The 102,304-nt window shown below is 33.2% G+C and overlaps 13 protein-coding genes and 2 non-coding genes across 24 annotated transcripts; 8 read left to right on the top strand and 7 right to left on the bottom strand.

Moving 5' to 3' along the window:
• The first annotated feature begins 4,279 nt into the window (after nt 1-4,279).
• On the top strand, nt 4,280-8,259 carry TRM13/14/15/33B (TONNEAU1 recruiting motif 13/14/15/33b). The gene is made up of 7 exons (XM_004245550.5): nt 4,280-4,585; nt 4,690-4,867; nt 5,005-5,066; nt 5,619-6,981; nt 7,060-7,157; nt 7,276-7,459; nt 7,556-8,259. Exons 2-7 carry the CDS (start codon nt 4,714-4,716, stop codon nt 8,137-8,139), a joined length of 2,445 nt encoding a protein of 814 aa, XP_004245598.1. The 5' UTR covers nt 4,280-4,585; nt 4,690-4,713; the 3' UTR covers nt 8,140-8,259.
• A 3,515-nt stretch (nt 8,260-11,774) lies between these two features.
• LOC101256508 (uncharacterized) lies at nt 11,775-15,118 on the top strand. Its single transcript, XM_004245551.5, has 6 exons — nt 11,775-12,596; nt 13,380-13,630; nt 13,826-14,201; nt 14,304-14,435; nt 14,521-14,696; nt 14,789-15,118. Exons 1-6 carry the CDS (start codon nt 12,045-12,047, stop codon nt 14,910-14,912), a joined length of 1,611 nt encoding a protein of 536 aa, XP_004245599.1. The 5' UTR covers nt 11,775-12,044; the 3' UTR covers nt 14,913-15,118.
• Nucleotides 15,119-16,461: 1,343 nt separating this feature from the next.
• Nucleotides 16,462-21,269, bottom strand: JAF13 (bHLH-type transcription factor JAF13). The gene is made up of 8 exons (NM_001347001.1): nt 20,862-21,269; nt 19,753-20,019; nt 19,304-19,400; nt 18,909-18,923; nt 18,579-18,635; nt 17,643-18,473; nt 17,140-17,556; nt 16,462-16,722 (listed from the first exon to the last, which is right to left on the bottom strand). Exons 1-8 carry the CDS (start codon nt 20,984-20,986, stop codon nt 16,651-16,653), a joined length of 1,881 nt encoding a protein of 626 aa, NP_001333930.1. The 5' UTR covers nt 20,987-21,269; the 3' UTR covers nt 16,462-16,650.
• Nucleotides 21,270-23,293: 2,024 nt separating this feature from the next.
• On the bottom strand, nt 23,294-27,552 carry LOC101260255 (uncharacterized). Its single transcript, XM_004246064.5, has 5 exons — nt 27,191-27,552; nt 25,628-25,694; nt 24,276-24,324; nt 23,909-23,953; nt 23,294-23,597 (listed from the first exon to the last, which is right to left on the bottom strand). The coding sequence occupies exons 1-5, from the start codon at nt 27,497-27,499 to the stop codon at nt 23,531-23,533; spliced, it is 537 nt and encodes a 178-aa protein (XP_004246112.1). The 5' UTR covers nt 27,500-27,552; the 3' UTR covers nt 23,294-23,530.
• Nucleotides 27,553-29,255: 1,703 nt separating this feature from the next.
• Nucleotides 29,256-38,704, top strand: LOC101257098 (kinesin-like protein KIN-14J). Of its 2 annotated transcripts, none has more exons than XM_069288636.1 (19): nt 29,256-29,511; nt 31,313-31,434; nt 32,212-32,318; nt 32,420-32,503; nt 32,613-32,690; nt 32,774-32,866; nt 32,959-32,988; nt 34,247-34,588; nt 34,663-34,744; nt 34,831-34,926; nt 35,007-35,186; nt 35,327-35,433; nt 35,519-35,698; nt 35,892-36,055; nt 36,144-36,397; nt 36,520-36,683; nt 36,959-37,521; nt 38,032-38,132; nt 38,287-38,704. In XM_069288636.1, exons 2-19 carry the CDS (start codon nt 31,356-31,358, stop codon nt 38,346-38,348), a joined length of 2,766 nt encoding a protein of 921 aa, XP_069144737.1. In that variant the 5' UTR covers nt 29,256-29,511; nt 31,313-31,355; the 3' UTR covers nt 38,349-38,704. The 2 variants fall into 2 exon arrangements, with proteins under 2 accessions (XP_069144737.1, XP_069144738.1); XM_069288637.1 differs by having other exon boundaries at nt 29,273-29,511; nt 31,310-31,434.
• Nucleotides 38,705-39,058: 354 nt separating this feature from the next.
• Nucleotides 39,059-39,132, top strand: TRNAV-CAC (transfer RNA valine (anticodon CAC)). Its single transcript has one exon. It is a non-coding gene; the product is annotated as a tRNA-Val (tRNA).
• A 536-nt stretch (nt 39,133-39,668) lies between these two features.
• On the bottom strand, nt 39,669-41,219 carry LOC101260560 (organic cation/carnitine transporter 3-like). The gene has a single exon (XM_004246065.1). The coding sequence runs from the start codon at nt 41,217-41,219 to the stop codon at nt 39,669-39,671; it is 1,551 nt and encodes a 516-aa protein (XP_004246113.1).
• Nucleotides 41,220-43,459: 2,240 nt separating this feature from the next.
• On the top strand, nt 43,460-56,532 carry LOC101257884 (uncharacterized). Its single transcript, XM_010327368.4, has 19 exons — nt 43,460-43,743; nt 43,967-44,277; nt 44,854-44,941; nt 45,093-45,178; nt 45,917-45,995; nt 46,097-46,156; nt 46,548-46,669; nt 46,794-46,865; nt 46,944-47,043; nt 48,816-48,884; nt 50,237-50,253; nt 50,902-52,181; nt 52,303-52,421; nt 52,680-52,804; nt 54,709-54,808; nt 54,970-55,047; nt 55,293-55,376; nt 55,649-55,731; nt 56,041-56,532. The coding sequence occupies exons 2-19, from the start codon at nt 43,967-43,969 to the stop codon at nt 56,207-56,209; spliced, it is 3,042 nt and encodes a 1,013-aa protein (XP_010325670.1). The 5' UTR covers nt 43,460-43,743; the 3' UTR covers nt 56,210-56,532.
• A 370-nt stretch (nt 56,533-56,902) lies between these two features.
• TRNAD-GUC (transfer RNA aspartic acid (anticodon GUC)) lies at nt 56,903-56,974 on the top strand. Its single transcript has one exon. It is a non-coding gene; the product is annotated as a tRNA-Asp (tRNA).
• Nucleotides 56,975-57,917: 943 nt separating this feature from the next.
• On the bottom strand, nt 57,918-62,486 carry LOC101258476 (uncharacterized). 7 transcript variants are annotated; one of them, XM_004245558.5, is made up of 3 exons: nt 62,167-62,486; nt 59,527-61,278; nt 57,918-58,734 (listed from the first exon to the last, which is right to left on the bottom strand). In XM_004245558.5, exons 2-3 carry the CDS (start codon nt 61,249-61,251, stop codon nt 58,402-58,404), a joined length of 2,058 nt encoding a protein of 685 aa, XP_004245606.1. In that variant the 5' UTR covers nt 61,252-61,278; nt 62,167-62,486; the 3' UTR covers nt 57,918-58,401. The 7 variants fall into 7 exon arrangements, with proteins under 7 accessions (XP_004245606.1, XP_025888227.1, XP_069144734.1 ...); XM_026032442.2 differs by having other exon boundaries at nt 62,283-62,458; XM_069288633.1 differs by having other exon boundaries at nt 62,157-62,428.
• A 3,509-nt stretch (nt 62,487-65,995) lies between these two features.
• On the bottom strand, nt 65,996-74,425 carry LOC101258175 (ASI1-immunoprecipitated protein 3). Its single transcript, XM_004245557.5, has 8 exons — nt 73,825-74,425; nt 72,498-72,560; nt 70,484-71,230; nt 70,256-70,387; nt 70,046-70,129; nt 68,284-68,343; nt 67,091-67,177; nt 65,996-66,502 (listed from the first exon to the last, which is right to left on the bottom strand). Exons 1-8 carry the CDS (start codon nt 74,257-74,259, stop codon nt 66,218-66,220), a joined length of 1,893 nt encoding a protein of 630 aa, XP_004245605.1. The 5' UTR covers nt 74,260-74,425; the 3' UTR covers nt 65,996-66,217.
• A 1,543-nt stretch (nt 74,426-75,968) lies between these two features.
• LOC101259063 (uncharacterized) lies at nt 75,969-78,185 on the bottom strand. Its single transcript, XM_004245560.5, has 2 exons — nt 77,798-78,185; nt 75,969-76,999 (listed from the first exon to the last, which is right to left on the bottom strand). Exons 1-2 carry the CDS (start codon nt 78,058-78,060, stop codon nt 76,165-76,167), a joined length of 1,098 nt encoding a protein of 365 aa, XP_004245608.1. The 5' UTR covers nt 78,061-78,185; the 3' UTR covers nt 75,969-76,164.
• A 2,656-nt stretch (nt 78,186-80,841) lies between these two features.
• Nucleotides 80,842-86,143, bottom strand: LOC101259356 (uncharacterized). Its single transcript, XM_026032581.2, has 6 exons — nt 85,946-86,143; nt 85,740-85,793; nt 85,406-85,561; nt 85,184-85,237; nt 84,958-85,098; nt 80,842-84,862 (listed from the first exon to the last, which is right to left on the bottom strand). The coding sequence occupies exons 1-6, from the start codon at nt 86,141-86,143 to the stop codon at nt 84,371-84,373; spliced, it is 1,095 nt and encodes a 364-aa protein (XP_025888366.1). The 3' UTR covers nt 80,842-84,370.
• LOC101258773 (5-amino-6-(5-phospho-D-ribitylamino)uracil phosphatase, chloroplastic) lies at nt 81,453-82,776 on the top strand. The gene has a single exon (XM_004245559.5). The coding sequence runs from the start codon at nt 81,453-81,455 to the stop codon at nt 82,593-82,595; it is 1,143 nt and encodes a 380-aa protein (XP_004245607.1). The 3' UTR covers nt 82,596-82,776.
• A 6,431-nt stretch (nt 86,144-92,574) lies between the features above and the next one.
• GSH1 (gamma-glutamylcysteine synthetase) lies at nt 92,575-100,630 on the top strand. 3 transcript variants are annotated; one of them, XM_069287621.1, is made up of 17 exons: nt 92,575-92,926; nt 93,619-93,753; nt 93,854-94,191; nt 94,894-95,044; nt 95,238-95,345; nt 95,793-95,885; nt 97,067-97,150; nt 97,363-97,431; nt 97,511-97,581; nt 97,666-97,734; nt 98,528-98,621; nt 98,693-98,782; nt 98,872-98,952; nt 99,193-99,285; nt 99,871-99,951; nt 100,033-100,102; nt 100,261-100,630. In XM_069287621.1, exons 2-17 carry the CDS (start codon nt 93,670-93,672, stop codon nt 100,347-100,349), a joined length of 1,665 nt encoding a protein of 554 aa, XP_069143722.1. In that variant the 5' UTR covers nt 92,575-92,926; nt 93,619-93,669; the 3' UTR covers nt 100,350-100,630. The 3 variants fall into 3 exon arrangements, with proteins under 3 accessions (XP_069143722.1, NP_001234010.2, XP_025888059.1); XM_026032274.2 differs by having other exon boundaries at nt 92,739-92,926; nt 93,619-93,709; NM_001247081.2 differs by lacking the exon at nt 93,619-93,753 and having other exon boundaries at nt 92,700-92,926.
• The last annotated feature ends 1,674 nt before the right edge of the window (nt 100,631-102,304 follow it).

The raw sequence follows: 102,304 nt of genomic DNA, 5'->3' as shown, positions 1-102,304 counted from the left end.
TAGCATACTGGGCTTGACAGATAAGAACATTTGGGCCTGAATGAAAAATTGTTGGGCTATTTAGTATTTTGGGCTTGATAGAAAAGAACATTTGGGCCTGAAAGAAAAGCGGTTGGGCTTTGGCTTGTTGGCTTTTATGGACTTCAGTTCTGAATATTTAGGCTAAATTGCTTCAATTTAATATGATAATCGAAGTACCAAAAACATCATATAGTAGCAGATATCGAAGGACAAGAAATACATGCGTAATAAAATGACTGTTAGTATGGAAGGATAAGCAAGGTAACGATTCACTATTTACTAAACATTTATTATAATACGTGTCCTCCACAACCTCTTATCTATGAGTCACGTCCCAAGTAAGCTGAAGTTATACCATCTCCTATCAATATTGATCAACCACACATACAAAGTATTACAATATCGTCAAACGTTTGAAATAACTTACAAAACATTTTCCCATTTCGTTTATATTTTGTTCAAAACATATTTTTAAATCATGAACTTTAAGGATCATAAGTTCAAAAAAAAGTTACTAAATAATTTATTTATTCAAAGGAGAGAATCTTCCAAAATTTATGCACCAATTTTAATGTTCATTTTTAATAATGTATGATAACAACATATGTCATAGTATTCTTGTAACTCTATTTCAAAAATTTTACTCTTATCAAAAATTATTTTTTTATTTCATAAAGATATATAATAAAAAAAAACGACAATAAAACTACATACACCTTATCCGCTCTAAATTTTACCCGACATTAAATATGTCATATGTCTAATTATAATAACAACTCATTCACTCTAACGAATATGACACTCTAACTATATCTTATATCGAATAAAATATATTCTCTTCAACTAAAATCAACATGAAATAGTCGCATCAATTAAAGTAAAACCCTAATACTGAAGTTGTAAACTTCTTGATTACTTTATTTTCATGACATATAAAAAAAATATGTGACTTTTATTTTCATGATGTGAAGTAAGAAAACTTTATAATATATATTTATTTATTAGTATAGAGTAAATGAAATAATAATAATAAATACCTATAAAAAGTTCATAATCATCAAAACTTTAGAATAGACTATAAGAAGAAAGAGTCAAAAACAATAATAAATGTAGCAGTTGGTATATATTATAATGGAAATATGTGGTCCCTTTTAATGTTTTGTTTTTATTCCTAATAAAACAAATTCATCAAATTAAATTAAATAAAGCACCTTTAAAACTTAGGGTTTTGAGATTGGAGTGTCGACACAGTAAGAAATTGTATAGAAATGACATATTTTTTAATGTCAATTTGCTATTTTTTGTATTTTGGGAATCCTATGGTGTCTCCATTTATGTTATTTGGACATATTTTGCTTAGATAGAAAACAATTTTCATTAAGTCATGTTTTCGATTTCGTTTTTTGTAATTCATCGATACATATCATTTAATATTTTTGATTCTGTTGATATCTGAATTTGAGATTTTGTTCCAGAGATCACTGGGACGCATTCTTAAATAATGACGAAACTAACCTTGTTGATACTCTTTTTCTTTGTGTTTTTTACTTTTTATTATTCAGTTAGTACTAATATCATAGTTTCTTCTCTTTCGATTTTTGTTAATACATGATGTTCTTTACTTCCGTTATCACATTATTTTTTAAAGGTATCCGATTTTTTATTTTTTTTGAATGCTATGTAGGTATTGTTATTATTTTCTACGTCTACTTTGCATTTTTAAGTTACTTTTTAAGAAATTATTTTATTGCGAGTTATTTTCTTTCTCCAACAATAGTTATTCATTATTAACTTGACACATATCTTTAGAAATAATAAATAATAAGGGGTAATATTACTATATTACCCTTTGGACATATTAAATTTAATGTTTCAGACACTACATAAAAATTATCTATAGCGACAATTTAACTAACGACGATAGCTCAATTGCCGCAAAATATGTATTTTTAGCGGTAATTAACTTTCTTTGTATATGTCTCTAAAGCCTTTAGCAACATTTGATCCAATGACACTTAATTAATGTCAGTAAAAAATTTAACACTCTTTATTGATATGTTTATTTGTTGCCGTTAAAAGTTAATTTTATTGTAAAGAGAAAATGTATTAGATATTGAACAATTTTTTATAACAAGGGTAAAATTAACATAAAAAGATAAAATTATCTCTTAATTTTTTAAAAAATAAATAAATATTATTTGACAACTATTTTTAATATAGCGCACTAGTAAAAATGAACGGATGAAGTAAGTAAAAACTTTTTGGAAACAATTTTTTTCAATGTTTACGAGTATGGAAAAAATTAATATACACTCTATTTTACTTTTATATGACCCGATTCGATTATACTGATTATGTTATTATTGTTGTTTGATTGTAAATGTCAATTATTGGTTACCAGCCACTTTTCATGGCACTAGTTGTGTACATGTGTATTTATTGGGAGAACAATATGTCTCTCTCAAACTCACACATTTTTCTAAAGAAAGTAACTATAATTTTAATTAAATTAAACTATGATTACTGATATACTATATCAAATCATATCAAATTAATTTGATACGATAATAATATAATATTTTTTCAAATCGAAAATCGAAATTATTAATATCGTACCATTCCCACCCCTACTCAAAAATTAGATCTAGTCATCCACCACATTAGTGAATAGTGATATTTCTGTACTATATTAATAAAACAATCACAAAAATGCCTTTCAGAAAAAGTTTAATATCTTTACTAACCGACATTTGACTAATTTTCAAGTAACTAAATTAATATTTTTTTAATTAACTTTAATTATAATAATAATATGTGTAGTTATATGAAAATGAGAGTTATTTAATTGATTAGATTACTCAATAATTTAAAATTGCTGGTTGGTGAAGGAATATCAATTAAATGTATATTTGCAGAATCTTTTTTTTTTTTTTGCCCCCTTCTTCTTTATTTAAGATGAGCATGCCCATGACAATTATATTTATTTCAAACTGGACAAAAAAAAAAAATTTATTTTTAATATACTGAAAAAATAAATGTAGATGGAGAAAATATTTATAAATGAGACATGCATGAGATAGTTATTATCTTATGAATAGTAAACTCTCTAATTTAGTCATTTAGATAAGGAATAAACATTTTATACTTTTTCTTTGTCCACTTTTATTTGTCTTATGCTTTTTGATTTTATATGTTAATTTAATATTTTTTTTTAAATGTTAGATATGTAAAAACTATATAAAATGCTTTTTGATTTTATATGTTAATTTAATATTTTTTTCTAAAAGTTAGATATACAAAAATTATATAAAAAGTACTATAAACAGATCAAAATGATGAAAATATATATATATCGATAAATGTTGATCAAAGTTCTTATAATTTAACTCTAAAAAACGAAATTATGACAATTAATTATGGAGGAAAGGAGCAAATAAAAAGAAAAAGAGATTCACTTTACCATTCGTAAATTGCTATAAACAAGCTAGAAGTATTAAAAAACATTTTTAAATTTAATATAAATTATTAATTTCGTTTCTAAACTATTGACAGCTTAAAAATACCTTTCTATTGGACTAATTAAATTATTACATAGCATGTGATCTCAAACTTCTGTAATGACACGAGATTTTTAATAAAAAGTGAAAAGAAGAATTGAAAATAATCCTCCTAAATTGGATGAGAATTTCGAGGACATATTTCACTCATGTTATTTAAATTAAATTAGCCAAATAAAATGATATTATTAAGACAATTAATAATTTTAAAAATAAAACTAATAATTCACGTTAAGTTTAGACGCGTTTTCTAATTAAAATATTGTGGGAATCAGTTACTACATGAGTCATACAACCAGTGGCTACAATAAGGACAAGTATTTCTCTACCTAAATTCTGCAGAAGCCCCAAATTGTTTTAACTTATTTATTTTTTTTAAAAAAAATCTTTTTTCAATATTCGATATTCATTTTAAAGTTTATTAAATAGTAATCAGGCACTCAAAGTCTATTTATAAATCCTACATCTTTTAAAATTCAAGATTTCTAATTGAGAGTAAAAAGATTTTAACCATCTCACCACCACGAACGGTGTTAGAATCTTTGAAATGTACTTTTCACTTAGAACACAGTTTATAAGTACTGATTCAGTGGTTTTTCAACAGTAAACAGACATGAACTTTTGTATTTTAGTCTGACACTAATTTTTTTTTAAAAAAAAAACAAGAACAGGTAATTAGTGTACTAATAAACAATAATGTAGATACTGTTAAATTTAATTAACGAAAAGATAGTGTTTTAAAGGAATTCATGGATAGTGGTTGAGACAAAAATGAAAAAACAGTGTATTTTTGTTATAGCATAAGTCAACATCATTTTGTTTAATGCAAAACAAACAAAAAATCTCAATTTCTTCCTTATTTGATGCCTACTTTTTGTCTCTCACACTTTTGTTTTCCTCCATAAGAAATTACTCCAACATTAACACATTATGGTTTTTCTCTTCTGGTGTCTGAATCAACTTGCGTGCAGATTGATTGATTAGATATCTGTTATCTCCAACATCAGGTATCAGTTAACTCAATAAATCAAGAATTGTATATTTTAAGTCTTGTTTTGAGAATAAAGTTAGTAGCTTTATGGTTTCTTGATTTTTTGTGCCTAAATTTCAGTGTAGGGAAAAGTGTTCATTTGTGATGGAGAAAAAGAGATCATCAAGAAATCCACATCAGATAGATAAGAGTCAGCTTAATTGTATGTGGGGATTGATTAGTAGCCTTTATTTTGGTCAAAATCAGAGGAAACAGAAGCTGCTGTCAAATGGGAAAGGTTCTACAAAGAATGTTATAGGTATGTGGTTGGAATTATTCGATTCGGAAACGGTCTCTCTACCTTCCGAGCTAGTAATGTCTGCGTATATCCTACCCTCCCGAACCTCATTTGTTGTGCACTTTGTTAATAAGTGATTGTTTTTTCTTATCTTGCAGGCAAAAATTCAAGAAAGATTGATGCTTTAACTTACTGTAGCGACCAATTGTATGGCTATGAGGTGAGTTTGTTTGGAGAATTTAACCATTTATCTAATTATCACCAAAAATGTGTGGTATAGAACTTAGCCAAATCTAGTTGTAAGGTTCTTGCATCACAAGGTTAATGAAAAAAATGTAACTTTGGAGAATAATTCTTGTTTTGGTGCTATGTAGCTCTGACTCTTCAAAAATGTTAAGGGGTGTGTGTCGGATTTGCCAAAAGTAGCGTATAGTGAAGAGTCTGTGAAACTTAGGTTTTGTGTACCTGAAGTTCTTATAGCAATGTAGTCATAAGACAAGTGGTTTTTACTCCTTGAGGAAGAAAAATGTGTTTCGATATCCTTGTAGATAAGATAATGACTCTGTAGGCAGGGGTGGAGCTACATGTAGTGAAGGGGGTTCGATTGAATCCCATTTGTCGGAGAGTATACTGTGCGAAATAGAGTAAAGCTGTGACATTCTTGACTCTTTTTGCATTTCCTTGTTAATATTTCTGACTCCGTCACTTCTCGTAGCACATTATGAATGCAGCTTTTGAGTAAAGGTAATGACTTGAGAGTTGTTTGTCTCAGGATGGAGCTGAAGTGGAAGCTTTAGGAGTTCGTACGGGTGATAAAAGGATAAAGACTTCGATTCACGAAGAAATTTCTGGTGAAATGCAGAAGAGCACTCAAATTATAGCCCGAAATGAGCAACACGAAGAAGTAGATTATGGACTATTTGATCATATGATAAGTAAATACAAGCCATCGCCAAAGAAGGGCTGTAAGAATCAGTCACCTGTTTACGATTGGAAGGATACTGAGACCGGGGATATTCAGCAGGCTTCAAGTTCAGCGGAAATGTCTATTCATAAGTTAAAATTGGCATCCATATTAGAAGCTATCGGCAGTCAAATTCATCGAGAAGATGGGGATTCAAAGAGGAGTTCCATTAAGAATGATCAGCTTGATGAGATCAGTTTACAAGTGCTTCAGACGAGTGCTAAAGCATTTATCGATCAAATGTTCATAGACAGGAAGTATATCAGCAAAGGTAACATGAGCTATGAGCCCGAACAGTTTTCCAATGCATTAGAGATGTTAAATTCAAATGGAGATTTGTTTCTGAAACTCCTACAAGATCCGAATTCACTCTTAGCTAAGCAAATCCGAAACATGCAAAACGTGCAAATGGCTAGAGATTCGATCAAGTCCTTCATGAGTAACAGACTACCAGACTGTAACATTTCAAAGAGTGAACATAAGCATCATCAATCTGCATTCGAAGAAAGTTCCAACTCCCGGCCTTCAAATAAAATAGTTGTTCTGAAGCCGATTCCTAGAACTGTTCGATGTTCTGAAAATGTTTACTGCTATTGCTCGTCTATCCAGTCTCATCATAGCACAAGTAGTAAAGGGGGAAATTTGCAGCACAAGAACTTTTCTCTCAAAGATATTAAGAGGAAACTGAAATATGCAATGGGAGAAAAATGGAAAGAGAAGCATTTGATATCAGTAGGAAGTACTGTACATAAGCTTCATAGCGTCAGCGATAGGAAGAACTTAGAAGTTGATGAAGGGGGAAGTTCATGTCTTACTACTGCACGATCCACTAACTCGTTCACCGAGTCCAACAACAAGAATGAGGCACAAAATAAACAAATATCCACAAGTGAAGCACCTAAAGTCTCCTTTCTGACTGAAAAAGTGCGTAAAAAGTTGGACGCGTCTGCCATAAGCTACACCAAGAAACGGGAACTCGATATATCTATGGAGGCAAAGAGACATCTTTCTCAAAGATTGAACTTTGTCAACACTACAGATGAAGCTGCGATGAGCACACAACCCTCAAGAACATTGGAAAGAATTCTTTCCTCGCCCGAGCATGATCGTTTGTTCAACTATTGTTCAAAACAGGATCGAAAGAGTAATCCAGAACAACCGTGTTACAATGGTAGGTTTCTCTTCCATTTATTAGAGAATTCTTTGGTCTTCATATGCACATTAAGTTGTTAACATTCATTTCTTGCAGATACAAGTATAGCGGAATTGCCCCGTGATCCAACACATACTAGTTTTCAAAGTCCTCAAAGACACAAGGATTCTCAGCATCTCAAAAGCTCAATGCTGGTAAGTTTTGCATCCTCTCCCACTAATATGTCACGAAAATATTGCGAAACATGTTTTGATATTAGTTGTTTTCTGTTTACTTCAAATCTTACTCCTGTTGCACCATAATCCTCTTTAGGCTTCACCTTCAGAAGTCTGGTCTCCTGGTTCTTCAACTGACGTTTCATCGACGAGTCCATATAGCATGTACAAATTAAGAGGTGTCGACAGCATTATGGACCGAGGAGATCACCCAAGCCCGGTGTCAGTCCTGGAACCAGTTTTCACCGATGATCTAATCAGCCCTTCAAGAAATGAACCATGTGAGTAACACAATATCTTCAAGATAATTTCACGTATAGTCACTAAACTTTATCCACTATAACAGCAAAGTCACTAAACTTCATGATCATTTGCAGCTGGCACTGTATTACAACCACGTCGTATCAACTTTGAGGGATGTTTGAACAAGGAATCCACTGAAAATGCCATACTGAATCGTGCTGAACCTGACACCCTTCGCACTTACATTCAGTCAAGTTTGCATACTCTTCACTTGAATTGGGAAGAACTTTGGCTAAATAGGCATCTTTCAGAACAAATGCTCGATGCAATGCTATCCGATGAACTAGAGACATTAGCACTACAATGCCATTCCGAGCCTAAACTCCTTATGGACTACACAAATGAAGCTCTACTAGAAGCATATGATTCTCACTTCAGATATCCTCCGTGGCTATCGTTCTTTCAACCCAAACTCTGGTCCTTTCCACCAGAAAAACATCTACTGGAAAAGGTAATGAATGAAGTGAAACAACACCTTGTTCCATTGATGGATCAACCTACATTGAATGACCATGTTGAAACTGACTTGGCAAAATCTGGTTCATGGCTCGATATACGAGACGATACTGAAGATGTTCTGACTCAAATCACAGATGATGTCCTTGAAGAATCAATTATGTGTACTGTTCTTCAACTTCAAAACCTCTTTCTTGTGTAGCTAAATTTAAGCTTCTTTCATGGAAATTTCATTTTTTTCTTTCTTTTTGTTGTAATGAGAATTTATACTCCTTAGCTAGTATATATATCTTCTTGTTTATATAGAGTTTTGTTTTTAAAATGTTGTTATGATGATTATAGTTGATGTAGTTAAATAACATATTAGAATATTGAAGGTACCAATTCACACTCCCATTTGTTTTTCTTTCTGGTTTATAGTGTCCGCGTTGGTGGATTGAGGTGAAATACTTTCACATCTAAGGTTCGAATTTGAGACCTTTAGTTAAGTTACTTAAACATGTCAGGATGCTTACCACTCTACTACAATTGTTATTGTTTGCTACAATAGGTATCTTGCATAATAAATAAAAAACTTTTTGAATAACCAAAGATTTTTCACAATTCTATTACTAATTTTATCATAAACTAAAAATGATATTAGTTTAATATCAATATTTAGTTTTTTTTTTTTTTTTTTTATGATAGAGAAATTAAATTGATACATATACCTTGTACTTTTGGAGTAGGTTGTGTACAAGTCAATATCTTCATAAAGAAGCAATAATTTGTAGCCTTTGATAACCTCTATTCACAGGCAAGTTGACAATTTGGAAATTGACAGCTTTTCACATGCAAGTTTGAAAATGATTTTCAAAACCTATTTTTTTAGGAAAATTAGAAGAATAAAAATAAAATCATTATCAAGATGAAAATTAAAAATAATTATAAATAAAGCTAGAGGCAAATCCTCTCACATGGTGGGGAAAATGGTTATTTTCATAGTAGATTGTGTTAAAATAAAATTATGTTTAAAAGTAGACATTGTTAATCATATATTATTATAAGTGGGAAGCTCATAACCTCAAAGTTGAATTACTATTTTATCCTTCATTTAAATATTTTTTCTATTTTTTAAAATGTAAAACTATTTTTAATAAATAATTAGATAATAAACTTTAAAGTAATAAAGATATAATGAAAGATAAATAGTCATTCAAACAAATGAAGTTTAAACATTTCAAAACATCTCTTATTTAATTTTAAGTTATAGAATTTGAAGAGTTCCATTGATAAAATTATATACATGATTTTTCCAACAAAATACATTATTTTGATGACTTCTCATGACAATAGCATGTCAATTGATTTATCTCACAAAATTCTTCATCAAATTTTTCATGTTTCTTTTGATCAATAAATTTTGGACATATATGTATATAGATAGAACTAATATTACATGTTTTATTCATTCTTTTCATCGAAAATTTATGTTTTTAACGCAACAGGTGATAAATAATTCTAGAGAGTTTTTCATTTGGACAAAAAGTCTGCTCAACATTCATGAGGTAAAACAAACGGACTTGTGTGAGAAAGAATATGTATATTGTTTCGTTAATTTATTGACGGTAAATTCTTGGAGAATATAGTATCTGAATTAGAATTTAATCATTTTAGTGCATTCGATGCATTCTTCAACAAGGTTAAACGCGTCAATGGACATTTATTTGTTATTTGGTAAGTATTATTTTTCATTTCAATGTTGCAGATTTTTACTTAGTTAATTGTTTGTTACATTCAATTTTTCGGTTAAAGGAAAGTAAATTGACTACTTTTTCTTGAATAATGGCAATGAAAAAGAAAATAAAAATTTTCATTTACTTGTCTGATGTACAAATCTTCTTTTAAAGATTATGTTTGTTATAACAAGTTGATTATCATGTAGTGAACATTCTAGGTTATTGGATAAGAGAATTGAATAATTCATGTAATTAGTTTTTTCTCATAATTAAATCTACAAAAATTAGCATGCATTACATTTAATGTTTTTTTTTAGAATTTATAAATGATTTACTACTTGTATGAAAATAAAATCATGGTGTGATTTCATATTTGTAAATAAATACCCCTAATAACGAAGGACGAGGAACCGTTGAAGAAGAAAAATGATATTGCTAGATATTTTTATATTTTACAACTTTATGTTTTTATTGATTAAATTTAGAACTTACTATTTTATTTATTCTGTCTAGAAAAAAAAATATTTGGATAAAAAATCTCATAGATCCTTTATAATCATTTTAAGGAGTATAAACTCCTTTTAATTTTTAAATATAAAATAATATTATTAATAATCTTTATACTTTTTTTTAAAAAAAGTGTATTGATTGATATAGGTAAACGAGCTGAGGGCGAGTCAAAAAATTATTATTATTTTTATTATATGTGAGAAGATCTTAACTTTAAAATAGGAATATGATTCTACCCTTTTACTAATTTAAATATTATTAAAGAAATAATTAATAAAATATTACTTAAATAATACTTATATGGTATTAATTCATTATGTTTCTAGGTAGAATTAATTAAAGAAATGTTTAATTTATTTTTATTCTAAAATAGAGTTAGTGTGCATACGTTTTGTAGTAATTACAAGGGACAAACGTGCAACGCACGTTTTCAAAATCTAGTTTCAAAAATGAATAAAGGACTGATCAATATGTATATCACATTTTGATCATAAGTTATTGCATTTCGTTATATAACACATCTACATAAAATATTATATGAGGATTTACCTCTGTTTCGTTGATTAAAAAATCAGTATACCACCTTATGTATCATCCACAACTATGATTAATTTTTATACGGATGAATTGACTAAAAATAATTATGTTAGACTAATTTCGAGTTTGTATAATTAATCATGTTTGTATATGTATGATTTGCCTTAATATACAAATACATGTGTAATATACTTATATAATCGATATTCACATACAATTCAGCTCTCTTTCACTCTCTCTCTCCTCTCTCCTTTCTCTCCCAATCTCTCTTGTCATATATACAAATACATATGTATAATATACAATTATCTAACTCATATACATATACAATTCATCTCTCTCACACTCTTTTCCCTCCCTCTCGCCTCTCTCCTCCCTCTCCCAATGTCTCTTGGCATATATACAAATACATATGTATAATATACAGTTATCTAACCGGTATATATATACAATTCACCTCTCTCCCAATCTTGCTCGTCTCTCTCCTCCCTCTCCCAATCTCACTTGCTATATATACAGATGCATATGTATAATATACAATTATCTAACCGATATACATATACAATTCACCTTTCTCTCACGCCTTCCCCTATCTCTCTTGCCTTTATCCTTTCTCCCAGTCTCGCTCGCCTTTCCCCTCCCTATAACATGTAGCTACAAATTGTAATTATCAAACTATAGCTTATGAAGAGTAATTAGACTATTTTTGAGTGGCTATATGTGAAAATTCCTCATATATATGTGTATATCATGTATCATTGCTCGACTTCAACTTTTCCTCCCTTTTTCATTCAATACTCGATACAATTCAACTATCCCTACTGCTCCTTCCATCCAGTATTGTTTGTCGTGGTTTATAGTTTTAGAGTTACATTATAAAAATTTTGACTAACATTTTAAAATGTATTTTTTTCATCATATTAATATGCAAGAAATTGCAATTTATAGTACTTTTTGAATATCCAATTCTTTTGTTTAAACTATCGAATTAATGTAATATAATTTAATAAAATTGAATTTCGAAAAACGTAACATAACAAATAAAAGGGGACGAAGAGTATTTCTCATGTTTAGTGCAATTTTCTGAGTAACAGCTAGTGAGGTTTTAGAATTTGATGAAATCTTTTTTATTTGCATCCTTCTCAACAACTTCAATTTTAATTTTTGATAAAATACAACTCAATTTTTCAAATATTATTTTATCATTTTAAAAATATATTATGTTGGCCCCACAAAACCATATAAAATTGTCATCTTCCCGCCCTTCATAAACCATTCCATAAACCCTAGCCTCCATTTTTTTCTCTGTATATTCTCCGTCAGCTCTCTCCTTTTTCCGGCAATGGAACCTCTAACTCAGGCGAAGAAATCCAACCTCGTACTCATCCTAGATTACGGTTCTCAATACACCCATCTCATCACTCGCCGAATTCGAAGTTTATCAGTTTTCTCACTCTGTATCAATGGCACTTCTTCGTTAGACTCCATAACCGAGCTCAACCCTCGTGTTATTATCCTTTCAGGTGGACCTCACAGTGTCCACGCTGACGGTGCGCCGTGTTTTCCTTCTGGCTTTATTGAGTATGTGGAGTCGCAAGGGATTCATGTGTTGGGGATTTGTTATGGGTTGCAGTTGCTTGTACAGAACCTTGGTGGAGTTGTGAAGGTTGGGGAGAAGCATGAGTATGGGAGAATGGAAATTGAGGTTCAGAAGAATAGTGGGTTGTTTGGGAATAAGCAAATTGGGGATAAACAGGTTGTTTGGATGAGCCATGGTGATGAGGCTGTGAAATTGCCGGAAGGGTTTGAGGTTGTGGCGAGGAGTAATCAGGGAGCTGTTGCTGCCATTGAGAATAGGGAAAAAAAGTTTTATGGGTTGCAGTATCATCCCGAGGTAAAAAAAAATGATCTTTGCAAATTTATTTGGAATCATTATTTAGTGTTTGGTTGGATATAGAAGTACTGATTGTGAAGATACTAAATGGATGATAAGAGTATACAAATAGAGTAAAAAGATCGCATTTAATGATTCTTTGATTACTAAGTGGATGATAGAGTATACAAATAGAAACAAAAGATAGCATTTTGATATTTTTTTGAGTACTACATGGATGATAGTACACAAATCGAATAAAAAGATAGTATTTTGATGGTTTTTTGAGTACTAAATGGATAATTGAATATACAAATAGAATGAAAAGATATCATTTTGATGATTTTTTGAGTACTAAATGGATAGTTGATTGAGTTTGATTGACTGATACATCAGGTGTGCTTCATATAACTTGTTAAAGATACAGAAGTGGGCGGAAAGGGTAGAATGAAGAATACTCTATAGGATCTCTACTTCTGCCTCTATATTTGTGAACACACGCAGAACCGATAGAAAGAGGGAAAAAATGCCATTAACTAATAAAATAAAAGTTATAAACCCACAGCATATTGACCTTCCGCCCTTACAAGATTAGGTTTTATGATCTACTCGTTGCAAATTTATTTGGTCTTTGTTGGTTCATAGGATAGGACCCTCAGACTAGCTCTTTCTGTTTGTTATTTATGTTGTCACCATGATATTTGAGGATATTCATTTCTGACTGATTATGCATTTTCTAGTTTTGGAATCTCTGAATGTGCTAGAAAATATTTCATCCACACTGACCACATGAATGCTGTATAGGTGACACACTCGATTGAAGGGATGGAAACACTACGACATTTCCTATTTGATATTTGCGAGATTACAGCAGGCTGGAACATGGAAGATGTTCTGGAGGAAGAAATTAAAGTAATTAAAGCTATGGTAGGACCTGAAGATCATGTGATTTGTGCTTTATCTGGTGGTGTTGATTCCACAGTTGCAGCTACCGTGGTACACAAGGCTATTGGAGACAGGCTTCACTGTGTTTTTGTTGATAATGGTCTTTTAAGGCAAGTCTATAGTCTTGCCACTTCTCTATAGCTGCTGATTATCCCATCAAATAGTAATACCACAAACTGATTAAAAAATAAAAGTTTATAAGAACCCAGCAAAAGTTGGAGTTTTCTGTTCACTCGGTTAATCCATTAGCGACTGCTTCATACCCATGACGGTTTTGACATGGGTTTTGCATCATCTTTTTTTAGGTACAAGGAGAGAGAAAGAGTGATGGCAACCTTTGAGAGTGACCTTCATTTGCCCGTTACCTGCGTTGATGCTACAGAAGAATTTCTCAGCAAACTAAAAGGTGTGACAGAGCCTGAAATGAAAAGGAAAATTATTGGGAAGGAGTTCATCAACATATTTGATATTTTCGCCCATGATTTAGAGAAAAAAGTGGGAAAGAAACCTGCTTACCTAGTCCAAGGAACATTGTATCCTGATGTAATAGAGTCGTGTCCCCCACCTGGAAGTGGAAGAACACATTCACATACGATCAAGAGCCATCATAATGTTGGAGGGCTCCCAAAGGACATGAAGCTGAAGCTCATCGAGCCACTGAAACTTCTGTTCAAGGATGAGGTTTCATTTTGTCTTCTACAACTTTTGCATGCATCTCCTCCATACTATTTTTCCATTTCATTCCAGACTGATTTGAACTATTGTACTCCACTTATCTCGCAGGTTCGTGCAATGGGAAAGATTATGAATATCCCTGTGGCTTTTCTCAGGCGTCACCCATTTCCTGGTCCGGGACTTGCTGTCCGAATTCCAGGAGATGTCACAGCAGGGAATTCCTTGGATATTCTTCGTCAGGTATGAGGAGTTCTCCAGTATTTAGCAGTAATTTCTCAACCCTTGCTGTTTTGGTTCCTTGGCCTCTAAACTTTCTGTTGTTTAGGTTGATGAGATCTTCATTCAATCGATCAAAGATGCTGGAATCTATGATGAAATTTGGCAAGCTTTTGCTGTCTTCTTACCCGTGAAAACCGTTGGAGTACAAGGAGACCAAAGAACACATTCCCATGCTGTTGCACTAAGAGCAGTCACAAGTCAAGATGGAATGACAGCAGACTGGTACTTATTCATTTCCATATACTGACAACCACTCTATATGCTGTTATATTCATATGTCGTGAGCTAAATTTGAATTTGTTATTTCTTTGTAGGTACTACTTCGATTTCAAGTTCCTTGACGATGTATCAAGAAAGATTTGCAACAGTGTTCGTGGTGTAAATCGAGTTCTTCTGGATATTACATCAAAGCCTCCATCAACAATTGAGTGGGAATGATTTGATTATAAAGAATGTTATGTTTTGTACTAGTGCAGTACTCTTTAACTTCTCTTTTTCCTTTCTGGGGTGGGGAAGGTAAAGGGTGCAAAACAGAAGGGGAAAAAGTCCATGAAACAAGTATAGGTCCTTCTGTTGTGTGGTAAGATTGGTTTTTGTGAACGATTTGTATGTCATGGGTTTATTGATGCAAAATTTTACTGAAATCTTGGTGTCTTTTTACTTCTTTTTGATAATGTTGGTAGTTGATGACTATCTACTCATTGATGATTAAGAAAGAATTGTGATATAACACCATTTTACAACAAAATCGAGTTGTGTTGACTATTCAAATGGTACCTAAGTTGGGTCTAAAACGTTGTGAGATAGTTTGGCTGACTATCTACTCATTGGTGATCAGAATCAAGTCCTGTTAACTAATGTATAAATGTTGTTATGATAATAATGATGCTCGTGGAAGATAGCAGGTGCCTCATAAAATAGTTGAGGTGCGCTCAAACTAGCCCAAACAACAGTCATAAAAAAAAAGTTATGCTGATTAGCTAAGTTGGTATAGGAGAGCTGCAACATATTTTCTTACTTCTTAGGGTATATTCCTCTCCTTTTTTTTTCTGGTGCCATTATCTATTTATAATTGTTTTTCTTTCAACAAATCCAACCTTTACTGGAAAAGCTGTAGCCATCCCTTTGTTCAACTTTTGTGGGGTATTACATAATAAAAAGTAGTTTTGTGGTCCTGCTACTTCTCCACTTGATTTCTTCCTCAGATTTAGGATAAAAAGGAGGAAAATGTGAGGCCCTCTTCATTTTTCAGAATTTAACCTAACTCTATATTACTGCTAATCCTGATTAGTATCATCTAATATGACCCTTTTTTACTGTCAGCAACTGTCTTCAGTCATAAACTTATGCTGCTTTTGAATAGAGGATCTTTCGGAAACAGCTTGCATTGTGTGATTACACTGGCTATGTTGTTGCTGTCTTCAATTATGAACTTGACATGGTGTGAAGATACTGAAGACCCCTATTATAGTTCCCAAGATGAGAGTTGCATTCTAGCACTTTATTTATGACAAGAAAGAAAGGATTTCTTGGAGCAATCACATAGGTTTCAGGCTCAGAAGTCAACTTTTCCGAAGGAGCATTCTGTACATGTACTAGTCTGTGGAAGGCTACAAGGGTCACCACCACTGAGGATCCCTCTAATCTAGTATAGGTAGTCTGAAAGTTCACCGCGGTTCATTGTTGTAATTACAAACAAAGGCTACCCTTTTCGGGGAGCTACTGCAGGACCACCTAGCACTAGTCTTTGGCTAGAGGGGTTTGTTGCATAAAAATCTCACTTTTGTCTCAAGAAAGAGCTTAAGCAGGTTTAAAATGACTTCAGCAAGATTCACAAGTCTCAATAATGTAGAATGACTTAAAGCAAACAGCAAACTTTTTTCCATTCCTGAGATGACCTTTCAACTTTGTTAGTGGGGACAGAAATCAATAGCAAGATTCAGCAACTTTACTTTCATGAACTTTTTAGAGGACCACAAAAAAGTGATGATCATGAAAGAGGATGATGCATTAGGAGAAAGCTACTCCAAATTACTACTTTTTCCCTAGGCTTTTCAAATCTTCGAAAAAAGCATAAGTACAATACTATACACAAGCTTTAACTATCCACTAAGGACAGGACTGACCAAGCTCTTTTTCATATGGGCTTAATTGACCAACCTTGACTGACTAATCTTCAAGATTTCCATACTACTCTCTGAAGTGCTTCTCTAATTGTTCCGACTGCTAGTGTTTTCGATCCGGTTGACTGCAACAGAGAAGATACCAAAGAAGAATGAGTATGAATCTTTAGTTACAATATAAACAGAGTATCTAACATAATAAGATTGGAAACAAACACATGAGAGTATGTCAGCTAGTACTCCCTCTGTTCCAATTTATATAGCACACTTTCCTTCATAGTCCGTCCCAAAAGAAAAGTCTCCTTTCCATAATTGGGAACAATTTAACTTTAAAATTCTTTTTTTACCCTTAATGAAAATTTATAGTCACAAATGGTCAAGAAGTATTTAAGCCCACAAATTTCAAAAGTCTTCCTTCTTTCTTTAACTTTGTGCCAAGTCAAACAGTGCCATATAAATTGGGATGGACGGAGTATTTCATAAGTTGCGCCAAATTTTTTGAATTGGTTATGGCCATTAAAGAGAGCTCGGCGTTGACAAACCTTGGATTCGATAGCAATGGATAGAATCCCATCAAGGTTGGAAGACTGAACTGTATGGCAATCCATATGTAGGTCAGTCAGTGCCTCCATAATTTTAAGCAACAAGCTCTCGCTCCAAAGACAACTCATCTTGATCGAGACTTCCTTATCGATCATATTGATGACAATACTATCAGCTGAACTACATTTCAGTAATCCATTGGAGCTTTCAGGTTCTATTTCATCCATATCACATGCCTTCCTTTTGTTCGGTAGTGATCCCCTGATGTCATTGAATTTGCTAGTGCCACAATTATCAGATGTCTGCTCTGCAGTATCATTTGATCGTCTTGCTGATCTCGCCTCCAGCTCCTGAACTCTCCTTTCAAGCTCTTTCATGTATTCTATTGTCTCATCGAGTAGTGATATTTTGTCAACCTGCAAACACCAATGGGAAAAACACAATTTCTGATTAATGTGTCATCAAACAGGAGCTATGTAAACTTGAGGAGATCTTCCAGTACCTTGCTACTAGTTGGCAGCATCGATGCAAGATGCATAAATCTCTCATTTATCTTTTCTCTTCGCCTTCTCTCTGAAATAACACGGTTTCTATCAATGTCATCAACTTCTGGTCTCCAAAGGCTATTCTTTTTACCATTTTCTCTGCTGAATTTATGTATAACACCAGCATGCATTCTAGGAACTTCAAGAAGTACCTTCTTCAATAGTTTTTGTGCAGTTCCAAATCTCGGCATCTGAATATCGGTTTTCCAACTAGCAAAACTTGACTTTTTATTCATATTTCTAAAATGTGGTCCCAAAGTTAATTGGTCAGAACTCTTTAAAAGAGTAGAAAGGACAGCTTGATATTGAGCATCATCTCCTTGGTGATCTAAAAGATGCGGTTTCTTCTGATCGTTCTCTTGACGGTCTAGTGGGCAAGGCTTAGTTTCCTTCTCTCCACTCGAAAGAGGGGACAACTTTTCACAATTTGCATTGTTTTGAGAGATGCAGTCACTGGAATTCAAGGAATTATTCGCACCATTACTGATATTATCATCCATGAACCTCCAGCTTTGAGCTTGTGAAGTTTCCCCAATACCGTCTACCACCATCAGTGAATCTTCTGCCTCTTGATTGGCGACAAAACCATTTGAACTATCATGAGGTGAATTTATTTCAACTGGATAAGCATCATTTTCAAGTGCATTATGATCAGGCTTTTGGCTACCGATATTCGTGTCATTTTTTGCATCGTTGGAGACATAATTAGGCCTCTTCAAAATAACGGAGTAATCAACCTCTAGAAAGGAATTTTTTATTTGCTGAATGAGGTTAGGATCTTCCGTGACCTGCAAAAAACATGTTACAACAAGGCAAAAGTATCATCACAGGTAATTAATGATATCTTGGAAAACATCAGGACGACTAAAGAGACAAATTGAAACTGGACTTACAAGCTCGGTGACTCCCAGCTCAATTACGCCTCCTAAATAGGGAAAGCATACAACAGTCTACAAGATACAAAGAGAGGAAAAGACATTAATCAACTACATACTCCATGGAAAAGGAAAGAATGACATGAATCAGGAGCTGATGCATACTCCTCTATGGCAGCAGAGATTTGTTTCATCCATTTGACATATTTTAGGCGATAGACAATATGATAAGAAAATATTAGAGTAAGGGTAAGTATTTGAAGTTTTATCAATTCATGCTTGCATGTCTCTGCATGCTCTCGTATGTGTTTGTGTGTGAGAGAGAGAAAGAAGGAGATGGAGTAGTACCTGGATAGATGCACTCTGGTGAGGCAAAGAGGATTTAACCAGCAATATAGAGAAACCAAAAAGGAAAGAGATGTCAGAATTTTCAATTGAATTGATATCTAAGGGTGTGCATTATTCGGTTTTAAGGTTTTAACTGAAACAACTGACAGAACAAAATTTTCAGTTTTTTTGGTTAGATATTTTCGGTATTTTGGCTAGTTTCAGTTTCCATTTTTCATGTTTTCTGTTTTTCAGGTTTGTTTTCTTTTCTAAGCAAACATAGTTGCCAATTTTACCAAAACACAAACAAACCGAACTTAATTAACCCAAAATCGACCAAATGCACACCCTTAGGGATATAATCTTAGACTGAGGTTACATTTAGACCAAAGCTGATACATGAACCATATACTTGCCTTTGCTAGCAAAGAACGAGAAAAGACTTTACTCTCGGCTTGGTGAGCGTTGCACAGCCAAACAGTTTCATTTGTTGCTAAGGTCTTCCCTGGTAACCTGTGTAATAATTTTACACAACAATTAAATACCTAACAATAGTGAACACATCATGCACTATTCTTTTAAGAAGAAGATAGATATCGATCATTTACTTCCCTATCTACTCTAAGAACAGAACTAAACGGAGCATCGGTAATAAACTTCAAAACCAGAAAGGGAGCAACGCTTCACTTGAACATTAAGAAAACAAATGATTTCAGGAATAGACTAGAAAGATCGTTACTTTACATTATATGAGGTTATGAACTTTGCGTTTTATAACCAAGTATGGCCTAAGTGGGCTAAAAATTCTAACCAAGACATCAGAAAACAAACTCCATGCACAAGATATGGAATTTCAAGAAATTACCCTTGGCCAACATTGAAGACAAATGACATGCATACTAGGAAATACCACTCTGTATCAGTGAGATCTTCTGGAGATAATGAGGCCGACGGCCTTTTGGCCTGTGGCTGCAGGTCTTCTTCACTTTCACTTGTTAAGAGGGAACTATAAAGTTCTTTCAATTGCTCAGTTCTATGCAACCCCAGCTGGTCTTCATTAACTTCCCCCGCCTGAACAGTCTTCCTGGTCTTGATATCCCCATTATAGTACCCATCAATCCATTTCAACACCCTAGAAGATAATATCCCAGATTTTAGAACATTATCTTGAAAACATATTTACAATGCTACATTCCTAAAAGATATATATACAACAACATCATATCGAGTGTAATACCACAAGTTGGGTCTAGGGAGGGTAGTGAAAGACCCTCGGATCAAGTGCAACCATTGCAAGTAGTTACGAAAAAAGGAAAATACGGCAGTGAAGATAACATGCCAATCAATAAGGAAAACACTACTACGCTTTCAGAAAAAAGAAATCCTTGGCAGATAAACTCCGTTTTACTAAGCTCCCACTATGCACAGAGTTCAAGTAAATGCCGAACCACATTGGATCTATTGTATGCAGTCTTACCTGGCACTTCTGCAAGAGACTGTTTCCAACACCTTGAACCCGTCTATTGGCCACTCGGCAGGAAGTCTTACCATTGCACCAAAGAAGCTTCCCTTCTAGGAGGGAGATAAATTGTTGAAATCAAATTGATATATCCTTACTTCCTAACAGTACAAGAACTGGAACTAGGGATTGTACATGAATAAAGGGGTAACATAAGTACCATCACTCTTCACCTTAACCTCAACACTCCTTCCCATTCCAAATTTACCAGTCCTTTAATTTGAAGACTTTCTCTACTATAAAATTCAAGGAAGATACAACAACAACAAGTGTAATTGTAACTCCACGAGTCGGGTTTGAGGAGGTTAGAGTGTACCTAAGGTAAAAAGTTTATTTTCGATAAACCTTTGCGAAACCAAAAAAACAAATAAGTAAAACAAATACAGTAGCGAAGAAGTCATGCTAAAAACAATTAAGAAAAGAACAAGTTGAAGGAAAATGTTAGGCCTTATTACCCTGGTTGTGTAACTGCAGTTGACCAGAAGATTGCATAGCTCCATTGAATGCCTCTAACAGCAAGAGCAAGTTGCTTTCTCAAGTTGCCTGGGACTCCATCTTGATCTTGGTGTCCCATAGCCATTTTCAAAGCTTCAATCTTTTGTCTCACCAAAATGACAGTGAAGAAAAAATCAGCTCAAAATTCTAAAAAACGACACCAAAATCATAAAACACCAAGAAAGCATAAATCTTGAATCTTGATCCCAAATGGGATCTTAGTTCTCAGGACCACAACCATATTGGACCATACAAAGAGAATTTTTTAGTTTCAGATTTCAAGAAACAAGGCCAAAACAGCCATTTTTTCACAAGGATAATGTTAATGACTAAGTAGTAAGCACCCTTTTGAGCTAAAATCATAAAGATAGAGACTTGCTACAACTTGGCATATATTCCATAAATCCCCATAAGTTGAAATGTACAAGTGGGGTTTCAATGGTGGAGTAATTATGCTAAAGAATAGTACTGAAAAGATAGTAAAAAAAGGTTGAAAAAGCAATAAAAATCTAATCTTTAGGAGTCAGAAATTGAAACACTTAGGGCCTACAGTGAAAATCAAGAAGTGATTACTCATTTTCTCTGTGTGTTTTGCACCACAAGAAGTATAAATCAAAAATCATTAAATTTAGAAAACAAAATAAGCAGAAGGATTAGTACTGTCGAGATCAAAATTTTCACTAAAAAATTCAAATTATGAGTTATGTAAATAACAAGAAGCTACAACAAGCTCAATATCCATTATATATATATTATAGCTTTAATCATATATAAATATTGCTGGTTTAAATAAATCCCTCAAACTTATTTGACTCCGCTTTATTATGGCTAAGCTAAAGACAAAATTCAAGTGAAAGTTACCAAAATGATTATGACGTGAGATATAATTTTTCCCTTTTGATTTTGCTAATTTGAAGTCCAAATAAAGAATTTTGACAAGTATAAAAAATATTATTTACTTAATATATAGTTAGTCATTTAAATTTATTAGAATTAAAAAAAATTCAATTAGAACTTGTTTTAATTGAGTGATTCAACTCCTAAAAGTAGAGTAAATAAATTTTATTGCACCAGCATAAAAATAAAAGGAGATTATTTTTATAGAAAAAATATGGGCTCCTGTAAAGCAGCACGTGGAGCAATAATTGCCTAGGAAATGTGGGTCTTCACATCAATAAGAATTAAGATTTAAGAATACATAAATAAATTAGTTAATTCACAAAAGACGATAACTTTGAATTTAATTAATTAACGCACATGTATCATTAAGTTTCAATAATGGAAATAATTAGAATAAAATTGAGCTATCACGTGAAATGTTTACCATAAGATTATATTTTTTTCTCTTTTATATATCACTTAAAAAATATTAATTAAAATAGTTATTTATATGGGAAGAGATAATCTCTCTTTATTGAATATCTATTTGATTTATACGTCACCAATCACCATTACGATAGAGGCACAATCAAATAAAAATAACTCATGACTTTTTTTAGGTTTGAATTTTATTTGTTACAAATAATTCACTCAGTCACACAACTAGGTTCACCAAGATTATAAAGACACATAAAGAATGTCATGAGTATATACAAAAGTTTTTTCTAAAAAAAAATTTGAAAACGCTTATCATATTTCAAAAAATTATATTTATTTTTCACCATGTATATAATACGAAGCTCGAAAAAGAAAAGCCAGCGCACTTATGGATCCACCTCAAATCTATAATGTGATATATTAGTCAGAGTTATGTTTTAATCACAAATATTTTAGTTGAAATAAAATATAGGGAGTGGATCCAAGGATTCACTTTTTACACCAAGGATTCACTAGGTAAGTGAATTTTATAGTAGATTAAAAAAAATGAGTTGGACTCATCAATAGTATGATAATATTATATTTTATGTTAGGTGACAAATTCTGTGGGTAGTCACTTTCACATTTTAAGTCTCAAATTTCAACTCATTGGTGTTGTGGGGGTGGAAGGGACAAAAAAACAGGGATTCAATTATTGTTGAAGATCTAGTTTTCAATGACATGTGTCATCATATTTGTGTTTAGAGTAAACATGACAAACATCTTACATAGTAATATATTTTTATTTTCAAGTCCATCAAGACTTTGACCATTCGAGATCAACTGACCTGATTAATTCAGATTTGCAATTTGTGGAGTACATTCAAGAGGAAAAAGGTCCCTGAGGGGGAGTTCCTCCGGAATTTCTAACAAAACTTTCCACCTCTTGCTTTCATAGAAAAAAGAATTTAGGAGATGAAATCCCGATTACATTACTGCAGGCGACCGATTAAGGATGTTTGAATGTTTAATTTTCATACATGGATCTTCAAATAACAACTCTACTAAACAAGGATATGTAAATGGAGGAGAAACATTAGTACAAATAGTACAATGATATAGTGAGGTAAAAATTGTATGCAAAAGCAACAATGGTGAAAGCTTTTCTATGGGTTAGAAAATGTATCAGCCTTGCAATTCATTCAATTACACACTGTTTTATTCTTAAACCTTCAAAGAAGCAAGACTTAACTGGCATCTCACTCATATATAAAGCACCACAAAATATGTGCAGCTCACCTAGTTGACATCGTCCATCAAGACAGATCCACACTCATGGGAAACGAACTAGCCTATTTACAGCCGAGTCCAATGCATCTACGTTTCTCCGGATGATTTTCCTTCAAGGTATCAAGGAGTCACAAAGAACACATGATATATTGATTGGTTCTAAACAGTCATACTATGTCATTGCAGGGAGCAAGGTGCCCATGAATTCTTGTTCAAGACAATAAACGAAAAACTATTGATATAAAAAAGGAAAACAATGAAATGAAACCTGTCAGTCCACTGGTTAATTGCCAACTGCAAGGACAAGAATCACCATTGCATCCTTTAGTCAAACTTTAAACAAAGAATTGGTGGACGTGAATTGGAGACTTGTAGAAGAAATAATGTCTAACATCAAACCATAATCACATGGAAAGGATACAGCTGGGTTGCAAGATTATCAATTCCTTTCATTTCCTCGTTCAATCTGCGAAGAGAGAGTTAGCTTATAAAGATTTGCCAGAATAGTAGATTTTTGGAGTGGGAAGGATGTAATTATACTATTTGATGCAAAAATAGACCTGATACGAAACACGCAAGTTATATGTTCCCTATTTAGAGGCTTGACGAATTGCTTTACCAAAACCAAACGTACATGAATACCATAAACATCTAAGATGTTATACCATCTAAAGATAAGGACATTAACTTGGTGCTTCCTCCCAACTACCCCTTAGGGTGAGACTGATAATTTTTTTTTTCAGGAAGGTACTACAGGGACTTGACTAAAGAATAACAAAAAATACTACCTTAAGCAAGAGTTTATGTAACGGTTTCCTTTAGTTGCTGCATCAAGTGCTGCAAGATAAACAGCCAAACATTAATACTAGTGCAGCTCAACTTTAGTACATCACTTAAAACATGTTAATAAGGTATTAATGAAATGTGAATGCATTTAAGAAAATAAAATGAGGAAAGGAAAGATCTGGAATTTAATCACATAAAACTTGTCTTTCACTTTGGTAAGTATCCTCCTATTACATAACACACTTATCAAACTTCTTATTTTAATTATGATCACATTTTTATAAATAAAACTTTTTTCCCTAGAAAATCAAGTCTAGTTATCTGAATCTAATCTCGTTTCGACTTCACTCCTTATTTGGCTTAACTTCCTGTGCATATACTCTAATCTTACTTATACTTGTGTCTTTTCTTTTTAATCTGGTAAAGTAAAATTTCATTAACAAGATCCAGTAGATTCTAAAAATTACAAGCTGGAGCAGAAACGTTAGCTCCCGGAAACAATGGACCTTCTATAAACCTCCTAGGGAGCTAACAAAATTATTTGCACTGGTGGTGGTTACTCCAGATTTGTGAGCAATCTGTATTCCAGAATATGGATAGGAGAGGGGTTTCCTTCAAAGCATCCACTATTTCTTTCTACCACAGGCATCAAAGAATAGAAGCTGGGAAAAGTTCGCCAATTTCCCAATAGACTTCCTTACATTCTGTTACTTCTACCTATCCTAAATCTCTTACTCTCCAGAATAATTCTCCATAATTCAAGTTTTAGGATGACACCCTAACTAGTTTGTCCTAGTGGTAAATAAGGAGACATCCAAAAAAAGATAACTATGCAGAAAATTGGTCAAGAGAAATCCAGGCGTCTCATGCATAATGCATTTGGGGTTAGCAGAACAGAGATAAACCTCTTGCAGTCACATCTAGGATGAAGTTTGAATTAATGATCACTGGCAAAACCAAGTGTCCTCATCTTCTAGAACAAGGATTACTAAAGCAACAAAGAGAGAAGCGGAAAAATCAATTCTTCCACTTTGCCTACAAATAAAGCTGGTACATCCATGGTACCAACTTATGGCAGTTAAATTCTTAATGAACCTAAGAAGGTTTTCTTTTAGAATATTGATGAGGTGCATGTTTCCAAGAGAACTGATAGATAAGTGCGCAATACTATGTTAGATCTTGTGTTTATCTTACCTCAAAACAACATTTGTGGGATCTAGCGTGAACTTAAAGACAGTCATTCTTAGTCTGTTGAATAAATAATGAACGAACAACAAGCAGAATAAAAGAAAAACTATTGATGTAAGGACATCAACAACTGAAGATGAAGAGGTAAAACCGTAAAAGTATATACCACATTCTTGAACTCGTCCTGCTGCATCACCAAAGCAGATCATGTGATCAACAGAAGTACTAGTAACCTGCAAAATCATGTTATCTCCTTTAAACATGGACAGAACACACACATGAAAAGAAAAAGAAGTTCTAATATCAGGTGTCAAATGCATGAAGTCCACTAAATTGTAATGCTTTTTGGCACTTTGTGGTTCATAATTACATGGCACTATGCCATCTATGGCTAGAATTGCATTTCGCCATCTAGATTCACCCAAAAGTCTCACTTAGTCATCGGATAACTTCTCGGCAAAAGTCACTGAAAGATTGTCATATGACAGTCACATGCCATACTAAGGATAAATAGGTAAAATCGAACTAATTCTTCCCAATAAGATTGACATCTCATCCAATCGTTTCTTATTATAAAGTAATATTTTATTAATCTTGTGGGAGAAGAACTCCGTATACAAGCAATCTATCAAAAAGAAGAGAACTAGTGGTTCTCTCTGAAAGCGACTTAATCATTTATACAGACAGTAATCTCTCCGGGCAGACAAAAAATTAAACAAAAACAACGACATGTCCTAATTGGTAAACTTGCATTCCAATTTCCACCCCTTCAAGTGGTCTTTCCTTTCCTCCAAAGTACCATACAAGTGCCACTGGAGCAACATTCCTAAATCTTCATCAGAAACATGACAGTCACATGACCTGAAACCCAAGTGCAATATCCCAAGAGAAGATAGATAACAAAGTATAACTCTACGCAGAATAAGCAACAACGTACCAAACCGTTTAAACTACAAGTGAAAAGTGTCAAATGTGATGCTTAGAAGAGATCATATCAGAGAATTCAGAATGCTATGAATTGAAAAAACCTTGCTATCTACCCAGATGAAAACTGATTCCAGTTTAGAAATTTTACCAGCAAAATGCACAATCAAACAGCAGGCAAAGAGGCTAGATCACCATGTAGCTCGCTGATCATCATACGCATATTCTATCCAACTACTCATTCCAGTTTACCATTTTTACAAGCAAAATATACAATCAAACAGCAGGCGAAGAGCCTAAATCACCATGCACCTCGTTGATCATCATAAGAACACTTTTCTATCCAACTACTGATCCAGTTCAGAAATTTTACAAGCAAAATGCACAATCAAAAAGCAGGCAAAGAGCTTAGATCACCATGCAGCTCGTTGATCACCTTAAACATGCTTTTCTATCCAACTACTACTTCTTCGCTTAATTCCCAAACTAACTAAGATAAGCTATATCTATACTCAACATCCACTCCAGTTCATTATAAATTGAGGATTCTCTAAATCTCACAATCATCCCTCCACTGACATACAATCATCTCAAACCAAATTAAAAAAACAAAAAAGACTCTCTTTTTATCAGTAACCAAATTAAAAAGAAACGTGCCAAACACTGAACATGATGAAGGACTAAAGATAATTACTTTCAGATAACACTATCTCAAAGCTACGCCACTATTTGCAGCAGTGGCCTCAACACCACCGAGTACTAAGATTATGAGGAAATGCAAGAATTAAGGACAGAAAGAAGAAACCTCTGATAAAGTTGATCGAAGAGAAGCAAAAAGTGAAGTGTAGCTATGGGCGATCGCCATAGAATCTCTCTCCACAACTTCGATTGCTTTCAGTATTTCTTTGCCATTTAAAGACGACGATGTTTGAGATTCCGCATTTTCGTGATCACCACATTCCCCTCTTTGTTGTTGTTCTTCTTCTCCATCTCTGTCATCGTCTGTTATCAGTTGATTCTTCTCTTCCTCCTTCTCTGGAACTAGGGTTTGGTTCGATTCCATTTTCAGATTATCAATTTCGGGTCGAATTGCTCCCCCAATTTTCTGAAACATTTTCTTGGGCTTTTTGTATTCTGAAAGCGAACAATAATGGGCCTCAACTTCAGCCCAGAACCTAAAGCCCACTTTCTTTTGTAGGCTATCCTACATAGGAGCTCATGGTCCACGTATTAACTCCGTTCTAATTTATTTGTCCTGTTTTGATTTAACACTTCGTTTACAAAAAATATTTTTTTAAAAAAAATCGTGGTCTCAGATCACGAGATCAAACGATATTTTGATAATATTTGACATATTTTAAACTCAACCCCACAATATTCAAATGTTTTTTTTTAAAATACCGTCATAGTCGAAATTAAAGAGTTGCAAAAAAAAAAAAACCTTTCTAAAACAAATTAAAATTAAATAGGACAAATAAATTGAATTGAAAGAGATAACTGTTATACCGAAATTTAAATTCCTGTACTAACGTATAATAAAGCCAAATATTTTTTAACTCAATGAAAATGAGAAGGGTGATGCGTATATCTTATTTCTATCTTGTGAATATTCACATCATAAGATTGAGAGTTTTTTTTCCGATAAATTGTTGACTCAAACCATTTAACCTATCAAATAACAATATTCTCATTTCTTTTTGTGAGCATATAATTGTAGAGATTCTTTGCTTTGGTAATTGGAATGGAACAAAGCCAAAATTTATTTATTTATTTTTAAAAAGTGGCGAATATTGTAAAGCCCATAAGGTATGCACGTTTTAGTGATCGTGACTGCAACTTCATAATATTAATATATTTTGTAAAAATAATAATATTAAAGGGGTATTTATTATATCATTGATATAAAAAAATAAATTTAAAATTTTATAAATAAGTCATAAGGGGGTGAACCCACTCCTAAAATGTACTGCCACGTGTACTACTGTAAAAAATGTAAAAATAAAAATATAACATAAGATAACAAATAGTATAAGGCGGGAATACAATTCCAAAAAATAACATAATGTGGGGACCACACGTATTTTAAATTTTGAACTTTTGAAAAGGAAAAATAAATAAATGCAAAAAATTACGCACAATCATAAAAGGAAAATCCAACAAATTTTGACAACAATTTTTTTTTTTTTTTTAGATTGGACGGTTCGAGGTAGAGAAGAAAATATTCATTCTAAATGAGAGTTTTAAATTTGATTTTTGATAGAGAACTTTTTAAGGTGAGATTTTCTGTATAAATATGAATTAATCATACTCTAAAAATAAATAATAACATAAACAAACAAATAATAAGCAAAAAATGAAAGCAATTGACTTGAATCTTTTTTATCTTCAAATTTGTCGAATAATATCAAATATATCGAATTTGTTAATTTATTCGTCGTATATTAGAAAATTTAATTATGTGATAGTTCCAATAATAAAACAAATTTGCAATATGTAACGTGCTATAGATTTTGTCTGAGGTCCAAGTGTTGCTAGCTAGCTTCTCAACACATTGCTAAACTGGTACAATGTACGATGTTAAAATCAAAATTATCAATATAATCTATCAAAAAAATTAAAATTTAGCTATATTTTATTTTTTTTTGTAAAAAATCGATAAATAGTTAATTAATCACAAAACTCGTATAAAATAGAAAATTGATCAACTCATTGTGAATACGAGATACAATTATGTTTTAATCTTTAACTTGTACATTAAAAAAAAAAACTTAAAAATAATATTATATTCAATAAAAAATATTTTTATATTAATATTTAGACTATTATTATTGTTATTATTTTTAAATATTTTTTTGTAAAAATAGTAAAGTAAAACCTGAAATTCAAAGATGAAACCCAAAAGAATTCCCAAGAAATAGGGGCCCTTTGCGATGTCATCATCGTCGCTTTGCTTGTAAAAAAAAAACCGGTATTTCAAGAACAAGCAAAACCAGAAAGAGGGCTTTCAAACATCACAGATTCAATCTCTACTTTACAAAACTAAGTGAAATGATTCACCAATTTCTCGATCCAGAGGTTTAATTAGCTTCAAATTTTCAAGATCTCTTACATTTTCAGCTCATTCTGGTTTGTAACTATCCAACATTATCAACTTTTTTTGGTAATTATATTTGTTTATAAGGGGTTTACTTGATGTGGGGTTGTTCAAAATGTGTTCTTTTTTAGTTTTGGGATGTGGGGTTTCTTGATTTTTGGTATTTTTTGGGTGTGAAGTTGTTAAAGTTTCTTGCTTTTTCATATTTTGGGTGGAATAATTGATAATGTACTTGAATTTTTTCATAATGGGGGAAATGGGAAAATTAGTGTTGATTTTTTCAGCATTGTTGTGTAGTATGTGTGTGTGAGAGAGTGAGGTTTCTTGATTAGGGATATCATTCAAAAATCTTGTTTGTTTTATATAAATCTGGCTGAGTTTTTGTGTGTGTTTGTATGTAGCTGCTTATTCTAGCTCAGTGTGTTTTGGGTGTTAATTGTTAAAGTTTCTTGCTTTTTCACATTTGGGATGGAAAAATGCACTTGAAAGTTTTCATTAAGGGGGCAAATAGCAAAATGGGTGTAGATTGTTTTAGCATTATTGTGCGGTGTGTGTGTGAGGGAGTGAGGTTTCTTGATTAGGGGTATCAAGTTTTGTTCTTTTAACCAAAATCTGATTTTTGTAGTTAGTTCTTATGGAGATGCCTATTCTAGCTTAGTGTTTATTTTGTGTGTAGAAACACAACTCTGAGTAGTATTATTCTTTTAATTTTTCCTTATCCTTTAAATGACTTCATATAGAGCTAAATGGATATTGAGGATTATGTCACAGTAATTGTTCTTACTTCTTTCACGGATGGATAAATATAATATTTGGTAGATGTTTTGTATAAGTTGTTTCCTACCACTCGGTTATGGTGTTAATTTACTAACGAAATCTAGTTGATTGAATTATAGAATGTTCCCATGATATTCGGGAATGATATGACGACTAACTTTTGCTGAGAATGCATGTTTTGTGAGCTTTGTTGGTTTGAATCCAACATTTCAAGCAGAAGGTTTCTATGAAATAGTTTAACTCGCTTAATCCACATTAAACTTTTCTCCATATAAGAAAATAATTTTAAGATGTACTGTTTTTCTTAGTCTTCAATTTGACATTACGTGCAAGAGCACAAGTATCATAAATATTTTGATTGAGGATCCAAGATGGGTTTTTCAAACTATAACCCACATTGCTAAAATTGGTAGCTTCACTATAATAACAATAAGAACTTCTTTCTGGGGTAAGTACAATAACCAAAAGAACTTTTTCTTAGGGAAGTTAATAACCATAAGAATTTCTTTCCTTATTAGTGATGAATGGTCGATCTACTTATGTGATTGATTTTGAGATCCTTGGCAGTTGACATCTATAGTTTTTGATCCTTTAAAATGAGACAGAATAAGATTCTTGTGAAGATAGATAGACACTCATGAAGAAAGAAATATGATGTCTGATAGTGCTCATAACTCATTGTGAATCCTAATCCAAGACAAAAGATTTCCTGTCCAGATGGAAAATGTCAGACAATTGAACAAAGGAATCTGTTCTAATGGAATGATATGTATAATCACACAGTTCCATGTGCAAAGCATTGTTTGGTCATTCAATGTCAGTGGAAGTCAAATAAAGATATGCACGTGTTGTTTTTATTTGATGAAAATAAGATTTTAATCTCATTTTAGTTGTGTACTGTCATCTCTATTTGCCTTTCGTTGCTTTTGGCTGAAGAATAGGCTTTAATATAGTCATGCTAGTATATTTCGTTCTAGTAGTTTGATCATCGCCTATTCAATTACCTAAAAGTGAACTGACTTATATAGTAACATATTCTTGTTTGTTTACTAGCAGTGCTCTCTGTAGTAATCCTGCAAAAGCATATATCAAGTTTATCATGAATCCAGAAGCCGCAACTGAAAATGGAGACTCAGCCAGTTTAAACGAAATTCTTAACTTCAAAGGAGCTGCAGAAGGTAATCCACATCTAAAGTTTTTGGTATTCTCAGTCCTTTACCTATATTATTCAACTATTGGAAAATTACTTTACTCTGTTTTAACAATGTAATATAGAATTTGACCATTGGGCAAATCTAAATCTCAGTTCCAGAAGATTTAAATTGTTCCTTCCCGTTTTTCCTTTTCTTTTTCTTCCCTTACTATCTCTTTAGTTAGTTGGCTGAACATTGGAAATGTTAAACAAGATGTAATAGTTTTACATCAGAGCAGCCCTCAATTAAGGATCTCAAATTCGGTCTAGTTTACCCATTCAGGTTTTGTTTGAGCCCTTTTGCCAACTTCATAGCTGGTATCTGTTAAATTTTCTAACAGTTCCTCATGTAGGAAATTTGAAGTCTATTTTGGCATTTCTGATCTCCTTGGTTCCTTTCATTAGACAGTTTCACCCTCATATATCTTTTCATTACTAACCATTGTTTTGTCCCTGTCACACCTTTGACAGGCCGTCAAAAACAATTCCACCACTTAGTCTGCACTTTACCAATTCAAGAATTTTCACTACAACCAGATTGAGGTTCATTACCATTCCCCTGAATTTAAGGCCTAGCACTCTGGCTCTGCACAACATCCAACTATCTTTGAAGAACTTTTTTTTTTGCGGGGAAGTTTGCATAAAATAGTGCATTAGAAACATCTGTGTTGTGTCATGTATGGATTCTTTTAGAGCATTAGTCAATGGTAATCTTTCTGCCGTAGATTTACTTCTCTCACTTACTTAGAGCTTTAATTTTCAGATAATCTTGCTGAGAGTAAATTGTTTGATGGAATCCAATCTAAGCACGGTTTGGCTGATATTCCAGCTGCTAAAATCTCAGAATTGATGAAACTAAACAGTTTAGAGGTAAAGCTGGAATGGGTCTTCAGCTTGGTGTTAACTTACTTTCTTTTATATTGTTTGTGCCGTCTTGGGATTTCCTTAATTGAACTGACTTTTATCTTCAGAGTGCCTCCACTCATTCACTTTTCAGTGTTGTGAGTAATATTTTGGATGACAGCATTGAGAGAAAGAATGGGGATATACCTCAGGTATGGCAGATAAACTGAAAAGGGTGACAGGAAACTGCACAATTTCATTTCTGCTGGAAACTATTTGATACTTAATGTACTTACTGATATCCTTTTACTACTTGTTAAGTGTGTAGCGTCCCTGGTGAAGTTAGTCGTACAAGAGATTGAAGCACGAGTTTCAAAACAAGCTGATAATTTGAGAAAGGTACAAGTATTCCAATTATCAGTACTGATTAATGAACTTCATGCAAAGGGCTTACAAATTGTGGATCTCTTGGGGTATTGCAGCAAAATGGGTTATATAAGTCTCGTGAGGAGAGATATCAATCAAGAGTTAAAGCACTCGAAACCCTTGCATTGGGGACCACTGAGGAACATGAGGTACTATAAGAATCACTATTGATGAAAATGTTTATTTCTTCTTCTTTTTCTATCTATTCTTTTGTTGAACTCACGTTTCATACAATCTTTAGGTTATCATGAAGAAGCTTCAACAGATAAAGGTGCGTATATAGATTTATCAATAAGTTACTAATTTCTGACTTGAAAGGGCATGCTTTTTTTTCTCTTTACAAAGTTCGGGTGCTGAATATACTGGATGTTCTTGCTGAATATGTACTATGAGCCTATTTCATACTAAGTCTGTGGAAACACTGATAATATTGAGAGTTCTGGGGGTGTTAAGGCAATGTTCTGTTCTCCTGTATTACTTGTGGCACTAAAAACTACCTTAGTGGTGTGTTAATACAATAGTATTTCATGGCTACCAATGAGTTGGAATGTGGGAGATGCCTTCTCTATGGTTAATGATTACAATAGTCTTTCATGGCTTCCAATGAGTTGCCAAAGTTCTCTTGATTCTCTATTCTTGGTCACTTTGAGAGTTTCTCTGCTGTTTCAGATATTCCCTACCATATGACTTTGGTGTATTGATTTGACAAGATTCTGGAATAAATAATCTGCATGATCGAGTTATAGAACAACCTACTTGAGCTATCATGCTACCTGTTGCTGGCTTGTTTAATCATTTCTATTAGCACTGCTAAAGTATTTAGTAGTACTCGTGTACTCTTTGATTGGTTTGAGGTTAAGAAACTTCTCAGTTCATTTACTCTATGACTATCTCTCAATCAATGTGATCACTGTATATTTCTTTTATTATCTCCTACCTGGTGTCCAATACCCACATTAGGGCCTGACTACATCCAGATTTGCTCTGGAAGTCCCACACTTAATAAAGGCACTCTATACCTAATATTCGAACCCGAGACCTTTGGTTAAGGAGTAAGGAGTACTTACCACTCCACCCCCACGTTTCACTACATCAGTTACAAATAATGATGTATTTAGTACTCCTCTGCCTTTAACATGACTCAGTTTCCAATGCAGAGTCAAATAGTTTTATTATGATTCTCTTTAACAATTTGTATTAATAATTTGATTTTAGAATGTGTGATAGTACTTCCTATAATAGTTTTGAGATATAATGAGTTTGGTGAAGACAGAATGTATGTCTAGAGGAAATAAACCCAAGCATTAGATCAAACTTAGAGGCTCAAACTTTGTCATTCTTTTTGCAATGGGGGATTTATTCACCGATGCATTATATGATAGAACTCTTCTCCCTTGCTTCAGTTGTTTATTGTTGTGACAGTTAATTAGCATGTCTGAAACGGCAACACTTTGAATTGACAATGTAGCAATGTTGTCATGTGGTTCTATTTTACTGTAGATGTAGTCCAACTTACTTCTTTTTTATAGATAGAGAAGGCCAAAATGGAAGAGAAAGAAAAACTTCAAGAACAAGATTTAATCAGATTAATGGAAGATAATGACCACTATAAGATGCAAATATCCTCATTGGATGCTGAGCTTGAATCATCCAAACATGCACATGAAAAAGATCGATTACAACTGGAAGCACAACTGGAGCAAACTCGAGTTGAGTCAGAGAACAAGATACTGGAACTTCAGTGTCTGCTGAGTGAATCAACCAAGAAAGTACAAGAACTTGAGGCCTTTTCAGAATCCAAGTTGGTGAAATTGAAAAGGAGAGAGCTTGGCTACAAACACTTCATAGACTCTCATTTTGGATCTCTGCAGGTTTGCATCTGAATTTACTCTTTTAACAGCTCATACTAAAAGTTATTAGGAATATGACATTCTTAAAAACTCAGGAATTAAGGATGTCATCTGAGTCTATAAGGAAGGAGGTGATGAGGACCAAGGAGATTTACGTCGAGGAACTTAGCCACTTTGGTCAGGATGAGAGCTGAATGCTATGATTACATCTGTACTTCTTCATCCAGAAATCTTATCGCTAAGCATGTATTCTTGATTAACAGGGTTCAATCTTAAGGGGTTGGTTGATGCTGCTCAGAATTATCACACAGTTCTTGAAGAAAATAGGAAGTTGTACAATGAAGTTCAAGATTTGAAAGGTTAGTCAGATGGAATGTGAAAAACATAGTTATTTAAGTGCAGCATGGTTTTTCCCTAACATAATGTCATTTTGTGATAGGTAACATTAGAGTTTACTGTAGGATAAGGCCATTCCTTCCTGGTCAAAGCCAAAAATTGACAACCATAGAGTACATTGGTGAGAATGGTGAACTGGTTGTTACTAATCCTTCAAAACTGGGGAAAGATAGTCACCGTCTTTTCAAATTCAACAAGGTCTTTGCACCTGCTGTTACTCAAGGTTTGATAATTTTGTTTATCTTGATATTTAGATTAAGTACCTAATATAGAAGCATCCTTTACTTTCATCTTGATGGAGAATAAAAGAAAGACATTACGTTTTTACAATGCTTGCCGTTTTCTAACTCTATCATATTTCAGAGGAGGTGTTTCGAGACACTCAGCCATTAATCAGGTCTGTTTTGGATGGGTACAATGTTTGCATCTTTGCTTATGGTCAGACTGGTTCCGGAAAAACATATACCATGGTATGCCTATCTTTAGAAAATTTGTTTAGTAGATACCAATGGCTATTCACTCCTACTTATCCTAGTCCATTTTGATCGCCTTCAGAGTGGGCCCAGCATGTCATCCGTGGAGAATTGGGGGGTCAACTACCGAGCTCTGAATGATCTATTCAACATCTCCCAGAGTAGGAAAAGTTCCATTGCATATGAAGTTGGTGTTCAAATGGTTGAGATATACAATGAGCAAGTGCGAGACTTGCTCTGCAGTGATACTTCTCAGAAACGATATCCTTGTTAAAAAAATCTATTTGTGTTGTTTGATACATTGGCTGTTTTCATTTTCTATGTTCATGTTATACATATTTATTTCCGTGGATCATTAGTGCTATATTTTTAAGTTTTCATTTTCAATAGTTAGTGGAAATGTCAGAAATATGTTATGCCATATGTTTCCTGATGTTTTCTTTAACTTGCGCACACTTGGGATTTGGAGTACTACTCAACCCAATGGATTAGCTGTCCCTGATGCTAGCATGCATCCAGTCAAATCAACTGCAAATGTCTTAGAATTAATGAATATTGGCCTAATGAATAGAGCTGTTGGCGCTACTGCTTTAAATGAAAGAAGTAGTCGGTCACATAGGTCATCTCTTGTACTAACACTTCTTATCTCAATTCTGAACTTTTTTTCTGTTTGTACATCATGCTTATTTTAACTCATTATGATGCAGTATCCTCACCGTTCACGTGCGCGGTATAGACTTGGAAACAAATGATATTCTACGAGGCTGCCTACATTTGGTAGATTTGGCTGGCAGTGAAAGAGTAGATCGCTCTGAAGCCACAGGGGATCGTTTACGAGAAGCACAACATATAAACAAATCATTATCTGCTCTTGGGGATGTGATATTTGCATTGGCGCAAAAAAGTTCTCATGTGCCATATAGAAATAGCAAACTAACACAAGTTCTTCAAAGCTCCCTTGGTAGTTAAATATATTTTCTGTGTTGATTCAAATTTAAATATTGTTTTACTCTGTAAATAAGTTTTACTTCTCTTTCCTATTAAAGCCTTTATTTATTTTATTTCACTCATCTCATGTTACAGGAGGCCAGGCAAAGACACTTATGTTTGTACAGCTCAATCCTGACGTAGAATCCTACTCAGAAACCATTAGTACCCTAAAGTTTGCTGAGAGGGTGTCTGGAGTGGAGTTAGGTGCAGCTCGGAATAATAAAGAAGGCCGGGGTGTTAAAGAGCTTATGGATCAGGTACCTGACAACACGTTCTAGTAAATATCAAAACCTCAGTAGATAATGTTCTTCTAGTTGCTCCTACTTTTTCTCATTGCCTGCATCTATAACTGTGCTGTCTACTTATTTTTTATGAATCCGACATCACACTTTGTGCATCTATGATTAAGACCCATTTTAATTCTATCTTGTACGCTTATCTCTTCTCTAGAGTACACGAGATTTATGATGCTTGCAATGTTCCTATTTTCTTTGCTATGGTCATGTACAAAGTATTGCTGGTAAATTTTCAGGTAGCTAATTTAAAGGACACAATTGCCAAGAAGGATGAAGAAATTGGGCGGCTGCGGGTTCCCAAAAATAGTGGTAACGGTGAGAGGCGTAGTGTGAGCTCAACCAGGCATAGCTCTGCCTCTCCAAGAAGGCAATCTTTAGGCGATCCACGAACAAACCAAATTTCTGGAGAGAGAAGCTCAAAACCTACTCAGAAAGCTGCTTCTGACGTGGACAATAGTTCTGAATACAGCGACAGACAATCTGACACTGGTTCTCAGCAATCAATGGATGACTTTAGGCATCACAGAGATTTCTTTAGACAATCCAGGCTTGCTGTAGTAGATGCTGATCTAAATCTGGGTGAACACACTAATTCAAGGGCTACTGCGAGAGGAAGTCAAAATCCTAACGAAGATGTGGTGCTTATTGGGTTTGATGATGCAGATTCTGAAGAGAGATTAAGTGACATATCCGATGGTGTACTCTCAATGGGAACTGAGACTGATGGTTCAATCAATAGTATTGTAGAGTACACTCTTTTCCCAGAAACTACAAAGCCACCTCCAGAGACCCCTGAGAAGTGAGTATTCTACAAATATGACATATCTGATTATCATTTTGTCCAGTCTTGCCTTACAATTAGATAACTTTTTTCTTGAATGTTGACTCACTCATGGAATCTCTAATTCCCATTTCCCTGTGATGACCTCAGGTTGATATATCAGCATATCTTGTATCTTTGTGTTAAATTTTGCTTTACCTGCCTTTGTATTAGCATTTTTCCTTATTTCTTTTTCCTTTTTTCATCTCTTGATCCATATTTTGTCTTCACAGAAAATCGACATCAGGTTACATTCTGAATAAGCATTTCTTATAGTTTAAAGTCACAATTCCTGTTTCCAGTTTAAATGTACTTCATGACTCTTAGATCACATCTCTTCTTAGTACAGTATAATGTCGAAGATAGCTTATAGTTGTTTGGGAAAAGCAGAATGCCAAGAGTTCCTGTTGAACTCGTTGTTAAAGACACCCAGGACACTCATCAAATTTAAAATGACTATTACTTATCTCTTTGCTGGTGAATGATCAGGCCCTCAATTATACCTGCTAAACTTCCACGGCCTACACAAAAGACGGTGCAAACAGGATCTTCTCGGATGTCACTGAAGAAGAGCACCCCTAAAGTCCCGAGTATGTGATTCTCATATGTTCTTAGTGTTTGCCTTTATTTCCCTTCTTTGTTAATACTCTCAAGAGTCGAGTTAGAGAAGAGAAATGACAATCAATGGTTCACTATTTCCTTCTTTCTGAATCATTCCAACTTTTTCTCTTTTCCGCTTTTCAGGTTCTAAAAAACCTCCTTCCGGAAACACTTCTGCAGTTAGGTCTTCCAAAAGATGGCAATAGTACAGACATTAAATTGTCGAAGAGGACAGACACTTGACGATCCTTCTTTGTAGATTAGACTGTAGACACGATTGTTGTGTCATCTTCCATTGCTGTGGAAGATGTGTAGGAACTTCAGCTTGTAGCAAACTGCACTGATCAGATTGAATTTCTTTAGGTGTATTTGCTCCCTGCCTCCCCCTACTCGAAGTGAAGGAGTAAAGGAGGGCGGCGTGGGGTTTGACATTGTGTAGTGTGTACATGTAGCTCTCTTTATGAACTTGCTGATGCATTTTTAGGCTATGAAATAGTGTTGACTGATAACTTATGTTTGATTATGATGCTTATTGTGAAAGGAAGATCATGCTTGCTTTTGATTATTGTTTTGAGCACTTGCTAAAGAGCAAGAAAAGAAATCACTCATATCACAATTGGCTCTTGTTATGCCTGAGCCTTAGTAGATAAAGTTACTCGATATTTATATAGATGAGAAATGACATGCATTAAAAAAAAAAAAAAAGCTAGCTCGAACACCACTATTATATAAATGCTCTCAATTTCCTCTTTTTTATAATTTTTTTTTCTATTGGCTTTGATATGCATAAATTGGAAAATTAAATTACTCTACTTCAATTTTAAGAATAGATAGATCTCAAAAGAGATAGATGTAGTTTGGATGTTGGAAGAAGTTTTGAAGATAAAATAGTACAATGCTTTCTATTAGCAAACAAGTCTGGGTGGTGTAGTCGGTTATCACGCTAGTCTCACACACTAGAGGTCCCCGGTTCGAACCCGGGCTCAGACATCTGTTTTTCAAGTTCGATAAATGTTGTTTTTTATTATTTTGATGAGAATCACATAATTAATACCGAAAGCTTACTGACATGAAAAGTTGGATAAGTATTGTTTTTTTAGTTTGATGAGAATCACATAACTAATATCGAGAAAAATCCTTCTAAGATGAGAAGTTTAACAAGTGTTGTTTTTAGTTTGATTAGAATTACATAACATATATCGAGAAAGCTCTTACTAAGATGATAAGTTTGATAAGTGATGTTTTTATAATAAATGAGAATCACATAACTAAAATCAGAAGCCCCCTACTAAGATGAGAAGTTCCATAAATATCAATCTTTTTCAAGTTTGTAAACGTCATGTTTTAGTTTGATGAAGAATCACATAGCTAAAGTCGAAAGCTCCTAAGTAGATATATGTCATTTTTTTTGTTCCTTGAGAGTCACATACTAATCGAAAGCTCCTACTAAGATGAGAAGTTCGATAAACAAACATAAGCTTTCAAGTATAAAGGAGGAAATATGAACATATCATATATGTCAAAACTCATACATCATTGATGCAGCCTTTTTGTTCCAACTCTTCTATTTTCTTACAAATCTCCAATCCCTTTGTTTCTGGCAGAAAAACAACCAAACACCCTGCAATTGCTGTTATAATGCCAAGAACCAAATAAGCTAGAATCTTGTTGTTACTATCCCCTCCTGCATCAACCAAAACCGGGCTCACCACGCCCCCGAGGACCACAGCCTGCCATACAATTGACACTGCTGCATTCCTTATACTAGTATGGAACAGCTCTGAAGTATATATCAGCAACAGATCAAATGCAGTACAAGCACTGAAAAATGAAGTAAACTCCAACACCATCTGTAAAACCTTTCGTTCACTCACGATCATACATAACATACCACAAACACCAGATACAACACTTAGTCCAACTAATGTACTTCTCCTCTTACATTTTTCAGCCAAGAAAAACACTATCAAGAATGATGGTAACTCTAGTAACGCGTTTAGTCCTGTACTCAAGTAGAGATTTAAGCTAAAGTTTCCATTTCCTAGTCCTAATGGCATCCCATAGTACATCAATCCAATGCCAAAACCAGCTACTACAGCTAGTAATAACTGTCCAAGAATCGATTTTTTCCTCAACAAAATCTTGATCAGAGGTGGATCAGAACCTCTCATGGTAGTAAAACTCAACTTGTTATGATCAAGATTCGATCTTTCGTTCTTGAAATGGGATGTGTTGAGAACTGCATAAGCCTCTATAACTTTCCCTTTTGAAAGAAGCCATCTTGGAGACTCATAAACACAAAACTGTATCAACAAACAGTAAACTATAGCAGGAAGAGAAGTCGAAAGATAAAGTACCCTCCATGAGTAATCCTTACTAAAATAAGCTAAACATGGTAATGACACAAATCCAAATGTAGACATAAAGAACCCTATAGTTCCAACTTTCCCTTGATATCTTTTACCAACACTCTCAGAACACAACACAAGTACAGAGGAACCAATCGCAGCGCGACCATATCCACTAACAAATCTCAAGGCAGAGTACATCCAAACATTGTTACAGAAAGCAATGAAGATTGAAGCTATAGACATAATCAAACACCCGAAAAACAACATGGTTTTTCGACCAATCGAGTCACCTAACACACCAAGAACAAGGCCACCAAGCAAGCACCCCATGAAAAAAGATGAAGCAGGAAGACCTTGAAGTATAGAACTAGTAAAACAATGAAGTGACCATTCAGACACAATGGATGTGTAAATAGGCTTATCCCAATCCCATTCTGTTAAAGAAAGTTGACACACATTTGACATTGAATTGCAACTTGTGTTAGTACTAACACAATGCCATGAAGGGATTGCATCAGTAAAAATTGTGATGAATGTTTGTTGAGCTTCAAAGAAACAAGCTAGAGAAACAAGTATGACTTGCAAGACTTGTGGCCATGCAATTTTTCCATTACAAGTATCAAAAAATGGCTCTATTGTTTGTTCAAGTGAAGAAAAATGATCATTAAGATATGGGAATTCTTGATCTTGATGATTTGAGAGTAAAGGAGTTGTTGAATTAGCCATTAGAATTTGGGATGTGAATATTGACTGCTTCCTCCTAGTTATATTTATACAAGTACTAACACATTATAACATGATCGGAATAACATCTGCGTTCACTCTACTTTTCAAACTCGACTTGTGGATTACATAAGATATGTTATTGTACACTATTTCGATTTCCGCAAAATTATGTTATGAGAGACTTGATTGTTTAAAAAAATTCAATGTATTGGTTATTACATTATTTCTTAATATATAAAAGGAATGTCTATTTTCCTTATAGATACTAGGCTAAAATGAAATTAATATTATATAATTAATATAGATTCTAAACTTGGAAGAAAAATAAATTTTCTTTAGAATATTCCTAAACTAGAAGATATTTCTTTTTTTATAAAAAGATATTTTTAGATATATTTTTAATGTTAATTATGTTTTTTTAATATAATGTTAGTGCATAGAATTTAACTCGTAAAAAAAAAGATGAAATTGTCGACTTTAATTAATTATGAATATCAATTTATTCATGCTTCTCATGACTATTAAACAAAGGGAATTTTTTCCAGAAAACAAATTTGGTCAAAGATTTTTGGTGAATTGTTTCTGATTATAATTATTAAGTACTTTATACTTCTCAGTGGGAATGAAAAAGCAAAAGTTAAAATTCAAAATGTGAAGAGTTGATTATGTATCTGCAATAGGCACTTAAACAAATCTAATCATGCTTCACGAGCCAAAAATTTCATTAATTTATTTTAATTATAATGGAATTTAAAATATTCAAAGAACATAGGGACATTGAATAATGAAGTCAACTAAGAACTAAATTACTAAAATAGATCGTAGTGGGCGATAAAAAATTCGTTATTTTTAATCAAAGACTTTATATTCGAGTCTCAAAAATGAATTTGTTTTAAATAAGAAAAATGTAATCTTTTAAATTGAATTCAACAAAAATTTAAATAAGTTGAGCTTCAAGTGGATAAGAAAAGTTGATGTGATATTAAAAGCAAAAACTAAGAAATACCACGTAATAAAAAGTATGACCTCATTGAGATCGTAGATGAAACTTGGCTTTGTGATAAATCGATAAGCCTAATACGTAAAATTGAGCTTTAATTTGACTTTAACTGATATCTACGCTTTTCAATTTTAAATATGCACAAGTATACATTTACACTTAAATAGATACACACATTATATATGACAATCTGCATCCTACATAATTATGTCACATATGACATATATATTTATTTTTTAATTTTATATATAAATTTAAATATTTATTCGTACTCAATTAAAATTGAAAAATATAAATATAAATATAAGTTGAGATAAAATTAAATAAAATGTTTATAATTATTTCAAATCAATACAATCTGAAAAGAAATTCGATTATGATAATTTGATCCATTTGCTATTGAAGAATAATGGAGATTCATATGAACTTGTTAAGATCCAGACTGAGAAATTAATTAATCATCCACGTGGTAGGGTTATAACACCCTTCAAATTAATGCAAGTATTAAGACAAGATTATAGTTAATAATAATAAATTAGAAATCACTAAGTAATAAATTAGTTTTAATTAGTCGTCTAATAACTAAACATCAATTTTTTTGTATATGATAGAAAGTAAAAATGGACAGTAGAATATGTTCATTGAATATCCACTATATTTATGTACTATAATTGAGGGAATTATAAAGTAAAAGCTTGTGTCTAGTGTATTATGTGATAAAGAAAGTATCACCCGAAGTAAGTTTTATAAAGAGGTTGTTATATTAAATATATTATACGAGGCGTTAAATGTAGATCAGTTAAGAATTTGGATATTTAAAAGATGAAATAATGAAATTAAAAAGTTGTGATGAATATGTGAACGTATTAGGAGAGATAAAATTAGGAAATTCAATATTCTAGGCAAAATAAGAGTAACCTATATGATAGACAAAATGAGATAGAGATGATTCGAATATTCTAGGCAAAATGAGATAGAAATGGTTCAAACATGTAAAGAGAAAATGCACATAGATGTCCCTAAAAAATTGGCGATGATGGATCATAGAAGCATAGAGGGCTTTAAAAGTATTTAAAAGAGATGATTATACATGACATGATACACCTATATCTTATTAAGAACATGACTGTAAAAATAAAAATATAATAATCAAGAATCACCATAAAAAACTAGTAGTGAATAAGATGTTAGGGAAATTTCACAATCTATAATATTAACTAGTTTTCTTGTACTATCTTATACTTCAATTTTATTGTTATTCATTATTTTTTTTTATTTTGATTATCATATTGTTTATTGTTATTGATATTTATTTTCTTCACTATTTATATTTATTCGATAAATGTATAATATGTATTTGTGTTATAAAGTTTAATTTTGAAGTTTTTAAACCTTATTAAATTACTTAACAGTGTTCCTATCTACAGAAACACACAATTTCTCTTTTTCAATCCTCCAAAGTTGCAGTTTTTAGAGAGATTTTAGCTCAACAACTCATGTTAAACAGTGGTACAACTCAAAAAGGTTATCAAGATTACTTTTTTTTGAGTTCTGTGTTGAATTTTTTAGCTTTGGTAGTTCTTTTTTTTTTTTTTTGTATGTAATTGAGTTCTGTGTTGATTTTCTGGGACTTTCTTGAATTTGGGTAAATGAAAAATTCATTTTTTTTCTCTGAATTCTGTGTAAACCCAAATTTGTAGGGTTTATGGTATGCTAAAACCCTTAATGCAATTCCATTTTTATGCAGATGTCTGTTGTAAATCAACAATTTTTCAACCCCATATGGAAGCCATGTGTTTCTTCATGTCCATTGTTAGCTGCACAGTTTGTTGTGATGCCAATGAGTAATAGAGAGCTTTCTGTTGTTTCCACCATTGCTGCTGCAAAATCTACAGCTTCGATTGGTGAAGGAAATGATGATTATGTTGATATTAGTAGTGGGAAAGCAGCAGCCAAAGGGTCGGGTACTACGGCGAGAGGAAGGAGGTTGTTGAAGGTTAGGGAGGAGAAGAGGAAACGGGAATATGAACGTCTTCACAATTACCCTGCTTGGGCAAAGTATATCTCTTAACTACTTTGCCTATTTGATGCTATATTGTGTGTTTATATGTATTTGTTCTGTCCCACACAAATGGTTTACCTGTAACTAGTTGATACCCCCATGAAAAAGTGATCATATAGGAATGCTTTAGAGGTAGAATACACTTTGAATTTTGATAAATGCGTTGCTTGTGAAGTATGTGTCCTTGAGTGTCTTATAGATTTACCCGCTATTTGATGTTTTATGTATTCGTTGTGTTAAAATGGTATTTGATACTTTCATGATTACCATATATATCTCACACAAATCGTTTACTTGTAACTAATTAGTATCTCTAAGAAAAATAATCACATAGGAATGCTTGCGAGTCCGAATACTTTGAATTTGAGAAATGCATTGCTTGTGAAGTATGTGTGCGTGTATGACATATTGATTTACCCTTTGTTAGTTGGAAGTTGGAAGCCAGACAAGCTAGAGTGCTAGAGTCCATGCAACGTTGTTGCCATTAGGATTCCAACATTGATTTGATCTTCACTTTTACTTCATCTGTGTCCTTGAGATTGACTTGTTTATGTTAAAAATGCTATTTTTAGAGTGTTGGAAGATGCCTGTAAACATGATACAGAGCTTCGTGCTGTGCTTGGTGATAGCATTGGAAATCCAGAGCTTATGAGGAAAAAGGTAGGTGTAATTTTTATTTGGGATTTTGAGTTAGGTTTGACAGACAGACATTTGCAGATACTCCACATTTTCGTTGATTTCAGTTCGCTTTAGATTTCGATTTATGACTTCCAATTGAAATCTGCTTGTTTCCTTTTCTCCATTTTGATAGGTCGAAGAGAGAGTTCGAACAAAGGGCCGAAATTTTCAGAAGTCTAAAACAGGATCAGTTCTTGCATTCAAAGTCAGCTTTAGAGAGTAATTAAATTCTGACCAAACTTGATGCTTCTTCTGTTTTCTCTCCAAATTTTCTTTTCCTATCACTATCTCCTAGATATATGAATAGCATCCAGTGGCCAAATTCCTTCAAAACATAATCAAGTGAAGTTTTTAAAGTTCCTTGGTAAAATGTGATTTTTTTTTGTCTATTTGATCTGTAGCTGTTTGTTCTGTTTAACTAGAGTAAATAAATGAAGCAGAATTTTGGGAAGAATAACCAGTCTAGGTCGTAGTGTTCTTTTTCATCGTCAGGAGTTCACTTCTTATGTAGTCAGACTTGTGGCTGAGCTGCTAGAGCTTTTCCTGGGTTATTTTGTTTTAAAATAGAGGGGTTTTGTCAAATTTTTGTTTGTTGGATGGGCTAATACTTTCTTTAAAATCTCTATATGGTCTATCAGGGTTCAGGTGTCGAGTTTCAGCACAAACTTTAGAATACAGTTCAGGAAGTGTCTGTCATGTTTGTTTGACTTGACAATTATTCAATACGATGTCTCCAATTTGTTGTTCACATATCATATTTACCGATATTAGTAAGTTGCATGTGGTTTGCAGATCTTTATAGGTCATATTGTTTTAATGCAAATGTGTTTGGTATGAAAGAAAATGTTTTCTTGTTTTTAGTTTGTGATGAAATATATTTTGCAGAAAATTTCCTTCAAATTCCTTGCTATTTTGTTAAGATGCATATCACTTACAGCATTTTATTTGAATCGACAGTTTTAATCCTCTTGATTCATACATATGGTTTGAACTCTATGGCTCACCATCTGATCGAGACGTTAACATTTTCGGTAGTGTAAGTTTACTGCTTTCTTCTCTGTTCTCATATTACATTACTTCATGCTTTTTAGTATTTTGGGTTTCATAACTTGTAATATCTTGTGCTTCTATTGGCAGGTTATCCAGGCATGGTACGTCATGGGACGTTTAGGTGCATTTAACTCATCGAATTTGCAGGTGAGTTCACTGCTCAACATGGATTTTATTTAAAGTTTCTTTTTTTGCTGTTGTTAAGTGTTGTTCTTGCCATCGCTCTACTTCAGCAAATAACTAAACATTAAGTTTAGTACGTACAATCACATGCGTTTGAAAGTTTTCCTACTTTAAATCACGATGGTGTGCGGTCAGGTTGTAATTGTAGTAAGTTGTTGGTTCTATTCTTGATCATTTCATTCATTCATCCCCCTTTTATTATCATACATTACGAAGAATAGGAAGTTCCTCCACGTGATCGGAAAAAGGTATCATTTCATTCATTCATCCCCCTTTTATTATCGTACATTACGAAGAATAGGAAGTTCCTCCACGTGATCGGAAAAAGGTTCAAGTTTGTGTTAAATGAATGCAGCTGGGGGGTTCATCAATGGAATTCAATCCTCTCTATGATGCAGAAAAAGGTTTCAACGTGATGCCTTCATCATTCCATGACATAAGTAATGTTGAATTCCAGGACAACTGGTCAAGAGTTTGGTATGCATTTCTTTGCACTTTTTTTTTTCTTTTCCGATTAAACATATAATGATTCCTCGTAATTTGTAACACTACTCGTGTATGGCAAAACTTGCTTATATCAACTTGGTCATGTGCATAACAGGGTGGATCTTGGCACAGCCGATTTCTTCTCAATCGATGTTCTTCTCAATTGCTTAACGGTATTGAGCTCAGAGTAAGCACTCGATTCTCTAAGTGGTTTTCATCTTCTGAACGTAAAATGCTATGCTAACATATGTTGTTCACTATACAGATATGTAGGCATTCAACAAGTTGTTTTTGGTGGTCAGCGGATGGGTGATTGGGAAGAGGGAATGACCAACTCTGATGACGGTTACAAATACTTTGAAATTTGACATGGACGGAGTTATCATGTACCTGCAATGTTCAAGTTTTTCCAATTCGAAAAGAGATGAAGCTTTGTAGTACTATCCCTAACGATACGATAAATTTTGATCAGAAGTCTAATTAGTTACTGTAATTATCATAGTAGTGAACTTGGACGGAGTTATCATGCACCTGCAATGTTCAAGTTTTTCCAATTCGAAAAGAGATGAAGCTTTGTAGTACTATCCCTAACGATACGATAAATTTTGATCAGAAGTCTAATTAGTTACTGTAATTATCATAGTAGTGAACTTGTATGGTAGGAGAAATGGTTAATGTGTAGAGCTAATAATAGAAACATGTAATAACTTTCTGAATAATCCTGTATTATTATTACTAGAATCCTTTGTGTCTGAATATTATTGAAGTGGAATGGAACCATTTTAAATCTGATGAAATGATAAGTCTACTCAAGTCTAATGGCTAATGTATATGGCATAGAATCATTGATGCAATTCAGATTTCCTCAAGACTATCCATTCACAAACTTCAATTATCCATTCACAAACTTCAATGCTTTCGTGGAGTGTTCACAAGGATAGTGGCTGTTAGGCATGTATGAGGCATGTATGAATGCTAAGGAGAGGGTTCCATGCCTTGCATATTAACATATGCACCTTAAAGGAGCTCCCGTTGGGCTTTTCTTTTTTTGGTAGAATTTAAGTTTTCCAAAAAAAAAAAAATTAGTTTTTGAAAACTTAGGAAATATTTAAAAATCCCAAACACTTACATTTTATAAAAATAACCCATCTTCCTACTAATATATAGAGAGGAATAATTTGTTATTACATCCTTTGAAAAAGTTTGAATTCTAATTTAAAAAATAAAATTGAAAAAAGAAGTATAATTTTTTTTAATAGATTGTAATTATAACTGAATCAAACTAATATTTATCTACCATATATATTCATTATTTTTATTTAGTAACATGTCACCTACCACTCCATCTATCAACACATCACTCTATCTACAAATTTATTGATACTTTTAATAGTTTTTAGAACTTAGAAATGAAAATAGTATTTTTTTAAAATAGTCAACTATTTTTAGGGAAATTTGAGGCCAAACACAGGGTTTTAACTTGGGAAAATCTTGACCCAAATATTATTTGATAAAAATACTTGAGAATTCGAGACCCAACAGTAGCTAACTATTGAAATATTCCATCCATTTGAAATTGTAATTGAAATACAAGGTGAGCAAGTGGTATTCACTATTGTAATATATCTTCATATCTCATAATATATAGATAAAAAAAAATTTAAAAAATAAATGGTAACCAACAAATCAATATTTAAACCAAAAATCAATTAAAAATAATATCACTACAACGCTTTCTAACATAAATAATTTTTATCCTAATATGTCTAACAGATCTTTTTAAAAACTATTTTCAAATTTTAATTTTTATATATGTAAATGGTATCTTCATAAGATGAAAACTATGTAAATGACTAAATAAAGTTTTTTTTTAATAAACCCTAAAATAAAAAACATAAACCCCATGAGGTACAAAATGCACCAGAAATTTCTATCAAATTTTTCCTTTAAAAGAAAAAAAAAAGAGATGACAGTGACACTCTAGGTTCTGTCACAACTCATTGTTTTACCAATTATAGGACTATGGAAGCTGAAACATCCCAATTCTGAATTTGGTATTTTTTTTCTTCATTAACCCTACTAACTTGGGGCTGTCATGGGGGAAATTTGCATCCAATTTCTCTCTGATTTGCCCCAGGTGAAAGATGATTCACAGCATTCTTGGCACATTGTTTTCAGCTGCTACAAAACAGTCAATTTCATTCAGGTACTAGTAACTTTGTATTTGTATATGTATTGCTCATAGTGGGGTTGCTGATTAGCTGATAGAAAGTAGGGAAGAATCATTGAAGTCTTTGATGTTAATTGTGGGTCATTAAGACAATTCAAGAATGGACAATTTCTAGTTGGTTTTAGGAAAAGGTTTTGATTTTTATGAATGTTGTTGAATTTTGACAAGTATATTTGTATTTGTTTATGTATTTCTCATAATGGGGTTGCTGATAAACTGATAGAAAGTAGGGAAGAATCATTGAAGTCCTTGTTGTTAATTGTGGGTCATTAAGACAATTCAAGAATGGACAATTTCAAGTTGGTTTTAGGAAAAAGTTTTGATTTTTATGAATGTTGTGTTTTGACAAGTATAGTTGTATTTCTCATAGTGGGATTTGCTGATAAACTGATAGAAAGCAAGTAAAGAATCATTGAAGACTTAGTTGTTAATTGTGAATCATAAAGACATTCAAGAATGGCAATTTCAAGTTGGTTTGATGAAATAGTTTTGATTTTTATGAATGTCGTTGTATTTTGACAAGTATATTTGTATTTCTTATAGTGGGGTTTCTGATAAACTGATAGAAAGCAAGTAAAGAATCATTGAAGTCTTTTTTGTTATTTGTGGATCATAAAGACATTCAAGAATGGCAACTTCAAGTTGGTTTAAGGAGAAAAATTTTGATTTCTATAAATGTTGTGCTTTGAGAAGTATATTGTGTATTTATGTCTGTACTTCTCATAGTGGGGTTGCTGATAAACTGATAGAAAACAAGCAAGAATCATTGAAGTTCTTATTGTCCATTGTCGGTCATTGAGAGACAATTCAAGAATGGGCAATTTCAAGTTGATTTAAGGAAAATGTTTTTATTTTTATGAATGTTGTTGTATTTTGACAACTATATTTGTAATTTTATGTGTACTACTCCTAGTTTATTGTCGATGAACTGTGAGAAAGCAAGAGAAGTATTGAAATGGACAGTTTGAAGTTGGTTTTAGTAAAAAATTGACTTTTTAGTTTTGCTCAAGCTTGCCCAGACACCATGGGTATCAAAAAAAAAAAAGATAGTGGCCTTTTAGTTCTTAGGGATGTTTTTGTTCGGTGAGAAGTATAGTTTTAGGATGGAGAATTTCATTCTTGTATAGATTTTAGAGGGTTTCATTTTTTTCCCCTGTAAATCTTGATTTTGAAATTTGCAATTGATGTTACTGTTTGGGTGTAATTTGTTACTTCTTGATTGGCTATGTCCAGTTTGAAATTTATAATTTGACGTTATTGTCAGGTGTAATTTGTTACTACTTGATTTGTTGTGTCCAATGGAACTAGTGGCTTGGGACTAGTAAGAGGAAGGAAGCTTTGACAGGTAACGACACATCCTTTGTTTCTGTTCTACAACTAATTTTAATGAATTTGGTTAAAAATGCTTTGTCATTTATCTATTAACTTTGTGCCGTCATAGAAATATAGAACGGCAGGATCATAAGAGTAACTGAAATCGCTTGAAACACTTTTAAATCCTTTTCTCTCTATATTGTTCTCCTAACATGGTAAGTGTTACCTTTAGAAATTCTATTTAAGACGGGGATTTTTTTCTGGAAATTATGATGTTTATATAATACTAGTAGCTTTATTTATTATTTCAGAGCTTTGACGTGCATTGATTGTGACGAATTGATCATTTACAAAGTATAATGCATAACATCAAGCACACTTAATAGCTAATAGGCAATTGGTATTGCAATATCATTCAATGTGAAGGAGGATAGCTCAATATTGTGTGCAGTTTTTGAATCCAACCTTACAAACTTAAACTATAGCATCTGGTATAATTGGCTGAAGAACATCTTAGGCAGGACATGTACAGACATGCTTAAATGAACTTGCTGGATGATTTACTTGGTTTTGTTACTTTTTACACCAATTTGTTTGGTTTACTTTTAAGTTTTAATGATGTTTGTGTGCAAATAAACTAGTTCTTTTTCACATAATAATAATTTTAGTAATAATGCAGTTACATCCACATTGCAGTTGGCAATCTTCTAGCATTTTATATTTTGGAGAACATTTTAAATCATTGTGATAATATGGCTGGGGGAAGTCAACCACGCCAAAGTGACAAACCTTCAATCAGATACAGGTGTAATCTACTTGATGGGGCACTGTTTGAAATCACTGATTTAGACCGACAGAGTAATGCCCCTATTTCTTCTGGAAATAAGGAGAACCCTAAAAATTCTGACTCTGAATCTTCTAAGATAATGAGCACAAGTGAGCTTATATCAGCAGTTGGAAGTATATGGTGTTCTGCAGCTGGCCCTGTTACACGAATCCTATCTAAAGGAAGTTCTAGATGCAATAATACCGATCACCAAGAAAACAACATATTTGGTTACTCCACTGCAGATAAAATTTCTGGTGTTTGTTTTTCACCTCCTGATCACTCAATACCAGTCAATTTGGATAGTGATACAGATTCTTCACCTCTACTGCTTGCAAATGTGGAACGACTAACAGCGAACCAGAAAGTCTCATTCTTTGGTCCTCTCTTAGGGAGTTCTTCTCTGCAGAGTCTCCTCCATGACAGATCTACCATGCATCCAGAAAATCGGAAAGCAAAAGATTTCGTCAACTATTTACAGAATGTGTATGGTTGGATTCATGAAGCATCCTTACTGAAATTTAAGCAACAATTAAATTGTGCTAGTTTTGGATGCCCTGAAAACAGAAAATGTACCATAGAAGACATGACAAATAATCCTTTAAGTTGCTGCTCAGTTGTGGATACAGTAAATACTGATTGCCAGACTGACAGGGAAGAGCCAGATGGTTCATTGTTAAGTCAGATGGCAAAGCATGATGAGATCGACAGGGTGTCAACAGGCACTTCATCTATAAGGCACTATAATGAAGTTTTTCATGACAAAAAGTCAAACACACTAGGGATTTCACATTCCGAAAATAACTTAGTCTTCCATGAGTACTCGGTCACTCCAAGTTGTTCTGCTAGTGTACATGACAAAATTAATGCTAAGGATCACATATATGATTCTGCCATTAATGAAAAAGTAGAACTGGAGGAAGAGCTCAGTTCTGAAGTACAGAGATCTGTGGCAAAGGAAAAGCCTCTGTATGCACTTGCAAAACAAGAGCATGCTTTTGCAGGAGCAATGGCTGGAATTTTTGTCAGCCTTTGTCTTCATCCAGTTGACACAATTAAGACTGTTATTCAGTCATGTCCCAATGATCAGAAGCCACTTTATTATATCGGCAGATCATTCATTTCTGAAAGAGGTCTATTTATTTGAAGCTGCACATCACTTTTCAATATGAAAATTCCTTACATGCAATGAGATGCTTCTCTTTCTTAGAGCCTATGTTTAAACCTTTGAAATTGTTGGTCAACTTATCTCAGGAGTAACAGCACTTTATCGGGGAATTTCGACCAATCTTGCTTCGTCTGCACCCATATCTGCACTTTACACCTTTACATACGAATCAGTTAAAGGGGCCTTACTACCTCTTTTTCCTAAGGTGAATGTTTTGTGTTCTTCTTTTTCATCCTTTTATGTTAAACTTCTCCTCAGAATTTCTGTTTGCACTACCCAAGCAAGCCGAGAATGAATTGGAAAAAAAATTGAAAAGAGACTGTTAGGCTTGCGAAGTTGTTATAATTTCTTTAAAGTAGTAAAGGAGAAGCTGGTCTATCTCCGTTGGTAACCATAGATAGTATGATTCTTTTTACAAAGGAAATTAGTGTATTCCTGATATTACACATTTCTATTACCACAGGAATGCCACTCTTTTGCACACTGCTTGGCTGGGGGTTCTGCAAGCATTGCCACTTCATTCATTTTCACTCCGAGTGAGCGCATTAAACAACAGATGCAAGTGGGCTCCCACTATAAGAACTGCTGGTAAGTTATGTTCCTGAAATACATTAGTCATCCCATATCTGATTCCACCAGCTTTTGGATCTGTCTGATTCTGTTTCCCACAGTTTAATGATTTGAGAATGCTCCAAGCCTTTGGGTGCTTCCTGTCTGTGTTTAAGTATGCATCTGTTGCCTAAGTATCCTGCAACTCATGTTCTTTTTCAATATATATATATATATATATATATACACTCATATGTTCCTCAAGGTCTATCCTGGATAGAATTGAAGAAAATTCTCAATATGATCTTTGTTGCTACAACATGTTTAAGTTTCAGTTGGTCCTCAGTATTATGAAGTCCGTCTCACAAAATTGAGATAACTCACAGGAAAAGGTAAACTGAGGAATACTTGATTAACCTCAATAGGGTTATTGATGTCTTAAGTTAATGCTTCTTTGTTATGTGACGAGCACAAATTAGACATTATTTTCAAGCGCTTCGTTAGTCAAATATAGTATAGAATAATTATTGTCTCCACATGGATTGGTACATTAATGCCTCAAACGAACTTTGCTAAGTTTTTATATGGAAAATATTAACTGTAATTTGATGCGGTATTACACCATGACTATCAAATATACTTTTAACTAGTGTTGATTTAAATGAACTTGGGAATTATGAAATAACGATTGATAGGAGAATTAAATGATAATGACTAGACAGGTGCAAAAGAAATAAGCAGGATCAACTAGTTTTCAAGGTTCTTATCTGAGTTTTCTTTGCTTTTGGCAAATTCAATGACTGACTAGCATGTCCTCTATATTAGGACACGTCTTTCGAATGAATTTGATATCTTCAAACTCAACTAAGTAAATGCAGAAGAACATTTGCAAGAATAAGCCAATGGAATTGTAAAAGAAAAACTTCCCATGAATATTTTCCTATATTAATTTTAAGAACAATTCAAGAAGCTCTTTCAATTACTGAAAAAATTGCTATACTAAATCATACTCTAGTAGCATAGATTGTCAGTATTAAGCTTCTCTTTTGATTAAACTAAATAAGAATAACTATGCTTATTCTTCATACTCCATTAACAAAATCTAACAATTTAAGCAAGTCGAATCCATGAATTACACCTAACACACCATGTCACAAACCCTATGAGGAACTACTCCATAAAATTAGACAACCTAGTCAAAGAAGAAATAAAATTAGAGTTCATTACAACGAACTATCGATCCAAACTGCTGTATTGAATTGAAATGATGATGAAAGTATTGAAATTCGTTGTCTTCAACCCTTAATGCTTACTCTGACTTCCCAACATCCAGACCCCTATTACTTGCGTTTTTGGAGTATTTATACCATGTACAAAAGATCCCCAACCAAAATACCCTTCAAAAGACAACTTGAAAAAAATCTGGCAACAAAATGCCTGATGCAACATGTTGGCCCAGGCCAATTTTCCAGGCCTCTGGATTTCTCGGCAGGGAGCAGCACACAAGGCAGGCACGGTGCACCAAGCCATTTTCCAGTGTCGTCATCTACTTCATTCTTTCGCATGCATCTCGGTCCTTGAACCTTGAACTTGATCCCGTTTGAAATCCTCTTGGACCTCTACTTAGACTTCAAAGTACCAAGACATCTATCTAAGCTCCAAAATTGCTCAAAAATCTTAGAAACAAGTCCTACAACCAAAACACATGTAATAAGCACAAAGCATTAAACATTATAAATCAAACACTATTAAAATGTAGTTAAATAAGACGAAATGTATCTAGGAACTTATGTTTCTTGCATACCATCATTATGTGGTCTGCTTTAACCCAGTAATTCTGTTATAGTCATTTGCTACTTCAAATCAGTACTCTAAGGAGAGGAGGACTATTATTACCTACTGACAAGTGACAACATCTTGCTTTCTCATTTTTGCATCCTCAGGAGTGCCTTAATTGTGATTACAAGAAGTGGTGGTTTGCCTTCTCTGTATGCTGGATGGAAAGCTGTACTCTGGAGGAATATTCCACACTCAATCATTAAGGTAAGTTTTGACTTTAGCAATCTGTCCCTGTGCCCTTTTGGAGAGAATCGAGGAGCAGGAAGTTGATTGCTTTATATTCTCATTCATCCAAGTTTGACATCATCATTCTTTTTAGCCTTCTATTGCTCTTTTATATTTTACATTACCATTTTGACTGGCAGTTCTATACATATGAAAGATTGAAGGAGTTGAGGTTATCATCAGTTCAACTACGCAACCAAAATGACACACTAATGACAGTTAGTTTTCTTACTAATGAGTAGTCCTATGTCTACTTTTCATCTTTGCCATTATCGGGCTCATGATAGATAATTTGCTGGCACTTACATTCTCACATTTACTATTGGCTTTAAGGAATGATGGTCAAGGTTATCGTTTTAGTTAGTTAAGTTTGTAGTTGAGTCAATGGAGCCTTAGTGTTCTTGGTTTCATTGTCTATTGCAAAACAATAAGGTTTTCCTCAGTTGTTTTCTCCTCCTTCCAGCTTGCCTGTGGAGGATTAGCTGGCTCTACTGCTGCACTATTCACAACTCCCTTTGATGTTGTCAAGACAAGATTACAGACACAGGTAATTCATCAAATGTGTTTCCTTCTTGTTCACTAGATGTCAGAATGTCTATAGTTTCCTTGAAACTGGGATTAAGTTAAATCCTTCTGAAAGTGTTCTGTTGCTGTGCTTCACATCCCTTTTTCCTATTTAATTGATTGTTATTTATGAAATTGATTCAAGACTGTTATGAGTGCCTTTGGAAAGCGTCAGCTACTGTACTTAACATCTTACCCCTTACACTATTTGTGTGTCTGATTTGTAAAGTTCCTAAATAAGTCTTGGTTGTGCAGATTCCTGGATCTATGACTCAGTTTGGTGTATTCGGCACACTTCAAGAAATTGCAAAACGTGAAGGTTTGAAGGGTCTCTACAGGTAATGGTTGGATAGTATGTTGAAGTAACTTAATTGAATAATACCTTCGGGTAGTACTTAATTATCAATCTGTGTATTAAATATTTAATACGCACACTTATCCCATCCCATAATATATTTTTAATGATGACACATACTCTAGTAAATCAGTCTGTTGGACGCGGTATCCTACCAAACTGACTGTATTGGTAACTTAATTGTCTGCGCTGTCACCAAGTCATGCTGAATGAATACCAGCAGCGTTTTAAAAGCATACTATGCTAACCATTTTATTTGTTCTGGTTATAATGAACCTTGATTTCATGGCAGGGGCTTGAGTCCTAGATTGATCATGTATATGACCCAGGGAGCACTTTTTTTTGCATCTTATGAATCTTTCAAGAAGATATTTTCTTTGGATATCCCGCAGCCTAAAACAGAAACAGTTCCATATGAACATAAGGAAGATGATCATGCAACGTTGCCTTCACGAAGCTAACAAAGGAAACATCAGTTCAAGGTAGTGCATCTTTGCAGCAATGTTACAAGTGAGGAAGTATGATTTTCAAGATTAACATGGATATCACCAAACAGATGATGAAGGAAACTGGATTGCTAATAGAAACATTGTAGGTTCATTATCCATTGAGTTTTGAACCGTTTGTCAGCTAGCCCTACTTTTGTAGTATGATTGTAAAACTCTAACTTATTTGGAATTGAGGTATAGTTGATTGATTGATTGATTGATTTCGCTGAGTCTGCAACAATGTAAATATTTCTTGTGTAGCCTTAGCTTTATAACATTATTATTATTTAAAGAAATGAGTTTTTTCCTTTCTTTGTTGGTTACCATAAACATTGATGACAAGTGCAAACTAACAATTACTTTTCCAATAAAGACAATAGAAATAGCAACTAACACATGTGGAGTTTTGGGGAGGAAACGGTGTATGTAGATCTGCAAAGAGACTGTGCCAACAAACGAAAATAGAAGCCTATGGTATTACTAGTGGCTCAAGTAAACCAATGTCTTACCTAACAACAAAAGTGAAGTGTAAATTAAAACCATTTTCTATTAAATTATGGACAAATATTTTACGAACATTCAAATGAAGTGTATTTGGAATTGATTAAAAAAAAATTGTTTTTTGATAAATATATATATACATAAATGACAACTTCCTTCAACAAAGTCGTTGTAGTATAGTGGTAAGTATTCCCGCCTGTCACGCGGGTGACCCGGGTTCGATCCCCGGCAACGGCGTTTAACTTTTAATTTTTCCTCATTTAAAATTTTTAAACGAGTAAGTCATCCAAAAGTTTATCGAAAACAACTTCTTTACCTCACAAGTTAGTATGAATAAAATTTGTGTAACTTTTAATTTTTCCTCATTTAAAATTTTTAAACGAGTAAGTCATCCAAAAGTTTATCGAAAACAACTTCTTTACCTCACAAGTTAGTATGAATAAAATTTGTGTACACTCTCGGAGACAAATGCTCTATCTCACAAAGTAGAAAAATTTTAAACGAGTAAGTCATTCAAAAGTTTATCGAAAACAACTTCTTTACCTCACAAGTTAGTATGAATAAAATCTGTGTACTCTCTCGGAGACAAAAAGCTCTACCTCACAAAGTAGTAGGATAAACCATTCGAAGATTTATCAAAAATAATTTATTTACCTGACAAAGTTATTAAGAATAAAATTTATGTACACTCTGGTCGTATCAGGAGGCCATTGGCCAGTCAAATGTCATTTTATTCAGAAAAAAAAGAAGAGAAGAACTACTACATCTCTCTTGAAAAACAATAATTTACTGTAAGGATTATGTTTTCCTTCCCAACAACAAAGAGACAAAGAAAGTCCTTTTTCAAGAAAATCAATTATTTTGTTTCATACTGGCCATCATGAAAAGCTAAACATTTTTTATGAAATCAGAAAAAACATGCAACTGCCTAAAGTCCAAACCGATATGTTTTACTCGAGTCGAGGATCTATCTCTCAAGGTAAGGTAAGATTATGTACACACAATCTTTCCTAACTGCACTCGTTGAATACACCAGGGTAGGCTAAGGTTACGTGCACACAACTCTCCTTAACCCGACTCATTCCATACACCGGATATGTTATGTTGTGGTTGTTGTTTGAAGTCCAAACAAAGGCTGCAAATTGTGATTTACATCAAAATATTCTCAGAGATGCTGCAATTGCATTTGAATGGCTCAAGAGCTATTTATTTCCCACAATAGTTTACTTACATTAAAAAAAAATCTACTAACTCATACTACAAGGAGTGTTCAAAATTTCACTTATGATATTCTTTCCTTGAGCACCTTGTGGCCATCATAAATAAATTACAAGTAGGCTAATTCTTATATTTGAAATTTTTCTATAGTTGAAAAAATTGAATTGAGATTCCTATGCCTTCCCCTATCAACTAACAATATAAACAGTATGGTGTTGTGGCATCTCTAAGATTTTGACCCTATTCCAGAAGAAAGATAACAAAACATGATCATCCAGCTGAAAATCAGATTTTCACGAGCTCGTGGATACTGCCTCGTGTGCACCATTCATCATATTGGTTCCTCTCATGCACATAGAAGTTGCATCCAGATGATCTCGAGTTCACAAAGCAACCAGTGTTTGTATGGAACTCGATATATGCCTAGCTGAGTGAGTCGTTCAAGACTATACTCGACCAATTGGAGAGAATGGTGGATTGAGCACGAAAGATGGGAATACTTGTTCCGCTTTCTTGTGTACTTTCTGTTTCTTTTCCTCTCTAGCTGGATTGATCAAGCCTTTAATGTCATCATCCTGAACAAAAAACCGCAATGTGTTGGATTGCAAAGATTCTATGTCGTTCTCTTGTCCCACAGCAATTGAGGTTTCCATAGAATGCAAAATCGAGACACAAATAGAGAATGCTTGTAATGCAGATAACTGAGCATGGAAATCAACTGAATATTGTCCATCCTCCTTAAGCGTCATGGTCAACGCTGGAGCTTTATCTTTTCTTCCCTGCATACAGTTTATTTAAAACAATGAATAAGGAAAAATCACTTCCAGGATAACACCTTATTAGTATTCAGTACTTATCGAGCAGATACTGTTTCCTATCATCTCTCCCTTCCAGGAGTAAGATAGATCATCCTTATGTGTGGTATTCTCATAGTTCAACATTGATTTGGCTTATATAGCTTGAGAACAATGATTTGGTTTCTTAAAACATGTTTACGAGTTGAACGTCGTCTCAACTCTAGATAAAGAACAAGAGATATACTCCCTCCGTTCCAATTCGCTTGTCTCACTTTCCTTTTTAGTATGTTTCTAAAAAAAGCATCTTTCACTTTTTAGCAACTCATTAATTCCAACTTTCCACATGACATGTTTAAAACTACATGATTAAAGGACATTCGTACATTCTATATATCTTAAGTTAGGACCATGAGTATCAAAAGTTCTTTTTACTTTCTTAAATTCCGTGTCTCAAAACCAGATAATCATATTGAAAAATGGAGGTAGTATCATATATGAATCTATTAACATGAGAAATTGATGATGAACTAGACTTCAACACTAGTGAATGATGAAATAGTTGTTATAAGTTATCATTGTTACTAAATATGAGAAACCTGAGCTCTAACTATTATATGCAATTACTTCCCACTGCATGGAACATAACCTTTTCACAAGAAATGCTCAATTAGCACCACTAATTATGTCTACCAAGATTGCCAAAGGTCTAAAAGATTTTTTTTAATGCAAATGCTTATGAGAAGACGTATGTTTAGGCAACAGTCAGAATATTACCTGAATGAAGAGTTCCAATGGCTGCTGCCTCTCGACCAGAGGACGATTGTCATCAATACGAATATTTGGATTGCCAAATATGTGAAGCGGGCATGCCATGTCCCAGCCGCCACAGTCACAACCTCCACCCATCCTCCATCTATCCAACAAGGGGGAAGGACCAGGACTTTCAGTTGTTGGAAGACCATGGTGTCCAGAAGGGATCACAACATTCACCTTGGCAGGGCTTACGTTATCAGAATGTCCAATTCTTTGCTCAACCACAGAAAGATCCAGTAAGTTTGGAAGTGGCTGATCAGCCTTTGCATCCCCACTTCTGAATTTTAAACTCTCTCTCTTTTCAAATGGTACCTCTATAGCAATAGCTGCAATTTCAACCTCTACGGCTTCACAATCAGCTCCAGATGACTTCTCATCTGAGGCCTTAGGTGCAATAGTGACATCAGGGGAAGAACAACAACTTTCTTGAAAAGAAACTCTTTTTCTTGAATGGGGAGTATCATACAAGACAAACTCTGTCACCATTGAGTTGTCGCAATCTCCAGCGTTTTTGATATCTGTACATAAATAACAGGAAACTTGCATCCGCCCAACCAACAACGGTTCTCTAACGCTATCTTTTGATCCCCATCCACCACTAGCATTGCTCTTCCTTTTGTGGTGAATAGAATGAAATGTGTACACCCAATTTAAGGTATCCTCAACTTTCCATGACTTCGCGACAAAACTATCTTCAGGTGACTTTACTGAGAACTCAAAAAAGGGCAAACCACCTCTCTTATCCGACCTGAGCAAGCCGTGTAAGTGAGCTGGTAAACTCTGCATATTTGAGTTACATTCCACTGGCTCTGGTATGCTTGAGAAATCATGCAATAGAGATTTATGAACTGTTCTGCCTCTACTGACGTTAACAGGCTCACTCTTAGTATCCGTGCCAGGTTCGAAAGTATAACTCAATGGACTTTTTAGAGACTTTGATTTACCAAATGGATCAAACATCTTTCTTATAGGGCTGAAACGGGATTTTTGGCTGCTAGTCCTGGAGCTATCACTTTCTGACCAAGCAGGTGAATGTGGTAATGCTAACTTTGCAGACAGTGATTTGGATAAAGACACAGATGGATCCCTATCCGTTAGTCTGTTAACTTCACATAGATGGTCAGCAATGGATTGAGACATGATTTTTGAATCTTGAGCCGACTGTCTTGGTGGAATTTGAGTCCTTCTATTTTCTCTATGATCAGAATTTAAAGAACTTCCTAGAGAGCTATCTGATGGTACATCGCTCTCGGGAATAAGCCTGAACGAGGATCTATGTTTGTCTATGAGTGAATTATCCTCAACTGAACCACACAAAACATCAACAATCCCAAATGAGAATGCATTGGCATTACCCCTAGAGAACTCAATTTTTCTTCTTTCCTCAACAGCATCAGTTTTCTTAATGCCTCTAACATCTCTAGAACTTTGATAGACAGAACCCCGCTTTAGGATATCGTTTCCTCCCAAATGTGATTTCCTTGATGGAGCATCTTTACAAGACACACTACGATACCGATGAAAGCTTATCTCAGTGAAGTCCCCATCTACAGACAATACTTCTTTGCTGCATTTGGAATTTTCTTTGCTTTTTCTCCTTTCACCTTTTAGACGGTGCCGCGGAGATGGAAGAACAGTTGTAGGACTTCCATCTACTACACAATACTTGTCGAAATCCAACTCCATAACTAGTCATATCAATTGATCTGCAACCTATCAAGGACAACATGGCAGGTCATTCACAGTAAAATCCAAAAACTACTGAGCACAATGCATTGCAATTCAAAACAAACATCAGAGAAATACAATTAATCACATAGGAGTTTACAATTTATAGGACTAAAATCTTATTCGGAAACAGCCTCTCTACCCCCACAAAGATCACCCTCCACATACCCAGACCCCACTTATAAGATTACATTGAGTATGCTGTTGTAGGACTTAAATCTTACAGGGCAACACTTTTATGAACTAAACCAATTGAAAATACCTAAAGATTGGATTTTTAGACTCCAAGACCCCCAAACATGCCTTCAACATAACAAAAGTTCAGGAATACAGCAAACAAACTAGATCTAAGAGAAAGACTCTAGGCCAAGAAACCTCAATGAGTCCATATGTTCCACTTACAACACTGAAAGTTATGCAACAAAAAGAAAAACACAAAGGGCATACCCATGTCTTCAAATTGAAAACAAGAAGGCTGAGCAAAGCTAAAGAACCTAACAAATGCACAAATCCCAAGGGACCCTAATGACAAAATCCATTCTTTAGAACAAAAAACCCTCAAAGGTTCAAACTTTAATCCAATTAACCAAAACAAATGTAACAAAACAAAGAAATCCCACAAACCCCACTTATACTATGTATCCCCTGATGAAAAATGTAGAATTCATCCTAAAACAAATCTTAAAAACAGTCCATTACCATACCATACCCCACTTGATTTCAGTGAAGTGAAGCAAAAGAAAAACCCAACAAACTCCTAGCGGAAGCAATCATTTCTTATTAATCTCTTAACCTCAAAGACTCAATCAACAAAAGCACATTTCACATTTATATATTCTCCAAAAGGGTAAAAGAGAAGATACCAAAACCAACCTCACATTGCTTAAAGAGCATTCAGTTTCTGACTCAAAAATTTGTACTCAAAACTTTCTCTAATAATCAAGAAAAGCACATGGGTAAAATAATAACAACAATTAGCACCAACCCACCAAAAGTTACACCATATAATGAGTTAATGACCAAAAAAAAAAAGCCTGCTTTGTAGGGATAGAGACTGAGAGAAGAAAAGGGGTAGTGGGGTATAACAAATGTAGAGTGAAACTCTCTCACACACACATTAGAGAAGAAGAGAGACAAAAGAGCTGCCAAGCTGCTCTATATGTCCACTAAAAAAGCAATCTTTGACTCACATTATCATATTGCTTTCATGCTTTGTTTCATATGTGTTACTCCGTGTCACTTTAGCTTATTTCACCCTCATAAAAAAAAATAATTATTTTTATTTGTTAAATATATTTTGAAAATTATATTTACTTTTACTTATTTATTATAACAAAAATAAATATTACCTTTTACTTATTCAATTTAAAACTCAAGAAAAAGTAATTAAATGATGGTAAAATTGTTACTCTAATTATTATTCCTTAACGAATATGACCGAGTCAATAATGAATAAGTAAAACTAAATGAAATTCTACTTGTTTTTATCTTTAATTTTTTTAAATAATATATATTTTGGAGTTAAATTTATTTTCTTCATTTTATATTAATTGATTATTTTCTTTTTTACTGATGCATTAAAAAGTTATAAATAAAATAATTTTTCTAATTTTTTTCTTTAAAATAATTTTGAAAATATTTAATTAAAAATAAATTAGTTAACTTTTAATTTAATAAGCAGAATAAATAAATTTTTAAAATGACGCTTATTTTAAAACGAAAATAATAGTGGATTTTTTCTTTGTAATGTGTGGCCTTTCTTTCTTGCCATCTTTCACTTTTTTCAATGTATACTTTTTAGGCCACTGTTTAAGGCACATTATAAGATGGCAAATTTCCAATTTTAACCTTGAAAATAGGATTAATCAAACTTAATTTAGGGGTAATTTTGGTAAATCAAGAAAGGGGACAGACCAATTATTAATTGGAGGAATCACTGCACAAGGATTAATAATAATTTATGCTATTTTATTGGGAATAGTATATATTGTTTTCTATTTGGCTTTTTCTTGGCTAATTAAATATAGTTTTTCTATTTTTTCCAAATTTAATATGGGACAGGATTCTTATGATCAAGGTGATTCCCAATTTAAAATAATAATTTTTTTAATTAATGGTGAATTGAATGTAATAGATTTCAGATCCCTTCAAAAAGGAAATTACATTAAGACCCTTTGATTCTTGCAAAGATATCTTTGATAAGTTTACTCCTCAATAATATATTCTCTTCACCATTTTTATTTCTCGTATTACGTTTTTCAAAAGTTAAAATTTAACTAATTTTTAAAGTTAAAATGGATTATATTAATTTGAAATTTTAAAGAAAAAATTTAGATATTCAAAAACTATATGGGAAGTACTATAAGTTACAATTTTTTGCATATTAATATGATAGAAATAATACATCTTAAAATGTTAATCAAAGTTCTTATAGTTTAACTATAAAAACAGAAACCATGACAAACAATAGTGGATGGAGAGAGTAATAAACATAAAGGTGAATTCACCATTGAGATTGTGTAGTTACATTTTTTTAAAAAAAAAATTATATTTTTTTTCACTTCATTTGTTTATTTTACTTTATTCCGTAATTCATTCTTTTGTGAAAACACTTTAATTCAACATTTGAGGTTGTGTTATTGTAACTTGTATGTAAAAAATATATAATTTTAATTTGAAGAGAGAATGTAATCTTAAAGTAAAAACGTTCTGATTTTCTTCCATTCATGTTATTCGATCAAGAAGGTAATTTCGTGAATCAACCAACGAAAAAAGAACTCACGACCTTTTTTTTTGTCCAAATAAATAAAATAAAATGAATTATATGTATGCACCACATTGTAACACCAAAAAATTGTACAATAAAAATAATAACTACTAGGATTACAATTATAACACCAGAGAAATGTATTACTATTAATTATTATTATTGGTATAACAATATAAGTTAATTTTCTTGAACAATTCATTTATTTCACTATATCAACCACAACATGGCCAATGACATTTTGTAGCAAAACTTTATATTTTAAAGGGACAAATGCAAGTAAAGATTTGGTTGAAGAAGTACTATGGTTTTGATACTTTTAAGACATGGAGACATTTATTGTTACTTAAATAGGGTAACCTTTAATTGCTCATATGGTGGATACAACACTAAATAAAGTAAAATCTAAGCGTCAAGTTAAATCAGCTATATGAATTTTCATCGTTTTAATTTATTTTATCATCAGATCAAATAAAAATAAAAATACAAAATTGACACCTCAATCTCAAAAAAATTAAGTTGACTGTATAAATCTTCATCGTTTTAATTCATTACATCATATAAGAACAAAAATGACTGATATAAAAATTTATCATGATCGTAAATAACATTTATTCGATATTGATATCGACAATGTGAATTAATTCACACCACCTAAATTTGTCTATTATATTTATTATGGCCTTAAATGAAAATGTATAAGGTATACTCTACTTGGTTCTTTTGGTTGGAATCTTTGATGGTATTAATTATGTTAAAAGCTTCAAATTTGTCAACTTTTATTTGGTCAAGAATTAAATTTGATAGTTGTATATATTTATAAATTATAAAGTATGGTAGTGTGGTCCTGCACACTTTATTACTATCAATTATAATTTATTTTGGTTTATTAAAAAAGTATATTATTACCAAGTAACTGAGTGAAGAATAATAATTCTCCTATAACTTGCCGTAAGAAATTTCTTTCCTTTTTATCCTTTTTTGAGAAGCAATAATATGGTTTTTTATTTAAAAAAAATTAAGATGTCCAAAATCTAACTTAGAATATTTGATTATTAATATGTTATTATTGTAAATATGAACAACTTTAAAGGCTAATGACATTTGGTAACATGCACTAGTGATAATCGTTAATAATGATTGTGAAGCGTTTTTGCTAGTAATAATGAATAACAACAGTTAAAGATTATTCTGGAAATGAATATCTTAATGATTTTAAGATTATTTCTTCCAAATAAATTTTGTATTTTTTAAAAAATATTTTTTTTATTTATTTATGTTTGTAAGGGTATTTTGGTCATTGTATAAGTTTGAGGGCAAAAGAGCAAGGAGAAAAGAGTAATTTCATAAGGGGTGCATGTGAAGTGGTTTAAGGCGGAGAGGAAGCAGATCTGAAATTGGTCGGCGAATAGAAATCAAAGTATATTATGCTATACTTTTCCCAAATTGACATTATTACCCCTGGGGTTCTATCCTTCCCGAACCCTCTATGAACACGAAATATTTTATACATCAAACTATGTTACTCCTAACCATCCATCTATCCATCCCTTGCCAAATTATGATCATCTTGCAATACAAATTTTATACTAGACCTTTACTTTAGGATCAGTTAAAACGTATCTAATGTAATCCCACAAGTTACAAGATCTAAGAAGACTTGATAAGTCCGAAGTCTTACCTCGAGTTGTAAAGGTAAAGAGGATGTTTCTGATTGTGACTGTAATTGGAAAACTCCAAATGACACTCAACTCGATAATTTAAGAAAATTTATGGCTAGAGGAGTTGCCATCACCTATAGATAAAGATTCCTTCCCAATACATGTAGTTTTTTCAACACGTTCCCTTAATTGAACGTCCTTGTAGAGTGGAGCAATGCATGTTAAAGAAAAGATGTACCAAAGCTATAAATGCAGCCATAAATCACCTCATGTGTAGGTTGAAGAAGAAAAAGATGATAATATTAAACTACACAAGTTAACATCCATCAACCTTTTTACCCTACCCTTTACAACTGTGCAGATTGTACAGTACTAAGAAAGAAAGAAAACATTACATACCTCGTTGTCGCGATTAAATTTTCTAACTAGACTACCATTTTTTGGTCTATACCAACTAAATTTGTACTATCTATTAAGTGTAGCAATAGCAGAACGTTTAGTCGGCATGGCTGGTGGTAGTATTGTCTTCAGGCTTGGTTTTGTTGAATGATCTTTGGCTATCTAGAACTGGCATGTAAGCTTCTGTCGTTTTCTTTAGAATGTCGTTAGCTCCTTTGTCACCTTTTCGTGGACTCGTTAAGTTCTTCTCTACATCTTCAAACTTAGCAGTGGCCAACGGTTCAGCTCCAACGCTCTTTGCAGAATTTGGTCCATCGATTGTGAGGCTAGCAGCTTCGTCTCTAGAAGCATACCAAGTATTGCCACAAGCAATACACTCCAGCTGAGATTTAAAAAAAGAAAAGAAGAGACAGTCTGTCAGTATTAAAGGAAAAGATGACATAGTTAAAAAGTATATATTAGAGAGAAGTTTCCTAATGGCATTTACACCATATTCAATCTGTTTTTGTTCTTCGAAAACAAGTAAAACTCCAAAATGACTGCATGAAATTGAACGGACACAACGAGCGGTTATCTCTATGAGAAGGTAAATTCCCTTCAACATCTTGCATGGTGGTTTAGTATAATGCCGGTGAGGAGGTGAAGTAGCTTTACCCTGAGAACAGAAGAGTACTCTAAAGAGATTGATTACTGTCACATAATCTAAACACAACATGAAATTGTTTTAAGTTCAAATCTCCTCATTATTACCGATCAAATTAACTCTATAGACAGATGTATCAAAGACGAGGTTCAATCAACTATAAAAAGATTCGGGTGCAACAAGGAATTGCTCTCATAGTAAACAGATAACTATAATAATTGTAGTAGTAACAATAAGAGGGTACAAAAGATATCCAAAAAGAAACATAATGATGCATATATGAAGCAAGTCTGTCTCAAACCACAAAGAAAAGCTGCGAGGACAAACCGAGTAACGATCTCCGTGTCCAGCCTGAATAATCTCCATGAGCCGCACTTTTTTCTCAGTGCATCTTTTGCAGCGAGCATCAGTCATCTGTGCCACAAACCGATCAGAAGTGAGTTACAAGAAACAACATACTCAACCTGTGTTAAGTTTTTGTAACAAGTACTGGTCATCTGTTACACAAAGTGAAAAGAAATGAGAAAATAAGATGTGTCAAAATGAGATGTATCCCCGTCTTATAACATCATCATATCATTTTTTGCTAATTAATGATGGTGACAGATTTCTAAAACTCCTCTTTCAAGTTCTCAACATGAACAGATAATTCTTCAGAATTTTCATGAGGCTCAGTACATTGAGAAGCTACATGCCTACATTCATTTTCATAATAGAAAACAAAATCATGCTTAGCTGAAAGAGAAGATCTTTTTACTTTCTTACAAGAAATTTTTTCTCACATTTAGTGCATCTCAAATAGGGATGGCAATGGGGCGGTGCTGGGCGGGTCTTATCTTAACCCGCAAATTGAAATCCACCCTGCTCCGCATAATCTTATAACCCTCCTAAACCTGCCCCACACCCATATTCACCGCCCCGCCCCGTGATTTTTACAAAGTATTTAATTACCCTAATTAGTGTATGCACTGTAGGAACCAAATTTTCGTTGACTGTAATTTCGACCCAGTTGGGCAGGTTACATAATTACAAAAAAATTTAAACTAAAAAGACACAGAAAATATTCATTTACCTCATTTCCAATATTATACATATAAACATAAGAGATTACTATCATTAATTCATTAATTAGACAACTTACAAAAATATTTTAAAAAATTGCTAACTTCAAATAGCTAAAAGTAATCATGTTAATTAGCGAGATCTTTCATATCAGATTAGGGATAGCTTCCTATTTCTTAAGTTATTTCTGCTTTAACCCACACCCACAGCGCACAAATTATGTAATTTTTAATTTTGCCCGTCTCGCAACTGCATTTATCCCAAACCGCCCCACCCGCATATGCTTAAACCCTACCTACCCCACACCCGCCCCATTGCCACCCTAATCTCAAAAAGGATACATGTAGTTTGTAATGAGAAATCAAGGACCAACTCTATCACCAAAGTACTAAACTTAAGTTTCCGCTGGCAAGTTAAACTAAACCTGCTTAAATAACAAAATGATATATAGTATAAACCTGTATGGGCTCTGGCTCCTCGGGCTCCTTGCTTGCCAACTCTTCTGCTGTTAAAGCTTCCTGAGATAAAAATGGAAGAGAACATCAACCAAAGGAAAGCATGATCTTCCGGCACCAATTTCCAGATTCCACAACAGAAATAAACAATTAAAGGTTTTCAGAAAGACTAACAGCTGATAATCTCCTCATATGGCAAATAATCCCCTCAGAGAGGATACTAATCCAAATGAACCATCCACCAAAAAGAATGACTACTTAAAACACATATTTATTCGATGTACAGAAAAAGACACATCCAAATTTGATAGATACTACTTAAATAGTGCTATATATATTTATCCCCACCATGTAGTGCTATATATGTTTTATCTCACCGCAAAGAGAAGTGTCTCATTTTTTTATTTCTTTCCATGATAACTCTTTTATATTCTTGTTATTTTTTCATTATTCTTATTATATTTTATAAGATTCCCTGGTAGCTCTCTTGTACAATAATAATTGCTGAAGATATAAGATTATGGAAGGAAGAACTAGGAATATGAAGAAGATAGAATCAGATGAAAAATGGAAAAAGAAATATGGACAATGTTTGACAGAGTATTAAAATTACTTAAATATATAAGATCAGGAAAATCAAATAGAATGTGAACCAACTTAAGTTTGAAATATCGGATACTTCTCTAAGAATCGATGAAGATATTAGTATTTGTATATCTACAGGATGACACAAAAAATAACTTAATACCACCCACTTCATATTTGTACCCCTGATCATATAGATGTCTGTACATACAATACACTTCTGCACATTTCAATTGAGATATACTGTTTTTCACTCAAGTGTTGCATACTCATCCTCGAATTCATACTCCTCTTCCAGTCCTCTTGTTTGTGCATCTTTCTTTTTCCCATTACAGTTCTTTTGATTTTTGAGCCGGCAACCCTCCCCACAAATTAAACCGCACTAGCCTAACAATGTTTTCAGCAGCAACCTGCCGCTCTAACAATCCCTAACCTAGGTTTGGAAGAAACCTCCAAAATCTTTCCTTCTCAACTAAGGAGTTTGACCCCGATCTTGACCAAGTAGAATTCAAATGTTTTAAAGATCAAGTAAGCAGAAGAAACTGTTTTGTGCTTAAATTCTTAAACCAAAACCAAAATGCAAGGCAAGTTCGTACTGTCTTCTGCCAAACCTAAGTTAGTTTTTACTTGTATGGAAGGAAATGAGAACACCTTCATCAACATTTCAAACACCCCCTTTTTTGGGAGCACATGAGATTCCTATGTGTACAGGCGATTGCTCAACTTCTTCCTTGGTAGGAAATCTCCTGTTTCTTTCATCTTTTTTTTTATATGGGAGAAAAGGGAAGCCAATGTTTAATTCACAAACAGTCTCACAGGACAAATCATATTATCCTTTATTTTGTGTGATTACTTCACAAACAGTCTCACAGGACAAATCATATTATCCTTTATTTTGTGTGATTACTTAGGAATATGCTCAATTGTATTTTTGTTTTCAAAATAAGCTTTCACTTTATCTGTACCGGAAGTATATTTACATTTCATGAACTTCAAATAAACCTATTTAGGTTGCACCCAGTGAATTCAAGAAAAGCAGTGGATATGTCCAACAAAGCAAGTCCTGACCCATTAAGAAATCAACGGAACACATACGGACTATTATGTCAAACATTTTAGGCTATCTGCAAAAAACATAAAATAAATCCTCAAATTCAATAAATTATTCCATGGCTCATACCTTTAGCTCATTGGGGGACATGTTCAATATCTGCGAGGGATCCAACTCTCCTTTCAAAAGACGACGTGCTAAGAGTGAGGTGTGCTGGAAATAAATTTACAGCATCAGAAACTGGAAAATTAGAAGGTAGAGACATACCCACATAGAAAATTAGTAGTAACTTAAATGAACTCCAAGCTCATACCCCAACCCCTAATAAATGGTACTCACCTTAAGATTGAATGTTAACTGCCTCATCTTCTGATTGTACTTCTGAAAATCAGATGAGAGGGCCTCATGTGCAACTTTCTCGAGAGAGACTACAGCAGTGACAGCACTGTCAGGCCATCGGAACACATCACCCTGAAAATAATCAAACAGAATAAACATTTCAAGGAAAACCTACCCACACACTAGCAACTATACATAAATTCTGTCAAGAATCAAAAGAAATCTTACATCAGCGCCGTTGTCTAGAGACTCATTCACGGGTTTACCAGTAAGATCAGCAGCATCTGAGCCCCCTTTTGCTTTACCATCAGTTTGCACATTATCAACAGGACTGCAAAAATACTGAATTGATTGCAGCAGTTTTTCCAGCCATTTGTCGCGCTGTGTTTCACCCGTTAGGACTCTGAAGTTTGAAAGGATGATGAAGTATTCTGATGCATTATTGGCACAACTGCCTGGAGTTTCTGCTCTAGGCTGACCCGACCTAGATGGTGCTTCATCATCTCTGGTGACATCCAAAGACATCATGCTCTTCTTCCTCAAAAGTCGTTTACTCTTCAATTGGTCTTCCTGACTAACAGGGCCTGCAGAATTATCCTCAGTTTCAAGGTCAGGAAGCTGCCCAACTCGTGCTATAGTCTTCTGAACAAGCAGATCAATCTCATGCTGTTTGGTATCTTCATAATCCTTATCTGTCAACTTGAAAAGCCTCCTCTGTTCTGTGTCATATACCTTCTGAACAATAAAACCAGGATGCTCTTTCCGTCTAGGGATCTCCTTGTTTAATGGTATGAAGTGCACCACACACTTGTGCATGACCGACTCCGCTGGGACCGCATCTCGGTGAAAACTATAGAACAATTCCCTCGTGTCCCGTGATTGCCAATTTCCACCAGCTCTTTTTATTGCTTCCTCAGGTCGGTAAAACCACTGTCCTGTGACCATCAGGTTACCATCCTTGGTCTGAGTAATATCCTATAAGGGGAATATCAAATTGAGAATTCAAAAAAGAGATTAGAAGTGATTACCCACACTAAAATTAACAGCCAGAGAATCAAATATTACAAATAACTTCATGTCAAAACTAACACAACAGTTCAAGAGGCTGCGGATAAAATACTGGGAAATTCTGATCAAATCGAAAAGAAAAAATAATGATATGATAAGTCAACTCTCCAAGAAACAGATTACTTAACACTGAACTATCTGAGAGAAAGATCTCAATATAGACTCGTGACACGTTGTAATGTCTCTACTCCAAAACTACTTTGCTAATCCCAACAAAACTAGAGGTTAGAGGAGTCAAAAAAAACTACTCCTAGAAAACAGAAAAGTACCTGCATCCTAATGTCTAAATTTTATAATGGAATCAATGGAAGGTTGGGAGACATACAATTGCTGTTCCTATAAGGAACAAACATATCAGTCCTATGGTTCTTTGATATAGCTGGAAAAAATGCACCAAGAAATGATTACACCTTCCTTTCTGCCAAATTTGGAAGACATGTAACACAAATGTGGCAGTGTTGCATATCTTTCTCTTCCACTTCACTTCCTCTTCTACTTCCTACCAATGAAAGGAAATACTCACCTTCCAGCAACTACCCTCCACTTTTCACCCAACTTTAATATAGATGCTGGTATATGGGTGAGGGCAATTATTATCTTTTACAAGACTAGTTACTGTTCATCTGTTTTTCCTTCTTAGGCTACAGTTTAATGATTTGCTTCTGTAATCACCCCCTTCCCTTTTGTACTCACAGCTCAGGAGGTTTAATTCAGACTTTCAGAAGCAGCACCAAAGAGAGAGTATTCTCTGATGGTGCACCTAGAAGAGGCCAGATTGCAAAAGAGATCCATGTCCAATTGAATGTCCTAATTTCACAGAAGAAAGGATAATTTCCTAATACATAAGCTTCCAAAGAAGCTCAGATTGTACACTACAACCATAATCAATGGTGGAACTGACTTCATTCTTGATGATTGAACAGGAAATAGTATAGTTATTCACATAAGATGTACATGTCTCTAATCACCAAAACCAATCTCATTTATTTTTTTGGTTAATGGTCGTGTTTGAGCCAACTTATGCTACCCACCAAGGCTCAAAGCAAATGGAAAGAAATCACCTTGTGTTTTTTTATCTCTATTGGAATTTGAACCCTGATGCCCAAGGTTTACACCCACTTTGTGCCATACAGTTACCAAAAAAGTTTTGCATCTTCCAGGGAAAAGGAATTACCTTGATAATTGCCACATAAGGCTTCTGAAGTTGTCCTTCTGGAACCAAGAGCACGGGATCCTCCTGTACAAGAACATATTAGTAATGAGAGAAACATCATAGGTCAACAGTAGCTATATCACTTAAGAGACTAAGAGCCCATTTGACTTAACTTAAAAAAGTAGCTTTCTAAAAGTAGTTTTTAGAAAGTCAAACTTCAGTAACTTTTAAATAAAAAAATGAAAGTACCTACTTTTAACTTAAGTTAAGTCATTTTAAACTTATTCTAAGTTATTATTAACTTTACCAAACGATCCTAAAAGCAAAAAATGACTTAAAAGTAGGTTTCACCAACACTTAAGCCAATTTAAACAGACTCAAAGGGGCAGAGTGGATCCATGAAATCACCTCCTTCAAACATTACGGATGAAATGTTTACCAAGGAAAATAATTCTCTTGGAAAGTGTTTTTACATCATTTTCACTATTTTCCAATGTTTAGTCAGGTATAAACATAATTGACATATCATAATCAAATGAGATGAAAGACAGGACAGGAAGATAGTGCTTTGGAGATATTTCTTTACATCGAAGATTGAGAATAATGTAGTACTGGTTGAAGCCGGTAATCTGGAGTAACAATTTGTATATTGTAAAGAAATATGAGTTCTGCTAATTAGCATCAGAGGCAAAGGGCAACCCAATGCACTAAGCTCCGGCTATTCATGGTGCACGGGGAGGGGGGAGGGGTCTCTATTGCTCGCAGCCTTACACTTTGTTTGGATGGATGTTGCATATTGTTCCATAATTTGAATGATAAAACTATCATAAAGGGTAGTAGGGTAAAAGATAAAATGTAATTATTAACCAATAAATCGAGACAAAATGAGAAGAAATATTAAGGTAACGACAAAAGGATCTTTTTGTCGTTACCTAACAATGGTCTCTACATAAAGATCTTTTTGTCGTTGCCTAACAATGGATTTAAAGACATCGTTAGGTAATGACAAAAAGATCTTTTTTATGTAACGACCAATTTGTATTTTCTTCTAAATTTTGTCAACAATGGATTTAAAGATACCATACAATACAACAGGTAACAACCATTCAAACAAGGTGTTACCCTGCATTTCTGCCAGATGCTGTCTCTTTTCCACAGTTCAAAAGGCATCAATTTTTTCTATCATACTAAAAACAAACCTCACATTTCAAACCCTAATTCAGCTACCAGACATGGGAAATGAGCAGAAATTTTGCAAAAAACAAAAACTAATCTTCAATTAATTTAATTTCCTATAGTTATTCAAAAGCATTATTTGATGAAACGAAACGAATAAATGAAAACTCACAAGTTCGTAGCGATTTCCATCGTACTCGAACGACTCGTAATGGGTTTTTCTCCCTTTTCCTTTTCCAGTAACCCTAATCACCTCACCAATAGGCTTAGCATCTTCCTGCTGTTCTTCTTCCTCCTCCTCCTTAACCGGTTCGGGTTCTTCCTCTTCTTCTTCAACTTTCTTCAGTTTCTTAATCCTCTTCCCCCTTCCCCTCTCCTCTTCCTCCTCCTCCTCGTTCTCCGGTACTTTCCTCTTCGTCCTTCTCTTATCTCTACTTTCATCCTCTGTATTCGCTTTCTCCTCTTCTTCTTCCTCTTCGTCGAGCCTCACTTTCTTCCTCTTCCTCTGATTCGCTTTCTCTTCGTCGCGTGTCGGCCGCGATGACAGCTGCACGTGATCATCCTCGTCATCGCTTACCGCAACCATTGCATTCCGCCGGTTTCCCATTTTTCCGATGGGTGAGTAGAGTAACAAGTGTCGGAGTAAAGGTAGAATTTGGTGCGACTGCGACTACAACAATCAATTTATAGATTTGCCTATTATTTGAACCATAACGGAATCACAAGTTTCACTAAAAATGAGTTTGTATAATTAAATGAACACAAAATAAAGTTAGGGTGATTGAATATATGTAAATATTGTAATTTAATTAAATATAAGAAAATATATAGTTTATTAGATGGAAATTTGGATGAGTCTTGTTGATTTTATATTTTTGAATTAACTCGATTGACTTTATTTATATCTAGCTTCATTTTTTAATAAGTCGTATTAATCTTGGCTTCGTTCCGACAATATATTTTTGACTTTCTCAAAGTTTGGGTGATAATTTTATTTTCGTACTAGGGTTATTTTATATAGTTTAGTAAATGTTTAAATAGGTTGCGTATTGAGTGGAATAGTGTATATAGTTTTTTTTAACAATTTCATTTATTAATTATTAATTATTTAAAATGTTAATTCGATAGTCAATCAATTAATTTGATAATAAATTAGCAATTATTAGACTATACATTAGCTAATGTTTATGTTAACTTCTTTTTAAACGAGGAGTGGATCACAGGGAAAATAATAGTATAAGAAGACTTAACAAAGTTAAATTTTTTTATAATAATAAATACAAGCTATATCAACATATTTATGAGTCATTCAAATTAAAACAAATTATATTTTCCATTTTGTAATTCATTTTACTACAATAGTATATATTAGTTATGGAAAATTACGTGGATAAGTAAATATTAATTAGAAATTATAGTTATAATTTGAATTGATTACGATTTATAGCTTAATTCCAGTTGTAATTACGTCGCCTCTCTCCTGTTGTAGATATATAGAAATGCAAATTATACATATACATATGACACATATACAAATACAATAAGTCTATCTTCACTCTTTGGCATCTCTTCTCGCTCTCCTATTCGCGCTCGTCTCTATCCTCTCTCTCTCAAACTCGCTCGACGGATATACTAACACATATGTATATCAGTTACATATACAATTATCTAAAAAGTATACATATACAACTCGCTTCTCTCCACTCTCTTTCATCTCTCGATCGCCTCTCTCCTCCCTTTCTCAACCTTGTTCGCAAGATATAAAAATACATATGTATATCAGTTATTTATATATAATTATCTAACAAATGTACATATACAATTCGTCTCTCTCTATTCTCGTACCTCTCTCACTCGCCTCTCTCCTCCCTCTCCCAATCTCGCTCATATGTCTCCTCTTTTTCCCAATCTCGTTCGCCAGATATACAAATACATGTGTATATCAGTTACATATATACAATTATTTTACAAATATACACGTACAGTTCAACTGATATACATATACAATTCATCTTTTTCTCCTCTCTACCCACTCTCACTCACCTCTTTCCTCCCTCTCCTAATCTGGCTCACCTCTCTCCTCCGTCTCATAATTTGGCTCGCCTCTCTTCTTCCTCTAACATATAGCTACAAATCGTGATTGTCAAATTATAGTTATGAAGCATAATTAAGTTATCTTTAAGTGACTTGTGCGGAAATTCATCTAATAGTTATATTTAGTCTTAACACTTTTAAAGCTACTTTTTGATTATAATTTCTGTTAATCAATATTGTATACTTTGTATTAACACTTATTCTTAAGATTAAGAAACATCATTTAAAAAAAAAAAATCTTTAACAAAATTTAACCTTTTATGGGCACACATAATGAAATTCCTCATTATCTATGACTAAAGACCATATTTAAAATTATGTTAGGGGTGCCACTCTGAATAGACCTTGCAGTACGCGATCCGAATTTGATCGGAACGCACAATTATGAGCTCAACGGGCAACAACTCAATTCTCAGAATCAAAGAGTAAATGGAACAGATATATTGGAGAACTTCCTAGTATTGTTACTCTGACTTTCAGCAATTTCCTTCAAACTAGTCCAAGACTTCTTCTTTCTCTTACTGGATGTTGAGACAGTCTTCTCAACATCTGTCATTGATGAACCATCCTGGGTTTCACCTTTCTTCTTGGACCCTGTTCGATTTCTTTTCCTCTTCTTTGAATCCAACAAAGAAGTAACAGAAACTGTTGACAATGGAGTTGCAGGACCAGCCATAGGATCATCTCCAACTAGCTCAGATGAAACTGTTGCATCCGTGGTACTGCCCCCAAAAGCATCGAACTGTTCAGATTTTTGGGTTGCTGATTCAGTAGTGTCAACTCTTGTCTTATCGATACTAGCCACTAACGTATCCAAATGTTCAGACTTTTGCATTGCAGATCCAGTAGGATCAACTCCTGCCTTATCAATACTAGCCACTAACGTATCCAACTGTTCAGATTCTCGGGTTGCTGATTCAGTAGGATCAACTTTTGTCTTATCGATACTAGCCACTAACGTGCCCAAATGTTCAGATCTTTGCATTGTTGATTCAGTAGGATCAACTTTTACCTTTCGGGTTGCTGATGTAGCAGGGTCAACTGTTAAAGTTTTTGGTTTGGCAGGATATAGGCTATTCATATAGCCTCTTGAGTTTCCTCTCTTTAGATTTCGATGTGAGCAGAAATGACACTCATATACAACTGAGTTCTTCGAGGGAATACCTGATGTTTTGCGTTTCTTTCGTGCCTTTCTTTTGTTCTTCTCAATCCGTGCTGTACTATTGTAGCCAGCCTGAAGGATAGATTCACACCTGTGAAATATCAATTACAAGTTAGTATGCAAGCGTAGAAAAAGAATGAGAAGTCGACAATGACTCATTCAACATTAGGATAGAGAGTTGTTTCCGATAGACTCAAGAGATCTTTAGATGCGTACAGTGATCCGTTTGCAGTTCATCATTGGATGTCATTTCTACATTGGTTCGTACAAATGTCAAAAAGAGATGTCTAGGAGGATATAGTGCAGGCAGACCTTAGGTTGTTTTCGACAGACTCCAAAGAAAACAGTCCAAAGCAGTCCAGAAAGAGAATAAGCTAAAGTGTAAGCATAACAGCGCATTCTGAACAGTACAACGAAACAATACGATAATTAATGTACAAGAAACAAAAGATAGTAACAGAAATTACAACTACTAGTATGGATGGATAGCAATACAACACATTACTAACTAGTGATCTTCTATAACCTCCTGCGCTAATTTGTATCCTCGATATGCTCCAATCTAAGGTCATGTCCTCAGTAAGCTAAAAACTACGTTATGGCTAGTCTAATCACCTCTCTCTAAACCATCCATAGCCACTCTCTCACACCTCCACACATTTGTGCATCTACATCTCCATGCCTGAACCATCTCAGTCTAGCTTCCCGCATCTTGTCCTCAACCAAAACCACTCCTACCTTATTCCGAATATACTCATCTCTAGTCCTATCTCTCTTACTATACCCAACGTCAACAAATATCCATTTTTTAACCAATCACAAGATTAACAAAGTATGCATTCATAAATGCAAGACAAATCAAACCAAAATTATATGAAAAAGCTCAAACCTTTGACAGGTTAATAATGAAGGGTCAGGTGAAACACCCAAAGACTCAGCTGATACAGCTAATCTCTGCCCAAAAAACGCAGCAAGTGAAGGTATGGAACCTTCTCCACTAGTCCAGTTAGCAATATCCTTTATATGCTCCAATTTCAGCATCGATTTCGCATTAACAAGAGTTTGTTTCTTCTTCACACCTGATTCTTCTCGCAATGTAATTGAACCAGATGCTTTACCAACTCCATTCTTCCTCGACGGTTTCTTACCCATTTTTGCCGTCGGATAAGGTTTTCCGCCGTCGCCGGAGTCGGTAAAGCGAGCCGCCGACGACTTCCTCTACGTGAAGCTGATATAACAAATATTGGGCTAGCTTTACTTAAAGCCCATATTCAAAACCCATGTTAGTTTATTGGCCCAAAATGGTATTTATTTACTAGGAAATTTCGTAAATAGCCACTAAAAATAATTTAATTAAGCTTTATAGCTATTATTTGATAATTACGATCCGTATATGCTATAGGAAGAAAAGAGGCGATCGAAATTAAGAGAAGGAGAAGAGAGATGAGTGAGAAGACAGAGAATGAAGAAAGGTAAATTATATTTATATATCTATTAAAATATTAATGTATATCTATCATATAATTGTATATATATGATAAATATACATATGAGTTTGTATCAAGCGAGCGGGGTTGGGAGATATAAAAGAGTAACGAGAGAGGCGAACAAGTGAAGGCGGAGACGGAAGCTAGTTTTAGTTAATTATTTCTTCAAAGTCAATGTCTCTCATATTTGACATTTATTTAATAAAAAAAATCCGATAATGTCAAATAAAATAACATTTAATAATTAATAGTCAATAAGATTCCTATGTTTGTAATTTGAAAAAAGAAAAAAATCTTCTAGAAACTTATTTCTAAAATATATATTTTTCCTTTCAACGAAATTTGACATTTGGTAGATTTTAATGAATTTAAGTTTGACACGTTGTTATGTCAACGTGGCACCACGTGGTTCTTAGGAATTCACTTGTCTATTTAGACTCATTATTTTCAACCATTATAAAAAAATATAAATATATTTTGGTCAATTTAAATTTATAATTGTAAGATTTATTTTTAGAGGTATTTGTAATTGAACTTCGCACTGTCAAAAAATCAAATCTAAAATTTATAAATTGAATCATCTCACTATAATTTAAATCGTTGATCGACATAATTGATATTTTTATTGGAGAACATTATTTAATTTTTAGAATATTCTGTAAATGTTAAAGCGCTTACTCAAACATAAAACGTCAAACACCAAATTAAGAAAATCAATTTTTTTACAAAAAATACATCAAAATCAAATTAAAAGTCAACAAACTAAATTAGTTCGATTTAATTCTTTCTTCTTTTCAAATTCACCTAGAAATATTAGTTACATTGTACTGCATATTTTGAAACATTATCGATATAATTTCTATATTAGTAGCAACAATGCTAGCTAACCAAATATTTAAGTAACAATAAATAGGATAATAAAGTAATATATATTTATATATATATATCATTAACATGATATGTACATTAAGAGCAATTATACGTGTTACGTCTATATTTATATTTAATTATATGAGCAAAGAAATGGAATAGCGTGTGTGATTAGATGAATATGACATTTTCTCACACTACTATCCACAAAACTCTTAATTAAAGTTTGAAAAAGACCACTTTCAAACTCATTATTTTAATATTCTAGAACCAATAATTATTTGGCACTACAACAACCCATATTATAATTTCATAAAATTGGATACATAAAATATAACTATGATTTGTTGCTAATAATAAAAATCAATTAAGATCGAATATAATTGATTTTTTTATAAAATCTATTTCAATAAAATATATACACTGATATCTCATGCGATATAAAACCTACTTAAAAAATTCAATCTATTTCATGTAATTTTAATGAAATGCTCCTTTTTCTTTTTCTTGTTCTTTTAATGGGATTCCCCATTTTCTTGGTTTGGTATGATACCAAACTCTAATATATAGGCTTTATCATCAACAATATTATCCATAACCACAAAAAAGTCTTTTAAGTCATAAAGTACTTTTATAATATGATCACTTTTTCTAAGCAACTATAGTTTAATTATTGAGTTGCAATAATTTTGCTAAGCCTATTAAAATAATAATTGAACTTAGAGTAAAGAAAACAATGCATATTGCTCCAACAATAATGGATGCTCCCATTGTTGTGGTTGATGTTCATTAGATCCCACTAGAGGAAACATAACACAAAATAAAGAAAAATCAAGTGGGGTGGGGTAGGGTAGGGTAGGGGGTGGGGGTGGAGGTCAAAATTATCTTCTTATTTTTTTCATGTTATTACTCTTATAATTATTGAATATTTAAACACGTGATATAGTTTTTGTCAAATATTTTTATGCGAATATCTTATAATTATTGAATTTTCTTTTATGCGAATTTTGAATTTTCTTTTATGCATGTAATCAAATGTCTATTACATTAAACAGTGAATCACTTAAAATATGTAAAATTCTTTTAATTACATAAACTAACCTCAAATATACATAGTAGTAAATCTTAGACGTATCTCAATTAACTTTTGAATTTTTCTAATATGTTCATAAATATTTATTACGTAGATAAAATAAATCGGTAAACTTTGTTATAACCCAATAAAAAATAACGAGTAATAATTTATTTATTTTAAAAAAATGAGTCAACGACACTATATATTGTTACAAAAATCAACTAAAATTTTTAGTCCATCATAAAAGTATGAGAAATTATATTAAACATTTAGGATTAATTTTTTTTATAGACTAAACAGAATAATACTTCATATTATAGGGGTCAAAATGAAATAACTAAACTATAAGGGCAAAAAGTGAAAGCAACCAAAGTTTAAACCGACATGTTGACCCGGTTCCATCTTTGGCCGGCAACTCCCGGTTCACCGGTTCAACGAGTACCCGGTTCAATTTCTCATTCTCCTTCTCTATAAACCACACATATACACAATTTTCCAAATACCAGAGCTATTCATAATAACCAAAAATATAAAAAAATCTTTTCTGTGTATTTTGCTTTCTTCCCCAATTCACCTCAGGTTCCTCCTAACTTTATCTTTTTTTGTAAATATAAAAAAAAAATTGAATTTTTAGCTTATTTTGTGTATATTGTTCACAAATCTAAGATTTTTCTATTAGGATAATCTTATTTGTGTGAAATCTTTTGGGGTTTTCCTTTTTTTCTGTGTATATTTTGATTTGGGTTTGGGTTTGGGTTGGTTGTTCTTATCTTTCCTTTTCCTCTAAGTAATCTACTTATTACGTTTGATTATTGAATTTACGTGTTGTGGACGAAATTGGGGTTGTATTGTGTTATTTAATGATGGGTATTGAGTAAAGTTTGGATCTTTATTGTTAAAAGGGTTGCTTTATTTGTTCCCTTTTGTCCCTTTAGTTGTGTGGTGATTTGGGGGAGTTTGAAAGTTCAATTGGGTTTGTGGGATTTGTTGAGATTGTGTTGAGTTGGGGTGAGTTGAGAGGTTTTGCGGTGGAGAGTTTGATTCTTTGAAGTTAAAGATTTGGTGTTGGTGTTGGTGTTGGTGTGGTGGGGGTGGAAGATTAGTCAGTGAGGATGGTTGAATCAATTGGTGCAATATCACTTTTAGGGAGGGTGCCAGTTTATGGAGTTAATTGTAGCAAAGATGTGTCGAGTAAACGGAAGTCGATTGATGTATGTCGATTGCCTTCTGCTGATTTTCTTGGCAGAAAGCTTGTTTGTGGTTCGAATTTACTGAGATTAAGAGGTGATTGTGTGAGGTTTTCGTTGATTAGAGGTCAGGCGATGGAATTGACCAAAGAGGCATTTTCGTTCAGAGAGGACGAGAAAATATCTAAAGATTTTCGTTATAGGATTGAGACTGATGTGGATAAAAAGCCAGGGAAATGGCCACCAACGAATAAAGCTGATAATCCAGCTCTTCATAATCCATTGCTTAGACAAGAGAGGATGGGCTGTGGATGGTTAGCAGCTATATTTGAATGGGAAGGTGTGTTAACTGAAGACAATCCAGATCTCGAGAAGCAGGCGTGGTTAGCTCTGTCTCAGGAAGAAGGAAAATCACCTCCTCCGGGTTTTATTTTGAAGAGAATTGAAGGAATGAAGAATGAGCAAGCGATATCAGAAGTTCTATGCTGGTCAAGAGATCCTGTTCAAGTGAAGAGAATGGCTACTCGGAAGGAAGATATTTATCAAGCCCTGCAGGGGGGAATATATAGCTTCCGACCTGGATCACAGGAGTTCGTCAACACCCTGATGCACTACAAAGTGCCAATGGCTTTAGTGTCTACACGTCCAAGAAAATATGTCGAGAATGCAATTGGTACCATTGGCTTTGAAGGGATATTTAGTGTAATTGTAGCTGCAGAGGATGTTCACAGAGGGAAGCCTGATCCGGAGATGTTTGTCTATGCATCACAGCTTCTACAATTCATACCAGAGAGGTGTATTGTGTTTGGGAACTCAAACCAAACCGTCGAGGCTGCACATGATGCTCAGATGAAGTGTGTTGCAGTTGCTAGCAAACATCCAGTGTATGAGCTTGGTGCTGCTGACTTGGTTGTGAGGCACCTTGATGAGCTCTCGATCGTTGACCTAAAGAACCTTGCTGCTGTTGAGCTGACTGAATTTGGATCTCCTGAACCAGAATTGGAAATGGAAGAAGAGGATGATCCTTATCCTCCATCTGCAGTGGCCGTCGATGATGGTTTCTGGTAACATCTCCCCAATGTACAGTAGTCGCGCTTAATAATATTCAAATAGGATATAGAAAAATGTAAACTAAAATGCAGGGCAAGAAGTGTATCAGAAGGTGGTCTACATTGGGCTGCCATCAACCTGACTTTGTATGTGATATTTGTATTATATATGTATATCTTCTGACCATCGCGTCTTAAAAGGTTTGAACATAAATAACATAGAAAATAAGATGCATATGAATGGTTGAAAGCTCTCCCTGCGTAAAGAGAACTTGCAACACAAGCGTTGCTGTGTAGTTATCTTTGTCGAAATCGTATTCATTTCGTTGTAGCAGTGAATGTGCTGCATATGTACTTTAGCTAGTGTCTCTTGGTTTTCTCTGGCTAAGCACTATGATTTTTGCTCTGTGGTTGTAGCAGAGAATGTGCTGCGAATTTATTGATGTTGGTAACTAACTATGCATTGTGTTTCACTAAACAATGAAACAAACAATAAACTGGGATAGGCAGGATAGGGGTTGCTCGACTGGTAAGCACCCTCCACAAAGAACATCAGAGGGTAGAGTGTGTAGGTTGTTAGAATCTTCAACATTGAAATAAAATACACAACAGAAATACATAAATTATTACGATATCAGTAATATATTAATCATATCAATCACTTAAACATAAATTTATTTAAATTATTACAATCGTACCGGTTATTCAGAATATGTTATTACATCAATTAAAAATTATTCAAACACTGAGATGACTATAATTATGACGGCATTCTGGGCACGTCATGTTTGTAATCATCCAGTTATAAATACAGCCATGATGATACACATGGCTGCAAGGGAGGAGTCGTACGTACTCAGTCTGTTTGAATTCTGTCAAACAGATCTTGCACGTACCGTCTGTAAAGTTCGTTCTGTCTTGTACCGGATATGGTACCTGACGGAATGAACTAACGACCCGTCTAACGGGTCGCTGGGCAATGTAGAGTCTAAACCTGTCAGACACCTCCCAGTATATAAAAACTAACAATATAAGTATTATTCCTAACAATGCAGCTAAAATGAACATTCCAACAGTTGAGTTAGATAGATCCTGCCATATATATAATTTGGCAGAAACCGAAATGATGAAGCAAAAAATAATAAATATCTGGTTGAGAAGAAAGAAAAAGGTTACCAATTTGCATTTGTTGATCAACGCATAATAAAGAAAGAAAATGGATTTATAGATTCGTACCTTAACGTTAAGGAAGAAGAAGAACATGTTTCCTGTTGCTGAAATGGGATTTATGATAAATGATAGATTTTTTCTTTTGTTCAAATGAACATCAATGGTGTTTGTGGTATACATAATTAATTTGAAAAACCGAAGAGTGAACGTTTTAATTATTTGCAATTTACTTGCTACAAGTTAATAGATTTTGCTGTAAATGTTTTTTTTTTGTTAAGGAACCTTACAAAAAAAAAGTTATTTCTTTTTTTGGATGGAAACGTGAATGGCTGTCAAAATAGGAAGAGGAACGAAGATAAAAGAGAGTTTATGACTTGTATAAAATGAAAATTGAGTATTTTGGTGGTGATGGATGTAATTTTGAGAGTGCTAGCTATATTGGGAAGTTTCTTAGTGCAATTTTATTCTATTCTTGACTAGATTCTCAATATAGTAATTAGAGACAGAATCTCTCACCTCTCGCTAACTGAAGCATCATTCCCAGACAGGCAAATGAAATTTTAAAAAGAACCTTGTTTCAACATCTATGGCTATATCTCCTTAAGTCATTCTTAAAAATATTCTTTAGATATATTTAGTTAAAATTATTCTAAACAGAGTGAAGGCTGCTACAAATACATATATTGTCTCAAAGTCAAATATTTGTGACATATTTTGTTTACTTTCAAAGTAATTATATTTAAAGTAGTTGACTTTCTCCTGGTCCCCGTACAATACATAATGTTTCAATTTTCCAGGTCCCATTCGTGGGTCATCTATAAGTCGATACAAATTAGTATCGTCAACACGTACTAACGTTCTATATATGTTTATTAATACACCTTTATGATTTAAAACTGTAAGCTTTCCGCAATAAGCATCATAACCAATGTTTCCAATAGGAAAATAACTTGATCCCATCGGAGGTTTAGGCACGCCTGGTGGGCTGTACGCGACACCTCCCCACTCAATGTTATTAGCAAAGCCTGTCAAGCTTGTGAAAATCTTTTGAGGCCAAAAACCAATTTGGATATTTCTTTCATCAAGTAAAAGCCACCAATTTCCATTGGTTTCATCCTTTTATTAAAAAAAAATAAAAAAATGAAATATTAGTGTATATATATTTAGCTTTCAAAATCTTGAAAAATACTTTACATACAATAAATAAATACCCGTTCGATAAGCATCGGGAACTCCCATGAACCCCCTGCTCCACGTTGTGAAGTATCATTGAAAACTATATCAACAGGTATATCAGGGTATACTTGCACAAAACCGGGACATAATATATTGAAACAATGTTTATCACCAGCCTAGTAAACATGAACTGTCGTAAATAACTAATTGAAGGAGATTTCAAATTCATGAAGGAAAAAATAAATAAATAAATATACTTACTTGAAAATGCACGAAAAGCCTAGTTTTATTGTCCTTATATAGAGTTGGATCCACCTAAAATAAGAAATAGATATTTAATTTATTTTAGTAATGAACAAAACAAATTAGATGACTAGTATATCGTGATTTCATCAATAACGATTCATTAGAATATGCTTGTTAGATGTGTAACATTCAAATCACCCACACTTTAATTACCAATGAATAAGATAATAAACTTACTCTCCAACCAACTTGTATAATGTCTGATTCTTTTTGAATTTTCAATCGACATGCACTGTGTTGCTGACCTTCAACTTGAGGATTATATAGACTACTGGACATTTCAGCTCCCGCAAATTTGTTCTTTGGATTATATGGAGTTCGAACTATTGCCAACTGTATATAAAAATGAAAATGAAAATGAATTATTTGTTAAATCATGATAGGGTGCATTACTAAACTTAGCCTATTTACTCTCTTAAAGCAATTAGCATAGAATTTGGTACTTTGCATACTTTTAATTTAAATTTTATGTAAGACAAGTGATACATATATAGCAAAAAAAAACCGTTACCTTGTATCCTTGTGAAGATATATATCTTCTTTTTGATTCACGTTTATTATTCATCTGTTTATACACATAATGAAGTATATGAGACTTGTGGCTATGAATGATGAATATATAAGTAGTGGTGCTTAACATAGTAGATTTTACAATTGAAATTATGATTATATTATTTAAGACAAAGTAGTGAACTAATGTAACATTATATATCTTACAGTAGTCAATTCGGCGTCAGATATTACATCTTCTGGCGGTGGCATATTTCGTTGTCTAATAAGATCCTCTCTAGTAATCCTTCTAATGGGAACCGTTCCAAAAGAACAACCATCATCTAATTTGGACCATATTCTTGATGACCAATTAGTTTTAGAGGTACTTGAATTTTGTTTTGACCTTGCTAAAGTAGGTTTCATCTGTCCGTCCAAAACTCAAATGTGTATTAATAAATAATTTAATTATTATAAAGTTTATTTTAAAAGTAAAGTGGAGAGAGAAAGAAAATACATGCCTCCGGATGAAAATTGTGATTCTTTAATAACGGATGATCAAATGCTGGTTGTTTATAGAAATCTACACAATCATATATATCTCCAAACTTACTCTGAGAACCAACATGATTAAGTTATTTTTATTACAATTAATAATACACATAAGTACAATAATCACTCACAAGACTTCTAAAAGTAATGACTTTGTTTGCCCAAAATATGTACCTTAATTGTTTTAACTGATGGCTTGTTAAGAAGCTTAAATTGTTCTTCCAACTCTAGCTCCTCAATTTTAGATAGCAATGTTTTTCCTTGAACGCTATCATAATTCAAAAGAAGATACAACACCAATAAAGTTTGTCGAATAATCCCTTGATGGAGGATCAACATTGCCTGAATACATTAATTTACTTTTTAAACAATTCACAGCTTTAAACAACAAAATTATTGTTAATTTTTAGATTATTAGCTAACAAAACATGAAAACAATAGGTAATGAACTTACTCGATTTACTCTGGTGTATGAACGCTAAAGTGTTTTGAACACCTAATATTTCATCTTTGGCTAGTATGAGGAAGATGTTACATATGTATATAGTTGGATTTTGGATTGACTATTGCACGTGACATTAATGCTATCTTTTGAAATATTGCCTAACAAATTCTAAAAGAGTTTATTATTAATTAATTATAATAAATGGTAATTGCTCATTTCAATTAAAATCCAAAAGGATAGTTTGACCACATTGACTTTTCATTTCTCCTATAAGTTCAAGGATATATATATATATATATATATATTTGGATGATTTAAATTCAGGCAAATTCATGTTTTGATTGATTTGAAAATTGGTTAAATTTATTTTTAAGTCAGTTTTTAATTATTTAAAGTGTTTAATAAATATAAAAATAAGCTAGAAAGTGTTTGACAACAAGTTAAAAAACAAAAGTAGGTCTCTCCCTACTTTTATTTTGACTTAAAAATTATTTAAGTTTGGCTTTTTTAATTTTGACTTAAAATCTATTTTTGTTTTAAGTCAAACCAATCAGGCTCATAGTATAACTGAGTTCTAAAAGTACAAATATGTAATTAATATTACTCTCTCCGTTTAACAAAGAATGACCTAGTTTGACTTGGAACGGAGTTTAAAAAAAGAAAGAAGATTTTTTAATCTTATGGTTCTAAATTAAAGTTTATATCTCATTCCACTCCTACACATATCCCTTCTTCGTTAACCATTTTTATTCCCTTTTGCATGTGCTAAATTCATATCAAACTCTACATAATCAACATTAGTAAAGTGGCAACGTCAGTTTTTTTTAGTTTTTCCTATTTGTATATGTTTTTCAATCGTATCATATATTTGATTCGATGCTTAATATTTTTTTTAGCCAATTTATTATAGGGTTTTTATATTGTTTGCTTCATTTTAATGGCTCATAATTCAAAAAATATTATGAATATTTTTATGTATTCAAGATATATGCTTTCGAATATAATGTATGAAATTGATACTTGATACATCCTATTAATAATAAGTATACGAAATTAAAATGAGATCATATAATAGATACGTGAAATCAACATTATATCATATAAATAGATACATGAAATTAATATTATATCATATAAATAGATATATGAAATAATAGTAGACACATAACAAATACACAAAAGTAATATTAGATACTTCTATGATACATATGAATCTACTTGTATGATACTCATGTATCTAGGTGTTTTGTTTGTTGGATACATCATATATTGATAATAGATACATCAAATTAGTGAATTTTATAATGTTAAGAGTAATAAAGTGAAATTAATCAAATTGCATGACCAAGATATACATGTTTTGTCTTTTAAAAATAATATTAACGAATTTATTATTTCAAATAATAATAAAATAAAATAAGGAAAAAAACTACCTTTCTACCCATACATAATAAAGTGAAATTAATCAAATTGCATGACCAAGATATACATGTTTTGTCTTTTAAAAACAATATTAATGAATTTATTATTTCAAATAATAATAAAATAAAATAAAATAAAAATATATACACTCCTTGATTTCCACCTTATATTAAGGAAATTGATTAAAACTAATTAATTTAAACAAATAAAATAGTTATCTCAATTTTAAAATTCGGCAGAACATGTATTTCAGGGATTCAAACTCATGTATCCTAAGAATGAAATATGGTAGAGAAAGCAACATTTTAAAACTATTGGGAATCTAAGTAATTAGGACATAAACTAATGAGATTTATGTAGTTCCTATATTAATCCTTTAAAAAAAACACAAATCAAATACATAATACGTAGCTCGGATACATTAAATACTGATTCAAATACAATAATATGTAATCCGGATACATAATATATAGCTCGAATACAGCAACAAATGTGTTGCATATGTTCCTGGCTAAGCACCATGATTTCCACTTCACTAAACTTTGTATAGAATAGAATCTTGTTTCACTGGGACAGGCAGGGTTAAGGGTTGCTTGGCTGGTACGCACCCTCCACCTTCAAGAAGGAATAAAGTATCGAGCCCGGGGGTTATTTTTTTTTTGGAAGGGGGGTGGTGGTGTAAAAGAAGGTCAGTACACTCAAAAATGAGAACAAGTGGAGAAAGGAGGAAAATTCATATGCATGAAGAAGCATATGTTTTTGGTGATTGTGTTTGTTTCTTGTCTTTATTTCATTCTTTTTCGAGCAGCGCTTGAAATTTTTGACTCTCTCAGTCGTCGTTCACTTTTGATTGTCATTATTTTCTTTTTTAGAGTCAAACGATAAGAATTTCGATTAACATTTGACGATGTACTTTCTTCGTCATATTGATATGCAAAACAATGCATTGTTTGTTTAAAATATCGAAGTAATGTAATCTAATTTAAATCTTAAAATTAATTAAATCAACTTTTGAAAAGCACAACATAACAACTAAGTATTTGATCGGAAGAACATTGGTCAGAGTGAATGTATAACTACTCCGGCGAACCATGCAAACTACTCAAGTCGTTTAGTAGGTGGAGACCTGAAGGGTTGGAAATCTTTTACGATGTCACACTACTCTTTCGTAAAGTGCTCTTCCCACTCTTTCTTACGATAGAAAACCGTTTTTGAGATACTTAGCCTCATAAAATTGCTTCTAAAATTATATATTTTGTAATTTATGATATAGATAACATAAAACTAGTTTGAATTATATTTTACCTTAGAAAAATATTGTTTCAGATACATGTATTTGACGAAAAATTGGAATAGAATCCGTTGAACATAACATGGGCTGTGGGGGTAATTAGCTCTTGTGACCCAGCCCATTATAATTTTGGGCCAGGTGCCTTGCTCAGTTGTTTAAAGCCCATTTAGACAAATTTTCAAGTTTTTTTTTTTAATAAAAGAGATTGAGATGTAACTTGTAAGTTAATTTATTTCGTAATATAAAGTATGTAAATGAAACTAAAGATAGTTGATTTGGCTATTATAAATTCTACGATCGCAAAATTAACGATAGAATTGTAGATGATGTGAATCCATATTATACTAGTTTGTTAGCAATTCAATTATATTTCTTATATATATGCTTTATCGTGAAATTATCGATCATAAATTTAAACAATTATATTAACGAGAAGATAGGGTAAATACTCCAATTCTAGAAGATTCTTATTAAAGAAGCAAACTTTCATTGGTCCTCAATATTTTTAAAAAATAATAGTGTTTTTAGTTTGTCCATATTTATGTAGGGGCCTATTATTAATAATTATTATTTGAGCTATTGCAATTGTATAGGAGAATCTATAGCTAATGATTGTCACACACTATGAATTGAATTTGGCCATATTTTTTCTACATAATATATAGTTGGTATCCTTTTTAATTAAAAATATATAAATTGATCTACCACATTTGAATTCAATATTGTTTGCACTTTGCGTCATCAACACATTTAATATGTTTTAGTTCAACTTTTACACTACTTATTTTTAGATAGAGACATATTACATATGCACTTAGGTAATACAAACATCATTATCTATATTGTTCACTAAAAGTCCAAAAAAGAAATATTATAAATAATAATAATAATAATATATATATAACTTTCATTTCAAAATGAATGATGATAACTAATTATGAGGATTACACTCATTGCTGAACTTAATTGAATATTTCTTGGCACAATCTAACGACAATCATGTATTAATTATGTTTAGGGGTGGGCATTCGGTAATTCGGTTCGATTTTGTTTTTTTGGTTTTCGGTTCTTGTATAATGTATACTGAACACCGAATCGAAATAATTCGGTTCGGTTCGATTTTGTTATTTCAATTTTTTTAATGGGCTTGCTTAGTTTGACTTTTAAAAATTTACAAGTTTGTTTGATTTTTCAGCTTAATGGGCTAAAAATAGTTATATCAAAAAATGTCTTTTACTTTTTACTTTTTACTTTTAAATTATAATTTTTATTGTTTAACATTAATAATTAATATAATATAAATATATATTATAATATAATATATTTCGGTAAACCGAAATACCGAATTACACAAAATTACATACCGAAAACCGAACCGAAATACCTAAAATACAAAAACATATACCGAATATCAAATCGAAAATCAAAATATCAAAAAAATTCGATTCGGTACGATATTTCAATTTTCCAGTGTTTATGCCCAGTCCTAATTGTGTTCGCATTTTAAAAGATATTATATATTTTTTAAAAAAAAAAAGATAAAAATAATTAACATCATATCAAATAATTTATTTTAATTTTGAAGAAAACAAAAATATGAGTATTATGAGATCATTATTTTAAAAATAAGACTTTAATTACTATACCGCATGATTAATTGTATAATATTCATTTTATACTAATTATTCACCTTGTATAATTTTTTGTTTAGTTGATATTTAGAACTATTGAAAGTTAGAATTATTACTTTTAGCAATGACTTTATTGGTATTATGACAAATTACTTTTCAAAAAATATAATAAAATATTGATCATAAAAGGGAAGTGATCCTAATGTATATAGACCATTCAATCAAAAAGGTTCCTCATTTTTTTAGAATCGTTTCGTAAGTGGAATGAGATAAATAATTTATTTTCATAAATTTATTTTATTTCGTTTTTTATATATAAAACGATAATATATTATTTTAGTGTAATCAGTTAGATAAATAATTTCAAAATTAATTAATATCCCATATCAAATATAAAATAAAATTAATATCAAATTTTATCTCAAAACTATTATATTATTAAAATTTCAGCTAGCCTGTTCAACAAGAAAAATTGCATTTTGGATATTAGAAAAAAAGGTTTGATTTTTGTTACTATATTGAAAAAACCTTTATATTTTATCCTTTCACAAATTATTTTAAGTTTAATCACATTTTAACTGTTAGAGAATATCATGGTACAATTTAGGAATCTTTTATTCTTTATTGAACAAAAAATAATTAGGTCTCTTTTGGAATCAATTCCAAATTGAACGTGGCACAACTTAATAATTATGTCTTTGAAATTTTGTGTAACAAGCTAATTAATAATTGTAAAAATGCAATTAGTTCTATCGATAAAACAAAATTATTTTTGGTTATTTGACTTAACTATTTTAATTTTCGTTAACTGTTCTACTATCAATTAAGCTTCGATTCAAAAGGAAGAAGTAAGGGAATATCGATCGTGTAAAAGTCATTGTGTTTACGTTTTTTTTGTCTATTAACATTGTTTTTTTTATTACAATTAGCGTGTTTGACGAATAACTTATTGTATTTACAACACTTAAAAAATAATTACACTAACTTTATTTACTAATCAAAATGAATAAAAAATTCAATTTGTAGAGGAAAATATTGACTACATAAACAATTATTAACTAAAGATACAGTGAGACTGCTCATTTTGTAATCAGAAGTTTCGTATTATGGATATACAAAAATCTTTAATCAGAAATATGACAAGTATGCAATTTCCGATGGTTTTAACTCTTTAACTTAACGTCTTATACAATCTCTATAATACAAACAAAAGTTAAAACATCATATACGTATATCACAGAGTTCAAGTTCTAAACACTAATACTATAAACAAACACTTTATATTATCCATAACACTTACAAAAATAACAACAGAATAAATCTTGGTTCGAGAAATCAAAACAAGAGAAAAGTATTGTCTAATCAACGGCTGTCACGCAGAGTTTTATCGAACTACTTATTTCTTAATGAGAAATGCTTGATTTTAAACTTTGAATATGAAAAAATCTTTAACAGAAAACATTTCTTTCAAAGAAGCTCTATAAAACATAAATTCAAATTAATTAAATTTCAAATATTTCAATAGAGATATCGAACAACAAATGAAAAAATAATACGTAAAAATATGTGTATATTAAGAGGGACCACAAAAAGAAACTATGGATAGTGCCGCACCTTTTAGTTCCCTGTGCCACATTAACCATTCTTTTTCATTCAATCTGCTAGCAGTTGTCTCTCTTTATAGCTAAACAAAAATTAAAGAAATGGGAGTGATAAAGCTCTAGCCGCCTCAGCACACCAAAATCCTAATCATTTTGCTGATACCCAATTGTCTCTATATATATATTGGAAGGTTTTCTTTCAATTTTCAGTCAATTCTATAGAACAAACCCTACAAAGTCTTAATTTTTCCAGTTTACTGAGCCAAGGTATCACCTTTTTGTCACCTTTTATGTTGGTTTCAGTTAGTTTTGTTAATCAAGATTCAATTTTTCTGACATACCCATGTTTCTTTTGTATGCTTTTGTTGCATTTCTGTTTTCTTCATGAAGTTGTTTTGGTTAATCAAGATTCAGTTTTTCTGAAGCCCCATGATTTTTTTCTTTTAGTTTTGGTTTGATGGTTTTGTTAGTTGTGTTGTAATTCTTGTTTGTTGCCATATGGGGGTTGATAGTATTGATTAAAGATTCAAAATTTATACATGTGGGTTGTGGTAGTCTGATTGAATGACATGCATAGTAAACTAGAAAGAAGAAAGAGATAAATGCTTTAGATAATGTGAACAAGACTTGTATTATAGGTTAGACTGCTTTACAAGTTTCAGTTTCTCGTGTTCTTCTGAGTAGTTTTAAGTGTTGAATGAAATGGCATTGTGTAAGATTGCATTTGATGGTCTGGGATTCAGGTATGATTGATGCAGGACAGGAATATCAAGCCACATTTTCTTTATTGTAGCTGTGTTTCGATATGGAATGAGATGGGGGTGGGGTGGGGGAGTTTACAGCATGTAGAATTGTAGAGCACTGTAATGAAAATTTCTAGATTATTGCAATTCGAATCTTATGTTGCTTATATAGTACATCTTAATTAACTTTAATATTTGTTCGGATTGGTGATTGAGCCTGCTGGGTAGTTGGGTTGGCCCTATCCTATTGGTGTATAACTATGCTCAATGAAGATGCGAGAGGTTCATTTGACGTTTCCCATCAAAAGTACTCTTCAATCATTATTTAGTTATCCTCTTCTGTTACTAAATGTAATACACAAGTTAAACAATAATCTGAATTCCTTGTCTACTCAAATGGCATACATTCTAGTTAAAAGTGGTTGACATCAGTTTTTCCTGTGATATTCAGGCACAAAGCATGGCCTTGATGTCTCAGGCAGGTTCTTCACATTGCATTTACTCTGAAAAGGTAAGATGTATCAGTGGACATAGAAGCATCATTAACAATATGGATATGTTCAGAATGCGGGAGATATGCTTTGGCGTGGATATTTCTTCACGCAATGCCTCAAGACGAGTGCAAGGGAATTATTTGAATCACATAGGAGTGGGAAGTAGACGTGGAGACCTGACAATTGTAGCTGCAAGTCCTCCAACAGAGGATGCTGTTGTTGCAGCAGAGCCGTTAACAAAAGAAGATCTTGTAGGATATCTTGCTTCTGGATGCAAATCCAAAGAAAAGTGGAGGTTCGAAGTTAAACTTTTCTTAGTGCTCTTAAATTTCAGTTGCATATAGTTAACCAAGAATATGAATATTCATTCTCTCGTTTGGCCTTTATAAGTAGAATAGTCTGCTCATTCACCACATATATGCCTTGATTGTCTTTCAAGTATGTCGAGTAATTCATGAATCAATTCACATCGCTTGTGTATTTTAATATACGGCTATTTTTTATGTAGTTATTCTTTCTTCAGCTTCTGTTGTAGTGTATGATACGGTAGATGTATTATATACTTTTTACATGTCATTATTGTGGTTATTTCTCATTTTCCATTTCTAAGAAATATAAATATCATGGGCAAATTCTCACCGTCATGCATTCAAGATGTGGATACTAGGGAACTAGGACATGATGCAGCTCTTTTCATTGAACTAACAAGTTGTACCATTTGGGCAACTTGAACACTGGAAACATTAATCAATTTTTCCTAGGACACTGCTGTCTCTAATTTTGTTGCAAATTTTGAATTGTTGAAATTTCGGTAATACAATTTTTGAACATGGAGTTGGGAGCCATTCCCTGGATCAGGTATTTTTTCATAAATGTGGTAGCTAGGATTCTGCCTCAGTCATTATTTGGATAGTTTGTTTTACTTAACTGTGCGTCTGGATCTAGACCATAATAATCAGGTTCAACTTTTCTTGTTCTCTCAAAACTTGATGAGCAGGATAGGCACTGAACATGAAAAGTTTGGTTTCGAGTTTGGAACCCTGCGACCCATGAAGTATGATCAAATAGCTGACTTGCTAAATGGTATTGCTGAGCGGTTTGATTGGGAAAAAGTAATGGAGGGTGACAAGATTATTGGCCTGAAACAGGTAACGTGAACTTGGTGCAAACTTTGGTTTAAAATATTCTAGGTTGAATTTGTCATGGCTCCATACAATGTATTATGCTACTTACCATGAATAGAATCATAATTCCTGGTTCATTTTTTTCCTCAAGTGCAAGTCTGTAGTAAGTAGTAATTACTTTAGCATAATTGGTGGATAATTTGCACTGTCTTCGCAGGGAAAGCAAAGCATATCATTAGAACCTGGTGGTCAGTTTGAGCTTAGTGGTGCACCACTTGAAACACTGCATCAAACTTGTGCAGAGGTTAATTCACATCTTTACCAGGTTTGTACTTTTGAAACTCCATCAGTTTCCCTTTTAATGAAATAGTGGGCAATTAAGATCTTTCTAACTATACATAGTCTGCACTGGGGAAATGTAAGCGAACTTTAATTATGCGATAACATGGCTTGGAATAAAAGGGAATCTCATTTTTTTGAGTTTGAGAAATCCTGCAAATGTGTCGGCCATTTTTGCTTCAGGTGGTTGATGACTTATTACACTAGGGATTCTTTACCCAGTATTCTGGTTCTTCTGATCAGAGTCTCTAGTTGTATAAGAAAATGTTGCTTCAAAAGAACATTGTTGGGGTGAAAGTAAAGTTATGACTTCCTGACTGTCTTGTCGATGAACATTTGGAGGCAAGAAAACCGAAGCTATTCTCACAGGAGAAATATTCACGGATAAATTTAAGTTTTGCTGATATGTAATAGTTTTCGTCTAATGGTACAGGTTAAAGCTGTTGCAGAAGAGATGGGAATTGGATTCTTAGGAACTGGATTCCAGCCAAAGTGGGGGCTGAAAGATATACCAATAATGCCGAAGGTAAAAACAATATGCTGATCGATGTTGTAACCAAAAGATTTGTTTGGTGTGTTGGTAACTTAGCATCTTATCTCTTTGAGACTGCTATTTTAACAGTGAAAAGATGTTAATATTTTTGTACACGACCATTTCACATATTGTTCAGCATGTCAAGTGCAGTAGAATCCCAGTTTCTAATATAATTTCATTATTCATTATTATTTGATGAGACTAGTGTAGCTCGAAGCTCATTCTCTCTGATTTCATCATTTTGCAACACCTCATCTTTTTACCTACAAACCTTACCAGACAATGCCTATTTCGCATAGTTATTTTTGAAGTGAAATTTTTTTCTAATCCACCTTCGATCATGAAAATCATGAATAAGTTAATCATCGTTGATATTTCTAGGAGCCGAAGAGATGACAGATGAGATATTGTTCTAATGATTAGTTATTCAGATAAATGGTTCAGATGTAGCTTGTCTCACATCTTATTTCTTCTCTAAAAGACACAAGAACAAGTAAATAAAGGTGTAGAACTTCAATTCTTTCCTTTTGAGCTAATCATTCATCTTCTCCATTAGGCTAATCTAGATTAACAATCCCCACTTCTTCGACTCTTCTCTTACGGATTTAATAAAAAGGACGAAGGAGAAAGAACAAAAGAAAGCTAAAAAAATCTTTTAGTTGCTGTACTATTCTCTTACTGTCAACTCGAAGATTAAAAAATTTAGCTTTCTTTTTCTTTTCCTGATCAAAAAGAAAATTACGATTTGACAGTAAGGGAATGCTAAACCTGATCCTTGGACCAGATCTAGTAATTATTTCCAATAAATGGAAATTATATATAGATCTTGCCTACCTTTTCCCCCCAGAGTCTTCACAATTTAGAAATGCAAATAGTTTCCCCCCACTTGTTTCTTTTATGTTCTTTACTTATTTACTTTTAACTAAGCCAGAATTATGGTATGTTATTTTGATTTGCAGCTGTAATTTAAAAATAATATTTGCACCATCTACCTCTATTCATATTCTGTACTATGTACAACATCATGTGCTTCTCAGACCTCAATATTATTTGTGTTGTCATGTTCTTCTAGCTTTGAAAGATATATCTATTTCTTACTTTTCTCAAGTATGATTTGACCTCTTAGATCTGCGATCAGCTTGTGTTTTCACTGACAAAGTACTTTGACTCAGGGGAGATATGAGATTATGAGAAATTACATGCCTAAAGTTGGCTCACTTGGGCTGGATATGATGTTTAGAACATGCACTGTTCAGGTAAGCTGAATGGTTTAGCTTTTTTCTTTTCATTTCGTTCCATTTTTTTGATGGGATGCCATTGCCCCTTGACTATTGGAGTGCATACCCCTGTGCAGCATTCAAAGCTATATTTTTTTTTCCTGCCCATTTGTGTCTGGGTTCCCGTCATGCCCTGCATGGTAACATTCATTAGTAAGTTGAATCAATATTTACGAATATGTTGTTGACAGGTAAATCTGGACTTCAGTTCTGAAGCTGACATGATCAGAAAGTTCCGTGCTGGTCTTGCCTTGCAGCCTGTATGGTACCTTTATCCTTTCTGTCCTTTCTATTTCTACATGAAACTTATTTAGTTATCTAACTAATACAATGAAACAGATTGCTACAGCTCTATTTGCAAATTCACCTTTCACTGAAGGAAAACCTAATGGTTATCTCAGCAAGAGAAGGTATGTGTTTAAAAAATATAATGCTTGTTTCTTTGAGGACTATAATCGAAGTTGTACATAACAATTTTTTGTTTGTTTCACCAGCCACATTTGGACCGATACAGATAATAACCGCGCTGGGATGCTTCCTTTCGTCTTTGATGACTCTTTTGGGTAAGTTCTCCTGTTTTTGCAAATAGTTATAGTTTCTTGAGTCGTGACATATTATTTTCTTTCTTCAGTCAAGATTACGTTTGTTAAAGTTGGAGGGCAAATGGTAGGGGCAGTCGGAGTCATATTAACATTTTCTTTTTCTTGTGGTATTTGTAAATGAATTCTTTAAAACTACTCATATGTCTAACCTGATTGTTTTGAAAAAGTGAAGAAACAATTCGACCTATTTACTTGAAACGGAAAGGGTAATTCAACTTATACTATTTAACCACATATGTTGTGCTGGTTCATAATTATATAGTACATGTGACCACATGAAGGAGACATTATTGTCTACTAGCAATCAATTTCACTTCTTTTGAATGCTGAGTTGAGGTTCATTTCGGGCATTTATGCCTTCACACTATGATTTTCAGCTGGAATTGTGTATATATCTTTTTGTTACCTAAGGCTGCTGTGGGATGGTCTTCAAAGCTTCTTGACTTGTCAGAAAAAACCGTGCTTCCTTGTACTTTTAAGCGCATGGTCCTTTTGTTTAATGTATCTCATGGTGAATGCACTTGTCGTACATTATACACGAGCTAGGTTAGGGAAATGGATAAGATTTGTTGGAGTTCGAGATGGGCTGTCCTAACCTGTTTTGATGTTTGTCAACAGAGCTATGTGATGGGTTAGGAATCAAATGAAATTGTGTATTTAGTGTTAGCAAAATTCATCTTTTGTTGTCATCTTCAGAACTTCCATTGATTAATTTCGTTTTCACAGCAAACATTTTCTTTTCTAATGGACGCAGGTTTGAGCAATATGTAGATTATGCACTTGATGTCCCAATGTATTTTGTCTATCGGAAGAAGAAGTATGTTGATTGTACTGGATTGTCTTTCCGGGTATGTTATTTATAACAATAACAGATTTATAAATGTCACTCTCTTGTGCTGATTTAACAACATTGCTGCAGGACTTCATGAATGGAAAACTTCCGCCCATTCCCGGCGAATACCCTACTCTTAATGATTGGGAGAATCATCTCACAACAATATTTCCTGAGGTATGCAAGCTTCATCCAAGAAAATGTCCTTTACTACTGGTTTGTCTATGTATGGTTATGGAAGTATGAACTCGGGTTAACTATATCAGGTCAGACTCAAAAGATATCTGGAAATGAGAGGTGCTGATGGAGGGCCTTGGAGACGGTTATGCGCATTGCCTGCATTCTGGGTATGCAATCTGACTCTAGGATTTATGATGTTGTTTTTTGTAAAAGAAGGAAACAAAAAGCGAGTATTACTCGGTAAAGCACCAGGGAAAGGGAGAATAGAATATTGTGCTCACCTCACCTCCCACTGAGAGGAACTTCTTACTCTTTCTCCTGTTTGTTGGGACAATTGCAAAGTTTGTTGTGGCTACTTTGAACCAAACAGCTCAGTCATCTTCTTTTTTTCCTTTTCTTTTTTTCAGGTGGGTATACTCTACGATGAGGGGTCTTTGCAAAGCGTTTTGGACATGACATTTGATTGGACTGCAGAAGAAAGAGACATGTTAAGGAATAAGGTAATATATCCTTGCTCATTAAAGATTATCATGCATTTCCTACCTAATCTGTAATTAGCTAATGTATCCATGGCTGCTGATATATCTGCATTTTGTAAGCATTTATCTATGTTTTATTGTTATGTAACAATTCGTTCTCCTTTTTTTCTGTTTTTTTTTGGTTATCTTCTCGTGATGTCAAATTTGAACTCTTCAGAAACTGTCGAGAGAAAATAAAAAGCATCCAACTGTCTTATTGTAGTCTCTAGTCATTTTTCTATTCTTTATCTTCTTGTTGATTTCAATATTGTGTATTGAAAATGGTCCATATCCTCATGCTTGGAAAAGAGAAACTGTAAATAGGCCTTTATTTTTATACACTCTGAAATCCTATCTGTATTAAAATATGCTTGCTTTGCTCTTCTCCTTGTGGAACTTGGACAAACAAAATCATTTAGAAACAAAAAAGGGCAATGTGACCATGAATTCTCTATCTAAGAAAAAAAACAGTTGCTTTTCTTAAACTATAATTTTCAGTTCCTCAGATTTGGGGTTAGTAATTTATATTCAATATTGGAGATGACTAATATCACTCCCATTTAGTAGGTGCCAAAAAGTGGTCTGAAGACACCATTTCGAGATGGATTGCTTATGCATGTTGCTCAAGATGTTGTCAAGTTGGCAAAGGTGGGTTAAAGCTTCTAATGCTCCATGTCTTGGTATATTTCTACATGCTTACTAACTCATTATTTGCTTTCCGATCTTCAGGAAGGCTTGGAAAGAAGAGGCTTTAAGGAAACAGGATTTCTGAACGAAGTAGCCGAGGTTGTTAAAACAGGTAAGTAACGACGTAAATTTTTGGTTTGAGATTGTCTTTTTGGACTTGTGTTAGTATCTTTGTCTTTGGATACAACACAAAGTCAAATAATGATACATTATTTAAACTGCTAGATCCATTTAGAGTTCCAATTGAACTGTTATTTGTACTTCTGGTAGGTGTAACACCAGCTGAGAAGCTACTGGAATTGTACCATGGGAAGTGGGGACAAAGTGTGGATCCTATCTTTGAGGAGCTTCTCTACTGAAGTTGTTTGAGAGTGCAATTTCAATTCTGTCTTTTTCCTGTGTTGTAAATGATTTCTCAATTTCATTGAGAGTTATATCAGCCGATTTTTCCATCGTTAGACAAATAATCTAGCTAGCTAGATTAAGATATGTTACATGTATCTATGGCTCGAAAACGTCATATGTAGCTCTCTCCCCTTGGGATGTGATCAATCTGGTTCCAGATAGCATTTGTATACATTTTCCCCAGAAAAGTAACATAGCAATGCTAAAGTAATAAATGAATCTATTGGCTGACCAACTTTACTTGTTTCTGCTTAGACTGTTTCTTCCCCCTCTCCCCCATCACTCACACCCATTCACACAGACAGTGATGCACCGCGGAGTCTAACGCCTATTTAGCAGCAAACTGTTCTGTAATTTTATCAGGTAGATACTGCATTATTGTTATTACAGCCCACAGGTAGCAGCTACATTTGCAACAGTGCTAGTTGCAACATGGAGCATCTGATGCATAAGGTTCAGCCTTATCCAAACAACATACCCGACGTTATCCTATGATGTGTCAGGGGAGGGTAATGTATATCCTATGATGTGTCAGGGGAGGGTAATGTATATGTAGACTTTACGTGCATCGCTGATCCATGGTTAAAAATTCATATTGAAGTGGTGTGTATCAAAACAAGACTTTTTAGCTGCTACCTGTGGGCTGCAAAGTAGCATCTCTATGAATGTTATGACACAATAGGAACTAAGCAGAGCAGATGACACAAAGATGAACCATTAGGATATGAGTAGGTCCTTCTGAAAATTATCATGTAATTGAGGCACACGAAAGCTAGCTCGATACCTCTATAAATATAAGTAGGCTCCTATAAAGCTGGTGGAAGGGTAACAAGTACGCGGAAGCTAGACTAACACCTCCATGAACATAAGTAGGCTCTTTTGGAGTTGGTGGAAGATAGTCGGTATCTAGTCAGATAGTTGAGATATATTCGAGTTAATCCGACATCACCACGATATAAGTAGACTCTTGTAAAGCGGTGGAAGATAGCAAATATCTTATAGAACATGATATAAGCGGATTATCTTGAAGTTGACACAAAGGATACAAGTGTCTAGTGAAATAGTCGAGGTGTCTCGAAGCTAACTTAGTAACATAGTTAAAAACAGACAAAGCTAATCTAAACACCATAATTATCCAAAAAAATAGGCTCTTTTATAGAAATTGGATGAAATGTATATCTTGGGCCCAAAAGTTCATCTGGGCTCAGGCCCAAAACTTTCATCTGAGCTCAGGCCCAAGAAGCTTTACCTTTTTACAGCCCACTGTTTTTCCCTTGCGGGTCAAGAAAACCATGGGCCAATCAGCGAAAAGCCCTAGACAGTTTTATCCACAATTAAACCCCAATCAATAACTGCTATACGCGCACCTCAAGAGCGTGCCAACACGTCAAATCTTATTCTTAACCAAGAAGTAACAAGTCAATAAATAAATATAAATAAATCAAACATTGACTTGGACTTGACTTGATATTGGAGAAAAATGATAAAATTATATTTTGAAAACGAGAAGAAAATTGTTCAGATGGTAAATATTAATAATATTCTGTTTTAAACGTTATGATTATAATTTTAATTTGTCAAGAAAACGAAAAGGTGGAAGCTTCTATATAGGTGTATATAAGAAAAAAATGCAGGCGAAAATTAGAGTAAAAGATAGTCGAATGTCATAAATATAAGTTACTTTAATCATTTATCAAAAATAATACTTTTGCCTTTAAAAGATCAATACAAATAAAGTTATGTACATATCAATATTAAAATTTATTAATGTCGTCAAATATAAGAAAGGAAAAAGAAGAAAGTCTTTGTCATTATTTGAGTATTAAAAGATTTGATTCAAGTCCTTCTAAGTATAGAGTCGTTTTTATTAAGGAATGTTTCATCTTTCAATAAATTAGAAATTTCAGCA

The sequence above is a fragment of the Solanum lycopersicum genome, chromosome 8 (genome assembly GCF_036512215.1).
Source record: "Solanum lycopersicum chromosome 8, SLM_r2.1".
In the NCBI taxonomy this organism is placed as follows: Eukaryota; Viridiplantae; Streptophyta; class Magnoliopsida; order Solanales; family Solanaceae; genus Solanum; species Solanum lycopersicum.
This window is presented reverse-complemented; position numbering and strand designations above follow the sequence as displayed.

Coding starts and splice junctions, on each gene's coding strand:
- LOC101259356 (XM_026032581.2), bottom strand. CDS start 86,143: ATGAAACCTACTTTAGCAAGGTCAAAACAAAATTCAAGTACCTCTAAA. Junction 85,562..85,739: donor TATCTTCACAAGGATACAAG/GTAACGGTTTTT, acceptor TTTTATATACAG/TTGGCAATAGTTCGAACTCC. Junction 84,863..84,957: donor TCCCGATGCTTATCGAACGG/GTATTTATTTAT, acceptor TTTTAATAAAAG/GATGAAACCAATGGAAATTG.
- JAF13 (NM_001347001.1), bottom strand. CDS start 20,986: ATGGCTATGGGACACCAAGATCAAGATGGAGTCCCAGGCAACTTGAGA. Junction 17,557..17,642: donor TGCTGCCAACTAGTAGCAAG/GTACTGGAAGAT, acceptor TGGTGTTTGCAG/GTTGACAAAATATCACTACT. Junction 16,723..17,139: donor CCATTGCTATCGAATCCAAG/GTTTGTCAACGC, acceptor TCTCTGTTGCAG/TCAACCGGATCGAAAACACT.
- LOC101256508 (XM_004245551.5), top strand. CDS start 12,045: ATGGAACCTCTAACTCAGGCGAAGAAATCCAACCTCGTACTCATCCTA. Junction 12,597..13,379: donor GGTTGCAGTATCATCCCGAG/GTAAAAAAAAAT, acceptor AATGCTGTATAG/GTGACACACTCGATTGAAGG. Junction 14,202..14,303: donor AACTTCTGTTCAAGGATGAG/GTTTCATTTTGT, acceptor CTTATCTCGCAG/GTTCGTGCAATGGGAAAGAT.
- TRM13/14/15/33B (XM_004245550.5), top strand. CDS start 4,714: ATGGAGAAAAAGAGATCATCAAGAAATCCACATCAGATAGATAAGAGT. Junction 6,982..7,059: donor AGAACAACCGTGTTACAATG/GTAGGTTTCTCT, acceptor CATTTCTTGCAG/ATACAAGTATAGCGGAATTG. Junction 7,460..7,555: donor CCCTTCAAGAAATGAACCAT/GTGAGTAACACA, acceptor GATCATTTGCAG/CTGGCACTGTATTACAACCA.
- LOC101257884 (XM_010327368.4), top strand. CDS start 43,967: ATGTCTGTTGTAAATCAACAATTTTTCAACCCCATATGGAAGCCATGT. Junction 46,157..46,547: donor TTAACTCATCGAATTTGCAG/GTGAGTTCACTG, acceptor AAATGAATGCAG/CTGGGGGGTTCATCAATGGA. Junction 52,182..52,302: donor ATCATTCATTTCTGAAAGAG/GTCTATTTATTT, acceptor AACTTATCTCAG/GAGTAACAGCACTTTATCGG.
- LOC101260560 (XM_004246065.1), bottom strand. CDS start 41,219: ATGGCTAATTCAACAACTCCTTTACTCTCAAATCATCAAGATCAAGAA.
- LOC101258476 (XM_004245558.5), bottom strand. CDS start 61,251: ATGGAGTTGGATTTCGACAAGTATTGTGTAGTAGATGGAAGTCCTACA. Junction 58,735..59,526: donor CATTGGAACTCTTCATTCAG/GTAATATTCTGA, acceptor AACTGTATGCAG/GGAAGAAAAGATAAAGCTCC.
- LOC101258175 (XM_004245557.5), bottom strand. CDS start 74,259: ATGGGAAACCGGCGGAATGCAATGGTTGCGGTAAGCGATGACGAGGAT. Junction 70,130..70,255: donor AGTTAACATTCAATCTTAAG/GTGAGTACCATT, acceptor ATTTATTTCCAG/CACACCTCACTCTTAGCACG. Junction 68,344..70,045: donor TGTCCCCCAATGAGCTAAAG/GTATGAGCCATG, acceptor TTTTTATCTCAG/GAAGCTTTAACAGCAGAAGA.
- LOC101258773 (XM_004245559.5), top strand. CDS start 81,453: ATGGTTGAATCAATTGGTGCAATATCACTTTTAGGGAGGGTGCCAGTT.
- GSH1 (XM_069287621.1), top strand. CDS start 93,670: ATGAAGATGCGAGAGGTTCATTTGACGTTTCCCATCAAAAGTACTCTT. Junction 97,151..97,362: donor TTAGAACATGCACTGTTCAG/GTAAGCTGAATG, acceptor TGTTGTTGACAG/GTAAATCTGGACTTCAGTTC. Junction 100,103..100,260: donor AGCCGAGGTTGTTAAAACAG/GTAAGTAACGAC, acceptor TACTTCTGGTAG/GTGTAACACCAGCTGAGAAG.
- LOC101259063 (XM_004245560.5), bottom strand. CDS start 78,060: ATGGGTAAGAAACCGTCGAGGAAGAATGGAGTTGGTAAAGCATCTGGT. Junction 77,000..77,797: donor TCATTATTAACCTGTCAAAG/GTTTGAGCTTTT, acceptor GATATTTCACAG/GTGTGAATCTATCCTTCAGG.
- LOC101257098 (XM_069288636.1), top strand. CDS start 31,356: ATGAATCCAGAAGCCGCAACTGAAAATGGAGACTCAGCCAGTTTAAAC. Junction 32,319..32,419: donor TGAAACTAAACAGTTTAGAG/GTAAAGCTGGAA, acceptor TTTTATCTTCAG/AGTGCCTCCACTCATTCACT. Junction 34,927..35,006: donor TGAAGTTCAAGATTTGAAAG/GTTAGTCAGATG, acceptor ATTTTGTGATAG/GTAACATTAGAGTTTACTGT.
- LOC101260255 (XM_004246064.5), bottom strand. CDS start 27,499: ATGTTTCAGAAAATTGGGGGAGCAATTCGACCCGAAATTGATAATCTG. Junction 25,695..27,190: donor TTCGATCAACTTTATCAGAG/GTTTCTTCTTTC, acceptor ATGATTTTGCAG/GTTACTAGTACTTCTGTTGA. Junction 23,598..23,908: donor GATAATCTTGCAACCCAGCT/GTATCCTTTCCA, acceptor GATACCTTGAAG/GAAAATCATCCGGAGAAACG.